This window comes from Pyrgilauda ruficollis, unplaced genomic scaffold, assembly GCF_017590135.1.
Source record: "Pyrgilauda ruficollis isolate IOZ18807 unplaced genomic scaffold, ASM1759013v1 scaffold6, whole genome shotgun sequence".
NCBI lineage: Eukaryota > Metazoa > Chordata > Aves > Passeriformes > Passeridae > Pyrgilauda > Pyrgilauda ruficollis.
The window spans coordinates 5,334,841-5,479,019 of record NW_024527710.1 but is presented as its reverse complement, the minus strand read 5'-3'; the positions used below and the strand labels follow the sequence as shown (position 1 = coordinate 5,479,019).

General features: G+C 40.7%; 6 protein-coding genes across 9 annotated transcripts in view; 1 reads left to right on the top strand and 5 right to left on the bottom strand.

Moving 5' to 3' along the window:
- The window catches only part of LOC121362076 (vitellogenin-2-like), a 23,017-nt gene extending 19,915 nt beyond the window's left edge, over positions 1 to 3,102 (bottom strand). Inside the window, exons 1-6 of the mRNA XM_041483292.1 lie at positions 3,033 to 3,102; positions 2,898 to 2,918; positions 2,641 to 2,792; positions 1,088 to 1,339; positions 416 to 577; positions 177 to 325 (exon numbers count right to left, since the gene is read on the bottom strand). Of these exons, the coding sequence (XP_041339226.1) occupies positions 177 to 325; positions 416 to 577; positions 1,088 to 1,339; positions 2,641 to 2,792; positions 2,898 to 2,918; positions 3,033 to 3,102 (806 nt within the window). The remainder of the gene's footprint in view (positions 1 to 176; positions 326 to 415; positions 578 to 1,087; positions 1,340 to 2,640; positions 2,793 to 2,897; positions 2,919 to 3,032) is intronic.
- A 4,612-nt stretch (positions 3,103 to 7,714) lies between these two features.
- LOC121362085 (SSX family member 2 interacting protein) lies at positions 7,715 to 20,872 on the bottom strand. Its single transcript, XM_041483302.1, has 13 exons — positions 20,743 to 20,872; positions 19,854 to 20,020; positions 19,412 to 19,612; positions 17,706 to 17,816; positions 16,318 to 16,453; positions 14,653 to 14,728; positions 14,404 to 14,575; positions 13,484 to 13,634; positions 12,144 to 12,280; positions 11,565 to 11,732; positions 9,377 to 9,485; positions 8,400 to 8,520; positions 7,715 to 8,218 (listed from the first exon to the last, which is right to left on the bottom strand). Exons 1-13 carry the CDS (start codon positions 20,783 to 20,785, stop codon positions 8,068 to 8,070), a joined length of 1,743 nt encoding a protein of 580 aa, XP_041339236.1. The 5' UTR covers positions 20,786 to 20,872; the 3' UTR covers positions 7,715 to 8,067.
- Positions 20,873 to 58,049: 37,177 nt separating this feature from the next.
- Positions 58,050 to 68,612, bottom strand: LPAR3 (lysophosphatidic acid receptor 3). Its single transcript, XM_041483360.1, has 3 exons — positions 68,571 to 68,612; positions 65,307 to 66,064; positions 58,050 to 58,540 (listed from the first exon to the last, which is right to left on the bottom strand). The coding sequence occupies exons 2-3, from the start codon at positions 66,040 to 66,042 to the stop codon at positions 58,191 to 58,193; spliced, it is 1,086 nt and encodes a 361-aa protein (XP_041339294.1). The 5' UTR covers positions 66,043 to 66,064; positions 68,571 to 68,612; the 3' UTR covers positions 58,050 to 58,190.
- A 9,315-nt stretch (positions 68,613 to 77,927) lies between these two features.
- On the bottom strand, positions 77,928 to 97,654 carry MCOLN2 (mucolipin TRP cation channel 2). The gene is made up of 13 exons (XM_041483166.1): positions 97,592 to 97,654; positions 93,995 to 94,157; positions 92,150 to 92,323; positions 88,192 to 88,336; positions 87,574 to 87,661; positions 87,350 to 87,446; positions 86,791 to 86,890; positions 85,122 to 85,375; positions 83,707 to 83,808; positions 83,455 to 83,577; positions 80,840 to 81,046; positions 79,595 to 79,710; positions 77,928 to 78,331 (listed from the first exon to the last, which is right to left on the bottom strand). The coding sequence occupies exons 1-13, from the start codon at positions 97,639 to 97,641 to the stop codon at positions 78,295 to 78,297; spliced, it is 1,656 nt and encodes a 551-aa protein (XP_041339100.1). The 5' UTR covers positions 97,642 to 97,654; the 3' UTR covers positions 77,928 to 78,294.
- Positions 97,655 to 100,293: 2,639 nt separating this feature from the next.
- MCOLN3 (mucolipin TRP cation channel 3) lies at positions 100,294 to 115,615 on the bottom strand. Of its 4 annotated transcripts, none has more exons than XM_041483402.1 (14): positions 115,324 to 115,615; positions 112,526 to 112,755; positions 110,614 to 110,781; positions 109,932 to 110,085; positions 109,375 to 109,459; positions 109,199 to 109,295; positions 108,503 to 108,602; positions 106,469 to 106,581; positions 106,243 to 106,392; positions 104,180 to 104,281; positions 103,946 to 104,068; positions 103,215 to 103,421; positions 102,720 to 102,849; positions 100,294 to 101,542 (listed from the first exon to the last, which is right to left on the bottom strand). In XM_041483402.1, the coding sequence occupies exons 2-14, from the start codon at positions 112,751 to 112,753 to the stop codon at positions 101,523 to 101,525; spliced, it is 1,677 nt and encodes a 558-aa protein (XP_041339336.1). In that variant the 5' UTR covers positions 112,754 to 112,755; positions 115,324 to 115,615; the 3' UTR covers positions 100,294 to 101,522. The 4 variants fall into 4 exon arrangements, with proteins under 4 accessions (XP_041339336.1, XP_041339335.1, XP_041339337.1 ...); XM_041483401.1 differs by lacking the exon at positions 115,324 to 115,615 and adding an exon at positions 114,509 to 114,765; XM_041483403.1 differs by lacking the exon at positions 115,324 to 115,615 and adding an exon at positions 114,132 to 114,424.
- A 5,759-nt stretch (positions 115,616 to 121,374) lies between these two features.
- Positions 121,375 to 142,196, top strand: DNAI3 (dynein axonemal intermediate chain 3). Its single transcript, XM_041483364.1, has 21 exons — positions 121,375 to 121,444; positions 121,693 to 121,731; positions 125,166 to 125,347; positions 125,886 to 125,990; positions 126,819 to 126,956; positions 128,412 to 128,611; positions 128,863 to 128,979; positions 129,642 to 129,826; positions 130,748 to 130,872; positions 130,974 to 131,063; positions 131,504 to 131,620; positions 133,006 to 133,134; positions 135,072 to 135,145; positions 135,806 to 135,953; positions 136,703 to 136,790; positions 137,467 to 137,597; positions 138,968 to 139,031; positions 139,392 to 139,522; positions 140,060 to 140,264; positions 140,659 to 140,750; positions 142,011 to 142,196. The coding sequence occupies exons 1-21, from the start codon at positions 121,375 to 121,377 to the stop codon at positions 142,194 to 142,196; spliced, it is 2,616 nt and encodes an 871-aa protein (XP_041339298.1).
- The last annotated feature ends 1,983 nt before the right edge of the window (positions 142,197 to 144,179 follow it).

Genomic DNA, 144,179 nt, shown 5'->3' with positions numbered 1-144,179 from the left:
ACAAATAAAAAATGGTTTGCTGAACTTTTTGGACTGTGGAAACTCCAAGTGTGATTACACATCTCCATTCAACTGCTGTGGAGCTCAATTCTCACTTCACTTCAGCTGGGGCTGAAGGGAACTGATAGAACCTCTAATTATTCTCACTTTGTGAAGGAAGCCCACGTCCCACCTACTTTGCTTCCGTGACAGCGACGCCGGTGGGTTCACTGAAGGGTGAGATCTGATACACCTGCTGAGACACCGCCTCTGTGATCAGGGTACCACTGTCCGACTGCTTCAGCTTGTAGGAGAAAGCTGCAGTGCCCTTGATGATCCTTTCCTTCTGTAGGAGGACAGAGAGAACAAAGAGTGAATAAACGGGAACAAGGTGGCCATGTTTGGAATTAGGAAGACCTTTTCACATCTCACGTACCATTATGTCAACAGGGCAGGGATAGATGTAAGCCATTCCAAGACTCTTCACCACTTTTTCCTGGCAATTGTTTTGGTCTACAGTTTTGGTAACAGAGACTCGGCTGTTCTTCTTGTCTTCCTGGATGACATACCTTGTATGGCAAACACCTCCAATCCCAGCCTGGCAGACAAATACAGAAAATGAGACTTCCCAATTATGTCACGATTTCACTGTGTGACAAGTTTTGCTTAATGGAGATTCTCAATGAATCTGTTACTATTACATACAGTCATTCCTACTGAGCTAAATAATAGGCATGTGAGCAATATTCAGTGAGGGGATGGAGTTTAAATTAAAAAGTAATCAATTAATATCAACAATTAGCAAACAAAATTGATCCAATAGCTGTATTATGGAAGCCATATAACAAATAAATTCATGGATAATAATTCTTTTTCTGCAAAGAACTGCATGTTAAGACTTAAAGACATATGTCTTAGAAAGAATTCAGCCCAGGTAATTTGTTGAACATGCATGCACACATTTACTTCTATATTAATGAAAATCACCTTATTCTTACTACAAACACACAAAAGTAGATGCAAATAGACTGAAACTCAGAGGAAGACCAGCTAAAGAGAATAAACACATTCTTTCAGCAAAGTAGTTTTAAAATGGAAAGAAACACACCTCTTGCAATTCATACACATTCTGTGACTTCTTAATGGTTATCTGTATCAGATTCAGTATTCCTCTCACTATGTTAATGCAAGTATCAGGGCAGTTTTCTGGGCCATAAATGTTTCCAACTCGTCCACTGCTGTATTCAAACTTGAAGGGCCGGGTAAGGCATGAGGAAACCATCTGGGTGATTTTGGAAGATTGGGTGAACGGGTCCCTGGGCCAAATGCCATTGTATTCCTCGAATTGTGGGGAGCGGATCTGGGAGGAAATCAAGATACTTAGATGAATAAAATCCCTTTGGTACTAAATATGCAAATATATTGGAAGAAATTAATATAACCATTAGAGAGATACTCTTTTCTTCCAAATGTAGGCTTGCAAAATCATAGAGCAGTTTATTCTTTTGTCTTGTGCTTACACTATTGTAAAACCAGTGCAACTCCTGTCTGCTCAACAGTACTATTTTATCTTACAGAAGCAGTTAACATATCAAATAAAGTCTCCCTTTTTGTCAGTTTTAAAATAAATATTCTGCTTTAGATTTAGCATTTAAAAAGCTTATACCATTCTAAATGTAAAAAAAAAGTGCAGTTTTAAAGTGTTTCACTTTAATTTATTTCTATACAACTTTTTTTTTGGACTAAACTAATTACTATATTTGCTTCGTACATGTTACTTATTTAAATCAACAAAATATTTTAACAATGAACAATATATTTATAAACACTGAGATACAATATAATTAAGAAGCAATTTCAATAACTTTGGCAAAGTTACTGCCAGTTTAGATGCCTCAGAGCACAGGCTGGTGCACACCATAAAAGAATTTCAGGACAAAGTCTATGATGTGAAATGCAATCCCTAGACCCCAATTTTGAAAGATCTACAGTTCAATACAACTGGTGACAGCTGTCACTGAATTCAGTATTCCAAAAAGAACCTCTGATTTGTAACTGAATTAAAGGGTAAATGTACATTTCTGAAGCGTATTCATTTTGAATTGAGTCAGGTTATCACTGCTGACACCAGCAGAGACATGATTTCACACATACAGATCTTTCACTGCATGATTCAAACACTAAACATTATTACATACTCCTTTTTGATGACTTTCACTTTTTAATATTACCTTTATCATGTATCACTTTTTATTGTTAGCTTTTATCACTTTCTAAATCCATTTTTATTAGTTGCCTTCATGATAATGATTTTATACACAAGTCCTGGCTTCCCACAAGAGTTAGAAATGTGTACTAAGACTAGAATCAAATCTTAGAGCAGGTTTAAATGTCTTTAGTTAATTTTCCATTTTCTAGCAAGCCCCCAGCAATTGTATTTCCAATAGGAAGTCTTGAGGAAAGCCGCTACAAACAACTTCCACAACAAGCACAGGTAAGTGACTCATCGCCTCTGAAACAGCAGCTTGCAGCTCATTCTCTGATACCTACAGTGATGAGCCTCCAGTTGCGTTTCCTGCAGCTTTCCTACACCCCACATCAGCCAGATGCAATGGAAGCTGTGATTTTAGCTTGCTGTTGCACATTTAGGAGGTGCAGTACCTTGAGGAGGTAGGTGCTCTCTGACAGCCCGCTGATCTCTAGTTCGCAGCTCAGGCGCACGCCGGCTTTGGCTAAATTCTTTTCTTGGAGCCCATTCAACACCCAGCCTTCATAACTGTACAGGTAGCTCTTTCTGCTACTGAATCCAGGGTCTGAGGGAAATAATAGCCATTTTCACAATACTTGTAAGCACATTCTAATAAATAGAAAAAACAGCAAATTCACCGAGAACAGGTTACAGAAGGAAATTTACTTACCGATGTCAGACTTCTGACTACCTACAAAAAGAGATGAAAAACCAGATAAGTAATGTTCAATCTAGATCCAATCACTGCCACTGAACTTAGGGAAAACTTGGAAAAGAAAGGTGAAGGAGGAATATGTAGCCTTACCTACAAGGGTGAGCACCAGTGCAAGTATGATCCCCCTCATAGTGGAGGTGAATGGGGCTGTGCCAGACATGGTGAGACTTTTATGGAAGAAAGCTCAGGAACACGTGGCTGTGTTCTGCTGAATTCTCAAGTTTTTTATCAGTTAATGTAAACACTTCTCTTTTTGCAATCATACTTTCTCTTCAGATGGAATAACAGAAATCAAGTCATACCTTGGCATCTCACTGATTATCTCATAAGCTCTTTGCTGAATTGTTTAAAAGCTTCAACTTACCCTAATAAGTTTTTACTAGATCACTTACAATAATTTTACAATAAACACATTACTTAATTTCCTAGGTTGTGTCACAGCTGGCTGCTGATATTTGGTCCTGCCATAGATTAGGTTGATTTTGCCCAGGTTATGCTGACCTGGCACCTGACCCAAACTGTTATCTAGCTGATAGCAGCCCAATTAGCAGAGTCACTATCACACACTGACAGTGTTCCTCCTCTTCCCTCAGCACTGGTTCCAGCTGCCCTGAAGGCAGCAGACAAAGACAGATATCGCCTTGCTACTATATTCCTGTGTGCACCAAAGCCCATTTAACAACCTAATGAAAACCTGTATATATGGCATATATATATTTATTCAAATAAATCAGAGGATCAGTGTGTCCTTTCAGCTCTGGTCACAATGACCAGGAATATTTTTTAAATGAACAAAGATTTCATAAGCCATCAGTAAATATTTTATCTTTCAAGGTAAATGACAGCCAAATCTGAACAATTAGAAGCCACAGAGACTCCTCCCAGCAAAGCAGGGGAAAGGGAGTGCAGGTCAGCTAGAACTTTTGCATTTTCCAAGGAGTGAATCCCAAAATGCAGCTGAATTACTTGAACAGATGTGGGCTTGCAGCCAGCTTCACCATGGCTTTACAGTGGTGAGAGCCCAGGCACACATTCACACAGGTGCTCTATTCTAGAAACCTCGGGGCCCTGGAGGCAAGTGGAGATGCACAAAACACGCTTGGCCTGTTTGAGTATGGTGAGGGACTGGGGGATTGACCTCCCAAACAAGTGGCACAGTGTTCCAAAATGAGCTAGGTGGCATCTGGATCAGCAATAAAAGGCAAGAAAAATGCACAGGGGCTCCTGAGTTGAAGGATGTTTCTGAAGGAGCAACTTAAAGCCTACAGTTTATTGTGATGCCTGAAGTCACACAAAAGCCATGAATCCCATTCAAATTCAAAATCTATGACATACTGGTTAATCAGACACTTTATTTCTACTCCCACAACTCCTATACTTACATTATTAACCTCAGGAGTGTGCTTTGTGGCAAATGCTGCTTTAACACCCACAAATGAACATTTATTGTCTATCTCACAGTTTCTAGTTTTCCATTAGCAAGTGCTGTTCCTGGGTTGTCAGTCCCACGGGTCTTGACTTTTCCAGATGCCACGTGGACTGTAAATCCACCTCAGGCTGTGTGAACTATTTTGGGAACTGCCACCCAGCTCACTGCAGAAGATATCTGAGGGATGAAGGGTGGACACTTGCAAGAAATGTCTAATTTCTCATTATTATCTGTCTACCTATCTATCATGTTCAAGGGAACAGGCATGTTTTGTGTCTCAGGGAACAAGCTCTTTTATACAATTGTAATTAATTTATTAGTAAATATTTATTTAAGACAAACTTACCTGTTATGCATTCCAAATAGTTGTACTTCTTGTACAACTCAAAACGCAAATAAAGAAACAAACACTGTCAGCATGAAAACTACAAAATATATACCATGTGAGCTTAGGTATTCATTACAGTGCAGCTTTGTAGGGCACAGTGAACATTAGATATCAGATGAATTTTCTGAAAGCAATAAATAAATCATTGGATAATCTGAACACTTCTTCTGAGGTCAGGTTTTTAACACAACTATGTCAACATTTCATATCTTCTCATGAACTTCTCTTGCAAGTCAGAAAAAAATCTAAAACCAAGATGTCTTGTAAGGTTTCACAAACAAAAACTTAGTGATAACTGCAAATTAAAAAAAAAAAAACAAAAAACTGCACAATAACTAAGCTAATTCAACATGCACAGTATTGCCACTATCCTGCATATTCTTCCATTTTCCTTTCAAGAATAACCTGTTTGTATTGGCATTATCTATACATATCAGTTACCTTGACCTGGCTGAAATGTACCTGAACACAGAACAAGCCCTAGAAAATAAGAGTATAGTCTGGTTTTTCTTTTGTCCTGCTACAAGTCAAGTAGAGCATGTCTGCAGAATCTGGTGGAAGCAGTTCTTCAAAGTAGGAAAACAGCTGTTTTGTATGGAGAAGGTTCTCTTAATTTTTCTTAAGAAAATTTATTAGGAGTTTTTGCTATATATTGTACAGGCCTCAGCCACTGGGGATGAAAGGGAAAAAAATTAACAGCTACAACATAATCCTGGAAAGTAAGTACTCATACCTAGTCAGACTGATATTTATGGTAAAAGCACGCTCATCACCGACTGAAAAGGCAGCAATGAATATTGTATTTAAAGACCTTTGTGAAACACCACAGTTCAAGACAGCCACTCATCTTTTCAATACCATGCACGAGTAGCTAACAATAGCTGTACTGTCATCACTTGCTGAGTCTCTCTTCTTGTTCCTTGAGAAGAGCACTCACTGTGTCAGCTCAAATGCACACCTATGTGAAGTGACACACCTGTATCACATTCCTGCAGGAAGTCTCCCCCTTTGCTCTCCAAGTCTCTGAGCAAGAAAGATCCTGCAGATGTTTCCAAAGCTCTAAGTAGCACAATGTCACTCTCTGCAGATTTCCTACCATTACTAGCAGTAGTTCCAGATTTAAAATCTTCCCAGACACTGTATATAGAGAAATCCAAAAACTCTAGCTATGTTTTACTTCTTTACACAGACAGGACCAAATCTGTCCTCCAGACTACCAGACCAAGTCTGAGGGCAGCTCAGGACTCAACTGCATACACCCTTCTAGCACAGTTGGTTCCTCCATGGAGACAGTCACACATATTTCTGCTTCTGTAAGATGGGTTACAGAACTCTAAATCAAAAAATTAGTACAAAATGTTTATTAATTGCTAATCACTCAATAGACAGAAACAAGAGTTTAAATAGGTTAGTTATTTTGTTCTTCAAGGCATTATTATCCTAAATGTTACTTTAAAGAAAACCAGGCTGAAGGAAGGCCCAAGTAAAGCAAACACAATTAGCAGTCGCAGTAGGGCACCCAGGGGCACACAATGGAACAGCAGCAGCCCCTGGTGGCACCTGGGTCCTGCCTCAGTTGGAGATCTGCAGTCACTACTGGCTTGAAAATAATCCTGCTTGCAGAGTTCTGTTCTCTCTTAATATAAGAGCTCTTAATATATTAAATTCTTGCTTAAGCTTTTTGAATGTGTATTTATTCTTCCACAAGCAAAATTCAGGCAAGAGCTGCCCAACAGCTGGGAAACATGAAACCAAAGGAACTGCACACTGCTAAAAAGCAGAAGTAAATTACATTACTCTGAACACCCATTTATTGGGCAAGAACAGGAGAAACAGAAATATGATGTCATCTTTCCAACCTGACTACCCATGCAGCAAAAAGCCCACCAAGACATTAGTAATTATCATTATATCCACTTCTGCTCCCTTACAGCTGCTATGTGAAGACCACACAAGCATCATCCTCTGCAGTTTACACTGGCTACTACTAAATCTCAAGCTGGAACTCAATGGACTGAATTCACCAGCAGAAACTGCAGCTTTTTACCTCAAATTCTTTTCCTCCCTGCATTATCCTATTGCTATTTTTCCAGATAATCCAACCACTACACTCCATCCAATTCTGAAGTAAATGGGCAGAGCAGCAATGCATTTTCAGTAAAGGATTCTAATTTCCCACCTGTGACCCCAAGAAAGGAAGTTTAAGCTCAGACATCTTCCAAAAGGCCAATTACACAAGGATCAGAGCTATACAAGTGATCACACATGCAGAGCTATATATGATCACACATGCACAAAAACCCAGCAAGGGAAGACGGATTTGTACTGGGAAAGGAAAATCACACACACTGAGTCAGTTGAAGGAGACCTTGTAACATCTTACCTCTAACTTGGCTAATTTTATTACATTGTAAACAGAAGAGATTTCCCCAAGGCTACACAAAAAATAAAATTCTGGAGTCAATGAAAACAAAAAACAAACAAAATACAAAACCAGCACCAGATTTGTATACATTGTATATAGCCCTATAACCATGGTAGCTTAAAAGTTTACTGCACACAACGCATAGAACCAGGGTTCTTTAGAATAGAATTACACGTTTATTGTTCACATTCGAAATACTTTGGTTCCTGACTGAACCATTGAAAGTCCTAATGGATCTGTAAACTGAGTATCACTAGAAAACAATTTAAAATTACACGTAAAATAATATTTATGTATGCATGTGTTTCATTTTCATGGTTTCTCAGCATAACCACTTGTTCTATTTACAAATATATAAAGACTTTGCACTTTAAATCATTGATATATCAAAGAGGTATTTTCAAATCACACAATAAATATAGAACCTGTTTTGTTAAAAATCTACAGTATACTGTACATTCAAGTCGAGGCAAAAAAGAATTTAATGCCAGTTACACTTGAGACATAAATGAATGTTTCCAATAATTAAACAATTTCTAAAAGTGCTATCTCTGCCTGTGATGAAAGGTAACATTAGGATCCAGTATTTCATTACAGTCAAAGTTTCAGACCATTGCTTTATTCACAGAATTAGAGTTTCTGTTACTAGAAAAATATCAAAGCTTTTATATATTCTCAAGTTTTCTCTCAAGAGTTACAAGAAAGAGGCAAAAAATGGTCTAAAAAATAAAAGCCGTGTGCACACACACAGAAACACACCACAATTCAGATCACCACATAATCCTCCAGAAGAATGATCAAACTCACAGCGTTCTGTTTCGTTTAGAATGATAAGTTTATGAACAAGTCTCTAAGAAAAATCCCAGCAGGCAACCCTAGAAGTCTAAGGCAGCTGTTCCATGTGCAAGTTTCTACATAGAGTGCCAAGCCCAGAGTCTTCCCATGACTTTGTGCATTCTTCAGTTTCTTCTTTGTCATCACTTTCAACCCATGGATTTGGCATGTAATCTGCAGCAGGTTTTTCTGATGCAACACTGGAAGCAGAAAAAGAAGTTACAATGCAAATAAATAATGCTTTGGATGGAAACAGAGTATTGTTTTTATGATATAATGTTTAATATCCTTGGTTATATACCAACTATAAGCTTTAGATTACACTGTGCTCTACACAGAACTCAGCACTCTACAAACCATCTTCAACATTGTTTCACAAACCTGTTTTGTGTAATATACTGAGATATCTGCCAGGGTTCTGGTGAAACAGTAGGACTTGACACAGAGGGAGGTCTTCTTTGCTGAGATGCAGATCTCACTAAATGAATGTCCGCATCAGAACCTGAGAGAGACACACATCAGTTAAACTGCAGTCCACTGGAAATAAGCAAGTCCTTCAAGGTTTGTGTCCTCTGCTTTAAAGAAAAAAAAAACAAAAAACCCACAAAAACTTTAAAGCAGAGCTGTAATAAAACTGTCATTGAGATAGACCTGGGATAAAATTTTTAAAGTATTTGTAATGCTATTGAATGAAGTTATGTTAAAATTAGGACTCTAAATTTGAAAATGCAGCATTTGCATATATAGCCACCACTGAAAGAAGTCACATGAAGTCATTCAAGTGTAATTTCTCACTTTACAATTAATAAAGTTTTTATTCCTTAAGTAAAGACTTCTCCAGCACGCACAGACATAACACCAACATGAAAACCTGCAAACTTGTCAGAATATAGAAAACAAAACCACAATGAAGTTAGATGTCTTACTACTAACGTGAAACTAACCGTCACTCAAGTCAATGGAAAGACATGGCAAATTTAGCAGGCCAGATCAATCCCTTCTCACATCTATATTTCAAAGCTTTTATATGAAGTGGAAAACCAGAATGATTACATGTTCTTCAGAATTTATGGAAGCACCTGAAAGTTAGCTGCTGTGCCATCAGGTATTTAATATTCACCAGATTGTTTCATAAGTATAAAGTCATTATGTAAGTAATTATCAGGAAGGGAGTTACAATTCCCTTTTTCAAAGGAAATTTTGAACCATCAGTTGCCCTGATATGTGGAGGCACACAGATACATGGTAAAACTTTTCTTGAGACCTTTTGGTTTTTTAATTGTTTTGTTCATACTTGTGACTTCTAGCTGAAAGGAAGAAGAAACTGTACAAGAACATAATTTGAACCAAATACTTGCTTCTTAAGAAGGCACTTGGAGTTGTCACATTTTCAGACTTGCAATCAGCAGTCATACTTAAGAACTGGTGCTTCAGCCATGCTCCTCTATCTTCTTCAAATGCCTTTCTCTAAGAAAAGAAATGACAATTTACATTCATGACCAAAGGAAAAAGCCTAGCCCACATTAAACTGATGCTATTCTATTTCAGAAAGCCAAAGCTGTAACACGTCCATGTCACCAAGGAGAGGCAGCAGCTTAACACAGCAAATACTGTCTGTGAGCTTTTGAGCCCAACGAGGATTGGCTGAGGAGGCACTTACAGCCAAGCCCCACAGTTTGTTCCACAGAGGTCAGAGTAATCCTGTCACTTTACTGCTCTACATTCCAGTGACACCATCTCCTGTGCTCCCCATTCCCCCAGAGCAGCACTACCTCCTGAAGCAGCACTCATCCAAGGCAGCTACCAGCAACAATTACTTCTTAAACCTTCTTAAACATTGAAAATAGCCCTGATTGCTTCTGTCTAAAAGTGGAGCAAGAAAAAAAAAACAAAACCAAAATAGATTGTTTCATTTTCCAGCCCCTCTAAGCACAGAAAAAAAAAAAAAAAGCCTAACAGATAGCCTCCAAGAGACCCAACGGCTCTGGAATCAAGCAACAAGCTATTTCATCTCCAAAAATCATCAGTGAAACAGGATGCTCCTATTCTGTGTCAGTAGAAAAACAGAGGAAGCTGAACTCCAACGCAAACTTTCACAAACACCTACAAAGCTCACAGCATTGCTTCTCATTTCATACCTCAGCATTCTGACAAGCTGAAGCATGAGCAGTTATACTTATGCTGCAATGTAGTCCTAAACATCTCCAGAGAAACAAATATTTTGTATTATCACTCACGACTTTTACAGCTGAATTCAATGTGCAACACAAAATTAACTCACTAAAATGCAAATAAATTAGTCATTAGTCATTTGCATTTGTTACCATGTGAACTACTGCTATCCCAGCAGCTTAAGTAAAATCTGGAGTATTTTATATTCCGGGTCAGACAGGTTGGCCAGTTAGCTCTGTATTCTGTTTCCAACAGTGGCCACAAGAGATGCTATTTATGAGCACGGTCACTTTCTGCAGTGCATTCCCTCACAGGTTCCCATTCCCAAAAGCTATTTGACTATAGATACTGAAAGGCACCCCCTTGTGCCCTACTTTTATCATCTGTGAATGTGTTGCCCATCAGCTCAGGCAACTGCTCTTTGAAGTTGATGGTATGCATTGCCCTTACAGACTCCTTCAAATAAAAGAACTACCTAACTATAATAAAAAAGCTACCTTTTTGGGTATGTTTTTGATTTAATTCCAAAATTAAGAGTTCCCTCTAGTCCAAGTCTTGAGGGATTTGGTGAACAACAGTAGGGCTTTCGTCTGCTCAAACTGAATCCACAGCTTTATAAATTTTAATCACATCCCACTCCAACTTTCTGCTCTGCACATCAAAGCAAGCTGTTTTTTAAGCAGTAAAGTCCATTTCTTTTTTCCTGTCATACCCGTACCATTCTAGTTTCACAATGACATCATCATGACCTTTCCTTGCCAAACTTGTAAGCCCCTTCACATTTTTGACCCAAACTATGGGCTAGACCAAAGGAGGTGTGCTAGAGCTTGTTCTTAGACACATCTACCCCGACTGCCAGTATCTCTCTTACTTAAACTGGCTTACTGTCCAGCTTAGCTACAAAACCAGAACAGACAATGACCCTACTAAGGGAAGCATAGTAATTACTTGGTGTTTTAGCAAAAGTCATTGGTTTTCAACAAAGTTGAGAAAGTACCTTTGAGATTCAACCCTTAGGCCAAATTTGACTGAAATTTGCATAGGCCTTACTTTTGTAGGAAACCAAACTTTATACAAGTATCCAAGGGATTTAGTTAATAAATTTTGGAAGAACTTAAGATATTTCAAAAGCTGAAACATAAATGGTTTGGTTCCAGTTGCAGAAAATATATTTTCCAATATACACAAAAACCTTGGCTGTTTCAATTGCCAACAGAACTATCTTCCAGAACAACTAAAGATATGTTTTATACAGTATGGCAATGATCTTTCCCTATAGACATCAGAAACAGATATTGCTGGATGGCTGCACTTTGGCCCATATGAAAGAAAGACTTGGAATTCATCTTCCATAAGAACTCCCTTTCCCAATACCTCAAGTCCTAATCTAATAGCAGCTTCTGTAAAACTTTTTCGTTCCTTCTCAAAATTCTTTTTTTGCTCTCGAAATAGTCTCCATTCTTCCTGAAGACGCTCTCTTTCTTCCAACAAATAGCAGTCTTGTAGTAACAGAGTGGTGTCATCATCACATGTAAGCTGTTGCTGTAGATATAAAGCAACAAAAGACAAATGTTAATTTGGGAGTGACTTAAGAGGTACGATATTTCCACAGTTTCAGTTTTATCAGAAAAATGGTTGAAGTTTAATATGGAAACAATGCAGTAGATATCAAGTTGGTGGTCAGTGGGGGCAGATTTCAGATAGCAATCAAAATGTCCCTGTTCAGACAGCCTCACCTTTGTTTAGACTCCAAAATTATTCCTACCAGGAGTAAAAAGGCCATAAATTATTAACCAAGCCACTAGCACAGTTCTACTCAGACCACCCACTAAGTAGTTTTATTTTAAAAGCAGGAACAAGGAATGGAGAAAGGCTCAGAGGCAAGAAGAGTGCAACGTTAAATAAAATACACTTGGATTCAATTGAGAACAATAAAAAAATAAAGCCTACTACCTGTAAGAGCTGTTGCTGAGTTCTGATCATTTCTTTACATTGCTGAATCTCTAACTCTAGTTTCCCAGTTTCTAGCTCATGGTCTTCTCTTGAAATGACATCTTTTTCATTCAAAGCTCCTGAATGTCCACGTGACACTAAGGGAGAAAAAAAGCATCTTTAAAATAAGTTATAGAAACTCCAACACCTCATATCAGAGATGCCTTGGGAGAGCAAAAGATTTTAGACTCTTAGTTTCAGCATGAAAGACAGACGTGCTTTGAGTGCGCTGTGTATCAGAGACAAGAGTTCCAAAATTGGTGCTACGAGTAATTATCCATCAAATCCACTTTAAAAAAAAAAAAAAAAAAAAAAAAGAAAAAGCAATGAAAACACGGCTGTTTCACATTCCCCAAGGTAAATCAACCATCTTCACTGCAATAAGTGTTACAAAATCCTTGCTTGTTTCAGCAGTCATTTAAAAGAAAACTCAAGACAACTAAAGATTTTTTTTTTCACTGACATGCTGTTAGCCCATTCTTCTGAGCCCATTTTTGAAGGGCTTATGCATTCATAAAAATATGACAGTAACTATATTTATCACAGATATAAAAAGAAAGCCTTTTCCTTCAAGTCCTGTGAAGGAGAAATGGAGCTAACAAACACTGGATGCACGTTTTCATTCCAGTAAGGGAATGAATTACAGAAATGGTTGTATTTTGTACAACTACACACTGGCTTATTTAGCTCAATGCATAGCTAAACCACAATGATTGTAATAAGACAAGTTTTGGTCCCCTAAAGCCAGTATTTGAACATCAATAGAATCCTAAAGGGCTATACGATGGTCATCCCTATAAGCTAAAAAAACATAGAAGATGACTCCAAAAAAAGAGCAAACAATTGTAACATTTTTCCTGATGCTTATTTTTCAGTTAGTTACACCAAATAAAGTATTACAAGCATTCTTGAAATCCTTTCTAGGGTGTAAACATACTCTCAAAGGCCATCTGCTGTTTTATTTGCAACTGCATGCATGACCTTCTCAATCTTACTCTTGACAGCAAACATCCCTGTGGTAGTGGCTGCATTTACTTGCATGGAAAAATAATACTAGGAAAGAATTCTATATATTTTTAGCTGTCTTAATGCTGTTTAACAGCTGGAAATGAGAAGAGTCCAGCACCATACCATCAGTTGGTTTGTTTTAAAATGCCACAAGAAGTCCCAGAAGATGTGGCAAGACTAGGCTCTTTAGAGGGAATTATATATTTTGCATCCAATTATTTCAAAGTGCCATACGTGCATTGCTTTTTCTAAAATGTATTTGATATGTACACATAATGCAGCTAAACACCAACCCTGGTTATCCAGCTTTTCAACGTGATTTTTCAACATCCGCCACTGCTTTCTAATGCTGTTGGTAAGCTGCTCCCGCACAGTTTCACAAGATAATTCCCACATATTCTCTTTATTTAATTCTCCAATATCTTCCTCCTGGTCTGACAGCACCTGTAGAAGCAGAAATAAGAAGCTGCAAACCATTTCATCCCTCCAAATATGTGCATTTGTTTATATAAATATGTGCATAAATTCGATTTACTGAAGAGAAGGAAAACTCTTGCACGAAGATTTTTCCATCCAGGGAAATTTGACTCTCAGGGTGTTCAGCTCCCTGACAGCATAATGCTGAGGAGGCAAGTGAGCAGGCAGACCCCAGAACCCCTGCACAGAGACCGTGGGTCAGCTAGCAAGACTCAGTCACTCACATCTGCAACCTAGAGAGGGTCAGACTGCTGAGTTCTGCTGTCACAATTAGGCAGTAGTTGCCCCAGTATGGGGGCAAGTCATCCAGTCAAGAAGAATACTCACACCTTATAAAGGAGGTGACAGAGAACCTACATGGCTGTTCTACACAGCCATGGCAGTAAACTGTTCAATAAAAACATCCTGTGTAAAAAAAATACTTAATCTGAAAAACAAAACCCCCCAGGCATCCAAAATCCAGTATTTTGCATTTCTATATAGAATTACATACCAGTAGCTACTGCATTTATATTCACTCAAATAATATTTTCAAGCTTTTAATTTACTTACTGGAAAGAATACACTGTATTGTTCACAGAGAGCAGAATATTTATATTGAATTTCACACAAAGCACACAATGTGCAATCCACTGCAACTCTCAGAAGAGGTTTACTTTCTTCTTAATAACTATCAAATTACTCCAGTACTATACCAACTACTACGGAGATTTAATTTAAACTGAAGAATATTTACCAGCCCATCTTCAGATCTTTCTTTAGGTTTTTGCTTCTGTGGTGGAAGAAGTGAAATTATATCTTTCTTCATTTGCTGAAGAACTTTCTTTAGCTCAGTATTTTCCAGTAAAAGCTGTTTTTGGCGCTGTTCATAATCACTTAACAGAACTTTGTACATTTCTTCTTCGTTTCTGGAAGAAATAATCTTACAGTAACAACATAACAGCCCTCATACATGCTTCAATTAAGGTTGTTCTAAGACAACTACCTGGCTTCTGTCTTATCAGTCCTCCATGCACCTCTCTTCCCATCAGCTCTACCAACATAATTTAGAACTTCCATAGCTACAAATGAAAAGGATATTTCAAAGTGTGAAACAATATGCAAATAGATAAAGATTTAGATGACATTGCATTTATATGTAGTTATTATAAAAAGATCATATTACTCAAATATACCCCTCAAACTTCAGACTCATGAAATCACATGGCCCTGCTTAAAGCAAAAATAACAGTCAAAGGAAAAAGGGTAAGTTCGAGTTTTGAAACTCAGAAGGATATATTCTCATCCTGTCTTATCTTTTTAATGCATTTCATTATGACACCATCCCTATTTCAACCTTTATAGCAATGTATCAAGTCTGTGCTCATTCTGGCAATAATGCCAGTTTTATCTCTTGTTTAGGGTAAAGAACTTATTAATGTTTCTTAAGGTATTCCTCAAAACTTCTCTGTCCACATTTGAATAAAAATAAAATCAGAAAACCCCAACCACACCACTAACAAACTCAATGTAAGGCTACAGATTGGTGGTCCAAGCTAGTTAGCTATCAAGCAAACATTAACTAGCTTGAAATCCCTGCTATTTTTACCTCACTGACATTTGAACTAGTACTAGCCACCAGAAGTCAAGAATGTTTAAGTTTTGCTGACCTCAAGGTGAAGTTTCTAGAGTTTACTGAAATGATATCTAAAGATTTTCTGCAGCCAAAATAGATGATCCTCCTACTGTGTCCTAACCTGGTTTGGCTAAAGCACAAGGACTTACAGAAAACTAAGTAAGCAGAGAACCATCTTGGCAACAACAGGAATAGTTTTCTTCTGGTTTAGTGAACTAAATGAGCTTACTAAAACATGCACTACAGCTGGCAAACAGCTGAGTTTGGGGGCAGCAGGGGGACAAGAGCAGGACTTCCCTTCCAGTGGAGATACATTATATAAATACTTTAAGGTGCCTTTTTTTTTTTTTTAGTACCTAACAACAATACCCATTTTCAGCCATTTTTCACAGTAAATGGTATTTATGGTAAATAGCACTGATGAATGTCTTGAACACAATTTTTGGACAGTACAACATACAAGTACTCATGACAAAGGAGATCTGGTTTCTCCTCATTTCACAGAGTAGAGGATGGTGCTTCTGCCTTGTGTTACTGCCTCTCAAACCTCTCATTACTTGTGCTAACCACAAGCAGAGCGTAGGATCTCCAGAGTAAAAGCTCATGCAGTGCCTTCCTGATGGCAACTGCTTGGAACAATACAGTGTTTATGACATTACCCAAAATCTTGTGATAGCAACAGCAGCAAGAAAAGATAAGAGATGGCTCTAGCATAGGCATTGAGTCCTATGGAATCCTAGGAATAAATTTTCCTTAGGAAGATAAAAAGAAACCCAAAAAAACAACCCCACCTCATTAGGCAAAAGATCAGCATTTGGTTTATGCTTGGTAAAGGATCTTATGGAACACAATGTTGACAAGTCTTACACAGTCAGCTAACATGAAATATTGCAGCTTTTCTTTAACATTCCAACATCCAAATAAAATCTGCAAGAGGGCTGCATTGCCTTTAATGATAGAAATGCTTAAAATTGGCTCTGGTTAACATACAGAATATGCTAATTTTGCTGTGGTAAAATTCAAAGAGCTACTTACCTAACTTTTTGTCTTTTTTATTCATGACTAACTGATGTAAGCGCTCCTTTAATTTGTTGTATTCTCTCTCTTTCCTCTTCATATCATGATTATATTGTGTAGCTCTACTTGAAATTACGTTCTGTAACTTCTGAACCTAAAAGCAATGCCACAAAAGGCTGTTTCTTCCACTAAAGTACAAACATAAATTTCTTCAGAAAACCAAAACACGGGAGGCAAAACAAAACTTCTATTAAACTGTTCTTCTGGTGAAAGGAAGTGACAAAAGGAATCAGAAGAGCTCTCCCACCCCATGGATTCTGATCTCAGCCTTATCTCAGGAGAGGTAGTTTCTGTTCAGCAGAAACCCATATCATAAACAGCAGATTATAATACTATCATTCCTCTGAAGTACAATTGAAATCGTGTACTGATAAGTCACATAACCTTTCATGCCTTGACTGAACAAACCAGAGAAAGATGTATCTTTACTTTCAGCAATTCATGTTCAGCATCTAGGCTTACTCCAATCCTAAAGCATGCTTCTTAGGCTTACACTAAAAAATAAACTCCTCTTCTTGGGGCAGCAGGACATTGAAAGACAGACTATTCTATTTGGTCTAAAATAACACTAAAACATCATAGAGCAAATTTTTGACATGTACTATCAATTCCTAGGGATGTATTGTTTGGGTTTTTTTAATTTCATGATTTTAACCTTACGAACATACAGCACATTCAATATTTTAAGCTGGAACTCTAGGAAGTTCACCATGAACTGTTAGTAATGTTATTCCCAACTGTATGAACATGTTTATGAACACAGAACATTCACAGAAACTTAGAGGAGCCACATTCACAAAAACATAGGAGCCATGTGAAGTACAATGCTAGGGAAGGACCATAAAGGAAACAAATGCTAAACTAAGAAGGGTCATGAATGTCAAAGTGTTTTCTGATCTTAATTGTTTCAAGATATTTAAGTTTAATGAGATGGTGTTTTTGAGCTGGGTTTCCCCCCACCTCCCTCCTTATTGGTCTTTTGCTCCCCTCTATAATATAATAAGAAAACCCCAAAAGCCTCTACACACAAATGTTTGAGTAAGTGACTGAATCCTGTTGCCCCTCCTACTTTTGGATACATCTGAGCATTCCAAGATAAAGCTGTACAGAAAATGCCAGAAATCCACACATCTGCATTTCTGCAGTACTCTCTACTATTGTTGTAACTTGGACCTATCCCTTATAGAACCTATTTATCCATATGCAACATGCCAGTCAACTTGAAAGACAACATTTACCAAACAAAAAAACACATTCAAAATGAGCAATTACAAGACTCCGTACATAAAAAAAAATATTCTTCAATATCTATATAATGACTTGTGTTAATGTACAAAACAACTCACTTCATCCTTTTCATTTTTAAGTAATTGGTGCAAATTTCTGTTCTTGCTTTGCAGTTGTCTGTCTCTTTCCTGAAGCCCAACTATTTCCCTTTTAGATAATTCCAACTGTTCCTAGAAAAAGTGTTGATAGTTCAGTATCAATAAGAATTAAAAGCATAAGATTTTAAAAAACGCCAACTAACCAAAACAAACAAGCAATGTTAACCAAACTGCCAAACCACCTCACATGAGATATGGCTCAGTATTTAACAGGTATTATCTTTTACAGTTAGGACTTTTTCATTAAGTCAGGATTTTGTAAGCATATCTGTACTGTGAGAGTGAGGTGGATATTAAGCAACCTTTTTACTGGAGCATTTCTGTTCAATAATCAAGGGTACAATTAACACAGATATACAGACTGTGACCATAAGAATGCAAATGGAACATTTCACATATACAGAAAAGGCTAGACAGATGATCTCATTACAACAGACAATGCAAAACTAGCATTTGAAAGTTTTGTCCATGAATGAGACTCAGATCTGAAATTGGCAGCTTAAATTGCAAGCCAAATAGAAACTTTTCCTTCATATGCATACTGAGGTACAATGGGTAGATATACTTAAGCAACAAGAACTTATAAACACACCACAGTGATATACAGTTAATACAATAGTGGAAGTCAAGAGGATTGCTGTATGGTAGCTGAAAGAACCTACATGAGGAACCTCACAAGCTAACAGCCAATTAGATGTCCTGGCATTCATGCAGTACTAAGAAGATTTCCCTCTCTCCCCTTACAGCTATTCATCTAGGGAAAGCAAACGGAGTGTTTTAGAAACTAGCATTTACAGTGTTTGTATAAAAATCAGTGCAGTTACAGATTACTTTTAATCTGTAATCAAAATCCTTCTACGTGAATGACCAATCTCAGCAAGAGGGCTACTACGATTTTGAAAATCTACAGCAGTATTTCCCAAGGAGACAGTGATGACCAGCCCAAGTGAAAAGCAAACCTAAAAAAGCACTGAATCATGCAGAGAAATATTTTCTTTTATATTTTATTTCCTTGACAGAATTAAGAGAAAGTCAAGTCTTTTCTAATATGACTGCATGTACAAGTGCACTCAGGAACTTCCAATATATCAGCTACTCCACAGGGACTGGCCTTGAGCATGTGTTTATCCTGTGATAAAATGAAGCTTAGTAACTTGTGGTTTAACAACAATTTCTGAGCAATTCTTAAGAAGAGACTTTGTAGTTGGATATTCAAGGCATCCAACAACAAAAAAACCACATGGAAAAAGCTAATGATATGGAAAAAGACGAAAAAAACCCACACTAGAGGAGTTATGTGTGCTTTTACTTGTTACAATTACATTGGAAATTTATCTTTAAGAGCTGGGCATACCCTTTTAAGCAATAAAAAATTATAGGAACTGAAGTGTTTAATGTTTTTACCCGAAGTGTACATTAACACTCCCAATTCAAACAGTCTTCCCCCTTCCTTGATTAAGGAGGCTAAAATTCCAAGTAATTAGAAGTTCTCTTGTTAGCTCATATTTCATTAACTTTAAGGCATTTTTATTTGGAAAATAAAAGACTTCCAAAATCCCCAAAATACACAAGAAAATACAACTGCAAATTAGTACTGGGTAGAAAAAAAAAAAAGAAAAAAAAAAAAAAGAGCTGCACAATTCTAATGGAATGATCTTGTTTTCTACCTTTAACTTAGCATAGCAGTTCTGCAAGTGATCCATATCACTTCCCAGTTTCAGATGCTGTATTTCTATTTCTTCCTGAGCTCGAAGGTTCTTGTGCTGCAGTACAAGCAATTCATTTATACAATTTACCATAGATACTACATCTAATTCTTTTCCTTTGGACTCCGCATAAATAGAGGGAAACCCCAACGTTGTTAATTCCTGGTAAAAGACAAGGGGGAGAGGGGGAGAAATGAGATCAGAATTGGATCAATCGTTCTCCAAAAGACAGAAACAGTATCAGGTGAAATCCTGTATGAAGGGGGAAAACGTGACTCTTCTTTCCCACCAACTTCAGCTTCTGGGCACTGAGGAAGAAACCTTCTTAATCCAGTCAATCTTTTTTACCACAATTGATTGTGTGCAGGTGACAATCTCCAATAAACAGAAAGATTTGCCTTACCCTGTCAATATAGGCTATACTCTGTTCAATATTCTCTTCTGTGCAGAAGGCACTGAAAAAGCTGTGCATGCTTTTGGATGAAGGCAGTGACAAGCGTAGCACTTGTGAGCTCATGCTTGTAGGAGATCTTCTTTCTTCTGAGGTATATGGAAATATATTTTTGCTATCTAAAAGTTAAATATTAAGAAGAGATCAGCTATTGTTTTAACACATCACATACAACAAAACCCTTATGTATTCAAGTTATTATTTACAGAAATTTAGATTCTAGAACTGAGAATTTGATCTAGAATGACATTAAACAATTCACAATATATATAAAACAGAAACTTCCACTGAAGATTTAGACTCAATAACACTTTAAAGTGTTGTACCTTTCAAACTTTACTCATCCACCAAGAAAAAACTGAGCACACTTCCTTTTTATTGACTTACTACAACAGAGGTGCAAGAGATGTGCATTCAGTAAAATTCTTATAGAATGTATGGTACTATTATACCTATTAAGAGTATGCTGTAATTTCCTCTTCCACTAGGCAGAAATAGGCAAAAAAATATTTACTCCTTTAACAAGTTTGTAACCAATTTATGAAGCAAAAGAATATAGAACAAGTAAAGAAATCTTTGAAAACACAAGACACATTGATAAGCGTGATTATAAAAAATAAAATCTGACTGCAAGTCCTTAACCTTTCCATACATGTGCAAGTACAGTATTTTACATCAGCATTTCTGAAAGGACTCAATCCAAGACAAGCACTGTTTGTATTATTTACCATGCTGTTTACTCAAATATGTCATGCACAAAACTCCAGTCTCTCTCTTTAGCTGCTATAACATTACTCGTAAAATCAGCAAATCAACTAAATTCAAAATATTCCCAGTTTACCTGATGACAGCACCGGCACAGTAATAGTCTTCCAATCTCCCATAGCAACAGAGACAGGCTGGGTACCTGAGCAACCGGTTCAGCAGCAAAGTATTCAGTACAATTGCTGGCAACGTGTGTTACGTAGGCATCTCCTAAAATAGCAAGAGCATTTCAGATTAACAAAAGCAGCTAATACAGCTAGAAGGCTAAAGAAGGCACAGGAGAGTGAGTACTGAACTTGAACCACGTGAAATTTTTCTACTTCTTTACACTAAATTTGGAACAAAGTAAGCACAGCAAATAGTATACTGTAAAAATGATGCGTCTATCTATCTATCTATCTATATTTAGCCTTAACTGTCTTGTAAACCATTAACTAAAGCCAAAATGCCATGCACACATGAAAATTAAGACTCACAGATAACTAGTTGTTTCTGTTGATGTACATCAGGGAAAACAGAGCAAGACAAATATTTCTTCCTGCCATATACAACCAGGAAGCAATTTTATTACCGTAAACTTATATGAAGTTTTAACATATGTCCGTCCAAATGGCATTGTTACTTAAAGAGATGTATTACAAAGGCTCCAGAGAGGATATATTGGCAGAGGGCAAAGGAACTTTTATTAAACATTTAACCACATAAATTAACTTACTCATTTAGTAATATTGCCTTTCCCTAGCAAGTTGCTTGCTTCCTTGCAGAAACCCCAAAACTGTCGAAGGAAACAAATAAGGAGAAGCCTTACCCTGCTGGCACAGGTTCAGTACAGCCCTGTCCCTCTGGAAACCAAAGGGAAGCCACCCACTCGAAAGAAAGAACAAACTGATTGTCCCCTCACCCCACCTCCACCGCGCAGTAAGAAGCACATAATAGCATTAGTTATCTCTCACTGCTGGAAACTTTAAATCCAGCTCGGATGCTAAAGATTTGGACAGCACAACCCATCAGCTGTTAGGGGAACAATGATACTTCAGGGAAACAAACTTTCCACCTGACAGAAAAGAAGGCCCCTTTGTTTCAACCAACACTTTGGAATAAAGTCTAAAGTCTGTTTTAGATGGATTCAGTAGATTTTTAGAGCACAGGGATGTTCTTCCCTAACCCCTTGCTAATGTTCCAATAAACACACTTTGGCTAAGCAACTTCCAAATTTCTGACACCAAAACCTTGTATTTTTAACACTGTGGAAAAAAATGTCATTTGTGTGGGGAAAGAAGGGAAGGGACTGGGGGGAATGTTTTATCCCTAAAGGTCTCTTGAGAGCACAAAGACAGTAAAAATTCTCATCAAATGACAAAGCACAGAACACAGTGTCCAAAGAATCACCAAGTTTTTAAGAGATCACATTGGTGCACAGTCATGTTACAGAATGCTCAGCACTAAAAAAACCCTCTGATTATCCAGCTGGATGAACATTTTTTTCCCAGATTAGTAGACGTACATGGGAAAAAAGGTAAACAGTTCTTCCTCACGTGTTGTAATTTAGTAGCTCCTGAAAACTTTCAGATCAGAAAGCACACACCAGGCAGCAAGAAAACAGTCAGTGTAATGATCTAGTTGCTGTTCTTGTTAAAGAAATGGTTTGTTCTGCTTTCTCTCTACTTGATTTATGCATATTTTTCCCCCCATAAAACAAGATGTTCACAAATTAACTAGACAACAGTGCCTTTAAAATGGAATTCAAAGCCAGTAAGTATTAAGAAAACACACTTCTTACAAGCTACTTTATTTCTGCTGGATCCATCAGACAGACAAATGCACAAACATAAGAGAAAAAGGCAGCAAACTAAGGTACAAGTACGTTTTCATTACTGACATCACAACCCTGCAGTCTTACAACATTTTTCAAAATATTATTAAGAACTTTAAGACACAAATTCCATCAAGGACTGTTGGAAAGTCCACAAAAATACTTATCTCATTTTAGATATGCTGCTCCTTCCAAACAAACTGGCTTTCATTCTTTAATAGACTGCACCCACACTCCCTGAACACACAGTATTCTCAACCCCCAGGTCTCTGCACTGACAGTACTATTCTGACACAGCATCTGTCACCCTAAACAATGTCTGACTGGAAGCAGCACTAATCCAGGTGTGGGAATGCAATGATTCTCTAAATTTGCACCCTGCAAGTCACACACAGATTCATCCAGAGCAGATGCTTTAGTAAGACTACCCTGTACACAGGGATCTGTTATAGATAATTCCTTACCAGGTTCAATGACTTGCCCAAAAACCTGTAACCACCCACTGCTTTCTAGAGGTAATTTCCCAATTGGCAGTGTCACTTCCTCTCCCAAGCAAGGAATTCCTGGAGGCCAAGACACAGATGGACTGTGCAAAAATGAGCCTCCGGGACCCAACTGCAAAAGTGCGAATACAAGAGCAGAGCCATCCTACTGAAAAAAGAAATCTTGTGTCAAACAAAAAGACCCCAACATACACCCCACTAAAATTACAGAGAGTTTGATTATACCAAAGAAGCAGTAATCAAAGCAAGGCATTTAAGTGATAACTGGAACAAGAGAAGTACAAAAAACCCAAGGAACGTAAAAAAAAAAAAAAAACAAAACACTGTCATGGTAATAACATACCAGAACTTCTTTGAAAGCCACCTTGGGAATTTTTGGACAAAAAAGCCACAAATATTTCCAGAAACTTCTAGATAATTCACTAATAAATACATCTTTCTTTTCAATAACATGACTAAAGTTCAAAATCAGTATATTTCATAAGTTCAAAGAGCTGAAAGAAGCTGCTCATAAAATTATTGGCTTGTGTTTTGGGGGACAGGAGAGGAACTGACAATAAATGTGGCAAGATTTAAGACAGAAATCTGATTAATTAAGCCTCAGTTCAGGCTATATAAAAACTTGAAAATCATAAGCAGCAAGAAATAGAATTAAAAACTTAACACAAAACAGCACACTTAAAATTTCTAAGTGTCATGTTCAAACTTGAAAAGGAGCAGTTGTAACTGGGTTTGTAAAACACACTCAAACAACCAGCAAAGAATTGCCACAGTGCAGTGCTGTGCTGTGATCATATTGCACCATCTGGTCATCCCTAACCCAGACAGGGTGTGACACAAGTGGGAAATGCACTATCTGCTAACCTTCTACCCTCTCCTATCTGCTAAAGCTTCTGTCCCCACCAAGGTAGGGAGGATGTGGAAAGGCACCTCTGGAGAGGTGCAATGCCTCAGAAGAGTTTGAAGAGTCAGCATCAACCAGAAATAGTCTACCATTCCTTCTCTGTATATTTCAAATACTACAACTTGTGACATGCATGTGTTTCAACTTGTAAAACTGCGGGGGTACTCAGCATTTACTTTAAGGCCAGTGTGACTCTTTTCTACTAAAATAATACCCAAAGGGAGCTCTGGAGCTGCTTAAAGCTTTTACACTTGTCTAGTAATCCGCAGATGTCACACAGATGGCTTTTATCTGGATATACAAAGAGACACAGAACTCTAGGTAAATTCAGGGGACACTCTAGGCATGACATTGAAGGTTTACAAATACATCTCTGATAACGTCGTGACATATACTTGTTTTAATTCATGTAGTTGCCATAAAAGTCCCTGCATTTCCTCCCCAGAGTTTTGACATTTACTGTCTCTCTGCACAATTCCTAACAGTTTATCATTAGCACTAATATATATTATATCCAGTAATAATGGTACAGTAAAAATAATAACTTTTTCTGAAAATCTATTAATTCTAGTGACCTTTATTTAAAATTGTCATTTTAATAATGGCTCTTGTAATTAAATCTGAGCCCAGATTTTTTCTTCCTACATTTACAAAATTGTGGCAATTTAATCATTAATCTATTAGCTTCAAAATGAGGGTGAAGAAATACCTCAACTTATCCACATTCCATGGAAACTTTAAGTAATATCAGATTTTCAGGCGAATTTCCCAGTATTGTCAAAAGTAGCATGAACAATCAAGTCAAACTACTCAGCTTGTGGGTATGAAGTCTCTGTTCATTCTGAATGCATCATACTCAAAAAATTCCAACTACATTTCCCCCCTCATTTTACTTAAAAAAAACAAAGAAGAAAGCAAATTAAAATTACCAAGGGTTTTAAGAAAAGAAATATTCAATCTTCTCAACACATATAATTACACAAGAATATATTCTTGCATCTGATTCAGTGTTCAATGACTGATCTGTCATGATCTTTGCCTCAAACACTCAGGTTACAAGGAATATAGTCTGATGCACTATCTTAAGATTCACCTCTACATGCTATATACAGAGATTACTGAAATTCTGATTCTGTTACTTCAATTACTGAAAAAATTGAAACACATGGAAACATTTTATCTGGCTCCCAAATTCCTACCCCATTTTGAACTAACACGATGGATTTCACATTAGCATTTTCCTATCACTAAACAATAACTCTGTTGTTAAGCTTCAAAACTGCATTTCTCCCTTTGCATTCACAAACCACTTACTATATGTAGCCAGAGCAGAACATTCTATTACCAAATCTCCCCATGTCACAGACAAGAGAACCTCAGAAAGCATCTTCTACATGTCCTCCTCTTCTTCCTGAGGTCAGCTTTAGCCAAACTTTACAGCTGTTTGTCTCTGTAAACAGACAGCTTTTTAAAAGAAAAAAACCCGCTATCTTACAAGTTCCTAAAGTTGGTGAGATATTTACTGGGCAGAGCCAGAACTAGTATTCCAGGTATCAGAAATTAGGAAACTTACATGTTTCAGCAGCATGTAACCTGAAAGCTAAATCAGGCATAGAATGCAAGAAGATAACTACATAGTTTCTTTAGAGATTACCAGGGAATTCAAGGAATAATTCGCTTGTAAATTCTAGGTTTCTGTTCATCAAAACATGTCACAGAAAAGACTTGACAAACAAACAAATATGACTGGTGAAGTGTCAGCATACCTTCTGTGGAAGGAAGGAACACTAACCAGCCTGCCACAGCGCTCTGGAAGAAGGAAGCATCCAACACACCTGAGCAAGACAGCATAATTGGATTTTCAAAAAGCTTTTCACAATGTTCCCTCCAAAAGCTCTTAAATTAAGATGCTAAGGAATTTATTAATGACTGATTATAAATGGAAAAGGACAAAGTATCAAAACAAGTTAAAGATGGGTGAGCAAAGTGTAAGAAAGTGACAAAGAGAGAAAAATTAGAGTCCCAAAGGTGTCTGTGCAGGCATCTCTCTACACACATCATGTACTGTATACATATACTATATAGTACATACTCATGTACTATACAGAGTTAATCACAAAAATAAACACAGGTTGAATGACAAACTGCAGAAGGTTGTCCTCATACTGAGCAAATAGATAATAAAAATCAGCAGCTGAAATTCCTTGTTCATAAACACAAACTAACACAATGAAAAAGACAACAACAAGGCCACGCACTTAAACCAACAGACTCTAGTCAGGCATTTTCATGCAGGAAGAGATCCCAGTCCCTATGATCAGTCTGGAAATAACAGCTCCCAGGCAGTTCACAGAACCCTGGAGCAGAGGACAGAAGAGACCACCATAATGTCTCCTGAAGAATACTAAGCTTCTGCACCTTAAATATGTCACAGAGATACAACCTTCCCTGTAAAAAAAACACAGAATATACCTAAATATGGTACAAGAAAGGTCAAGCAATGCTTTCATGCATGAAACTAATAAGCTGTGACTTTTCAACTAAAAGAGGAAACAGCTGGAGAAACAGGACCAACATACAGAAAGCCAATATTCTTGGCTTCTTTTAACACAGCAGTTATAAAGAATGCAATGAAACATTTAGTGCAAAAGCTAGGAAATAAGGGCATTTTTCCACATAAAACACAAACTGTGGACTTGCATCACCATGAATTGCTATGAATACTCAATACACAAACTGTCTCCAACTTTTGAAAAACATCCATCAGCATCTATTACATTTTAAAAGACAGATGCAGCCTCTGCTCAGAAATCCTTCAGCTCCAGACTGCAGCATCTTGGGAGGATACACAGATAAAAGCACTGCTGTACAACCAAACTATACTTAACATATTTTCCTTAGCATCAGAACCGAGATATTGAGCCCCATAAGCCTGGTGTTACCCTCTCTTATGATCCTTCTGGTCCAAATTATAACTGATATTAGTATCACAGCTTTCTCCCCCTCCCCCCCCCCCCCCCCAAAAAAAAACCCTAGAAACAACATCTTCCCCCATAAACACCTAGAATGTGAAATCCTCATTCATTGTACCAAGCAATTTCTCTAGGTCTCCTTTCTAAGTTCAATACTAAAATGTACCTACTACGTTCACATTATACTTCGAATACCTCTTATTTTAAGTCATTGCCCTGAAATTCCTATCATACCTTGGCAGCCTATGGAGCTCTGCTTAACTATTTCACTCACCACCGCAAGCAGCAGAGCGTTCTACACAATCTGGGGATGCAGGAACACCACAAACTAGTCTCGCATTGCGATTTGATCTTCAAATTTAAAGCAGCTTTGCTGCAAATGAATAAGATTTTAAAAAAACGTTTTTCAAAAAAAAAGCCCAAGTCACTTACGAAACCTGTACTCTCACATCACGTGAGCCGCCAGCTCAGCCCGAGCAGTCACAAATTCCCTGACTCAGTAGAAAGCTTTACGGCTCTCACCTCCGAGCATCTGCCGCTTGTAGCTTCACAGAGATAGCAAACGCCGGGCCCCACAGACCCAGCCCCGCCGCGGCTCCCCCGCGTCCCCGCGGATCAGCCGGAGCCTGAGACAAGGCAGCACATGTCGGGACCCACAACCCGCCCGGGCCAGCGGCTCCTGCGCCTCGCACGGGGCCCTCCCCCGGCCCGGGGCGAGCCCAGACCACGGCAGCGCCGCAACCCCCGGGCTCGGCAGCGCAGCCCGGCAGAGCAGCGCCGCTCCCTCCGCCCCGGCCGCCGCCTCCCCCGCGCCCCGCCGGCGGCCGCCGTTACCCGCCGCGCCCAACGCCCCGCCCGTGACGGGGCGGAGGAGCCCACGCAACCCCACCTGCTGCGGCCGCAGGGAGGAGGAGGCGAAGGGAAGCGGCTCCCGAGCGAGCCCCGCGGCCGGCACGGTCCCGGCCGGGCCCCGCGGGGTTAAAGCCGCGCCGCGCCCCGCCCCGCCCCGCCGCCATTGGCCGGGCGGTTGCCGGGAGACCTTTAACGGCACCTGCCGCCCGCGGGCGGCCCAGCGCGGCCCGGCCGCGCCTCCGCCACCTGCCCGGCCCCGGGCCCCGCTCCTCTGGTGCTTTAAACCCGGCCCCCGTGCCATCGCTCTCTGCCTGCGCCAAAAGGCATTCTCTCTCTTTTAAAAGCTCTCTTCAGGAACGGGAGGGTGTGGTGAGGTTTGCCCTGAGCCATCTCCAGGCTCCACAACCCCGGCTGTCAGCCTGAGGTGCAGAGCTGCTCCAGCTCCGAGCATCTTCGTGCTCTCCTCTGGACCCGCTCTCCCAGGACAGCACCGTTCTTGTGCTGGGGACACCGGAGCTGGGCGCGGTGCTCCGGGCGGGCTCTCACGGGAGCGGAGAGGGAGCATCCCCTCCCTCCACCTGTTGGATCTTTGGATACAGCCCAGGACAGGGCTGCCTTTCTGGCTTGACTTATGCCCAGCTTTTCGTCCACAAGAACCCCCAAGTCCTTCACCACAGCTGCTCTCAGTGGGTTCTTCTCCCCGTCCCATGTCACAAAACTGCCTCCTGACAGCTTTCTCTGTGGCTGGGAGTGATGCTGAAGGAGCACCAAGATAGCCAGCCTGGCACCCAGCTTTATTCCCCAGAGAGCATCAATTAAACTTCCCAATGTCTCACCATTAAATATGTGACATGTTGCCTTTCAAAATTTAAAGTTTTCATCCTAATGTATCTATTTCCAGGTTAATAAACAACAATTTTCAATATTATCAATCTTAACCTGTTGTGGTGGTTTTTTTTTAAATTAGGATGAGGTCACCAGAACAGGACCAATATTCTCTTTACATTTAGCTTAGAGGAGAGCACTTTGTTGGAGGATTCAGTGCAAGTAATCACAAGCATTAAACAAAGCAATCTCAAGCAAAGGAGATTCATCAGAAAATCTGGGACCATAAAAGGGAAATTTTGAGGCGTGAGGTGTTCACAAACAACCACCAAAGACGCTCAAAAGACCTCATATTCAAATAAGTTAATGGAAATAATTAGCATCTCCATATGAATTCAGGAAATGTAATGAATATGTAGTAGAAATGTGATGAATATGCATTAGTTCCACGGACTTAACCTGGCCTATTAGGTTGCTCTTCATGAATGCTTTGAGGAGAAATCCCCATACATCAAGCACTGCTAATAAACTAATGCCAGCTTTCTAACGTAGTAAATTTACTGAGAGACTTTATTTCCTGGGTTTTGTGACAGGAAGAGATTGATGATTATTCTTGCTATTTTTTCTTCAAAAGCTACGGTGTTATAGACCAGATCAAGAAACTAAAAAAAAAAAAAAAGGAAAAAAAATTACAGAAAAGAGAATGCAGTAGACAGAATGACTATTGTGACTACAAAGACACCACCACAGAGAAATAGCAGTGATTGGGATATAAAATATTTATTTTTAATAGATTGTAGTTATATACCTTTTTTAAAATTCAGTTGTGGAGCCAAGTTGGCAAATTTCACTTATTTTCAGAGTATTTTCAGTATAAGAAAGTGGTAACATAGGACACAAGTAGTACCATTAGCATTTTTACTGTTAGGATCACCAAGTAGACAGAACAATGCTCTGTGTGCAACAAGGGATGGAACTGCGTAAGAAAATGGGCCTGGTAGGTTTTCCTGCCACAAACACAGCTGTGATAAACCTCCCGACATCTCTCATACACTGCTTGCCCTCCTTCCAGATTCTCTTTCATTCAGCATGTCTCATTTTCAAAGGTTGGCTTAAGAATGGAAAAATGCTGAGCAAGGTCAAAACCAGCCTTTCAAAAGTAAAAAAAATTGACTTCCAGGAGCAAAGTATACTCCTGCCATACATATTGGAAATAAAGCTATTTCTCCCATTTATGAGCAGACCATAACTATCTCTCCAGGGAGGTGAAAAATAATATGGGGCAAGTAAGCTGACTATTTCTTGCTGTGTCAGATGCTCTATCAGCTTGCAGAAATACTGATCATTGTTTTGGCTTTTGCTACCTTTGCAAAAGCACTAAAATTTTTTTTAATAACTGATTTTTTTTTTAATTTTTTTTTTTTTTAGTATTATTTGGGTTATAGGTAATCATTCCTCACAGATGCAAAAGAAAACTTCCATTTTATCACTCAGGTTAATGCAGAGACTTTGGATCTTTCTACTGCAGCTTTGCTACAGGTGCACCCCGAGGAGGAAGCAGAATATGTTAGTGGTAATGGCAAGTGGGACAACAGACCTTGTTCACAGGAAGGATTAAGCTCCTGGAGCTTTAAAACATAATATAGTCATGGGTGGTGCCGAATTCCCTTTGTCCATTTGATCTTAGCAGCTGTTCCTGAAGTTGATGCTATTCAAAGGAGAGCTCCCCAAGCACTCTGCTGTGCATCATGGATCAGGTTTGGTTTATGTTTTTTTTAAAAGGCTGGCCAGGAAAGGAAAAATCTTTGTGGGATGCATTCAGGCAAAAGTGTCAGAAAATTTTACCATATGAAAAACTGTAGTCCAACACACTCCTTTACTGATAATGCACCAGTTTGGTGTAACATAGTCTTTGTAAACTGGGGTGAGAAGTGAAACACAGCTTTCTAAAGTGATTCTTAACAGGGTGACATAAGGAGGGTTTTGGTACAGAGAAAGACTGGTATCTTTAGAAACTTGGGGTTCTAAGGGATACAGTAAGGGATAACATCAACTGCTTCCTCTATTCTCTTGAGTAATATCACAAATATGCTGTAGTGGATGTCAGGTCTTTGACAATAACCCAAATGTTAAGAGTAACTCCTTAAACAGTTTTTTCCTTCTTTACTTGGTCTTGCTTGAGTCTAATCAACTGAATTATCTGGAGTCTCCTTTTATTTTGCTTTATAATTCAGTTTAAAAATAACCAAACAACTTGTGTTATTTCATAGCTGTTCCACTCTGTCATATAGACTGTTAGCCTAAAAATTTATTGTAGTTCAATTTCTTTTATAAACATATTTTATAGAATAAATTATTAGAGAAATCGTGAAGATGTATTTATAATTTCCCCTTTGTAATTATTTGCTAAAAATTTGGATTAAGAATTATAATGGGGGAAAAAAATTAAAGAACCAGAGGAAACTGCTTTTTGAAGTGAAATGTACAAAATGCCTCTCAAAACTTAACTTCAAGCTGGATTAAACCATAACACGAACAGTAAGACAACAGGCTCCTACAATTCAGAAAGCGAGGGGGCTGATCCACAGTTTGTTTGCATTTCAATTCAAACTCATCTTCTTAAGTACATTCAGCAAGGCTGTGTGCTGGAGTGGTTTCTATAGCAGTGTCCTGCTTGATTACAAATCAGCAGGGCTGACGAAGCCTGGGCGAGCAGGAGCTCATTAGAATGTCTGATCCGGTTATGCAATAGGCCGGTGGCAGCCTGTGACTCCTTTATTGTCCCTTGCTGTAAGAACTGCGTCTCGACAAAGCCCAGCTCACAGGGCTTTCGTGTCTCTTTGTGGGGATGTGTAAAAATAACCTCATAAGCCAGTCTGTGGGTTGTGCTCTGCACTGGTAAGCGCTTTAAGGTCGGCTCTCCGTTCCAGCTCACACATTAGAAGCTCCTGTCGTGCAGTGATCTTCATAGATGTCTCTGGAGCCCATTGGTGGCTCCAAAGGTGCAGAGACCTACAGCAGGTTACAGGACTTTACATTCTTAAGCCCACCTGTGTGATCCATTCCCTCCTCTCCCCCAGTGTCCCGCTACTTGAGAGTCACGTGGCTCAGCATTTAAAAGACATTCAGCTTCTGGCTGAAAGTTTCCTCTGCTCCTGCACTTGGACAGTGAAATTTCAGACTAATGCCTGTTAGGTTAACAAAAGCAGAGAGAAAGATGCCTGTCTTTCCCTGGGAGTTTGACCAGGGACACCAATAGTCACAAAAATATCCACAGATGAGATGGTGTCCTTACCTGTCAGAGTAACAAGTCTTTGTGCCAAGCCAAAGCCATGGAAAACAAACTAAGCTTCAGGAATCCAAGTGGGTGTGACACAAAAAGGATGCTGACTCCACAGAAAAGAAACCACAGCCAAAACCTTTGACCAAGACTGCCTCAGGGTGAGTGACAAGATGCCAACTAAAACACGGACTGCCACTATTTCACTGCTCCTCCCCAAAATTGTCTACAGAGTTATGATTTTGCACAGGCCCTGGTTTTTATTGCATTTTTGTTGCTCATCTGAGTCAGTCCAGCTCATTAATTCTATTTATTTTAATTTTTGGTTGGGCTAGAGCTCCAGAAGCTTAGCAAGTGAATTGGCTTACAGGGTGTTCCAAATATGCTAGAGCAAGTACAAAACAATCTAGGATAGAAGAAGGAGAAAAGAAAGAACAGGGAGAGGAGTGGGATTCCACAGTTTCAGTGTCAATGAGGGATTAGATACTAACCACTTTCAGGGAACCACAACCACATGTTTCTCTCTCTGCAACTTTATTTCTGATTAAAGATGGAAGCAGATATTTCCCTCATTTAACTACCTCCACACATGATAAAGGTACCATAGGCACTCAGTTTTTTCTTCCATTTTGGGAGACAGGTACCAGGTAAGCTTTCACTGAATTTACCCCAAAGACCTTTGGAGGAAGATAAAACATCAACTGGCTACAATGCCTGCAGCAACTCAGGTTCCCTTCTGAAATTGTTCAGCCAGTAGTTCAAGGGACCTCTTCCATGAAGTAAGGAGCAGCACAGACAATGCCATTTAGTTTAGCTGTTTTGAAGAGTTTCAGTGATGCAGATATTTCATGACAAATTTTGATGTTAGTAGCTATAGCAACTCATGCCATGAAACAGCTGTTCTCCTTCCCACCCTATCCTGTACTACACATACATCATCTTTGGAGAATATGTGCAATATTTTGCATGTCTGCTCCAATCTCTGTTTGAAAAAGCTTCACAAAAATTTGTTCAGCATCTCACACTTGTGAAATATCACTATAGGCAGGGCCAAATGTCACTGAATCTTGTGCATCTGACTGCTCTCCTTCATTAGACCAGCTCCTGAAATAGTTGTGTAAATGCCATTACCAAACTCTAAGGCACTCAAAAGTGTTTGAAAAATGTTGTAGTGTATTTGTAAAAGAGGAAGAGTCAAAGGTAGCACCAGGGAATTGAAGAGAAGCTCCCACAGCTTGTGAAAAGCAGTAAAATAGCATTTCAGAGAAAAGCAATAAATGAAGGGCATTAGTTTGGTGCCTGCAGATGCAGTGTGTGGTTTATCTGATCTCTCACCAGTCATAAAAACAAGACTTTTTTTACTGTCAGCAGATAAAAAAATCTATGTCATAATTCAGCACCCCAAAATAAACACACAACCCCAAACTCTGAAGAGTTATCAGAGAAAAGAGAGCAGGAATGGTGTCCATTTTAAACATGTGGGAAATTAAGCACCAAAGTATTAAGCGTATTTTAGGTAAACCCATTCCATAACCAAGGGCTGCAATTTATTTTCTTAGTTCCAATTTCAGATCATTAGAACATTAAATTTCAATAAAAATATGTCCTGACACACTCAGCTGAGTTTACCATTCATTTTTCAGTCCAATGAAGCAGCACAGGCCTCAGAGCTACCAGGACAGTGCATGTAAATACAAATCTTCTCCTTCCTTGAGAAAATTTACTGTAGCATAATTTGTTGACTGTAAAAACAAGAATTAAAAGCCTCAACCTGTGCTACTATCAACCATGCAGTGAAATATTTAAGAAAATAAGATTTCTAGAATCGTATTTCACCACAGCACTGTCCTTTCAGTCTGATGCCCAGAAAGTAACACGAAGGGTCAGAAAAGCAGCATAATGTAATAATTTCAATCCTGTCTCTCTTTAGCTGATCTCTGATTAGCTTGCAGAGCCATTAAACTGCAGTTGTCCACACAGAACACAGCTGACACTCCAGTTTTTAAGCATTCTCAGCTGCAACTAGTTTTGAACAATGCCTCTCCTAAGAGAGGTGCTTCGTGTCACTCCGCTGAGTGTGTGAGCTAGGGTGAGTTAAAGACACTTCAATCAAAATCCTTTCTTTTTTCTTTCAGGATGAGCTCAGCAAAAAGTTAGGAAACAATTGTGTATGTGATTCCCTATCTCTCTTCAGTCTGGAGAGTGCTGATGCTCAGGTGCCTATGTACAACTTTAACTTCACATGCACAAGTGCCATCACCTGCACTAGGGAATAAAAGGAAATTTCAAGACAGATTACCAGCTGAAAGGCTCTTTAGAAAAAATGCAACATTCAAGTTAATATCTTAAAAAATATAATCAAACCCTTACAGTTTAAAATAAATTTGAGGGACATTAGTATGGGGTGTGCAGTATCTCTCAGATTTCTTTGCCCAGACATGCTGTCTCTGCTGAGAGCTGGCCTGCCTCTTGCACGCTGTGCCTGCAGCAGAAATGCCAAGGCCAAAAGCTGAAGAAAATATTTTTAATTCTAAATGTTTAAAGATAATAAGAAAGTCTTGGTAATGTGAGTTGTTTTCTTCTTAGTCCTTGATCTGAAGCCTGCACAAAGAAACTTCTCATTCACCAGCATATACAGTCTAAACATGATAAATACAGCTGGTACAATAACTCTGTCTAGAACTGGAAAGACAATGATGAGTAACTTGTTCTTACCAATCTCTAAGGTAATATTTTAAGAAAAGTTTTCTGTTATTTGAAGAAATAAAGTGAACTGCTTAAAAAAAAACCAAAAAACAAACCAGATTGAGGCCAACAAATGGATGTTTAAAAATGTCCTTGAGTGAAATAATTTTTGCAAAATTGTTATCAGGAATTGCATTCCAGGAAACACCTGAATATTTCACTCCATAAGCTTAGGTTATTTCTTTGACTATCTGCAGAAACAACATCTGATCTTGTATGCTGTGGGCATGGTAACAAGTCTCTTATGCACTTCTGCAGTCAGTGTCCAGGCTGTGATGTGCTCTAGAACACTTAGATGATGATGATGATTGTTGTTGTTATTATTATATCAGGTTCCTTTTCAGCTGAAATCTGGTGTTCTGGTGTTCTGCATTGTAAAATTGGATTCACAAAAATTTAAACAGTGCCCCTATTTGAAACCAAATAAATCCTTTTAAACATCCGCATTGGAGCATAAAAGGAATCCACAATGAATAAAAAGGACATTTTTTCGAATAAAACTGATCAAAGAGCATGGTGGGGAAGTTTTGTTGTAATATTGAAATCACTTGAACTGCTGAAAACTGCAAAAAAAAAAAATGGTGATTTGTTTTAGGTTCAGTTATAAATTATGCTGTTATTTCTGGCTCCATATCCACCTAGCTGGCACTTATCTTTCCCTGGTGACTCAAGTACACTTGCTGGATTTTGAAAGGCAGTTGAAAAATTAGGTTAGGGATTCCTCAGCTAGAATAAAGCAATCTTGATTTTAATTTCCAACATCCAGTATTGTGTGTGTGTTTGAAATTGCCAATAGAAGGAATGTGTATGGGTTTCATGAGGCAAAAAACTCCTGTATTTACCTCTTACGCAATCTGGAGGAAAGGGAAAAACTTCTTTTTAGTTGTTACAGTGAGGTGCCAGCATATAACATAATTCCCTGATTTAGTGCAAAGTTTCAGAGCAGAGGATTTAAGACATTACTACCTGCAGTTGTTTTCTTCACCTCTTGCTGGAGGTGACTGCCTCTGGAATATCAAGTAGAGCAGTTAAGAGAAGAATGTCTATTCCTTCCTGACAGAGTTACCTCCTGGAAATGAGAAAAATCTACACTACGGCTCCATGGCACAGACAGTGAGGGATTAATGGCTGGTGTGTGGAGAACTTGCACGGGAAAATGGCTGAGGAAAAGCTGGCAGCAGAGGGGCGCACAAGCAGCATTGCTGCTCACACTTTCTGTTACTAGAGCAAGGCTCAGTGCCAGCTCCAAGTGGGAATTTAATTACGGAAAACATCAGCCTGAGACAGTGCACAGACCCAGTGTCGTGGGATGCAGGCGTGGGGCAGCGCTACACCCTGTGTTTATCTCAAGGGTGAAGGGAAAGCCCTTTCGGGGCCAAGGCTGCAGAGCAGTCATGGCAACACCGCAGCACTGCTCCTTGTCCTGAGAGCCACAGGGCTTCCCTGTGGGCTTCCAGAGGTCACAGATCTTGACAAGCTGCACACACAGACCTGAGGATGGTGAGAAATACAGCAATCCGTGTCCCGTGACTCTGCAGACAGGCAGAACTGGTCTGGCTTCAAATACATATATATACAGTTTAAAATGTTAAAAACAGTACAGAGATTTTAAAAGCAAGATAACCCAGACCCATTCACATAGAGAAAATTTCACAGCGTTGTAACACTGTTGTCTTCTAATCCTAATGTCTCTGTGGCATCCAATGCTGAGCTTATCACGGACAGAGGCTCTGAGCAGCCCTGCCAGCTGGGCACCACAGTACGTACCACGACCATCTCCCCAGTGCAGGTCTGAATTTTTGGAGGCTAATGTTAGGTCATTCATCTCTTCCTTTTTTCCTGAATAATGCCTAAATATTCTGCACGATGACAGTGTGGATTTGGAATTGCTTCTCATTAGTCAAAACCTGGAGGTAGTCTGCCAGGGCCTTCAAAGGGAGAGACTGTGATTCCTGCAGGGAAAGGGCTCTGAGCCCAGAGAAAAACCAAATTTCTAAACACATTGAAAGGCATTAATAATTTCAAATCTAATTGCTTGTTTTCTACAGAAAATTGCACATACCAGTGCTATTTGAACTCTCCTCTTTGGGATAGTAAACCAGTCAGAATACAACACTGCACTTCAATTCAGTGGAACAATAGTGGCATCCAGTGGTCAGTCAGCAAATTCAAAGCCCTGCTTCTCCAAGGTTTCACTGGGATACTGTGATCTGCTCATACACCTCATAGTCTGTCCTTGATTTTTTTTTTTTTTTAGTTATTTTCCTCAAAAATGGAGTGTATTTGAATTGCCATAGAAAGAGTGAAATACATTTTCTAAAGTCCAATAGTTAAAATGTTAATTCTCCAAGGCCCTATTGTAGTTGGCAAGTAACTGTAAGGAGGGCAGAGTTGGCCTTGGTGCGAACACATTTGATCTAAAGGCCCTGTTCTTGTGAGGAATGAGGTCAAACAAACAGTAATACATCACTGCAGCAGTCTTCTGTGTTTGGTTCCTCTGGCTGTCTGGAGGAAGATCTGTGTGCAGTTTTATAAATCACCAGAAGTAATACTTAGGTTGCTATAAATCCTTGGAAACTCATTTTGTCATGTCACTGAAGTCAGTTGCATCATGTCTCCTTACTAGCCATTTCACTATTAGGAAAATGTATTGTATAGCTTTATACCATTTCTTTCTAGACTATATTTTAAGATAATATTACTTTCCCTATTTGGTTTTAGAGCTTTACCTTTAAACTGTGGATGGAGAGCTTCCATTGACACCAGGCTGATCATCTTAATGCCCATTGCCTCTGTTCCTGCACCAAAAGAAAGGGGGTGTTCTCTCCACCAGAGCTCCAAGTAGCCCATTTACATCCATCTTCTGTTTACTCCATTTAGATTTCAGCCAAAGCAATGAACCTAGCCCTGACTCAGTAACGACAAAATGTTTTACTGCAGTCTCAGTCCTGTAGGAAACAAAATGCTGTAAATGAGATCCTGTGATACCTAGGGGAAAAATGCAATAAAATTTCTCTAACATCTTGTAACAAGCATGATATTTTTTCCCATCAGATATAATCCTGAGAAAAGTTTAAAGATTCAAACAGGGAACTTGGTTTTGAATTATATAACTTGATAGTCATAATCTATTTAGCACATCAGCCAAGGGGAAAACAAAATACTTTAAAACCTGGATCCAGATCTCTGCAGTGTAGATATTGATACACGATATTGATATATTAATATATGATCTTCACAAGTAATTGTGAATGTTCTGAACAGTATATCTTTCCCATTTCCACCTTAAAAACTAAATACAGCTTTTACTTTCATTGAAAATAATAACATAAAATACGTTGTAGCATTCCATCTGCCTGTGTTGACAGCATTCATGTCTATCTTAAATATGTCAAATATAAGTTCTGTAGTCTTTACCCATTTCCAATTTATACATTGTCTTAACAGCATTTGTGCTACTTGACAAATACAGAAATGCAATTAATTATAATTAGGTGGTGTGACATCTGACAGAGAAAAACTGACTTATCTTCTTTGAGAAGTTCAGAAAAGTTTACTATCCCATAATTTAATTATACGGCTGTCATGTGTTAGGAGGGGCACTGTATGGAGGTGAGGAGGGGAATCTTCAGTTGTGGTCAGTAGATGCTTTCTACCCAACAAAAGGATGTCTTCTATCTCAAATGTTTCGTGCATTTTATTTAGGCTTATGAAATTCCCAATTCTGATTTTGTTCAGGTCTGCCTATCCCCTTCTTTTTCCCTCCCTGCCTTCAAATGTGTAAGGTCCCAACTCAGTCCCTATTGAAGTGATGGTAGACTCCCACTGACTGCAGTGGGAATTGGATTAAATCTCTAAAACAACAATTACATGCCTAATTGCTTTTTATTGCTCACTTAAAAATGCATTCTTTGAAACACAACCGATATTTGTAAGGGCTGAGGGCTTAATGTGCCAAACTATTTGGGTTATTTGGAGACCTATTTTCTACCAGTGCCTGGGGATTTAAATAAATGCTATAAAAGAGTGTTATTTACATTATGCATTTATAATAGAAGTGTTTATACTGCTTCATTATTCTTCATATTGATTTTCCTCTAAATGCCAAGACTTTGCTTCTTTGAAGTCAGTGGGAGATCTGCCCCTGACTTCATCCAAACTGAAACTGGGAGCTAATATGAGGAAAGGGGGATGCAGCTTTCAGATCATTCTGAAAGATAGACAAATTTTGTGAAACAGTCTTCCTAGAACTCTGTGCTGACTGTCTCTTCTGGAGATCACCCTTGTCCTGTGGACAGGCATTCCATATCTCCCAAGCATCAAGAGGCCATGTGTTAGTTTGGCAGGGGCTGTAAGCAGTAATTGAAGTGACTGTGCTGATTGGAGAGTGGCTCAGAGAACTTCCTCTTCTGCAAGTGACAGCCTGCACCAGCTCAGCTCTCCCTGTCACAATCCTAATTCTAGAATATGAACCCCATACCATAATGGGTGTGAGAAGGTTATGCAGAAATTAATTAACCACCAGAGATCTTATACTTGACCTCTGAGCCTCTGAAAAAAGTAGTCACTGAAGGAAAACAGAGCAATCCTCTTCCTCTAAATTCTACTTGAAAGAAACAATATAACTAAAACAACCCTGAATCTCACAAGCATGGCCTAGAGGAAGATTATAAGATCTGAATTTGGCTGCATGCCTAATGACTTTTACTGCAGAAGTGTTAGTTTCCTTCATCACCAGCCTCCCCTCTGAATGTGCAAACCCCATCTCTGCCACAGAGCTCTTCTGACTGTAATGGACCAAGTTCAGGCATCTTTCTAAACAGATACAGCAGGAACACTCTGCATAGGCTTGGAAATGCTGCTGAGTGCTTTTAGTCACCATAAGGAAGCAAGTCAGATTTGGGAAATGGATTGAAATGGTTACAGAATTTTCTCTTTAATTTGACAGAGGATTGGCAAAGGACGTGTTGAAAACAAATAGCCTGAAATGCCATGAATCTACCCACAAATCAGCTGATCAGTAAATAAAAATGAGCATGCCACAAATTAAGGTGGAGAGTACATACATACTCTTAATTTCAGCAGTATTTCAATGTATGGTGATTGCAGATCAAGGGAGCGAGATTTTTCCAGGAATTAAAAGTGTATACCTCAGTTTGCTACAATATATTGATATGCTCAAGACTCAGATTTAAAATCATTTCAAAATCCTATCTTGATATGCTACAGTAATAAAAACAAAAATTATGCTAGTTTCTAGTGGACAATGCCGTTTCTCTAGAGCGAATATTAATGTAAAAAATTATCCTTGTGCTAATTCAGTAACTTGAAAGCAACCTATTAAAATGTCTCAAGATTAAGACTGGCATATAAGCACTTTGTTTTTGCAGGACTCTTGTAAATGTAGAAGGTTTTTCCACAAAATCCATAGGCTGAGAAGATGGCTTCCAACTCTTACTTTCTTTGTTTGCAGCCCTGCATTTCACCCTGTGACTACAGGAACAATTTTTCTCTAAAAGCTTTAAATGTTTTTACAGTTTAAATTCTCATGGTCAAGTTTATCTGCATAGCAAAATTTTCCTTGCCAGTATTGTTTGATTAGTAAGATGTTACTATGATGCTAGAGGCAAACATTTCCAGTACAGTTAAGAACACTGTGAAACTGGGGCAAAGCTGAAGACTGCTGAACACAGCAAAGGGAAAGGACATTAATGTGGGACATAACACTACTGAACTTTATCATGTATTGTAATGGCAGTGGATCAAGCAAACACTTCTGGACTAATGGAAAACGTTGTGCAACAGGACAGACATGATAAAAGAAAAGGTCAGTTGTGTCCATACGCCTGGTTAGTTAAAACAAACAATCCTCCTTCTCAATTCCATTTTCTTAATGATGCTCTCCCTGTTGCTGGGTCTGAATGGCATCTGACTGCAGCAGCACTGTGGTCAGTCAGTGCAATGCAAAGGGAAGGGTTGGACTCGACCAGATAATTTAAATACAAACATGAACATAACACTTCTACAAATAAAACCAACAAAGACCAATGTTTCACAAGCTGAGGCATTATTAGTATTACTACTACTACTTAAGGTCCCCCCAGCACTTTTTCAATATAAGGAGTGATGATTTTAGAGTCCATTACCTGGCTTTCTGTGAGCTCAGGTCCATTTCCATGGCAACATGAGATGCAGCTGTCTGAAAAGTTGTCTTACAGAAGGCTGTAATGTTTGGCTCCTGTGCAGTGCATGGCTGATGACAATCTACACAGCTGTAAGAATTAGTCTCCACTGAAGACTTTTAAGTAAATGAAATAGAAAAAGAAATATTCTATTAATTGACTGGGGGTGTGTATTATTGTACAATTTAGCTTTTTAAAGATTTATTAAAAGAAGTCTTTGTAGTAGTGTTTATTGTCTAAAAAGTTCAAATACCTGCACTTTAGTTATAGCCCAAGCCTGTGCAGGAGAAACTTGACCTGATTCTTCTTTATTTCTTTGGTTGGTTTGTTTGTTTGTTTAAAGTAAGTGATTTTTCTGTTTCTCTTCAGCTCTGGCTTGTTCACAGCCTCTGGCAGGGGATGACAGCCCCTGTAACACTGTGCATACCAAGTGCCAGGGGTAGTTGTTTGGCCTGGTTTATAAGCTGGAATGCAGTGACTGACAGTAGATTGAACAGACTGTGGATGCGATGGGACAAATGGTCTCAGGAAGAATTTGTGCAATTTAATAAAGTTTGTATAAGAAAAATAATCAAACCTCTGGAAGATTCCTAAGTGTTCAACTAGTGGAAAAGCCAGTACAGCCTTTGAAAGATACATGCCCTGCACACACTGTTTGCAGGCTGAACAGCAGCTGGATGTAGCTGTGGCCCTTGGAGACATTCCAGATACAGGGGAATGTCCTGCCCTTCCTGGAAGCCAAACAGCTGCCCTAGCTGACTGCCCTGCATATTAACACAAGAGGAAACCTGCCAAGCTCCAGCTTAACACACCAAGCTGTAAGATGTGTTGGCTCAGTGGAGCTGAGCATTCCCTTCACCACATCTCCCACTGAAGCATTGTCCTTGGCAGGGGCCAGGTGGCCACCAGGGGCTGTGGCTGCAGCATCCGAGTGGTGGCCATGAGCCCTGCTGGCATTGCTCTTTGCCAGAACGCTCCTGGCACCCTCACACCTTTCCCCAGCTGCTGTGGCAGAGCAGTGATTGACAGTGCTGAGTGTGCAACAAGCAATCCATGGGTTAGGCAGCTTTATTCTCCTAACAGGATTTGCTGCTTGCACAAGTTCCTGAAACACGGCACAGCCTGCTCCTACTTTGAGCATATTGAATTGTAAGGAACTCACCAGACACGTACATGGAGCGTGGCATAATACTGTGCAACATATGGCTGTTCTGGTCTGCCATGCCCAAATTCTGTCTAGCATAAATAGGCTCATTTCCCACTGACATCAAGAGTTGCTGTCTTAGATTATTCTGTACTGAAATCTAAAAGTGGATCTTGATCATCTCCCACATTATCAAACACAAACTGGTTGTCCAAAAGCAGGCAAAATTCTCATAACAGCTTTAGCATATGCCACCACTCTTTCCCTGACAAGTGATTTTCCTCTCATTGCACTGACTGTCCTCTGATTCAGCAGATTACTAGCAGGACAATATGGAGAATGGGCCTCTTCCAAATGTACACAGCAAGAAATAATTCAGTTCTGGCTTGCAGCTTGGTTGAAATGGTGCCAGAGCTGCCTCACACCCTGATCAGCTCTGTTCCAGGTGTGACAGAAGAAAAGTGATTCATAAGGGAGGCTGAAACTTGGCTCCTGATTTACTCCCAAGCCCCCTGCTCTCCAAGAGCAGCCATGGTAGGATGCAGCTCATGATAGACATCCACCATCTCCAGCAGACAGCTGTGTGTGTTGCCACTGACCCACAAGCACATTTTAGGGAGCACAAAGCCATGATGTCCTCCATCATGTGATCAGCAGTTCCTCCAGCTATTCATGTTCTGCTTCCAGATAAGAGACCATCCTGGCTCCTCCTGCATGGGTGGTCTCCCCCAGGTGTGAGGCTGGGGAGACACAAGAGTGGGTGGCCCCAGGATGCTCTGCCACACAGCCCAGCTGTAGCACAGAGCCCTGTAAGCTCTGCTTTGCCATCAGACTGCAGCACCACATGAACACCCTTGCCTTTTCATGGCAAAAGGAAGTTCCTCCAGGAAAGGACACACTCGGACATTCTTATTGCTTTTCCTGCAGCTTTTCTGGTGCAGTAAGAGAGAAGCCACATCAGCTCTCAGTGAGATGACCTTTGGACTGGTATTTTTCAAGTGGTCTGCTGTGTTGAATCTCTAATTGCACTAATGGACCTAATGAAGCAAACCTCTTGGAGGAAGCAGAGAACATCACAGTGAGAGGGGCATTTAAAATTAAATCTAATCAAGTGCTTGTGAATATACTGCCAGGAACAGTTCTGCCTCAGAGCTGGTGCTGGTTCATAGGTCCTACTCACCCTCCACCTGTTTCAGTCTCCAAGAGCAGTTGCATTCCCCTTGGTTGGCAAAACCAGACCCACCTCACTCATGATTGTGGAGAGCAGCAGGAAGACAGCTCTGCACCACCTGAGCCACAGCCTCATTCTTTTGCTGGGCAGGAGGGGATTCCTGCCCTGGTACCCTGTCCTTCCAGGATGTTCTGTGTAAATCCATTGCATTGAACCCCATCTCACCCGCCTACAAGGTGCTGGTAAAGGAGGAGGATGCTCAGTCCTGGTTCTGAGAAGATGTCCTTAACAACCCTGCCTTTGCTTTTTCCACGGGATTTGCTACTGGCAGTCATGAACCTCTGCTGATCTCCCATCTCAGCCTTCCACCAGCAGCTCATTCAGCCCTGGAGAGGAGAGGCTCATGAACTATGTTATTTCTTTATCCCCCCAAAAATGCAAAAAAACAGGCAAACCTCTTATTTCCTAATGTTCCCTAATGTACCCCATGGTTACTAACTGGATGTCTGCAGCACGTTCATCCCTGGAGAGGAGAGGGTCATGAAGTATGTTATTTCTTTATGCCAAAAGAAGTGCAAGTAAACAGGCAAACCTCTAATGTACCCTAATGTGCCTAATGTACCTATGGTTATTAACTGGATGTCTGCTGCTTTTAGTTTTAAGCTGTTTTCTATAATTGTTTGGTCTGAAATGGGAGTGTGTAGGGCACAGCTTGGTTCATGGTTCTAAGATGATATTTAATGACTGAGTGGCCTAGCACTCGGATGCTCAGAGCTGTCTTTTACTAATAGAACAGGTTATTTCTGTATCTCTCCTGCTGTAACTGACTGGTGTATAACATCTTTTATTTTATTTTTATTTTCTTAAACTGAGCAAAGAAAGAAGCAGGACCCAGCTCCTGCAGACTTGTGCTTTGGCTAAACCACCAGAAGCTATCAAGATTCCGTGACCAACCTGCATTCTGGTGCTGGTCAATGTAACTGAGCAGAAGGCCATGTGGGGTTTGTTATGCTGTGGTTGCCATAGAATTATTTAAAAGTATTTCATTGCAGGACAGAAAACTTCAAAAAACAACAGTAACAACATGAGCCTTTCACATTTTTTCTTCAGTTACCCTTGCTCCTGTTTGTAAGTGCAAATATTTATATATGAGCCAGGATAGTTTATCCCTCTTGCCGCCTTAACAGCAACAAAATATTACTTAGCAGATCTTTAGTTCACATAGAGACCTCAGCCCAGTTCAGGAAAGAGTTTAGTGGTTAACCCCTTCAAGAAGTCCAGGGACTGTAAGATTATTACCTGCAGATAATGCTGCTCAGGACCAGCAGTGGAACAAGTAGTGTGGTCTGGGAGCTGTGGTTGTGAGGTCTTGTGCTGTGGCTGCCAGTCTGCCTTCCTCCCACTCCATCCTGCAAAACAAGAATGGGGAAAATTTAAAAAACCCAATTCAGCATCTGCAATAACACAGGAAGAACCCAGAACACAGTACTGGGTGAAACCTAAAGTTCTGTTTAAGATGCACCTAACCACACCTGAGGCTCCAACATGCACGCTCACCTCTTTTTGAAGCACTCATTAATGATGCTTATCCTCTCTGATGGGAAAGGTCTAGTATCCAGCTCGATTATTTCAGACATTCCTCACTGGTCATATTTTCTACAACTGCCAGGTTTGTTGCTGTCTGCTGGACACCTCTCAATGTGTCCAGAATGTTCAGCCCCGTGTCCTGGATGTGACCTGCCACTGTCAAGCTCCCATGCTGCTGGTGCAATCATCCCACCAGCAGATTTCAGAATAAATCTTGGATTTTTTCCCTACTTGCAAGACTGCAGAACTAATGGCTTATATCCAGTTTGTGACCCAGTATGTTTCAATGATTTATTTTTGGGATAGCCCTTTCTATTTTTGCACCTGATTCTTTCTCTGGGTTTTTGTTTGTTTGTTCATCCATTTGGGCATTTTCTTTCCTTTCTTTCCTTTTTGCTTTATTTTCTTTGTAAATTGAAATGCAACTGCAGTCAACTTTCCCCAGGGAAAGCTAAATGCAACAACAGCAGTGCTTGGAAGCTGTGGCCATAATCTCACCCAGAAAGTTCCTCTCTTGAGGAGCACTCAAGAGAAACTCATAGCTAGTTCAAGGTTGTGTGCATCACAGAGCACTTTAAATAAGTTTTCTTATGAGTTTTGTGCAATTAAATGCACTTTGATAGCCTGTGTACAAATGCTGTTGCTTGATGCATCCCCTACTTCCCACAAGCGTAGACAAAGCATGTGGCAGATGAACACCAACCTTCTCCAAGTCTGTTGTAATGCACTTCTTTCACCCTTGGCTTGAGACTGCTGCTCCATTAGGCATCATTTTCTCCCCCACGTTTGACAATCTCAAGCCTCGTTCACCATCCCAGATTTCACCTCTTCCCCATGAGTGACAGCGCTGTGCACCCTCCTTTGTTACTGCAAAGAATTAGCTGGGGGGACAGCTCTGCAGGCTTTGCAGCAAAGGCAAATTAAAATCAGATGCACAGACAGTAAGGGGTTCTCAAAGGGTTGCTCAATGAAATGGGGAAAAAGAATTGGAAGACAAAATAAAATAATTCATTTTCCTGGGTCAGCAATGCGGTGAACTCTGAAAGGAGCTGGTAGACATTTAGACTCCAACAAGGAAGGGACTAAAAGAGCGTCAGCAATCAGAGGAAAGGACCATTTAGCAGACACTGGTGGATTCATTTTCTTCTGGTTTAGCTTCAGCATTCTGCTCACAGGATTCAGGCTTTGAAGTGCCCCATTAATTGTACCAAAGAATTGTACCTGCAGATCCATGGCAAAACTCACACAGACTCGTAGCTCAAAACATCCAGCAGCGCTCCAATGCCAGCATTTTTACACTAACTAGCAGTATCCTCGGGATTTCACTGCAAGCCCTCTGCAGGAACTCCCAGTAGCTACTGTTTCTTTTCCAAGGACACATTCACTTGTAGGCACGTATGGTACCTTTCAAGCACTGAGAGAATGTAAAATTAGATAACACAAACCTGATAAGATACAGTTTGATATAGGTTACAGTTTTCTAATTAGAAACCAGCCCTTTTATTTTTACTTTCCCTTCAACAACATTATAAAAACCTCCCAGTCATTAGCTACTATGCTTTATCTAAATATATCCAATGTTTTTAAATAGATAATTAAACTCAGTTTAGGCAGACCCATTAGCCCGTGAATGCCTCTAAAGCTCTGTCTGTGGCCTGGGACATGGCTCAAGGCAGCAGCAGAGCACCGGGCTGGATGTGCCTGCTGGGAGCGATGTTTGTCTTCCCTGCCCCTTTCATTTCCACCTGCTTGGGACAGGCACGGGCGGTGGCTGTGACCTGGCCCGTGTCACAGCTGACTCGGGGGGAGAGCTGAGGGGCAGCAGAAGCACCCTCGGCATTCCCACCGTGCACAGTCCCCCCCTTAGCCGGGGCAGGAGGGGCAGAGCCCGGCCCTGCAGCCCGCTCCGGGCGAAGGGCGCAGCCGGAGGAGCAGAGGTGCCCGCTCGCCAGCCGGACGTCAGAGCCACGGTAGCCGTGGCTGGGGGGACGAAGGCAGCCCGAACCTGCGGCTGCCTGCCCTCACCAAGAGCTTAATCATTTTAAATCGGAGAATGAATGCCATGACCTGCAATTATTCATCTTTTGTGTTGTTAGCTACAGCTCCGTGCACTGTGCCAAATCACACGGTTCCAGACCGGTTTGGTGGTTGGAGCCTTATCAACAACCCCATCTGTACCCTCCTCTGCCCGCCCTCTCCCCAAGCCACCCAGCACCCCTGCTCAGTCCCTGGTGAGGGGCTTCCAAGGTCTGGGCAGGATCAGCGCTCTGTGCGAGGTCCCCAGGGTGGGGAGGGAGCCCTTGGGGTGGCACATGGCCAGCAGGCACCACACAGCGATGGCACCGAGGCGCTGGGCTGTCCTGGCAGGCTCCAGGCAACGGGGAGGAGGGGACCAGGAGTGCCATGTACCTTGCAGGGAACGTGCCGTGCCACCTCCCAGAGTGGCTCCTGCCAGCTGCCCCATGGCAGCACCAAGGGTGCACTGTCAGGGAAAAAAACCAGCCACACCAAAAGCACACGTTACCTGACAGATTGCAGACTGCAGTTGCTGTCACCAGGATGAGCCTGTGCCCCAGCACAACTGCTTCACCTTTCTGGTTTTAGCCCTAAAACACGCATTTCTCCAATGTGCTTTTTATACATCCACAGTCGTGAGCAGGGAGATGCCCAGGAAATGCCGGGAAAGCTGCAGGTGCTGCTGCTGCGTCCTTCGGCTCTCAGGGAATGTGCAGCAGCCATAGGGCACCACTCACCTCTGTGACTACTTGCTGGGGCAGACCAACCACCAAGAGCAGCTGGTGGCCATTGCATCATCAGCCCGGTCCCTCCTGGGCTATGATTGGAAGAACTCAGTTTTCCAGGTGGGCTGAAGGACCAGCAGGTGCTGAGCCCATGGGGACGGGTGTGAGGGCAGCCAGGACCAGGAGCAGGGTACCCAGGCCTCCTGCAGACACACAGCTCGGCTGTGTGCAGCACCACAGAGCTGTGGTGTTGCAGAATTCTTTGGTTGTTTCCATGTGCCTGGTCAAGACTGTGAGGCTTCTGAAGGAACTGCAGTCCATTAGGCAATGCTATTAATGGGACACCTGTCCTTAAGGAGTCTTCAGATCCACTCAATTAGCATAAACAAGGTTAATTTGTTGCTCCAATTATTGTTCATATTTAAATGCACTATTCACTACAGAATTGTAATTTTACATTTCTAAGTGATACACAGGACTTGGTTCAGGGCATCTCCTGCTTCATGAGCTATGCTTATAATTAGACTTTTGATTTGTCATGAAGTCATGGAAGTTACCCAGAATATGAGACATGGGTTTGGCCCAAGTGATCCTTTTTTATGCTATGTGAACTCCCAGAGTTGGGAAGCAACCAAACAGAACACTGCAGGCAGATATAACTGAGAGTTATATATTTGTACGTGGGTTATAAACAATAACACAACATTGTTTAAACGAGGAATAAGCAAATTGTACTTAAAATAATAGATTAGTACAATCTCCATCCTATCAAAAGTAAAATTCCAGAGGTGCTCTAAGTAGTAACATTTCTAAAATCAGACCCAAAGAAAACTTTATTGTAATAAAACTTGGCTTATCTTCAGTGGTATCAGGTTTTACTACTTTTTGAAGATGCCTAAATAGACCTTTGACAGCTGCTACTGTTATGGTATTTGTGCTGCTGGGGCCATGGCATCTAACAGATGGAAAAGCAGATAATGCAATAACAGCATTCATGAGTAATGTTTCAGCAGTAGGAGTCATGGTCTTTAAATAAAACTGGGCAAAGCAGAGCTGAGTCAACTTCACTCCTAGATCAAAGGAAGCTCCAGTTGCTTCAACTTTGACAATGTCAAAAATGTTCCTTAAAAACTAAAGGGCAAAAATGTAAACCTCATACCTGGAAAGATGTCTGAGTGCCTGTGGGCTCTCTGAGGACAGCAGTCACAAGGAACCTGCGAGGAGCCCACGTGCAGGTGGGAGCCAGCTACTGCACATGGGCTGAGCAGGGCCTCCAGGGCTCCTTCAGCAGGGCCACCCACGGCTCTCCTCACTGCTTCCAAAATGTGGCAGGAACCATAAGGAGCTCCCAGCTGCATTTGGTGGGCAAGCAGTCCCAGTCAGTGTGGCAACTCCAGAAGCCCTCGGTCCTTATTCTCACAGTGACATCTCCCGCTAGAACCCGTGCAGAAGGGAGGTGCACAGAAATCAAGTGAGCAGAACACAGCAGTGCCACCCTCTCACAGAGAATGTTTCCAGTGTACTGTTCATAGAAACAACACATCAAAAGAGCGTTGCTTGTGTCCCAGCCAAACATGGAGACCAAATGAAACATTAGCAAAACCCCACTTTGCTGGGCTGGGTGAGGCACTGGTTGTGTCATCTCTGGCGTGTTGATACAAATACATGCTGGATCCAGCTTGCCTTTCGAAATAATAGCTCACTCAATCTTCATTGTGGGATTAAATGAATCAACAGCCCTTCAGGACAGCTCCTGATGGAGCCTGTTACTACCATTTGTACTGAATCAGTGGTTATCAGTGCACAGGAAATTATTGTAGCAAGTCAAAATATTCAGTCTGACTGCCTCAGGGGAGGATGAACTGCTCATACCAAATCCGAGTGTTATCTCATCCCTGGCACCTCTGCTAATCAGCATTTGGCTTGACTGGCCAAAACGTTTTGTACTTCAGCTCTGAATCTTGTACTACTGTTGCAAAGGGTGAAAAAGGACAGAAGGCAAGACAAGAGGGGAGAGAGAGAGAGAGAAGGGAATTGTCATCCACCAGGGATTCCTTTCTAGAAACCCTCACTGAGCCATTTGGGCTTAAATCCCTTGAGATACTGAGGTGTCACCTCCTAATATTCCTTTCAGCTTCCTACCCTTGTGTCAGGGCACTGAACACCAGCACCTGGTCCTGCTAGCCCTGAGTAAGACATCTGAGCCTCTGAACACCCACAGCTCCAGGGTGACCCAATCCCATCCAGACAAAAACAACCACAACTTACAACCACAGCTGGTACACGAACAGAGCAATGAAGAGTCAGAGCATCAGATTTCATTTTCCTCTGCACTGGGCATCTCCTGTGCATCTGCATCCCCTGAGGACCCTCATGTCAATCCCTCTGTGACTCTGGCTCATTTTAACCACTTCCACCAAACGGAAGGTCTCAGAACTCACACAGAGGTAAATACCCAAGTCACTTTGCAAAACCTCTGAACCTCAGGCATCACAAAGTAAGCACACCATACACAAGGTCTGCAACCATGGAAGCCTGATTTTCCTTCACATACAGCTCTGTGTTTACAGATGGACTCACAGCTCCTTGCAAGTCATGCAGCTACCTTTTGGAGAAGTCATATTCATCCTCCTGCAGAGGGAAGCCAAGACTATTTCACCTCAATAATTTTGTAACAATTTTGCTTACTACAAAATGGATGAAGATGGCAGACTGGTGTTTTCCTGGCTGAGTTTGACTGAGTGCAAAGATTAGGGGCACAGCAGTGATGGGTTATCAGGGTGCTGGGGATTTGCTGGGAAGCCACTTTGGGGCTGGCCTTCATCATTTTCCTGCAAGTCCTCACCTATGCACAGGCAAGCATAAAATTCCATCCATAAAACACTTTTATCCTGATTTCTGAATAGAATGAGGCATGGGCAGTGTGCCACTTTTTGTCTGACTAGTCCTTGAAATTTTTGAAATCATCACTCACTTTCAATAAAACTCAGCTGAGTGGCAAAGATTTAAAGGCGTTGCCTTGCCAACAGGTTTTGGGAAAATAAACAGATGGGCAGAGAGTCTGTGCCAGAGAAGCAAGGACCATGGTGCATTCTCAGCCACCACTGGGGACAGGAGGCACAAGCACTTAACAGAAAGTCCCCAGCCAGAGCTCACACTATATTCTGCAGAAGTTCCTTCATCCTTGGCCTTGGTCTTGTTTCTGTAGGTCAGCAAGGCTCCCGGAGCCCATGGAGACAGAAACATGGGCTTAGGTGGGGGAAGGGGGTCAGGAGATCTCCCTCCTGCCTGGATCCCCTTGTGCTGGGAAGAAGCTGGATGCACATGGCAGCTTCTATCCAGTTCAGAGAAACCAATCAGAAAACAGAGTTCTTTGCTTCTGTTGCCCAGAAAACTCACAAATTAAAAGTTTAGAACTTCCAGCTCACATTTTAACTGCAAAAATCAGCCATAAGCTCAGGGTTTCCTTTTCTTTTGACAAAGTATTTTTCTCCAAAATCTTTAATTAATACATGCAAGCATAACTATTTTTGTTATTTTTGGTATTCTGACCTTGCAAAAACTCGAGACTAAAATCTCTGCTCAACCATCTTTATTTCTTTTTGTGGCTCTCTGGTCTGTGAAATTGAAGGGTTGCTATAGGACCCAATACTGCTGGAATTTATCTGTTTAGAGAGAAGTGTGGTTTAATCTGTGCTTTGAAGAACAAAGTAGAACACACAAAAAAATTATATGGACCATGCAAAGAGATTATAAAGGAGAAAACAGAACAAAACAATGTAGGTCAAATGTGGGACACGATCCAATATTGTAAATGTGTGGGTATGAGCACAAATGTCCCCTCTTTAAAATCAGTAATTGTGTGTGGGAGGGGCTGGTGTGTTTGTCAGCCAGCCTCTTGCTATAGGGACAGTTTCCATACAGCAGGGACTTTCCATCTAAACCACACCACTAAATTCTTCACTCACAACTGCCGACACTCACAGGGCTCCTTTCACAGGAAAGGGGCCGCTGGCAGCAGTGGCACTGAGTTAAAGCATGGGGGTGAGCAACTGCGAGTTCACCATTCACCGCCCTTTTACCCCTGCAGGCACAAACCCTTACATTTCTAATTAAATTAACTCTTTTATACCTGTGGGAAAATCCCAGCCCAGCACCACAGAGTGCTCTGCACAAGCCAATACACAACATTCATAACAACTGATGTGTTAACTGGGAGTTAAATAGAGTCATTTAAGCATTAATAACATTTCCATCTCTGGAGATCAAGCCTTTTCACTTCCATGCATTTTGACATCTTTTAGCAACCAAGCATATTGCTAACAGAAATCTAAGTAAAGCAAACACACCAAGCACTTGTTTGCATAAATACAAATGGAACCTGGGGATAAAATTAGCGCTACAGAAGTGTGAGAGTCTTTACCACAAGCAAAAGAATCTTAACATTTAGGGATAATATAGTAGATATATATTCTTACCAATTACACATATGAAATGCAATAATGGGTGAGACAACCATGCTCCCAGGCCAGTATCCCACCACCTTTATCCCACCACTTTCCACAGAAGCTTTAGGGGAAAAGCTAAAGAACCTGTCTAGATAAGAAGCATATCCTCAGGAGATCACATACCAAACCCCCAAGCAATTACTTGTGCTCAGAGACAAGAATTCCTTATTTTCATATATCTCAGAGTAAGTCAGGGAAACTAAAGGGATGGTAAGTGTGCTGACTTACTCCTGGCCTACAGATAGGCACCATATTGGGTTTGGTGTGGTTTTTTTGCTTGCCACAGCCTTTTTAATGGGAGTTTTTGTTTATTTCTTTTGAGCTTTTTAGAGAAGTTAGACCATATCTATGATTTCAATGAAATTGAGATTTAAGTTAAAATACAGCTATTGTTGAGAACAGATTAACAAGTGATTTGTGTTTTCTTATTCTGCATGTTGACTTTCTTACAAGGCCATGTATCAGAATCTGAAGTGCACAACTGGAATTTTAGTAAAGGCTAGTTCAGAAAAAAAAGCTGTCCCTAGCACAGTTGTCTGTGGCAAGTACAGCAGAGGGTAGTTTAAACATGGATTCACTTCAGCTCACACAGGAGGAGATGCATGGGCGCACGTACAAGACAATCCGCAACAGCATACCTGCGAGCTGCACAGTAGCACTTCTAAGTGGGTTGGAAGAAAACAGATGCTTCTGCCTGCTGCAATGAAAAAACACTCTCAATGCTATAAAAATGTGTACAAAAGAAGCCAGGGACCAAATGGTACTTGAAAGATAAGCAGGATGTTTTGAATAATGGTGGAAAGCAAATGAGTCTAAATTCCCTGTCTTCCAAAAGACCTTGTGGGTGGTGAGAAACAATCATGACCTAATTCCTCATTTCCAGATGGATTTATTTTTCCCTGATAGAAGCATGCCTAGTCACTGCAAAGTATAGCATTTAAAGGAGACTGTGCTTCACAAAGATTCCTAGGAAAAAAAAAATAATCTGTGTGACTCCACATAGCAAGCAGAGGAAATAATGCAGCTGCTGGCTCATGACAAATAAAAAAATATTCTGTAGTTAGTAGCAAAATGTGACATGCAGGGTTATTTTTCAGACCTACTGCAGTTCACAATATGACCTCACAAATGGCTGTGCCAGCATAAGTAGGAGTGGGAGCAAGGGGGATCACTTCTTCCAAGTGATTTAATTAGAATTATAGGCTGGGATAAAAAACCAGAAGGTCCCTGCCTTCTTCTTTTTAACATTTCCATATATTTTCTTCTTTTGGCTCTAGTCTTGCAAGCAGCCATTGCTTTGGGCAGGACCAAAGGCTGATCCTGCCCTGCATCTGCTTGGATGGTGACCTGTAGCCAGAACCATAGGGAAAAAGCATAAGAAATATGTCAAGCTTAAAAGGACCCTTCCTCTGTCATCTTCCATTAACCAGTAGTTTAGAATCTTCGTGCAGAGCTCACTAAAACTTTGAAAGTATCATATCAGAAGTATTGCTCCTATAGTTCACTGCTACTTGGAAGAGAGTTTTAAGAGAAGAATATATATAAATATGTATAAAGATCTGATCAGAGAAAGGCACCATCATACAGCTGCAGTAATTCTTGCAGTTCAAATACATGCACAAGCTGTCATATGCACAAATACTGATGTATTTCACCAGTCTGTAGGAATTACTGAAAATAAAAGCTCACAAAAATCCTATACAGAAGGAAAAATAGTCATGGTAGAGCAGCCCCAAAGTAGTGGAAGGGTCGTGCTCTAGAGGCACTCAAGCTTTAGCAATCTGGCTGCTGTCCCAGAGGGACTCATCACCCACACCACCCAGGTCAAACTGACAGCACAGATATCAGGGAAACTTCTCTCCCACGCACACAGCTATTAAACAATGATCAGTCTAGCTGCTTATCCAGAAAGATCCAAAAGATCTATCGTGTAAAATAAAACCTCATTGTTCCCAGCTTTTAATAACAGTTCTCTGAAAAGCATCTCTAATGATTGTGACCACACAGGCTTTATGGGAGAGCAAATCACAGAGGACAGACCATACATCTTTGTCCTGGGAAAAGCCATGGAGCATTTCTTCCTGGACCCTATGATCAACTGGAAAAGCAACTTTGGTTTGGGAGCAGCTGGAGAGAGAAAAGAAGAGGAGAATGTCACAAAGGTTTTTAAACCATAATTGCTATGAAAATGTTGTCTTAGAAGAATCTGCTTGCTACTTCCTGCAATGCAGCAGCTCTCAAATGCAAAAAGAGCTCCAGCACCACCAGGAACATCCAGAACCTCGTAACCATCTGGCTTAATGGTAATTCTTCCCTTTCCTTCCTCTGCCTCCTATGAACTAATGTCCTGGGGTTTCTGTGAGTGTTCACCCTAAAGCCTTCTCCAGCAGAATGTACTTATACAAACAGGAGCAGGCACATGCAAAGTGATACAGATATTTTGGGATATTAGTAAAAAGGGGAAAAAGGGAACTCCGCAGAACTTGCCTTCAACAATTTTTTTTTTTTTTTTTTTTATTAGACAACAGAAAGGATAAGAGACCTCAAACTATCCCACTTACTTGTAGCAGAATAGACCTTAGACCTTAACCCAGACCAGGAGTCCACTGGATGAAGTATGAAGTGCTGTAAAAAAAAAAAAAATAATAAACCAAGTCCTTTACTTTCACATTTTTTTTCCTACTCAAGTGTAAATAATGCTTTAATGGTTTCCTTGAGACAAACTATTCTGACAAATGTTTACGGAGTTAATAAGGAATTCCCTGCTCTGTGAGTAGGTAGATGTTTAGACAGTTTGATATTGGAAACATTACACAGCCTGTGCTGTAGCAGTTCATAGGAAAGTTTGATGCAACATCAGTTTCCTTTTCCAGTCATGTCACATTGCAATTTATAGCAGTAGACCATGAGGTAGCAGCTCCAAGGAAAGCATTCTGCAGCAACAAAGGGCATGCCACTGCAAATAGTACCATTCTCCATGTACCAGTTTGCAGGCTTTTGAGGGCACTTACTTGTAGCAGAATAGACCTTAGACCTTAACCCAGACCAGGAGTCCACTGGATGAAGTATGAAGTGCTGTAAAAAAAAAAAAAATAATAAACCAAGTCCTTTACTTTCACAGAAGTCACCTCTTCCTGCTTACCTGGAAATATCATCCACGGGTAGTTATTTTGCATCCTAAATCCCAAGCTCTGCAGGAGAGATCTAATGCTGCAGATGCTCAGGATCTTCATCCAAGTTCTCTTCAGGGCCTGATTCAACCGAGCAATACACTGGCCAGTACTGCTAGTAAATAGGAAAATTTTATTAGAGCAACCCCAAGCCCCACCCTGGAGCCACAGTAACATGAAACAACATTTCCCCATAGTTGTTCAACCACCATTCAAACAGGAGGCAAAACAAGGCTTTCACTTTGAAGTACCATTTTATTTTCTATTAGGTTTGCATACAGAGCTTCAGGCTAGTTCAGACCAACTGTGCACTGCATAGCCGCAGGGACGGGGTGCCTGCGTGCTGGGCACCCAGCAAGGGCTGGGTTTGCAGGGCAGGGTTTCCACAGCGCCGTGGGGCAGGGGAAACAGGGGTGGCTTTTGTGAGAAGACACCAGAAACTTCCCTACGTCTGGCAGAGCCAATGCCAGCTGGCTCCAAGACAGACCCACCCCTGTCCAAAGCTGAGTCCGTCAGCAACAGTGGCAGCAGATCTGGGATAATGTATCTAAGATGGGTGAAAAAAACCTGTGCAACTGCAGCTGGAGAAGAGAGTGAGAATTTGTGAGAGAAACAACTGTGCCAACACCAAGGTGGGCAGGAGGTGCCCCAGGCACCAGAGCTGAGCTTCCCCTGCAGCCCATGGAGGCCCATGGTGGAGCAAAGATCTACCTGCAGCCTGTGGAGGATCCCATGCAGGAGAAGGGGAATGCCCAGAGGAGGCTGTGAGCACGTGGAAAGCCTGTGCTGGAGCAGGTTTGCTGGCTAGAGACTCCATGGGGGACACATGCTGTTGGAGAAATTTGAGGAGAACTGTCTCCTGTGGGAGGGACCCCATAAAGAAGAGGGGAAGAGTTTGAGAAAACCTCACCATGAGGAGGAAGGAGTGACAACAACTGATGAATGAACCACATTCCCTGTCCCCCTGCACCACTGTGGAATGGAGATAGAGAAAATCAGGAGTAAAGCTAAGCCCAAGAAAAATAGAGGATGGGAGGAAAGTATTAAGATCTGGGTTTATTTCCCATTATCCTACCCTGATCTGATTGGTAATAACTTAATTTTAATCCAAGTCATCAATCTCTCCCTGTCCTTATCTTAACCCATGAGCCTTTTATTTTCTCTCCCCTGTCCAGCTGAGGAGAGGAGTGATGGAGCAGCTTTGGTGGGCACCTGGTCTCCAGCCAGGCTCAACCCACCACACCACCGCCTCTACAAAGCACCACTTTACACGCTTTGCAGAACACCAAAGCAGTGAAGTAGTATTTGCACAAAAAATTGCATTATAATAGCAAAAAATGTGTAAACATTTCTAGCATTGCTCAAATACAGCATCTACCTTGAATACTGGGCCACATCCCAACAAGATGGGATGGGATGGGATGAGCATATTATGGGAGAGCTCTCTGAACAGGGCCTTACTGTCTTTGAAGATATGCCAAGGGCTGATGTGAAGTCCCCCAGTGCATTCTGCAAATCCCCTGCTCAGCCTTTGAGCCAAGGGCTGGTTCTGTTCTGACCAACACAGTCCAGTTATCCATATGCAAGTGGCACCAAAGGAAGAATTTGTCCAAACCGCAGCTGAACTTTATCTTTCAGCTTCATAAAATATATCCTTGGTGTTGGCTCTTCATGTTGTTCTCTGATAATTCCAAGCGGCCAGAACTTCCAAAACTTTTCAAAGTGACCTCTGGTTGTGGTAACCTGCTTTGATACTAGGGATCAGACTTTCTCTAGGAGACAACACAGGAAACTCCTCTTGAGGTTAAAATGGCAACAGGGAGTTCACTGCTGTTGAAACCAGACAGCATGAACCAGCCTTTTAGAGTACTGAGAAATCTACAATCCAGTTTTTAATTTAAAAGTTTAAACAGAAGAAGTTTACCATAGAGCTTTGTGTTGCTGGACCCTCTGTAGAGCGTAGTCCATAAGTCAAACTCCAGCTGTTTGGGTTGCAGCTGCATCAGCCCTAGATTTGATCAGCCACAATGCTGAAAACCCTCCATGGCTCGCTGTTTCATGGCCCCTTCCCCCTGTTCCAGTAAGACCTGTTTGCAAATCAGAGGTTAAATGTGCTCCAGACATGGCCTGACAATCAGTGCAGACTGTACTATGGTAGGGGCTTAAACTGATTTCAGCCTTTTTTTGCCTGTAAATTAATTTCTACTTTTAATAGCTTGATTGAGAGTGGACATATGGGTATTTAAACTTCCCTTAAAAATTCCTTGTAAACCAGAGTTTTGGATCTCATTTCTCTCAGTGGCACAGCAGGCAAAGAGGAGCAAGCACACACATTTGCTGTTATCTAGGGAAGTAAGAAATGAGCATAATGAACACAGCCTCGCTGCTTTTCAGTTAATCCACCCTCAATGCCTGCCTACACAACAGCAGCAGAGTGCACTGTCTTTGCCTGCAGCACTCACCCTACTGTAGAAGAAATAATGGCTTTTGTGCTTTCTGTACTCCCAGATCCTGACAGTCCGTGGTCAGACACTCACACACCCTGGTGCCTGGTCTGGCTCTCCCATCACAGCCAGGTTTCTGGCGTAGCTTCAATAAACTATCAAACTACCTATTTTGAAAGCAAGATAAGAAGGAAGAGAAGAGGTAAGCATTAACTATTTCATGAAATTCACAAACCAAGAAAACAGGTCACAAGTCTGTCCAACCAAGCCTGCAATCCTCCTCAAGATGCACAGAAACTATTCAAAGCATAAATACTCAATGAATGCCAAACCTGCACAGTCAGGCAGGCTTCTTCTCTCTGTAGGAGCTTAAGGAGGGTGTCTTTACATTGCTGACATTTTGTTTCCATGCACAAGAAGTCTCTGAGAGGTATTTATTCCATTCACATGAAAAAACAATTTCATGTACTCGAAAGACAAAAAGGATGGCAGTACAGAAAGTTTTCTTCATTACAAAGTGTTTTTCCATCAGGCAATTATTTATAAGAACTTTTGTTAACACTGGAGTTGAGGCTCTGGAACAAAGTGGATATATTGTTTACTAGCTTTGCCAGTCGATCTCCTCTTACAAAACCTCTCCCTTCCCCCTCTCCTTTTCCAGCCAAGCCAGTCCCTTGCATAGCTCAGGAGTTTCCTTTGTCACCAAGATCTCCTTTTCCACAAATTGTCCCTTGAATGATGCCATCTTCAATGTAGTGGCCTGAGATATCCGTGCTCCTGCAGAGAACTGTCGAGGGGATCCGAGATGAGCGTCTCTCCTGGCTCTTATCCTCAGAGGAGCAGCAAATCATCCTTTTCATGGTAGCCCACATCTCATCATCTTTGTATGAATAAATTATTGGATTCATGACAGAGTTCAACAGGGCCAGGAGAAGAAACCACCTTTTAACATGCTGAATCCCACAGTCAGTACAGTTCAGTCCGTCCAGCAATAATACAACCAGGCCAGGGGTCCAGCAGACAACAAAGGCACCTAGAAATATAGGAGACAATAAAAAGGAAACCAAATCTGACTTCAAACTTCTAGGGTTTTGGAGTGTTTAATATCTTACAAGATTATTAAGTTTGTCAAAATTCTACACAAAAATTAGAAAAGCAGGAGAGGACAAAATTCTAATGATGGTAGCAAGATTATATCTGCTACAGCTTCTGCGCCAAGCCCTGAGCAGGAGGCAGGGCAGCTCTCAGAAGACTGCAAGGAGCAAGAATCTGAGCTGCTGACTGCATCTGCTCAAACACACATGGGAAAAGGTCATCACAACAATGATTTATCCATGCTGATAAATAAACAAGAGCTCTGGAGCATTTAAAAGCAGAGAACTGGCCCTGGAGCACATTTCCTCTGTTCATGTCTTTCATGCACTGGAGGAGAAGACATCAGTTGGTTCACTTCCACCACTGCCATAATATGATCTAAAGAGACAAGTCTCCTGCCACCCCACAGCTGGCTCTGCAGTGCCAATTAATAAGACAGGTGCCATGTAATTTGCACATGTCCTGGGAGGAAACCCACAGCTAATGTAAGATGTGCCACTCCCTACAACACACGAGCACCGTGAGCTCCCCGCTCAGAGCTGAGCTCGCCTCCTTCCACTGCTCCCTCCCAGGCTCTGCATGCTGAGACACAGTAATTCAGCTGCAGGAAAAAATTTAGTTACACAGGAAAAGAGAGGAGGAAACAAATAGGTTAATTGGTGAAGGTAAAGTGAAGGATGTAGCAGTCGGGGCACAATGAACCACATTCCCTGTCCCCCTGCACCACTGTGGAATGGAGATAGAGAAAATCAGGAGTAAAGCTAAGCCCAAGAAAAATAGAGGATGGGAGGAAAGTATTAAGATCTGGGTTTATTTCCCATTATCCTACCCTGATCTGATTGGTAATAACTTAATTTTAATCCAAGTCATCAATCTCTCCCTGTCCTTATCTTAACCCATGAGCCTTTTATTTTCTCTCCCCTGGAAAAAAAAAACCCAAAAGCAAAACAGAAAAAGTATGAGGAAGTAAGTGCATAGTGGAGGGGGGAAGAGAAAACTCTGCAAGAGAGGCAAAAGAAATTAAAGGGAGAATGAGGTAGAAGAGATCTTAGACTGAACACAGCACAAAGAAAACATTAAAACCACAGCTTAGAAGGCAGCTCAATATTGCATTTGCACCTTCCCAAGTTCCTGAACACCCACACTGAGGGTAAGTGACGGTGAGCAGGGGTAACACTTCTACCAAATGCAGCCTCAGCCACAAGCTGGAGAGGGTCCCTGGGCTGCCCCATCTGGCCCTTGGTGTCCCCACTGCACTGCACCCCGTGATCCCTCACCCAGAGCCCAGGGAAGGAGTAGCCATGTGCATGATAATACTAACTTAGCACAAGCCACAATTGCTGTCTGACATACAGAAATAGAAAATTACAACTCTGCCCAGCAGTCACAGTTTGAACAACGTACCGAAGAAATTCCAACCACTTATCACAGCAGAGTTTCACTATTTTGGAGCTTAGAAAAAAATAATTCAACAAATAATAGCATCTACATGCCTAAACGCTCTCTGAGAATGTGGATATCTGTTCAACAATTTTGGTAGAACAATCAAGTCCACCTCATCTTTTCAAAGCTGCTGATAGTCCCGTGTCCAAGCTGTGGAAGGCAGCAGTGGGAGGGAGCCTGGCCAGGGCAGGAGGCAGGCAGTGTCAGAGGCAGTGCCAGGGGCAGTGCCAGCAGCACCCAGGCACCCAGCAGCAGCGCTGCACGCACGGGCTGGGGCCAGCAGCACCGACACCTCCCCACCAGGACTGGAGAGGACACTGCCTATGTGACAGGCAGGCCATTGTGGTATGTTAGGGGGATTTGTGTGACTCACCAAGCACTAGGATTGCTGAAAAATGTATCCAGGACAAAGTATTGTGGATCTGCTGCAACCTTGTGCTCCTGGACTACAGACAAAATTCAGCTGATTTACTCTGCTCTAGGCAATACTGAACAGAAAGGCAAGACACCACTTTCTTCAGAAACTGAATTTTCAACTCTGCTGTACCAAGATTTTTGTGATGCTAAGTGCTAATTTCATGGTGTTAGTTTTGAGATACTGGTTAACATCAGTAACATTCCTCCATTGCCCACTGGCACTGGGAGCTGCATGCTGCTACCACAACACTTGTTTTTCCTGGTCAGTCTCTGTTCTACACACTGGTTTGGCTCCTGCATGCTGACTAAACAGTTGTGAGCAGGGCACCAGCCCTCTTTTATCATCTACAATGGACAAAACACTGTACAGAATTGCTGTCCTGGCGTTCACCTGCAAATCCCATCAGTTATAACAAGTGCTGTAACCCAGCTACCCAGAAAATACTGTGCCTGGTTAAGTGTTCAGACACAGAGCTTTCACTAACAAGGGTCACTGGCAAAGCTGCCAATCCACCAGCTCCATGCACAAACTGAGATGGTAACAAACCTTCCTTAGAACAGACACTGAAAGCATTTTGACCACTTGTACCATAAAGAGTGCAAGGTGCAACCACGCTTTTATGGAAGTCAGCAGGAGAGGAAAGAGACCCCAAAAGGCACACTTAACAAAAGGCACAGAAATCTCTCCTTCAAACAGAACCCCAGATTGCAAGCAGGAGTAGTCCACGAACTCATAGGATGTATCCCTGTCTATCTATACCAGCAAAGCCCTAAAAGGTTTCAAAAGTAAGGGAAGATAAAAGACACCTGCAGGCACAGTTGTGCCTCCACACACTTCCCACGACCGAAAACAAGGACAGGGCAATGCAGTGAGAGTGTCCAAGTTACTGGATAATGCTTTCTTGGGGCTGCTGCTTTGACTCCATCAAAAACACATTTTGCTCTTAGCACCACAGAGATGAAAGTGAAGCACGTCTCAGACTTGCAGCCTTGCTCAGATTTTGTTATTTTTACCACCAAGCTTTCAGAGGGAGCCATGGTTAAGCATAAAAATATACCTTAGTCTCAGCCCTTCAGCAATTTTCTTGTTTGCAGAATATTTATCCCATAGGAGCTCCCCTCCCAGATGAAGTGACACACTCCAAAAATAATTTAACTTCTGGGACTCATTAAAATTCACAAAAGTGACATGAAATACAGTCTGACTGCCACATAGATTAGAACAACTTGGAGTCTCTTCACCAGATTATGGGAGATCGCAATGGCTCAAGGTTAGTTTGAGGATTTTCCATTAGATTTAACCATGGGATTTCTTGTAGATTACATCATCTCTGTTTAAAAATTAATTCCTGTGGATCTGGAAGCACTACTGATGCTTCAACAGCATCATTTCATAAACTCCTGCATGTCAAGGCTGTCCCTGAGCATGCCAACACTGAGAGAAAAAAAGTGCAGTAGGTTCCAGATGCCAGTGCCACATGTGTGACCAAGTTAAAACAGCAAGTTACCAATTAAACTAAAAATTCACTGAAACTGAAAATCATCCCCTCCAAAGCTGCTATTTCAGCAGGAATCTCACTGCCAGGTTCAGAGGAGCTACCACATACACAACCACCTGAAAATCACATACCCACACACCTGCAGCCACTCTTCTTCAAAGCTACAGTCACAGGCTGAGCTGGGATTATGCCACAAGGTCAGCCCAAGAGGATTTTAGCCCTTTTTCCTTGGTTTCACATCTTCCAGTTTCAACTGGATAACACCCTGTGGTTCAGCATGCCAAAGGGAAAGCCTTGCTCCTGTTCCATGATGGACTATTTCAGGGGTTATGGCAGGAATGCGCAGATGACAGAGACGTGACTCAGCCTCTGGAAGGGACCCTCCAAGCCTAAGTGATGGTGCAAAAAGCCACCACAAGCTGTGGTCACCAGGAATCCATGAAATGACCCTAAAATCTCAATTTCCCCCAACTCTCAGCTGTAAGGCCACAGGAGGAGAACACTCGGAGAGGACAGGGATTTTTTGCTTGAAGGGCAGCCAGCCACAGCCCAGCCTTCCCAAGGAGGGAGCAGGAGGAAGCTGGGAGGAGCAGCATGCCAGCAGTACCCAGCTACACATAGCCTCCTTCCACACAGCAGCAGAGGAGAGGGATTTTGTCCTGAATCTCCCATGAAAGCAATAGAGCACATGAACAAGAATGTTGGGGATTGTTATGCATTATCCAGCACAGCATCTTGGAATAGGCTTTTAAGATTGTATCAGGTGTGTACTCCAAAGCATTTTCAGATGTTTCAGGAAAATGTATTTAAAATAACTGCTTTGGGCAAAACCCACGGGCTGTATATAGTTTCTAGGCTCTTCCTTCACTTGTTATAAGCAGAATTTTGGAAGAATCACTTTGGTCACTTGGTGACTCCTAGTAATTGGAAAGTCCAGAAAACAATCTATTTGGTTTTTAATGCATTTTGCACACAGTGCTTGAATTACTTGGCCAGGAGAGCACATTTCAAACTGTTTAAAAAAATAAGTTCTCATTCTTGGAAATAAATGGTTATAAATAGCCTCTCAGAGTCAAAATTTGGAGAACTGATATGAAGGAACATGCCAAGATACTTTTCCTCTGACCCATGAGCTTGTAGTAGACTGTACATCCAGCAGCACCAGCACTAATTTAACTTCTTTGGAAGCAGGCTCTGTTTCAGTTTTGTTTCTGACTGAAAAAGTAAATATACAAAATTAGGATCTCTAAAGCAGCACTCAAGCTAAGTTAAATTTGCCTGGTCCAGCACGCAATAACATTAAATGTTCTGCCCGAATTATAGTTCAATTTCATGGCTGAAAAGCCATATGCTGAGAGTAAGAGGAAGCTAATGCTGAACTTCAAATCAACCCATAGTCCTAAGACCCCGCTCCCTAGGAAAAAAAATACCAAGTTCAAAATGAGATTTTAAGGGGGGTTTATATCCACACAGCAGCATGGTCACAGAGAACACTGAAGGCTTGCCTCAGGCTAAGGACCTTGAGGGATGAGGGAATGGCAGCCACCATCCCTGTCCCTCCAGCTCCCACATCGTCTGCAGGGTGCAGTCCTGCCTTCAACAGAAATGCTCAGAGAGCTGCTTTTTAAAAGTGCTCTGTTCTCTGTGTCTTTCCAATGCAGCAGTTAACTGCAGTCTACTCATCCCTATGCATTAGGGCAGGGTCATATTTGGAGCAATTTCAGAGTTTTTCTGCAGGGATTTTCTCCTTCCAGGTGGATGGTTTAGGTTTCACTGCACGGGAGCTTAGGTGGGGCAAAAGATCAAATCTTGCTCCTGCAAGTCAAGGGCAGAGGGACAGGAACAACCACAAATTGGCTCTCAAAAAAGAACAGTTGGGTGATGATTTAGAAGGAAAAGGCTTTGGCAGCAGACAAGCCAGCTCCAGAAGACACTGAAGTGAAAACCTTGTACATGCTTGAACTACCAGTTCACTTTCTTTTACAAGGTCAGGCACTGTGAAGTTTAATGGGTTTCAGCCTCTGAAGCTCTTTAAGACATCATTTGGTAGACAAAGGTGTTATACAGCACAGCACTATTATTTCAGAAAAAAAAACAATAAAATCAGATACCAGACTGTGCAAACAGCTCCCAAAAACTGCAAGGGGAAGAAAGTGTCCTCAACTTGAACTTCCTATCCTGGCAAATCCTATCTCCATGAAAAATTACACTTTTCTCCCAGAGCTCTCTAATACTACCATGCTGCAGTATGACACACCTGTGCCCCAGGTATACATGACCACCAGCTTTCCCAAAAGCTCCAGCTCTGCTACATTGGCTCATCCAACCTCAGAACAGCTGTTAGAGCAGTAAAGCCATATTTGTGGGTTTAGAGTCCACCACCACCTGAGCCCAGCTTCACAAATGTCTCAGTGTACCCCCAGTTCCACCTGGAGCCCTGCTGACATGATATTTGGTTTCCAGGATACATCTTGTTCAGATTCAAGTAATTCTGGAGAAAATTTACTGCTACAGCTGGTATTTGTTCCAAGGATCAGTCACCTGATCTGTTCATCTCTAATTTAATGTGCACTACATCACAATTCCCTGAGCAAGTGATCTGAGCTGATCAAGTATCAACAGTGTCTTTAGGCTAGAACCCAGGGAAAAATCTCATGTTATTATTTAGAGATCTAAGGCTAGACTCTACCATCATTATCTAAAAGTATTTCTCACCATACAATACCCACAGAATGAAGGTGAATCCTTCCTTGGAAACAAACCTCTAGCAAAGTCACACACCCACCAGCCATTCTCTCCTTTCCCCAGGGAAGGTGCATCTCCAGGGGAAAGGAGTTTCTATGTCCAGGAAACAGCCAAGAGGAAGATGTGCAAAGAAAAATATCGACACCCAACATGTGTCATTTGCTCATGGCCTTGTGCAAATATTAAAAAACATTACTTTGAAAATGTTCTACTAAAAAGTTATAAACCTTCACAAGCCTTTCTCCAAAGTGATTTTGTATCTTCCTGCTAAAAAAAAAAAAAAGAAAAAAAACCCACCCAAAAACCTTTACCTTCAAAATTTGTGTTTTGTAACAAGGCCATCTACACTTTTCTTCTGTGTGTTGACCAGTCCTCTATCTCATGTTTCTGCATAGTGCAACAGCTCTTTCAGTGTCTAAAGCACACAGAAGTCTAGATGTCTCCAGCACTTAAAAGTTCAGTGAGGTTTCTTTGTGTTAGGAGGGCTGAGTTTTTGTGGAGTTTTTTGTTGGTTTGTTTCAAATAAAAACTAAACCAAACCAACACAAACCAATTCAGTGGCACTGCCAGCCTTGCCCAGCATGGTTTGTAGTCTCTTACCTAAGACAGTCATGACAGTCTTCATGAGCTTCACGGGGGTTCTCCTCCGGCTGATGGACCCACTGGTGTGTGAGGACAAGACGTTGGTTTTCCTCTGGACGTACATGTAGATTCTTATGTAAACCACCACCATAATGAAGAAGACAACCAGGTTTAAGACACTCCAGAACACCAGGTAACTTCTGCTGTAAATGGGTGCCAGGGATGAGCAGACAGTAATGTCACAGAGGCAGTTCCAGCCCAGGGTCGGAACAGCACCCATGAAAATTGCAATGGCCCAAATGGATATAATCAAGAAGGTGACTCTCTTCTTGGTGAGATTGCTGTGGATCTTCATGCGCATGATGGACATGTGGCGCTCCACGGCGATGACCAGCAGGTTCACCAGGGACGCCGTCAGGCTGGTGTCCAGCAGCCCCTGGCGCAGAAACCAGCGGTTCACTGTCAGCGTCTTAGACACCGGGCCCGTGTTGAACATCAAGAACACGTAGGCGATCCCAGCAAAAAAGTCTGCGGCTGCTAAGTTGGCCAGAAGATAGTAAAAGGGAAAATGAAACCTCTTGTTCTTCACCACAGCTGCTATGACCAATGAATTTGAAATGAAAATGAAGAGGCAGAAAAAGGTGCCAAAGCATAGAACACCAATGAGCTGCGGTCCTGTCCACTCATCCGCCGTGTCCGTCTTTGTCCTGTTGTAGAAAAAGTCCATGCGCTTGTCATAGTAGCATTCGTTCATCCTGGATCAAAGCCCCTGCATCCTAGGGAGGGTGGAAGGGAAAAAGAAGGAAGAGTAACAATCAGCAAATAGTCCTTGCTTCAATCAATACCTTCCTTTCTGGGAACAAGGGATGGTGACAAGAACACAAGAGGGTGTATATTTGGAGGCCTTAAGTAAAAATTCAAACTGTGCAGGGTGGAAGCAGAAGATACTCTGGAGGACCAGAGTGCATGATGCTTGAATGATCAGGAATTTAAAAAGATTTTCCTACTTAAAAAAATCCAGCACAGTTCTTTTGCACTAGCAGTCATACTGTACAAGCAACAAAGTGGAAGTTAAAAAAATTACTTTCTGGAGATCATGGGGAAAATCTGAGCAACAGCCAAGCCATTCTTGCTGTGAAATCCCATGTTTGAGCCACAGCCCCATCATTATTTCCATTTCTCAGTGTAGCCAGTTGGGACAGGGAAGCATAAATCATAAGCCTTCCACTTTACTGACTAAGCAATAAAAGGCCCATTACAGAAAAAAAAAATCTTTTGGTTTTTCAATTTTATGTTAATAAATGTAAAAAATGTATGTATATAAGATACTACAGGCATATATATTCTGAGTGCATATCTGTTATTTACTACTAGAGGACTTCAGTAAATGTGCTGAAAAGGGAAAAATATTTTCTAGATATTTGACTGTTCTAAAGCCAGGGACTATTTTACTGGGCTCTCAAGCACCACACAGCCCACTTAAGATAAGCATCCAGAAACCAAAGCCCAGGTTCCCTAGGTAGGGCTCCCTACCCAACCACAGGTTAAAGCAAGCCCCAGGAACAGCAGCAGCGCCGGGGTTTATTTCTCATACCCACTCAGCACTATTTTGGACACAGGGCTATTAAACCTGATGATGGAGAGGGAGTCCAAGTTCTAGATTACATCACACTTCTGCTACTCTGGGGAGGTCAATGCCAGCTGCTTTGGCAATTTTACTGCCTTTTTTATGAACCAAACTGAACCTGGACTAATTTACAGAGGAGATCTGACAGCAATTACTCATGGCTGCTGGACCCCATGCAGGGTCTCAGAGCACAGAAGGGAGAGTTTGTGTCTGATCATCACCAGCCCTCACATTCACTGTCAGTGTCTGAAGAAGGGTTTTAACAGTTCATTAAGAGATATGTACAGTTTTAGCAAAACCCAGGAACACAGCCATAGCACAAGATCCTAATCATACCAGATATTATACAGAGTGGCAACCAACAAAAAACTTAGAAGAGGTGGTTACAGGCAGAAAGATTTTAAAAAGCATAGGCTTTCCATCTCTGCAGCTAAAATTGTTGACAGATAAACACCAGGTTCACTTAGTCTATTATTACCCTGTGGTTATTTTACAGTTAAATATCATCTCCCCAGGGACTGAGAAGCAAATTAAACAATCCCCAGCAAGCTGGTTAATGCACCACATTAAAGATTCCTTCCAAGCCTTGAACTAAAAAGGTCCATCTTTTGTCATTTATGTTATGCTACCTGTGTTATTTCATGGAATATTTACAGTCATTTTAAATCAAATTAAACTATTCCATAATTAATATTTTCAGGAAGTTTATCTTTTTTAATATTCCATTTTTCTGACCTAGCTCCTTAGCCTTTTTTTCCTTGATTTTTGTTAATTCTCACCTAGTAGTCAACATGAAAGCACGCCACTTGACATTGTTGTCCATTTCATTACCATCAAGAACCTGGCCAGCTACTCTTTTTTACAAAAGGCTATATTACTTAAAGCATCAAATTTAAACACATAGTCAGAACTAAGAACAGCTACTTAAGGACAAGAAGTGGAAGGAAACAAGTAAATCATCCCTTGTGCTGAAATATTACAGAGCATCCCTGCATCTAAAAATAAAAAAGCCTCAGCAATGCAGATCCACTGCAATGAGTCAACTGGAATTCAACGCCCACTGCTCTCTGTTCACGGGAACAAGGGGGAGCTGGGCAGTCAGCACATTCCCCATTCTCACCTAGGAGCTACTCAAAAATCAAATTCAGTCTGCAAGTGACCAGAAGTCCCTGAGGAGCTGCAGACAACAGCTACTCGAGTAGCCCAGTGCTGGGAACCCTGCCAGCAGAGAAGCCTCTGCTCTAACACACCAAGGCAGCAAAGGACTTACTGAGCTTGACATTAGGCTTTTATAGAACAGCCCAAATGCCTGCAAATAGAAGCAGCATTTTGGGCAAGAATGGAAGGGAAAAAAAAAAAAAAGCCAAAACTGTGAAAATTACAGGGAAGGTTTTCTCAACATGTTGTATCTTACTGTGTAATCATCTCAACAGATGAATCTCTTGCTTGCAGTGACAGAAGAGTAAAGAAATCAACAGATGCTTTTTGCATCTCATCTGCTTAAAAACTTAAAGAAATCCAAAATATCAACTATGAATTTATTTGAAATACTTCAGCTTAATGAGGTCCCATCCTTATTTGAAGTAGTAACCAAAGAAAAAAACATTCACACATCCGTAATTCTCCACTGAAATAATTACACTACAAACACTTACTGTCACACAGCAGAGCTCAAACGACAAATGATTTTGAAAGAGATGTCTTGAGGTATTGAGGTAAGATGAGAAAGAGTAGAAAAGCATCCAGCTGAGGTCTCAGAGTCACAGGGCAGACTCTGGAGATTTCCAAATGGAAGCTGCACCAAAGCAGAAGCTGAACTGGAGCCAGTTTACATCCCAGTCCTTCGAAGTGGAGATGCAGCACTTGGCTATCTGTGTGCAAAAAAGCACTTACAACACCAGGGGCCTTGCAGACAGTGCAAGTTTTCTTCACACCTTTGTCTGAAGTCCTCCCAGCAGAACGAGCCTGGTCTCAGGGGAGCTGTACAGCTGTGACACAGCTATGCAGCTGAATCCTCAGTGCTCCTGCCCCAGTCCACAGCAGGCACAAGTCGTGGGATAGCATATTCCATAGTTCCTGGCATGTGACATGTCCTGGCAGCACTTTCTTCTCCAGGTCTTCTCTTCTGCAGCCAAATCAGAGATGTTTATCTTAATCAGGGCAGGTTTAAACTTAAGAAGAAAAAAATAACCCTTAAATATAACCCTTTATTAAAAATAATCCTTAAATATCACAAATTTCAGATCTGTTTATTAAGTACACAAGAACTTGAGTATTCAGGCAAAATACTGTTCAAAGTTAGTAGAGAAACAGCTAAACTTGTCAGTCCAGACTTAAAAGGCAAGAGAGTCACCCAGAGTCTGCAGCAGAGAGCTCCCCTGTTGTGCTACTCACTTAAAGAATAATTGCCTTATTTTGCTTTGAAATTGGCTCTCCCAAGCTTGACAGTTCTTGGGTTTTTTATGAGAAAGGACAGTAGACAATCTCTATTCACCTGTTCTACACCACTTGGTGTTTCCTATCCCACCACGCAGATCTCCAGCAGTTACCACATACTGCATGTTCTACAGGTGAGTTGAGCTAACAGCTTGCTCTTTTACTTGCAGAGAAATACATCAAAACTTGTCAAGTGCCAAAAACACACCTTTGTCTAAAAGGTTCTTTCCCTCATTTCAACTTATTTAATTACCTCCTTTCAACCAATAGTAGCCACAAAGATCACAGAGTGATGGACTATGAACTGCATTTTCCTCTACCACTCTTGAGTAAACGTTCAAGCTTTTTCTCTTTTTTGAGTGGGAAAAATCCTCTGTTCCAAAAAATCTCAAAGGAGTTGGGATTTTAGCTAAACAGTTTTCAAACTTAAAAGGACACTTTAAGAATTCTTCCCAATACATAACATCTTGAACATTATTTGTGTTAATGACAGATGTATGTATTTTAATTGTTTAAAAATTCCTTTATGACAGTATAACTCCTACCAAGTCAGAATATGTTCTTCACTATTCTTTAAACAAAAGCCAAGAATTTGCATGAGTATGTAGAAATATATTACACTAGCTACCTGAATAAAGAGTTAGTGAAATAAAACATCACCTAGATAATGTTTTCGACAAAAGGTTTGGCTAGTTGCAAGCTAGCATGCTTTAATGGTTGTTATTCAATTGGAATCTTGTTTGCATCAATAAATTCACTGAAAATGTGTATATTTATAATGAAATTTAATATTGTTAAGTTATCTAAGTCAAGGACTTAAAGACAGTTATTTAAGTGAAGGATTTTGCTGATTGAAACTGTGATTAAAATTAGCTTTAAGTAATCTTGATTAAAAATTAAATTTTGTCTGTAAATCAGCTCTAAGTTGAGTTTCTCATAATTAATGCAAACGTTTCTGAAGGAAAACACAAATAGTATCTTAATGATAAAGTCATTATAAAATTTAGCCTTCAAGCCATAATATAATTCAAGGCACACTCCCATGGTTTTCTTCCCTGTCCATTAAAAACCAAGATGTTCCAAATACATTGGCTACAACTTTATTGAAGGGCTGGTTTCATTTGGGGGACTTTGATGGCTTCTGCCCTGTTTCTGTATAAATGCAAGAGGGAGGGAGCAGACAGGCTTGGGGTGGCACAGAAAGCTACAGTGAGAGGATTCTAGCCAGCTTTAGAGATGGACTGAAAGTCCTGGGAGCAAACCTGAGCCTACAAGGAGGACAATAGTGGTGAAGCCCTTGAGCAGGGCAGAAAGCCATCTCAGGGAGAGGGAGGGTGTGTGCCCAGGCACAGCACCAGCCTGGTTTACTGAGCTGGCACAGGAATTTCTGTGCAGAATTTCAGGGTAGTTAGACACCCAAATCGATCCACTGTGGAACAGGAGAGACCACAGAGCCAGTACAGTCCGGGCAGGTCTGTGCGATGGCGCAGAGGAGCGAGCTGTGCCCAGGCTCAGCCTGCAAAGCAGGCAGCCTGCCAGCTCTGCCTGAGCTCTTTGCCTCCTGGCTCCCTTCTCCATTAGCAAAGGCCAGGTATTAAACACAGATCTCCAAGAGATTTTGAAACTTATTACAAAAGTTTCTCTGCGGAAAGCTGAGTTTATCACAATGACTAACCACAGGCACAGGTGGCATACTGTGAAATACTCTCTTCACATTCAGACTGTCACTGCAGAGAAATATCAGCACAATTGCCTACTTGCACATATTCCTTCAGCTTTTTTAATCGACCCTACAAGCAGCAGATGGCTCTTGTAGAGCACCACAAAAGGAGTGTCTGGAGGCTTGCAGCCAGCGCAGCCCCTGCCAGGGCTCCCCACAGCAAATTTGTCTGCCCGCACCCTGTGCCACAGGCAGACACAGACACCCCCTGTCCCGTCCTCTTCTTCTGGATAAACCACCCCTGCTGCTTTTGTTTTTCTCATTTCTGAAAAGCTCTTGCTCACCTTATAGCCCAGAGGAAGGCACAGGCAGAAGGAAGCCAGGGTGCTGGGCAGCCAGAGCTGTACACAGCAGCAGCACCAGTTCAGAATGGGAATTGGTTCCTTGTTCCCCTCCACAACCTGCTACATGTATGGCCACGGAGGAAAACACAACCCAATGATTGCACAGTAACCCAAGAAACCCATCCAGGTTACCTCAGTTTAGAAAGAAATACCAGGGCAGAAAAGGGTGTGTAACACAGCAGAAGCCAAAAATGTTAATATGTAACTGTAAGGAAGAGTTTTGTGAGCTGAGTGCTCCGGTTCACTTTTAATTGTCTTTAATAGTTTATTGATATTATAACTAAAATAAATTTAGGGAAACAAACTGAAAGGAAGCACATAGAGAACACAACATTTTGCATACAAATATATCTAAACTGAAGCTTTTTTTTCATCTGGTACTACTAGAGGACGTAATTGAAGGCAACATTCATTTAATAGGTCTTACAGAGACAAATTATCTCAGAAATGCAACTGTTTTACATTTTGTTTATTACAGAAATTGTGCAGGCACTGCCTGTACTTGAAACAGCATGGTACACTTCAAGGACCTGAGAACGTAATTTTTCACAAACATTTTTTAAAATGTAGCTTTACAAATTGGAAAAAAAAAAAAAAGTTATTACTAAAACACCATGAGGCCAAATGAATAAGTTTTTCAGCCAGAGAACTTGCTTATTAGTAAGGGAATCTACTTGTGGTTTTGATTGGCTCTAATTTTTTTTCTTTAACTGTAGTATCTCCAAGTTCAGATGACTTGCTGAACTCAAATCAATCACTCCCAAGCAGCATTATCCCACTACCTTGGTCTTGGTCTCTACCTTTTAGACTAAGGAGAGCAAAGTGCCACATCCATTTTCTCTCCAAGCCTGTTTCACTGGCATAATGCTAACTTATGGAAAGTACAGCAGCACTCCTACTTCCACCATGGTTCTGAATATTTCCAGTAATAGTCCATTTCTGTGGTGTCATCTTCTGGACTGGGAAGGGAGTGGGGCAAAAGGAATGAAGACGATTCTTTGGTAACTCTTAAGCATCTGTGGTAGAAACATTTAAGGTTTTATTTATCATACATCCTGCATAAAAGACCAGCGCTATATGGTACAAATAGAGAGCCTCAAGAAAAGTATTAAACCTACCAAAAATGTAAAACCTCAAGACTAAATATTTAAAGTTGCAGAGAGAGGAAGCAGTACCACCAGCCACGAACCACAGCGCTCTGCACACACAGCCAGATAAGAGGCTTAATAATCACGGTCAGGGCACAAAGAGTCACCCTGTGCATGTAAGTGACAGTGCTGTTCCTCTGCAAACTGCTGCAGGCTGACACTGACAGCTGAACTGTGGCACAGAGATGCAGGGGCACCTCCACCGAGGCATTACAAAGCTCAGGCTCCAGCTCCTGAAATCCCTTTTGTACAAAGCTGCCCTAAGTTGTCTGAAAGCTCTGATACATTGCAGAAATTTGTTAGGGACAGATAGCAAGTAACTTACTAGTTACCACAAGTTTAGACTTCAGACTTTGGTAATTTAAGACCTTCTGAAATTATGGTTTACTAGATCTATATATGGAGTTCAAACTAAAAACTTTGCTGCAAAGCCTTCATTTAGTCTCCTTTAAGTGTGGTTCTGGAAGGAGCTGGCAGGTCATCCTATAATGCGGAAACAGACACAGCATTTAAAGTATTTAAAAGTCATTCAAACAGCCTATACATTGTGAAACATGCCTAGAAGAAAATACCTGTTCTGCTTCTAAAGTAAGTTTCCCATTTCTGCAGAACTTCCAGGTCCTCTCACTGATCACTATCAGCTCCATTTTACCATTCAACAAATCAGCTTTCTTTCACAAAACCTACAGAATGCAGATACAGACTATTTCAGCACAGTCCCAAACAAGTCAACTTTTACTGTTTATTTTCAGGACATACTGATGAGGACCTAAATCACACCACTGCTGATTAAAACAAGTCACTTGACTGCATCTGATCTGTTAAGAGATTCAGAGCCTGGGTTCACAAGCAAATGTGTCAGTGGAGCTGTTCGAAATAGCACACTCCAAGACATATTTACTCAAGACATAGAAGTTGGCCTAATGGCATAATAGTAGAATTCAGGTATGGCAGTCTTTAAGACTAATACCCAAGAAAAAAAACATTCTCTACAGCATCAAATCATATACTTCAGAAATTTTATTTCATTATCTGATAACATAAAGCCTATGCTGGAAGACATTCCTAAAAGGTCAGTGTAGCACAGAAGGATAAGGACACAGCCAGTCTAACTTGTCTGAAACTTTCACCTAGCATTCTGAAAAAAAACCTAAATACATCTCTCAGCTTTGCATGGTGGTAAGAACTGCTGCTTCTTTACTGATTATGCAGATTTGGTTTGTGGGGCTGTTGGATTTGTTTGCTTTTAGTTTAATTTTCAGTACAGAGATAAGCTTAGTGAAATCAGATTTTTCACCATATAACTGGATTTGAGTTGTGCTTTCTACTGCACTTTTTAGAAGACCATACAAGAAACCACACACAGAGCATAGCTTAAAGAACAAAGCTACAGCAATGCAGCTTACCAGTCCGCAACAAGAAATGTCGTTTTCTAGACTCATATCACAGATAGGAGAACAGACCTAAGTACAATATCACAGATAGCAAAACAGACCTAAGAACATGGTCTCTGGAAACACAAGGGTACAAAACTTCTTTCTCTCCCTCTCCCCTCGGCTCCGACTTTTTTTCCTTAAGGGAAGGAACGCATCATGCAAAATAACGCAGTGTATTTTTTCGGTGTATTGCACAGATTAAGATAACACCGTATTAAGAAAGCACTTAAGACCCTTTGCCGGCGCCCGCACTCCGTACGAGCTGGCCGCGCCCCAGCAGGGCAGGGTCCCCGCGCAGCCCGGGGTGTGCAGACGGGGTCTCGAATGCACGGAAACTCACGTGTGCGCTTCTGAACGCGCGTGGCCGTGTCCGCACACACCGCGACGTCTGTCCGGGACAGAGCGGCTGCGCTCCGGGCTCGGGCTGGCTCCGGCCCCGCTCCGCTCCGCGCCCGGCCCGCCCCGCCGGCCTTAACCCGTCCGGCCCCGCCCGCACCTGCCCCCGGCCCGCGCCCCGCGAACGGGACAGCGCGCCAGGACTTGGTTTCCTCCCCGGGGCCAAGGTTTGGCTCCCCCCGGCACGGGCGGCTGTGGAGAACGCTAGCGAGACCCCCGGGCTGCACAGGTGTAAAGGGCTGTGCGGCCCGAAAAGCCCGTCAGAAGGTCCATCACCATTCACACATTAGGAAACGAATGCAAAACCCAGATAAAACTGCAATAACTTCTGCGAATAGATCCGGACAGTACAGACAGGTAGAGCCCACACGTAGCTGTTCTTCGAAACAGTGTAAAAAGCAAACAAGAACCATTTCACACCCAACAGTGTGATACAGAAATTTGGCGGCTCATGCCACCTCCAAGGGGCCAGAGTGAGCACAGACAGCTTTGTAAGCAAAGACAAGTCAAACTCGAAAGTAGACAGTTGTGCAAAATCAAATTTATCTGGAGCCTGTTATCAAATGGATCTGACCCACTGCTACCTGCCTCTATCACTTACTGAGGCCAGGCATATGTCCACACAGTGCAGACCTTGCACAGGTCTGCGCAGAGCTGAACTGACTAAACAAAATCTCAGCAGAAGATCTCTGTCCCATGTCTCAGAAATCCTGGTAACAATTACAGCATGAAACTTAGGTGTTAAAGCTTAGGTACAGCCTTGCACCTGAACATTATGAAATGCCAAACAGACTCCATGCCAGTTTTTTTCTGTTTTAAACAAACAAACAAACAAAAACAAACAAACAAAAAAACCCCTCCTCAGAATAAGAGCCCAAAATCTTATTGACCCTGTTCCCCTCAGTTGAAAGCTCACCTTGAAGATAGCTCAGGAAATTTTCTTCTCTTCACTCCTGTCCATCTCTAATACAAGCTTCTCATTGTCTCATCCATTTCTATCCTTTTGTTAAGTCCTATAAGCAATTAGCAAAAGCTTCCTATTCCCAAAGAACAAGATTATGAAAGGCAACAGCCCTTTTTCAGAGCACTTTGCAAAAGTTTATGTTCCAGTTCTGCTTCCATTACTGTGCATTACCTCCTTAGCAGCTGGAGTGGGACCACCTATCAGCCAGCAACTGTGTTCAAATCTGTATTAATGTGCAGAATTCAGAGCCAACATATGCCAGATTTCCTGTTAAGTTTCACCTCTGGAACAGAGAGACAGTAATAGCCTCCAGCAAGTGTGTCTTATCTTCCTTTTCAAGAGGAAAAAAAAAAAACCCAGAACACCAGATGGTGAAGATAAAAATTGGTTTCTACAGCACATTAGTGACCTGCTCTAATATGGTAGGGCTGAAGCAGCAGTCTAGCTAGCAAACATTTCATATGATTCAAACCATAAAAAAATCAATACTGGACAAGAAAGCCTCCTGATTCCATTACAGAAATTAAGTCTTAAACCCAGTTAAGAATTATTAAGTATTCTCTGCGTTTCTTTTGTTGATAATGCTTTCCCTCATTTCCTGAGGGGTTCTGTCACAAACAAGTATTTATCTGAGCAGTGGTTTTGGCAGGTCACATTAAGAAAGAGTTGGAGGTTGAGTGAGGAGCCAAGACTCTCCACCAGGGCTCCATGTCAGGGGCAAGGAAGGCACCTCAGCTGCTCCAGGGAAGAGAGGTACCAAGCCCCTGGAGGTGATGAGCCTGCACACTGTTCATACATTACACCACAAATTATCCACACTCATGCTTTACTCTCTGCTCCTGCTAGGTTCCAGTCTCTAACCCAAGATTTCTGTAAGTACTGGCAGAGGGCAGAGCAGTAAGGAAAACTCAGTTCATTCTCAGACATTATGGAACTGTTTGATTTAGAAAGAGGCACTCCAGAAAGCTAACCAGTAAAACAGCAGCAAATTCAGAAAATATCAGCATCTTGTACATAACCAAGCAGACTGTGCATTGGAAGGGACAGGGGACCTTGGCAGTCAGGTAATTCTGACCCTCCTGCAGAGCGCAGAAGAGTTTCTGTGTTATCCAGGGCCCCAGAGCACACACCAAAAGACTAACATTGCCCCAAACAAGTTCTGCAAATGAACACCAGGAGAAAAGTTGACTCTTCTGTCAACAGTGGAAGACAGTAATGCTCTGTTCTAGATCACACAAATTATGAAAAGACAGTTACAGAGAATCTTTGCTAAGAGCACAGTGTCTTGGTTATTGGTAGCAATTTCAGTTACAGCCACAAGCTGTAGTGAGATTAGGCCACAGCAACACATTGCACAGCTGGGATGGGAAGAAAATTCACTGTCCCAAATACATTTCAGCAATAGAAGCATTGAAATGTGCAGAACCTGGATGCATCAAAATCCTGACACCAAAAAATCTGTTATTGACACCTAGCTGCAGCCAAGGCAAGGCAAAATGGCATTCACTTTCAACAACCACAATAAAAGTATAATTGTTACGAAGGTAAACACTAGGAAGGAGATTAAATCAAACAAAAAAAAAAAAAGGGAAAAAAACGCTGCCACTCATATCAGGGCAGCATTTTGAATTGCCTTTGCCATTTGAAACACTGACAAGCCAGAACCTGCAGAGAACACCGCTGGTAGTTAAGAACACAGAGCAAGACTGAGTCCTAGCCAACACACTGACATCACCTACTTAAGAGTGGCTTTTTTAGAGAGCAAATAGTGGAGAGAAAAAAGCAGAGCATCTCATATAGTAGTACACAGGAAGTGTCAGTGCCCCTGGAAGTTTCCAGAAATACCTGGTTAACATTTATACACTATTATCCTGGAAGTACTTTTAAGTTCCCCAAAATCCTCTGTTCTCATTGAGTAAAGTTTATAAAGAGGCAAGAGGAAAGTACAGTCTTTATAGCTGACCACCCCAAAGACAGCTAGAAAGTCACCTGAACAAACCAACTGCAAGGCTCAGTTGCTACATATTTTCTTCCAATTAACATGTGCTTGAAATAGAAGTAAAATTCCATGGCACTGGTTTTGCCTGAATTTGTCCTCTGAGTTATGACAATACAACAGTATAATACTCACCAAAAAAAAAAAAAAAAAAAAAAAAAAAGAAAAAAAAATCTTTCCAGGAGCCTTCAGTTAATGCTTACCATGAAAGTTTCCAACCCTGTAAAGAAGTATTTAATTATAGCTAAAGCAGTAAGTTGAACTTGGACACAGTGTAAATCAATATTGTGGGTATAACAGAAAAGACAGCCAAAAAGGATAATAAACTGCTTTTTAGTAAAGCTGTTAAAGAAAAGACTGTGACTTATAAGTAGTTTGTGTAAAAATTATATACAAGAGGGAAAACAACAGTTACTTTCCACTTTTGTGCAGCTTTTCTACGTAAATTTAATTCAAATAAATTAAATGTGCCAAGTAGAAATGACAGGCTGAATGCATCAAGTTAAGTGATAAATTCCTCCCTTCATGACTTCTTTTTATTTAATACTTTTAAACACAGGATTTTTTTTTAATTATTTTTGTATCATTCTTTTTCTTATTAACAACAACAGTTGATTCAAGGCCATTTTCCTTTCTCCTCAATGTCATTAGCAAACAGAGCTTCCACAGACAATGCTCAAGGATCAGTTTTCTCTAACATGACAGAACTTGAGGCAAGAATACAGAATTCTTCACAGCTCTTCTCCAGACACAGCTGCTGGGTCTCCTGTTGTCAGCCACATCAATACCTTTCTTGCCCCAAAACCTTAATTAGCTAAGACAAGTCTGTTCATGAGGCAGATCCAGATGGCAGGTTCCACTGCAATTTGGAGAATTATCCTTCTCCATACCACTATGCTTTCTTTGCATATATCAGTAGTGAATTTCAATGTGCAGCCATCAATTAATAAGTATCAAGTTGTCATCACTCTGTTGTCTGCAAAGAAAAAAATTCACAATTCTCCAATCAGCAAGAAATGCAACAAGGAAGTATCTACCCGTATGAGCTCAGTTTTGATCCTTTGTTCTCTGCTTACCCATTTCCAGACAAAACTCCTACTCCTGCACTGGACAATGATGCAAAACCTGCTACAGTAGCAAAAGCTCTAGATCTTCACTCCAACCACCAGCCTTGTGCCCTCAGTACTGCGCAGCATATCATGGTCTATATTTATTATGCTCAATAATAATTTTGCTCACATAAATCTCTTATTCTGCACAGTGATTTGCAGGTGAAACCTGAAGCTGGGCCTGGCTGGAATTCTTGTTAACTGGTTGGTTTTCATGTGCCCCCAGCAGCCACTGGGGATACCTGCCCATCATCATCTCACATGTTCCTTTCTTGGCTATGGGGTCCCCTTCTGCCAGGGTACACCAAAAGTATAAAAATGTACTTCACAAAAGCATCAGTATATAAGCAGACAACTATCCTCCTGCTAAAAGGGGATTTGTTACACCAGTTGTGATTAAGTGTTCCCATTTTGGTCTGCTCATTCTCCCATAGCCTGGCTTCCTTGCACAGCGCCCACAACCATTCTGTGCACAGGAATGGATCATCCTGGACTGTCTAGGGACAGTGACAAGGTCCCTCCTGTCTCTAACAGGGCTTCAGAGGTGTTATGTTGCCTCAGAAACAGAATTCAAAGCAGACCAGCAAGCACCAGATGAGACATTTGTCTCTCACCACCGCCTTAAAAAGGACCACTGCCACAATGCCAACAGGAAGATTTTTACCAGTGTGTTTCCAATATTCTGGCAGATGGTGTTCAAACAGCTTGCCTCAGACACAGCACAGTTTCGGGATTAAGCACCAACCTCTGGCTGAATCACCCTCTCACTTTCTACTACTCCAAGCTTAGCAAAGCTTTTTAGAAACAGACAGCTTGAAGCAAAGACTTGGTTTGCTCCAGAACCCTTGGTAGTTTCCTGCTATACTCCTCCACAGTCCTCTCATCAGCTTCTGCATAGCAGTTTTCATAAGAGTCTAACAGTTAAAACAAGTTTAAGCTGAAAACTGCTGCCTTTGCATCATCAGCTGACTAAAGATCTAACATGAAGTAAAGTACAGGAGGAACAACAGCATCCAAATATCAACAGGCTGAATTCTGAATACTCCAGCATTCGTGGAGCAGCATTTTCCAGTGAGAAGGTAGCTGCTGTACTTCTCAGGAAAACACTCATTAAAAAACACCCTACTGACCTCCTGCAGCAGCAGATGAGCGGAAAAGTTGTTCTGTCTTTTCTGTAGCCAGCGCTGCTATGGTCTTTTAGAAATTCATGTAAATCTGTTGCTGGAAAACCACTTTGTTGGTATTTCTGAAAGGAAAAGCATTTCATTTACAACACATGAGAAGTTGCTGGGCATGAAACATTCTAAAAGTTCCTCTAGAGCATGGCAGTTAAACAGATTATTTGGTTCAATAATTCAATATTGCTGTAGGAAGGAAAGACCCCATTCCCATCCTAGAAACACTACATAGCTTGCTTTGTTCCAACAATATAAGTGACAGAAAATTCACATTGCTCACAGATTCTCTTATGTTTTGTTTGCTGCCCATAAGGCCAAGCGAGTGACCTCAGGCCATAATGGTATTGATTCTCCCTTGTTCAGTGAGCTGCTGTGCTCACTGCAAGTGTCCTGGGCTCCCTTTCCCTAAAACCTCTAATTCTGGATGTGAAGGGTTCAGTGTGACTATTCAATATTGCCATGCTGAAGAAATGCTATGAAAAAATACAAGTTCAGCATACTGAAACAGCTCCCAGCTGATCCATGTAAAATGCTCAGGGGGAAGAGTCACTAAAACACCATTTTGCAGATCAGACCATCCAGTAGACTAAGAAGCACAGACAATTAAGCTATATTTCCAGGTGCTTCAAGAGCAAAACTCTTGCTTGGTCTGGAAGTTGTAGTTCATGTCAGACCAGCCTTGTTTTGCTGGCCTGTGTGTGACACCAAGACAAGAACGAGATGAGAGCTGAAGGGTGTGATCCACATTGCCCTCCCACTGGTCACTGAGCCTACCAGCAGCACAGAGGGCAGAGAGCATCTGAGGTCAAGAACAGAAGGTAATTACTGAAAACTGAGGTTCACTTTCAGACAGTCCATACTGGAAATGGATGGCACAATTTTAACTTGAACGAGAAGTAGTGCGCCTCTCAGAAGACATTTTCTTTTAACCACACATTTCTAAGCAGCACATTAAGGAGGCCTGGACACCTACATGACTTTAGAGTTATCTGCTTGAACCTTTCAAAACTCCTGCCAAAGGCACGTCTCTGAGACATTAGCAAACCCAGCCACCCTTCCAATTTTGCCACAGACTAAATGAAAAGATTTTCATAATCTCATCACACATCAGAAGCAATAGTAGATGGTATGGTGTTGAGCAATTAACAAGAATGAATACAAAACTGAAGTGTAGCAGAAAACTACTAAATGCTTTACCTTTATGGTGTCATAGGAGTCAGTAATGAGTGCAATAAAAAGGCTGAGGATCATGTATATAAACAGACTAATGAAGGAGTACAGATATAACCGGCTGAACATCCACACCAGGGAACTCTTCTCTTGGATTTGAGCAAATGTGGCAAACATATCATCACCATTGACCAAAGAAAACAGACATTCAGCCACTGTGTTCAGATCTTCAAACTAGAAAAGGAGTACAAATTATTAGCAGAATGTGAAGATCAATCAAGACTCAAAGATTGAGTTTTACTCAAAGCAGAGAAAAAAGCCAACTCAGGCAATTAAATGCTACCACCCTTCCCTGTACATTCAGGCCAAAATATGCATCAGTAATAGAAACATGTAGAAATACCATCTTGACTACGCATGATGTGTTGAGATAAGACATAAGAATATTTATTATCAAGAAATAAAACTTGTGATGCTCAACAGGCAGAACAGTAAATAATTGACCACCACAGAAAGCTACTGAATTATAAGCAATTCTGGACCTGCAGAAAAGTGTCATTCCATTTCCCAAAGCACGGCTGAAGTGATTTCACAGAATCTATACAGTGGTAGTATGCTGGGAACACAATCCACATTCTCTGGCTTCCCAGCTCAGCAGCATTACTGGAGTGTGGGTAATAAATCAATACTGTGTAAGGGGCTGAAGTCAGCACATAGCCTTCAGAACTCAAATGGTCCAAACTGAATTAACAATCTGTCACTCTGTGAGCTGTGAATACAAGCTATAGTTGTATTATGAAGCTACCGGAGCACACCCTGTACAAAAATCATGGTTTAATTGCAAGGGCAGTCTCTTAAACTCCAAACTCCATTTCCCCAAACTGGAATGGGTCCTGAAGCTACCAGGTAAGCCCACTTCCCATTTTGCTCTGCCCTTCCAAGTAACTGGATTTCTTAACTATAATTTATTGGACAATATGAATTAATAGCCACATTAAAACATTGTGCATTATCAATGAACTAACACAATTGTGGCCCTACAATGAAAACAAGATGTCAAGAGGTATATGCTTGTAAGGAGAATTTATTGGTGCACAGGAACAGCAGGTCTGGTTTACACCTATGGCTTATTTTATTATTTTTTTTTAATTGAATTTTAAAGCCATTGTGAAACTCAGCAGTACATTATCCAGGAAGAAAGGAGGCATGGCACACATAACACAGAGAGAGACCTGCTGAGGACTGCTCACCTGGAAGCCCCTGGACTGACACAGCACAAAATGCAGGATACCCACTCCCTCTCTCTGACTGTAGTAGAGGGTGTATTTCTATATTTGTGAGCATAAGGAGCTCTCCAGTGATTCTGCACATCGGGGAAGACTCTTCCCATCTCTTCCAGGATGGCTCAGTGGCTGGAGAGCCCCTGGGAGCCAGCCCAGGGCTGGCCTGCCTTGCACAGTGCCACATTGCCTTCCTGTGGGACACTGGGGAACTGGCAGGAATGGGAATCCTGCCCAGCTCCAGCTGCTTTCCTTGACATTGATACACGATATTTAGGCAAGAGGTAACATTGTCATAGATACGCATGTTGCTGACTGTCCTTCCTTTGGCTCAGATAACATACTTGTGGCAGGGAAGTTACAACAGTAATTACGCTGTGCCTTAAAATGTTATAAACAATTGAGCCTGTAGCGTGGCAAAAGATCCCACTGCATCCAGCATTCCCCAGAGAAATGTATTGTCATCAGCTGGGAATGTGCAGGCTGAACGCTTGCACTGCCCAAAGGAGAGAATCACAGTAAGCTGGAGCAGTGCAAGCTCTGGGGGCAGAGCAAGCTGCAAAAGCACTGCAACATGTCTGTCACACACACTGTGTGCACCCAGAGACCAAGAATGAGAAATCAGACATTTGTTAGTCATTAATGGGCATTCAGAATTTGCCACGACAGGAATCTGCTCTGTTCAAACTGTCACACTGAGCATCTGCCAAGGGGAAAAGCAAACAAGCTTTAGGGTTGTTTTGGCTTGTGTTCTACAGTATACAAAGCCTTACTCCTGCACCCAGGTTTCAGACAAGACATACCAGGCACACACTTTGATACAAACCTTAAGAAAACAAACAAACAAACCCACAACACACCCCCACACAGGAAGCAAAGCAAACAAGACAAGCATTCATCCATCCCTTTATGAGTCACAATTTAGGAGCTGAAGTTACATGGCACGGGGAAGATTTGGAAAAACAAGGCCAGAGCCAGAGATTTTTTTTAAAGAAAAAAAAAAAGTTCCATCGAACTATTTAGTGCCTCTTTAACCCAGCTGAAGTGGGATTGCCAGAAGAGGGCAGAAGAGACAGACCAATGCACGTGGCCTGGGCAAAGCATCCCCTCACCACAAACAGCCTGGTGCTGGAGATCACCCTGACTTCGAGCACACAGTAAAAGCAAGAGTAGTTATTTTGTTAAAAGGAGCAGGTAGAAGGAGGTACAGATGGAATGAGAAACACTCCCATGTTCACATTACAGCTTTTAAACAGACATTTTCATTTAAGACACATTTCGCTTGGTTTGGCTAGGAGCTACATACACACACACAGATATTCCCGTCATTACACCACAAAAGGAGGGATACTGCTGATGTACCTTCTCATGATAAGGTCCCAGGACAATCCAACCACAGAAAGTATAGCCAAGATAGATCATCCCAGCACAACAACAAAACCGCAGCACTTTCGGCAACGATGCCTGCATAGTCAAAATGAGCACCTACAAGTCAGAGCAGAGCAAAGAAGGGGAAAAAGCAAAAAAAGAATTAGAGAGAGAGCTGGAAAAAAGTGACATGTATATATACATATATATATGCTTTAATTTTTAGACATTTGATTCTCTCCTTACATTGTAGGTTTGAAAATATCCCAGGTATCGGATGACTCCAACCCAGACAAACAAAGTTGATGTTCCAAGTAAAATGCTGCAGACATCATAACTTGTGAGGTTCTGAGGGATCCAAACAGAGCAGGTGGTCAAGTTACAAAGCAGTAGATATGTCTGCTTGACTGCTATTCAAGTTCCAGCAGTTCAAACAAACAAAGCAGGGCAGCCTAATACAGAAAGCCTGTTGCAACATCACAAAAATCAGATCAATGTGAACTGCAGTTATTTACTGAGATCATCCAAACACAACAGTGCTGCAGATGGATATGCTGATATTCTTGAAATTTTGCATGGAGTGCAAAGTCTGGAAGAAAAACGTCCTTAGTTTGGTTACAACACAGTTTCAAAATTAGATTGGATAACTCAAAATTTTTGTTTAAAAAGAGGGTTACTATTTGCTGTTAGGCAAAGAAGCTCTCGTTCACTATTTAAAAAACATGAGCCATCATTTAAACAGAAAGTGACCCTTGGGACTACAGCCCTTTCCATGCTTACATGCATTTAAATCTCTGAACAGGTTCTCTGCCAGCAGATCAGAACCTGAGCATTGTTTTATTACAGATTTTACTACAACCAAATCTACCGGCACTTTACTTTAGAAGGCTAGAGCTGGTTGCAGTAAGTACAAGAGAGACATCTAGCTCAAGTTTTCCTGCTCTCAATCCCCACCTCAGCCTGCAGCCAGTGACTCCCAAGTGCTTCCTCTGAAGGCCACTCTGGGATCTGCCCTTTGAGCCTCAGTGCACATGAAGCAGGAGCAGCACACCACCTACTCTGCTTTTCCCAGAATACAAAGTTTTGTGAACACATGAATTGTTGACACACATCTATTGAAGATTTAAAAAAAAAATTGAAAAAAGCCAAAAAACCAACCCCAAAAGCCTCCTGAAGAGCTGCCAGCTGGACAAAGCACATTGATTTCAGCAAGTCCAGGCAGGGAGGTCAAGGATGAGCAGGTCACACTGTCTGTGCCTCTGCTTGCCAGGAAAGCAAGCTGTGACAATCCCTCAAGCCATCAAGAGCCCTGCTTCATTCAAGGGGAGGACTCGTGGTTTCCCAGTCCTGCACATGCTGCTTCTTACAGAACAAAAACTCAAATTGTTGGGTCTTCCTGTTAGGAACTGTCCACCCACATACCAGGAATTAGGGGTCTTAGCACTGTGGAAATAAGATGTTTAAATGGCTTACATGGTCTCACTGAAAGACTCTGGGGAAGAGTGAATGAAAGTAGTTATTAGATAAACTAGGAAATGGACTGAAATAAGCAAACAGATGACTATTGACTATTATGGCTCACTTCCACCTGTCCCCAAATTAAAGCACATTACACATGGTTGTAGCAAGATTAGTATTTTAGCTAAGTATGAAATTCTTACCTTGGCTTTTATTTCCATTTTTAGGATTGACCCAATGATTGTCATCACATCACTGATAATTACCAGGACATACCACCCGTTCAGGAACTCCAGGCGGTCAGCATAGCAGACGCGGCGCTTGTATTTCTCCAGGAAGAAATTCACAAATCTCTGTTGACAAGCATTTAGATGTTTAGCTACAGGTCGCCTTGGATGAAAAATGTGGCAATGTTCAAGTTCCATACAACAGTATTCACTGGAATAGTAGTTTAAAACTAAATCTCAATAGCAACAGAACTAAATAGGAAAAAAACTAAGACGGATTTAGGCCAGTGAAAATGAACTTTCCACAGAACACTTGATTTCATAACCCATTCCCACTAACCTGACCATGGCCTGTTATCTCCTTTACTATAAGTGCTGTCCTCCTCTAACAGAGCAAGGCCACCCAACTAAAGAAGGGAAAAAGCACTCAAATGCAGCTACAGGGCAAGAGCTCTCATTTCCAATAGAGCAAACAATATCACCTCTATGCCCAGCACAGCCCATCTGCTTTCACTTGCTCTTTTTGCTCAGGAATAAATGTGAAGTGCCTATTCCTGAGAGCAGTTTGACAATGCCTCTGTTGAATCATGTCCTCTTGACTCTTGGTCTTGTTTCCAAGCTACAAAAAGGATATATTGAGCTAGATAAACAAGTATTTGTTTTCATATCCTACCAACCGTGGACTCTTCTAACTCTCATCAGCCACATGCTTACAAAAATCAACAAAACAAAATTTTAATTGTTGCAATAGCCCTTCAGCTCACCTTTATTACTGAATTATGCATGCTCCCTCAGCTGGTAATTAGACACAAAATAAACTACTCAGGAACAGGTAGTTGAAAGAAATCACCGGACAGAGATGCGAGCCAAGGCACTTTGAGGTTATTCAGAATATTCTATAAATTACCACTTCAATATCAGTACAACATGGCAGTATCAGAGAAAAGCTGGCTTTGCTGAGGCAAAAGGCAGGCCACTTGTCCTATTTAATAATCAAGATACTATATAGCACACTCAAAAATATTGTTCCATCACAGTCCTTTACAGCAAGTCACCACATGGGAGAAGCAGTGGCATAGTCTGTCACAGCTGCTGTTTCTTTAAGGGTCCTTTAGTGCACATTCCTGAGCTGTCAGACCAAGCCTTGACACTGGAAATACATGGCAGATGCCAGCCTTTGTTCATACTTTTTGCCAGCAGTGGCAAAAAAAAAGCCAACACAAAACCCAAACTTTCAGAAATAGTACGCTTCAATCAGTTAGAAGAAAAATAAATTGAAAGCTGTAGGAGGCTTCAGTTGGAAATTTATCCAGTGTTAGTGGATTAAATTGAGTTATCTCAGAGCAGCACAACAATTAAAAATCTATGGAAGAAACATTCACCCTCCTTGCAGGTGGAGCTCACTGCTAACACACACTGGCATGCAGAGATGATCACGTCAACTCACAACACCCTCACAAAAGGAATTATTTCCTAGCTCCTGAACAGCAAGAGGTAATGAATTGCTTTAGGCAAGTTGCATTGTCTTACAGGCAGGGGGATGAACAGGCTGGGGAATGTCTTGCTGGGCAGACTGCTACAGAGCAGGGAAAGCAAAGGGAGACCCATAACTGCTGTTCTGCAAACACACATGCACCATACTTACCTGAGTTAAATATGTGCCAGTCTTTGCATTCCTGAATGTCGGTGTCACTATCAAAATAGACCTTGATTTTTCCACTGTGGGCTCTATTATTGAAAGTTATCTGAAAATACAGAGCTACATCAGGAACAGTAGTAAGTCTGCATTCCAGAAAAATTAATCCTGCTAAGTGCCTTGGACACAGCATGCATTAATACTGTTGATCAGATAGGCTTTAAGAAAGTTGCCCCCATAAATGATGGTGCAGGCATAATTTGAGTAGATCACATCTATTGCCTAATGAGCAGTATTCCAAGAGGCCAAACTTCACACTCAGTCTTTAGATGAGGAACAATTCCTTATCCCTCTCTCAGGTTATGAGGTTACCAACTGGAATATGTTACAAAGCAACATTGTCCCATGGCAACAGCACTTCAGCAGCCTTTGGGAAGGAGGGGAAAGAGCCAGCACATACTCAGCTGTGCTTCTCCTGCAGGCCAGATGTGAGGATGACACCTACACCTTAGCCTAAGCTCTCCTTGCATATTCAGGGTTGGAAGTGCCACAGCCCATTTTCACTTACAGTGTTTTGAAATGCATAGCAGTCAGGCAATTCACGAGCATGGATTGTCTGAAGAGCAATGCCTTTCAGCTTGAAGGAGATTTCAACCTGTATAAGCCTGGATATTTGAAAAATTGCACAAAGATATTTAAATATCACAGAATATCACACTGCACAAATCAGAATCCACCACATGAATATAAGAGAACAAGTCAGAATAATTTTTAAAAACTCCATCACTTTACCTGTAAAATTCAAGATTGAAAAAAGAAGAGTTCAGCTTCAGTTCAACCTTCTTACCAGTTAGTTCCTTTGGCTTTAAAAGGATACATTCTGGAAAGACAAGAGGAAAATATGTTATAAAAACTTCACATTGAAAATAGCATTAAACTGAGATGATTAGTGTGTATAGCAAGTCCTAATCAGGCAAAACATTAATTTTGAGAAAAGCTATTCAGAAGCCCAGCTAGTGGGGTCAGAAGCAGGTTTGTGTACCAGCTTGTGAGCAGCCAGGACTCAGCTGTGAGAGGCAGTAAGGGCACCCACCCATGGAAGGTGCAGACTGACCAGCATCCAGAATTCCCTGTTTGAACCTCCTGCACAGAGGGGGAACAGGTGTGTTTAACAAAAAGAACAACAAAACACCACCTCAGCATCAACTGCAAAGATTTGTAGGTAGTTGAAGAGAGCCTCTTATAATCACAGCTGTCTTTTCTAGACAGGTGCTAAAAACCAAGAGGGAAATAGGCAAGAAGTATGCTAATGTTCCTGTGATTGCTACACAAAAAGCTATTGGTTTTAAGCTTTAGAACTAGGATTCAAGTACACCACAGCACAACATTTTAAGTGCAACAGTACTGTACCTGTTTCAGTAGAAACATCTATGCTCAGTGTATCATTGGAAGGAAGCATTGTGCCTCTCTTGTACTGCTGTTTACAGATTTTTAGACCTGATTCTTCATGCTCATAACCAAGTGTCCCCAGGGATATGTTCTTTAAGTGCCTGTACTAGTTTAAAAATAAAAACAGAAGTAGAAGTTAGAGAAAGTAATTTTTTTTTTGCACTAGAAAGCAAATTGAAACCTCAAAGTTATATGTAACAATACAGGCTTTTGAATGAAAAATCTTTCACATAAAAGCTTCCCAGTCAATTTACAGACAAGAGGGCTGCTGGCCACTAATTAGCAGTGATCAGCATCCTGGTGACACAGTGGCGAGGAGCCCTGTGCCTACTGGGCTGGCTGCAGATGGTCACCCACGCCACCCACATGTCAGAGAGCTGCTCATTAGATGCCTGCAGAGACCTCAGGGCAGTATTGCTGCTAGCCACACACCCCCAGGGGTAGCTTCACCTATGAAGTGACAGTTTTCACACCACCTGAAACTCAGTCGTTGTACACGTGGTCCAAGTCATGGTTCCTATCAAATCCATGTCAAGACCACACCCAAAGCAGCTCCCTGTGTGAATATAGAAGAGGGAAGCCATGCATTCACTGCATAATCAGCAACCAGGGAACAGAGCTTGAGCAGCCTCCAAAAGTAACTTAACCTGCATGCTTTACACAAGCACAGAAGCAGCTGAGAACATGCCAGTGAGAAAGGTACGTTCTTTTTCCACTTACTCCAAATATAGCACAAGTCACCTTCTTCATTTGCAAAATACTCTTGAAAACAAGGACTAACAGTGGAAGCAAATGAAGCTGTGCCAAACCAAGCATTGTCCAAACATGGATCAGCCCTGAGCAACACCAAGAGCTACATTCCAGCCCAGTCCTCTCCAGGCTTGCTTCCCACAGAGCCTTGGTGCCTACTGGAAGCAAAATACACCCTGTGGATCCCTGGAGTCACACCTTCCACTCCTGCACAAGTGAGGCAAGCCCCCAGGGCACTTCTGGTGGCCCTTGGCTCCTCAACAGCTGATCAACGGACCAACCATGAAGGACAGGAGATCAATGGACCAGCCATGAAGGACAGGAGATCAATGGACCAACCACGAAGGACAGGAGATCACTGACTGACCATGAAGGACAGGAGATCAATGGACCAGCCATGAAGGACAGGAGATCACTGACTGACCATGAAGGACAGGAGATCGCTGACTGACCATGAAGGACAGGAGATCAACGGACTAGCCATGAAGGACAGGAGATCAACGGACCAGCCATGAAGGACAGGAGATCAATGGACCAACCATGAAGGCAGCTGCCTGCCAGCTCAGTTTCCCAAGAGCTAACACTGTCCAAGAGAAGCCAGACAGAGCCATGGCCTTTTGGGGAAGAAGGTAGGAACACACAGCAATTCCTTAGTTTTTATCATTACCTGTCCTAACAAAAGGACTCAGGGCAGCGTACAGCAGTGGTCTGCTCCCAAGAAAGCATTTAGCTCTCTTGGAGGCCTGAAGTAAATAAACATGGGAAATCAGGCAAGGTTTCTCATTACTTAAAAATTTGTTCAACTGGCTTTGACAAAGATTAGTCCCTTTTCCCGTTTAACATGGATTTTTTTATCATGCATCATTCATTGTCATCCTATTTCCCCCTTCCTATGGGCATTGTGGCCACTAGCCCATCTCACCAGTGACATCCCACCAGCCACCAAGAACCACACACTGCATGCCCAGGAGTGGAACTGCAACAGGAACTGCCACACTGGTATGCAAAGCTCTGCCTTGCAGTGCCACTTCGAGGACACCGTTCAGACAGCCAGGAGCAAAGCACGGCCTCCTCACCCTGCCAGCATCTGAGCTCAGAGCAAGCCAAGGAAGCCACATCTGACTAAGGCAGGTCAAGTGAGTGGAAACAGCAGTTAGTCACAGCTCCTCATCCCACTGAGGACATCTCCAGAGCACTGCCTGCAGCAGCTGCTGCCCCAGCCACGTGTGCTCTCAGGCTCTGCCCTCCTGACAGACAGCACGAGGTGCTGGGCTACCCACACACCACTTCCAAACAACACCACAAAACAATAAAAGCAACATTCCTGCTTATAAATTTCCAAACAGCCTCAGAGCAGGCAGCAGAATATCCTGGCCTTACAGCCACAGGGCAGAGCACAAGAGTAACAACTTCACACAGCTTTGTGTGAAGCAAATAGCTGCAGTTGCTATTACACTTGTTATAATAATATAAATTTTAAATTTGTATTAGAAACTTTGTAAAAGGAACTCTAGCTTGAACCCAGTAGAGAAGCAAGGGAAACCTGTGTACTCTTCCAAGTGTAAATGTATGTTTGGGCTTTAATGTTGGTGGTCTGTTTGGGGTTTTTTTCCAAAGTGTTAGAATATCCCCAGTGGTATATTACACAAAGGCTAAAATTCAGTTTTTACAACTCCAGCTTTGCTGTGCACAATTACTGTTTCCTGTAATGTCATTTCCTTCTGCTTTACCCATCCAAGCATGCATTTCAAAAACACAAACCAGAACACCAAATCCCATGTCCTCTAGCTGCCCATCTCAAAATTTAAAAAAAAAAAAAAAAAAAAAGCTTTGCTTTTAGCTTGGGAGTCATCTAGATTGCCTCTTCCCACAAGGCACCCTCTAAAGACAGACAAAAAAAGGCAACAATAGTCAATGTTCACCTGAAAGCATGCTTTTTGAATTCTTACATGCAATATAAAAGTCTCAGGAATGGCACAGGACACTAAAGAACCCAGATTTCACAATTTAAATCTCCTTAAAGGATATGACTATATTTATTCCACACAGACATTGTATGAAGAGACCTTTTTCTGATGCCTGGCTCATTCTTGAGGATATAAAGCTATTATTTCTCTACTGTCTTGTATCTGGAATTCACCTCAGCCTTAGTGCCTACAAAAGAAGGAAAGTGAAACAAAGCAAGCAAGGAAGGAAAATAAATTAAAAAGAAAGCATGGCTTATTGCAGGAACAGTAGCAATATGGAGAGTTCAAAGAAAGACAGAGAAAACTACTTCACCATTCATTTCAAATGGCAGTAATGAGAGTCTTGGGTCTTGTCCAGCACTTTTGGCATGCTGCTGGCTCTGCTGCAGCTTACAGGAGAGCCCAGGAGAGCAGCAAGCCCCCACGAGGGGCTGATTGAGAGGGGTTTGGCCCTTCACAGCCCTGAAACTCTCAGATGCTGCTGGGCACAGCTGCACTGGCAACACTGCTTTAATCCAGGTGCCAGAGCTCATGTGCCAAGGCCAGTGAAAATGAAAGGTGGTTTAAAGCCGCTTTTTATTCATCCTGTGTTAGTAATTTCCGGGTTTATCATCATTCCCAACACAACACACACTTCATATCCCAGAGTCTTTCATCTCGGGATTTCCAAATGTATTAATACTAAATACAAAAACTTTTACAGAATTTTCACCCTAGATTTACTCACTTTTCTCTGACAATTATAAAGGGACTCTTTTAAAATATCATCCCTAATCAGAGTGAATGCCTCTACACTCCTAACTACCATATTCCCCATTTTGAGGCCTCAAGCCCTCACCACAAAGCTCTCAGTTCAGGAGAGCTGTTAAGGACACATTGTTTTAAAGCATGCATAGGTATATTCAGGCTCATAGGGCTTCAAAGTAAGACCTAAACTGAGGTTCCAGTCCATGCAAGATGAAAAATTTTCAAATTTTCTGGATTTTGGTATTAAGAACTACCTGAGTAAAATTCTGGTTTGGATTCATCTCCAAGAGATGAAAACTCAGCTACAACACAAACTTGAGGAAATCCCCTTTTCACTGATTCAGTGAAACACCAAACTGAAATCCAAAAATGGAAACAGAAAATCAGAAACTTAGCAGACGTTTATAGCTGTAGCTTCAGCTTTAACACAGTTATCAACACATACTCACACCTACCTGATTAATAACATAAAAAATGCTATCATAAGCATCCTGTTGTGTATATATACTGCAGCTGTAGTCGTCTTCATCAGCTCCAGAATAGCCCTTCAGGAATAGGTGTTTAAAAGCAACAATGTTTTCCTCTTTGAATGAGACCACCAGCTGGTTACTCAAACCAAAAAAAACAAGCTGACAAGAGAAAAAAAAAATGGATTTGAATTTTCAACAGTGGTCAAGCAGCAGCACTTTGGAAACAGCTTTAAATTACAATAAGTACAAACCAGACAGGTGCCTGTTGCTGTAAGTCTGGCAGGAGCAGAGCACCCTTTAACCAATGGCATTACCAAAGATTACCAAACCAAGGATATCACATGCAGGGCAAATGAAACAGAATCTAACTGCAGCACCTGAACAGACAGCTCCACCACTTGCAGCTTTTACATATCGTGGACCAACAACTCCAACTGGGATTTGCAAAAACCTTTGTGGAGGATGCAAATGGAGACAAGCTAAAACAGCACAACTTGCTGCCCCTGAAATGCTCTGCTTTGCAATGGACAAATCCCTGCACCTTTCCTACCTCGGGCATGGCACAGGATTAGAGCAATAGAAAGCCTCACCTGCCTGACCCAGGTGCTGCCTAAGGAGGATATAACAAGCAGGAACAGCAAACAGCAGACTTACTACTAAACACTTGTGTTCCTCTGCTATTTGGATGGCCCCATTTCCACCACTACCACCAAGGAAAACATAAATAGAGCCTAGAAACTGCTTGGTTTTCCACAAGAGCTTCTTCATAGGCACAGTAGGAGGAGGACACCCCCAAGCCCCAGCCATGTGCCTGACAGCTGAGCAAAACCAAGGGCTTACAAGAACAGTCTCAAGGAGCAGTCCAGAAAAATCTTGTGGCCTTTGAAAACCAAGCAGCAGAGCACCCCTTCTGCTCACAAAGGACAGTGGGAGACTGGGGCAGCAGACAGAAAAATCACATGTTCAGTGATACCCCCAAAAATGGAAGGCAGCGGGTTAGGACAGATGGCAGTACTCAACCTCTCCAGAGACATGTAAAGTTTAGACATGTGAGGTCTTTAAAGGAAGAGTAACAACCCAGCATGTATATTTAGCTGCTCTTGCAAGCTGTCAGATATCAGTCTTGCATTTCAAAGGCTCAGAAAAAGTAATTTCTACCTATGTGTGTGTCCCATTTTGCTTTCCTCCACATGCAGTCCCTGTTAGAGGACTGTACCACAACCAAATGCACTGTGATACCAGTGCAGTTCACAAACACCCTCTTCTTTGCCTCCACGAAGTATCTCAAACAGTACATGACTTTTCTAATGCATTGTCTGACGACAGAAGCAAGAGGCACATCCAGTTCCTGCAGCCCAGCCATCCCATCATCATCAGAAACCATAGCAGCTTCACATTGAATGTGGACACCTTAATTTTCTGATTAGATATCAAGAAATAGCACTTTTGAAATAGTCCAGTGAAACTGTAATCTAAGAATGTCACAGTACTGTGACAACAAGCCTGAAGACAGTGCTGAATTTCATGGGAAGAGTAACTTGCTTTAAAGTATGTCAAAAATGGCAAAATTTTGACATAACACTTTAAAGCAAATTACTGCCCTAAAAAAATACTTTAAAGCAATGACTGCCCTAAAAATCTCCAGGAGGCTTTTATAACATACGTTATTCTTCCCCCTTGAAACACCTTTCATAGTATTTTTTTTTCTTTATGGACTGAAGTGGGAGGTTGAAGCCAGTAACAAGTACCCAGGGTTGGCAAAGGCCCAGAAGCACAGACCTGCTTCTCTTGTACATCATTGCTACCCTAAGAGTAAAACCAGAGGATTACCTGTGTCGTAACCATAAGTATCTTCAAAATCTGCAAAGCCAGTTTCCATGGTATCTGACGTCTTGCTCTGTATTTTTCACATGGGTTCATGAAGTAAAACTTCAAATCCTCTTTCAAAGTTGTCTCTTTTAGATCTAAATCTGACTGAGTCATCATGTTTCTGCTACAAAAAACATATTAATTAGAAACCAAGAGAACATTTTGGCAGAAAATTTCCTCATTGCAGTATCACCTCAGATCACCACACGACATAAAAGGTCCAAAATAGTTTTGGGGTTACCTTATGGAAATGTAAAAATATTTTCCTGTGATCACATCATTAAAAATCATTCAAACACATCTGATCATTAAAACACACCATTTAGACAAATAATAAATAGGCATTAAATAAGAGGGTCTGTAATAGAAAGAAATGTAGACTTGCTATTGCTCCCTTAAAAATCTATCTGAAACAAAGAGGGACCAATGTTAACATATTTGTCTGAATAACCCAAATTCTAGCAGAAGAAAAAGGTGTCTCAAAGATTAAACCAGAGCAGGCTTTACACACACTTCTCTTATGAACATGCAGCTTCAAGGGCTAAATTCATAGGCATTTATTTATTTAAATACCTGGGCATTCAAAAATCAGAGGACTAAGTACAGAGGACTGTAATTGTGTTTTAAATCACCTTAAGTTTCTCCTTTTCAACTGAATGGGACATTGAAACAACTTTACCCATCTCCTAATAATTTTAACCCTGTTTGCCAGTGTCATAATTTTTCGGAACTTTCCTACTTCACACATAGATCAGATCACAACTTGTAATTTTTTTTCTCTCTTTACAGGTTAAGAGTATCATATCTGACACCAGGTGATTATCAGTCCCATTGACAATTTGGAATGTTGTTCTCAATGCTCTGAATTTTATAAAGGATTACATTTTGTCTGAGGCTCAAAACCGAATGCATCGATTCCAAGTTTTCAGATACTTGGAATACTTTTTCATTTTTACTTTTTCTGTCCTCACCTGTCTGAAGTGCACAGATATTTAAGCTCAAACTGTAGATCACAAAGGACACTTGATTTGTTAGAACCAGCTGTCCCACAAGAAGAGAAATTTCAGTTAAAGAAGAACAGTAAAGCTGACACTGTGGTGTTTCCTCAGAAGAGGAAGTGAAAACAACAAAAAAATCTATTTTAATATTAAAAGCTCAAAAGTTATCTTTCCTACCCAGCCTTAAATCAATCTTTCATGAAGATGATGAGAGGCAGAATGACTTTGGTTTTTGAAGCAGATGTCCCACAAGAAGAGAAATTTCAGTTAAAGAAGAACAGTAAAGCTGACACTGTGGTGTTTCCTCAGAAGAGGAAGTGAAAACAACAAAAAAATCTATTTTAATATTAAAAGCTCAAAAGTTATCTTTCCTACCCAGCCTTAAATCAATCTTTCATGAAGATGATGAGAGGTTTTTGAAGCAGGAAAAACATGGCCAGTTTCCAAGAAAAAGAAACTGTGGGCACCATCCCTATTTAAACATATAATAAAAACATTCCGGACTAGCTTTAGTAACATCTAAGATGCAAGAACTTTGAAAGGTGCAAACACACCTGGCAGAAGCGCATGTGCTAGTTACAGCTGTGAGCACTGGTTAGGGACACAGGGACACACACGCTCCCGTCCTGCACTGACACCAGACACGGCTGCTCCTGCACCAGCCTCCCTCCAGCAGGCAGAGCGTGGGCACACAGTGAGCAAGAGCTAACCCACAGTGAAAGGGACAGGAGGAGGTGGGAAAGAAAGAGGAAACAGGGTTAAGCCAAATCTGGTCACATTTTAAAGCATGAAGGCATGACACAAGAACCTCTCCAAGACTTCAGCAAGACCCTTCCTTAAGCTTCCAGTAAAAGCATATCAGAAGTGACAAATCTTTAAAAATAAAAAAACCAAACAAACACAGGCAAAAACCCTCACAAATCAAACAGCAAACTTTATAACAAGAAGTTTTTTTAAATATTCAAATACATAGCAGGAAATTTGTCAAAGAAAGCAGCACTTTTTTTTTTTTTTTTTGCTTAAGAGATCAAAGATTCAAGCCTGTATCACTGCTGAACTTTGTCTTCCAATTAAAAAAACCAGTCATTCTCTGGTGTAGTATTTAAGAAAGAATTCATTTTTAAACAGGTGAAACAGGTAACAGGACAACAGGTGAAACAGATCAACTGGTTTTGAATTCATTCATTTCTAGGACAGACTAAAAATTACATCCAAACAGACCACATTAAATCAGCAGAACTAGAACCTCCAACCAAAGCACTGAAAGTTTAAAAGCTCCAAGAGACTACCAGTGATTTACCATATTTAAAACAAACCAGCTAATTCTACCCCACGGTCATTAGCCTAATAATCTAAACCTAATTGAAGCAAAGTACCCAGCGCAGGGCAGAGCAATGAAGCAATTAAGTTCTGACACAGTGGTGTAATTAACACCACTTAATGGGTTTCCATTGCGTCTTCTGTGAAGCACTGACACAATCAAATTTTCGGCGAATGAAGACTAACTGCACAATGCATGGTGAGGTGCACATCCAGGTGTCTCGTATATTACAACTGGTACTAACTCAGCTCTAGCAGCTGCACTGCCGTAACCAACACTTCACTGCTGTAGCTGGCAGCACGGTCTGTTGTAGCATTTTAGAGCTCAACATTCCACTCAAGAAAGAGGTTTCAACAGTAAGGACTACAATTTACAGCGACCTACTCATGAAATACACTTGTAGTAGTTAGCTCTTCACCCAGCAGAAAAAGCAGAAAAATTGAACCAAGTGGCTAAAGTGCGCTCAGCAAGAGAGCAGTCACTTTCTTTAATGAGTAACTCACTAGTGTAGCGACACTAACAGCGTCCATCAGAGCTCCGTATCAGCGACATTTATCTGCTTGAGCTCTGTATCTTGGAGAGGTATTAACGAGAACCCTGGGGTCCTAAGGGGGCAAGAAGGAGAGAAAAAAAAAAAACCACAAAACCAAAAACGGGAAAAAAGCCATCACTGAGTTGAGCTCTACGTGTCAGTCTGGGGAACCCCAGCTTCACTTTCCCGATCTGTACTAAGCTCAGCACCCTGCCAGAGGACGGCACCGCTTCACTCTTCTCAGAAACGTCGGGGAAAGCCCTCCCGTTCAGGGCTCCCACCGTCACCCCCCGCTCGGCTGCCGCGGGAGGAGCGGCCGCAGCCGGGCCCGCACGGAGCGCTGCGCTGCGGGCGGAGGGCAGGACCTACCTGTGCGGCAGCCGAGACACGCGTGTGCCACGCCGGCCCGAGAGGGACACGCGTGTGCCGCGCCCGCCCGAGAGGGACACGCGTGTGCCGCGCCAGCCCCCAACGCGTGTGCCGCGCCCGCCGCCCACCTGTGTCCGGCGGCGGCAGCGCCCTCCCGAGCGGCTCCCCGCCGTCCCCGTGCCCCCGGCGCTATCGCGGCCCCGGCCGGAGGATGGGACAGCCCGGCCCGGCCCGGCCCGCTGGCGAAGCAGCGCCCTGACCCCGCTGCCCTCCGGGCGGGCTGGCCCGAGGGCTCGGCACCGCGCCCACCCCGGCTCAGCCCGGCCCGCTTCCCTCACCCGCTGGCGGCGGCCCGCCCGCCGGGGAGGGACTTGAGGGGGATCTCCATGGGCCGCGGGACTCGGCGGAGCAGCCCCGGCCCCGCAGCCTGCCCCACCGCCTTTATGGGCCCGGCGGAGGAGGGCGCCCGCCGCCCACGTGCCCTGCGGGCCCCGCTGCCCCGGCCCCGAGCGCGGCTCTGCCTGCCAGTGAGGCTCGCTGCTCTCGGGCACATGGCCCGCGCGGGGCTGGTGTGACTCTTGGGGATGTCCTGTGCAGGGCTGGGAGTTGGACTGGATCATCCTGGTGGGTCCCCTCCAACTCAGCATAATCTCTGATTCTGTCATAACAGGAGTTACCTTACTGCCAACTAGTAGTTGTAGACACGGCGATAGCATGCAGGGAAGACTGAAGGTGAGATTAGCTACTACAGAGGTGGTTGTCTTGCAGGTCAAGAGGTATTTAGTTCCTCCGAGGATGTGGTTTAATGCAGTTACTCCAAACTAGGGCGTTCAAAACATAATGTAGATTCATAAGAGGCATCATTGCAGCAACTGAGCTCTCTACCTGCCCACACAGTGGACATGGGCAGCACAGGGTTCTTACATAATGCTCTCAGATGATGCTGTATTTGGTTGTGGTCACACTGTAAGGGAGACGGAACAAAAGCCCAGACAAACATCCATATGCAGTTTCTCAACATTAGCTGCAAGAGCATTGTGTCAGTTCATGCATGAAAGTTTTCTTAAGGCTTCCTCTGGCACTAGCTACTGCTTGAGGCAGGAAGATTCTCCTCACAGGTGCAGCCACAGGATTTGTTTTTTACAGCAGTGTCTGGGTGTTGTCCTACTTCTTGTTTCTGTTCCTGTCCCCCCATCTGCCAGATAAATTATGCCCTTACACATTTTAATACTGAATAGGTATGAACACATTTGAATTAGATTTCTTACTCTTTTGTATACACACTGTTTAGCTTCTCTTGAGAATGCACTTCAATCCAACATGGAAACTGGTACTTAGAAACAAGTAAGACCACCACCTCTTCCTCTCATGAAGTTTAACTTCATTATGTTAGAAGATCTGAGCTCTGCTGAAAACAAGAAGTTCTCCCTAACTGTACATGCAAAACATTGGCATTGAAATAAGCCTTGGTAGGAAAACAGCTGCTGCCTAATACAGCACTCTGCGACTTATTTTCATGAGGAAATACTGACTATTGGTATTTTCAGGTGACTTTCCAGAGCCCAGTGAGAATCTGAACAAAGAAAATCTCTTACCCCTCCACATCTTCTTGGTCAGGGCTGAAAGCCCTGTTTCCCTTAGGAGGGCATATTTAAGCATGTGTTTATCAGATGCTTTATCTGCTTCCTTGTTCTCCCCAGCTGCATTTTACAGTTCTATCTGTGCCTGCTTGATTGTATCAGCATAAAGATACCAGTGTCTCCAGGATGCAGCTTTACATGTGCTACCAGCATTGCTAATGCTGAGATCACTGATACTCTGAAGTCACAAGGGTTTTTTTAGAATAGGATCATTGTCACACATCTCTGGCTCTGCAAGGCCATAACCAGCACATCGTATGTTGATAAGATTAAAAAGCCTCACCACACACACAACAGCAGCAGCCACAGATCTGGCAGAGCTGTACTTCATCTCAAAAGCAGCCAGCAGGCTGGAAAACACAGCATTGACTCGCTTCTTCTCAGGTGGGCAAAATAGTCAGGCAGATGAAGATCAAGCAATAGAAACCTTGACTTGATGAAGAAGACTTTGCCACATGTATTAGCAATAGAAAGACTATATACAGTGTATTTTCCTGCTTTGTGGTCACCTGTTGTACATTGCCATGCCTTATGCTCATACTGCAGACTTCTATTAACATGCTTTCTCTCTGCTATTTTAAAACTCTGTAAGAATTTGACACTTTAGAGCTCTGTCAAATTTTGTGGAAACTTGCTGCCAATTTAATAAGTTAACAGTAACAAAGCACATGTTCTACCCCATTTCTAAATGAAATTAGACCATTTCTTGCCTTATAACTGTATTGGCAAACAAAGTATTCCATAGCTCTTTACAAAATATACCTGTATTTTAAGTGAATTATTAATCTTAGCTTTCTCTTAACTCTGTATGAAAAAGCCATGTAAGTCTGCCTTCTGCATTTCATTGATCTTAAAAGTGCATGCCACCCTTGCCAAATAAAAGTACATAAATTACTGTACACAATGTGATGTGCACATTATATTTTGTGTGTTGTCAAAGATCCATAAGGAGTTAATTTTGTCAAGAGAAAACATGGTCACTTAATATTTTTTGAGGCAAGACTGCCTTGCATCTTCTTCAAAAGTTTCCAAAGTCTTCAGTCTTAGATGAGTGTTGAAAGAGAAGGAACTCAGTACACAAAACTTTCAGATACTGTGAATAATCTGTTCTGCCTATGCCTTGTACTTGGTTTGCCTTTGCTGAATTTGAGAAGTGTTTTTAGTGTAAGGTTAAATACTTGAATAGTTGTTTCTATGGCAAATTCTGAAATGCTGTTAAGCATCAGCTGGAAACAGGTCCTCACCAGGGTCCATGGGAACTAGCATGGCGACAGGAAATCCAAGTTCACACATTCCACACTCCATTTCATGCTAGAAATTGCATAGCATTATTAAAAAACAAAGCTCCTATATAAACCTGGCAACATATTTACTCTAAAGATGAATACTGACACAGCCCGTATTTACTGCAGCTGTTTATTGTAGCACATTTACAATGTGTAAGCATTCAGACAGAACGTGTTTAGTGTCCTCTACAGCATTATACATTGTCACACTCAGCTACAGCAATGTTGCTCACAAATGCAAGTTCTCTAAAATATGCTTCCCTTTAGTATTCTATTCTGCTCCCAGAGTGAATAGACTATAGAAAATAAGGCATCCATTAAATAGTATCACAATCAACAAAGAATATAAACTAAGTTGTCAAAACTGAACTTTTATAAGAGCTAATGTTTCATCCAGCCACTGACAGTAGCAGGTTATTAGGTTGCTAGGAAACATCCAGTTTCTAAAGCGTGGAGAGATATGACTCACAGAGACATATCTCCTGTGTCCTTAACTCAGTTTAGACTTCAGGTTTACAGACTTGTATTCCAGAGGAAGATTTCAAATTTTTTAAAAAATAGGTTTTTTGAAAGGGTTTTTGTCTGATTTTTCCTTTAAAAACATAAGATCCAAACACTGTTAAGCTGAAGACTGTAACTGACTCTGCCCAGTGCTTGATACATGAGAACATTTCTCCATTCAGCTCATCCCTGAAATTTCAGTTCAGCCTGGCATATCCCAGCCTCTCTGAGAACAGATTGCCACTTACATCCAGTGGTACTTGTGTTTAAAGAAATATTTATTTTATGCTTTCAGCTATATTTGAGTGGTTTGTGTATCAACTCAGAAACAAATTATACCAAATTTCATAGTATTTATTTTTACTGTGACTGCAAATAAACAAAAAATGCTGAAGGATCTAGTGAGTTTTTATTCCTTCAGTAGCAGGTCAGCCACAGACAGATAACGCCTGCAGTACTGAGGGCTAGGTTGGTGTTCAAAGCTGAAGTTGTCCAGCACTAGTTCTACTTATAGTTGAAAGTTACTACATTTATATTCTACTCTTATAATCTAACCAAGTCTCTGAACACAGGCAGGTTTTTACGCCCTTTGCATTCTAGCACAATTTAACTAAAGAATCAAAAGAATAAATCTACTAAAAACCATCCCCAAACCCCCTGAACTAGCAGTGAATGTCTAAACAAAAGTCTGTAAGTTTAGCATAAACTTCTGCCATAGGCTTACACTGTTTCTTGAGAAAAGCAAATTAAGTCTTCAGAAATAGGGTTTTCCACCAGCTCCATTGTCAAGTTCTTGCAATGTGTGCTGTTTTAAAGCCTCCATTATACACTCCCAGAATCCATTAAATATGTCCACTACAACCTGTACAAGAGAGGAGGGGGAAGCTGTCAGGTACCTGCATCAAAATAATAGTTTCACTGTACAAGGAGCCTTAAAAATGCAACTGAACTATTAATAATTTGACATCCATTGACAAGAAACTGCTGTGAACCACCAGAAAACATTCTGAATACAAGACTGCTCTCCTAGATGCTTGATCCCCACTGCACAGTCAGTAGGAAAATTATTACATCCCCACCCTGACCCATCTTATGCTGGCTTTCTTGCCTGGTTAAACTGAGAGGTGTGTGCAGAAAAGGAAATATCAATATGTCCATGCCCTTTACCCAGGAGCAAGATGCCCTGCTCTGCTTCATCCCACACTTTTATCTCCAGTAAGACACTCGGTCAGAACAGAGGGGGGCTCACAGCAGGCTCTGTCATCTCCTTGCTCCAAAATACATCCCCATCTCCTCTGTCTCATAAATACATTCTATCAGGCATATAACAACACAGCTCACCAGGAAAGCCTATTACCAAGGAGTTGCACCTTTGATCTTTTTAATCAAGAGGCAAATATTTTTCAGCTCCCCCACCGAAAGGCTCTCCAGCAAGGAAGACTCAGACTTGCTGCCAGCCAGGTTAAATATAAACCATGTATCCTGCAATCAGTATTCCTGAAGAAACACAACTTCAAATAACTGAAGCATTTTCCCTCCATAATGGAAGTTAGGCAATGTTTTCCAAGTGCTGTGGTAGTATCTTAAACTACATGCTGTCTTAAAACCTTGACAAGCTGATTTTCTCCCCAAGTTTCAGGCCTGTTACCTGCACAAGGTGTGATTAAAAAGTGAATAGAGAACTCCTTCAGTGTTCTCTTAAGTCCTGCCTATTGCAGTGAGTACAGGAAATGTTAATGCTTGCACATTACACCTATGGGGTTCCCAAGTTACTGTATATATTATCTTTCTGTATAATTTTTCACATTGAGTCTTAATTTGGAAGTCCCCTCACATTTTCTAAGAAAATTGTTGGCTGTAGACATTTTGCTGAAGTGCTCTGTTCATTAGAAATAGTTTGGGATTTTTGTGTGGGTTTCCCCCATGCACACAACTTCCCCCAAAATCTAAGTACTTTTCACAAACATTGTACCAGGGACATTTTTTAGCATGTTGCTTTTGTATATACCTTAATAGATAATATTAATATAGATACATACCATTACAACAACAGAAGAGAGATGCAGAACTTTCCTCCTCTAACCTGTACCTCCCAGAGGTTGGTGAGTCTTTGCACTGTGATATAAATTTCTGAAGTTCCGTCTCTGGAAAGCCATCTTGCTGGTAGTGCTAAAAATTGATACTTAATTAAACCTTTAACAAGGCTAAAACCTACAATAAGCCAAATTCTCCCCAGACCACTTTTGAGACACTGCTCAAGTCTGAAAATAGAAAATTCATAGGACCTAATGTGAAAATACTGCTTTTTAGTAGATATTTAGCTTCCATTGGAGCAGAAAAACAGACAGACTTTTTAAGAAAAACAAAGTAGAGAGGGATTAAAAACCCTCCTGTCATCAATTTGCACCCTCAAAAGTAATCATTATATTTATTCTTTAGATTGGCATACACTGCAAGTTAAAATATTGAGGGAGATGAGAGTTTTGGTAGCACCCATCTTGCACTGTTATTCCAACCGAATAGTCTGTGCTTACCTTGACTGTTTCATATGTATCTGTAATGAGTGCAATGAAGAGACTCAGCACCATATAGATGAACAGACTGATGAAGGAGTAGAGGTAGATCCTACTGAATAACCAAACCAAGTAACTTTTCTGCTGCATTTGTGCAAAGGTGGCAAACATGTCATCTCCATTGATCAATGAAAAAAGGCACTCAGAAACCATGTTCAGAGTGCGGAACTAGAGAGGAGGGAAGAAGACAATGACATGTGACTGCTTTATTTGGACACAAAGACTATACATAACATGAAGAACATACACTGAGATGACTGGCTGCCTCAGATCTCTTTTTACACCCAGGGGATGACAAGGTGCAAACAGTAAAACATCTGAGGAACAGTTTGTCGCCTCCTATATGCATGCACATTCAATTCAGATAAGCAAATTTCTCTTTTAAGAGGGATAAACATAATGTCTCTGAAGTTTTAGTCTGATACCAGTGTTCTGCAAAATGGAAATTATTTCTTAAAATATCAGCATGTGATTGGGAGTCACGGCAGCTTCCACTTCTGACTTGGAGCTTTCATAACTTGAGGAAAGTCTGATTGAGTCATGGAAGTCAGACTCCTCAAACAGAGCAGCATCATGTTGAAGATGCACTATTTTTACATTAAGGGAAGCCTTGACATGGAGAACTAGAAAACAGCAGTAGTAGTCTCTCATTCTGTTATTCAAGTTATCTTTTTTCATGGTCAGACCATTACCTTCACGTGGTACGGTCCCAGTACAATCCATCCACAGAAACAATAGCCCAGGTAGATCATAGCAGCACAACAGCAGAACCTCATTACATTGGGTAATGCTGCTCGCAGTGTTAGGATGAGAAGCTGCACAAGGCAATGCAAACAGTTAGAATTTAACCAGAAACTTCTTCCAGTCCTCTTATAGCAACAAACAGAATAAATACCAACAATATGAAGATCCCAGGAGATCCTTACATTATACTTCTGAAAGAAACCTAGGTAGCGAATGACTCCAAGCCACACAAGCATAGTAGATATTCCTAAGAGTATGCTGCAGACATCATAACTTGTCAGGCTCTGAAAAAAAGCAAGATAAGAAGCAAAAAAAAAAAAAAAAAGGAAAAAATTAATTATTGCAACAACTGACAGATTACAAATTATGACTCTCATTATTACAAAGATTTGTTTAGAAACATTTTTCCTTCAGCAAACTCTCCCATTTAGAAATCAGTTTGAGGCAATATACATTAGAGAGAGGTCCCATGAAATAGCAGGGACACTTTGAAGTGCAAGTGATTTCATGAGCTGCTCATGCCTTTACACATGGCTGTTTGTACATCAGATTCTAACAAGATGAGCTTTATTTGCAAGGCCAAGAGTGCAGGTGCACGGCAGAAGCAGAGACACCTCCTCTGTACCCAGCTCACCAAGATCTACAGTGGCACTGCAAACATTTTTATGCTGCTTCTAGACTTGCAGTAACTGCTTCCGGAATCTGCATTAACAGATTCCTCAGAGTATCTTAGCAATCTCTGCACTGCATCCAAATGGACAGTGTAAACATGACACAGAACAAATAAAGTTGTTTCACTAGTTAGGAAAAGCTCTTTGTAAAAATTAGCATGACTTGTCAGCATTGCTCAGATAAATACTCAGGAGGATCTTGTTATGTAGTTGGGAACTATGAGCTGTATAAAGCTATCAAGGAGAAGACTAATTAGCTTCTAATGAATTCTATGTGGAATTTATATCTATTGGCACTTTGCTGGTTTTTCCACCTATAGATACTGGCCTGTTTTCATCCAAATTAGCATGTACTCTGTTCCTGAACTGCAGCTCTACTCTGGCATGGATCATGACAGCTTATTTGAAAAGTTTTCATTCATTTCTGTTTCTATTCTCCTAAGAATAAAACATAAATAATAGATATTGGCAATATATATTGGCTAATCTTTCCTATCAGCATAATTCATTTAGAGCTTGACAAGAAACAATTTTAGGATACTTTAATGTGAACTTATTATTCAACCACATTCATAGAGTAACATGGAACAGGATCTTGTTTTGCAAGTCCACAAGGCTTGCAAAATGGACGAAAATGTACCTGTAGAGAGGACTTTTAGTAAAATACTCTTACATATATAAATACATGTATGTATAATATAAAATACAGGAATCCCAAATGCAAGGTCTTATTCCAATCTTGTTCTCTTCTTTGCTTTTCCCAAAGCAGGATGGAGGTATCTGTTGTCTTAGCCAGCTTCCTCGCAACTTCTTTCTACTCTCAGTGAGTTTATAGGTCCTATGGTGAGACAGGGCAGTTTGTACAGGGTGTTTGTGATAGTCAAGCTGTCAGCAGATGGATTTCAGACCCATCCTCTCATCACTAGTGTCCAAAGTTCACTATGTTGCAATGTCACACTTCAATGTCTGCTACAGATTTTGTGAAGAACAATATTATCTGAATATCAGAGTGCTTCAGGATAGCATATTCTAATAATTTTTCTCCCCTAATTCTGTCAAACATAATGTTTTACATCTTTTGAGTTTTGTCCATATCAAGTTTATTTTAGAAAGTGAAAGCCCAGACCCTGCTGTGGCTGACTGTTATGTACTTGCTGGAAAACAGAAGTTGGGAAAGCAGCAAAGTGATATTTAAGGAGAGAGACTCTGTTAAACACTTGTAAACAGAGTTCCAAAAGTTAAATTCTAGATTTGAAGAAATTCATCAAATGAGTAAATATAAGTGAGGAAGGCAGGAAGTCAACAGTCAAACTTTCAGAGATGAACTACATTTTATTCCTCAGAGTCACAGGGAGCAAAATAATTCAGCACTATAATATAGAGTGATATTTGGAGTTTTTAAATCTTGCTACTAGAAAAAAGATGCATGAGTTGCAATTCTGGAGGAGAAGATAGAGTTTTAAAATGTCATGCCACTCAGAAGCAAGTACAGCCAGCCTACAGTCTTCTGAGAGATTTAAACCTAGGTTAGACAGAAACAGTTTTGCTTCCATCTGACAGTGTGAAAAGCCTACCTTAGCTTGTATCTCCATCTTTAGAGTTGATCCAACAATAGTTAGGACATCACTAACTATAATCAGGATGTACCATCCATTGACAAATTCCATTTGATCACTGAAAGATACTTCTTTCTTATAATAATATAGGAAAAAGCTTACAAATTCCTAGGGGAAAGGAGGAAAGAAAACAGTTAATAGTCTTACACAAGACAAGGCTTTCCAAAGAAGGAGCTATACCCACCCTTTGGAGCCAAATTCCTTTAATCACTGATCGTGTGCAGAGGATCAATGAAGCCAGACAAGTCACTATGACAAAAGCATCAAAGATCATCATGTAATGAGTGTTCTTCTGTACTGCAAGAACAAAAATGTACATGTTTATAGTGCATTTATTTTTCTTGACCATTGCTGAAGTAAAAATCAAGTTTTGATATTAACTATATTTATACAACTGAATTAATAAAAATCTTAGCATTTTTTCCCACAAAAGTTTATCTGACATATTTTATGAGAGACACAAGTGCATCTGCACTACAGATACCATGTCAATAAATTTAGGAGGGTTGATACCATATCAAAGATATACCAAAGTGTGAGTGCTTCTTACAGCCCTGCAGGATTATAGATGAGAGTTAATCATTTTACAGGGACTGGAATGGCCTTTGGAGTCATAGAGCTGTTCAGAAATATTTTTTTTATATCCTAGGAACATTATTATATGTATCTTCTCTCTCAGATCAGTATTTGATAATCAGTTTTTCTGTCCTAGGGCAGCGCAGATAACTCGTACTATTGCTCAGCTAGTCAAGACCAGCACTGAATTAGACACGAGTACTCCATCTCTTATGTTACTAAAATTCACATTCTTGGTCATCTTATGTTAAACATTGCACCAAATCTTTTTGTTTCTTTGTTTGTTTTTATACCTACCATACAGCAGAAAATAGGTGAGACAGTAGAAAGATTCGATTTTTAATGCTGAAAGGATGGTGGTTTGAGGAAAAAAAATCAGACAAGTAAATGCTAAATTTGCAAGGACACACACCAGTTCTACAAAATGGGCTGGTAAAATTCTATTTGACTTCACAAACTGCCCTACTCAGAAAAAGCCCACCCAGTACTTCCTTGTTACACTGCTGCCATTTAAGTTGGTTTTGCCACGTAGTGCAGAACAGCAGTAAGTTGTTATTATGCAGCTGCAGCCTGCTACCTGCCCACCTTTCCCTGGGTTTCAGAGAGGGGCTCCGGGAGCTGCCTTTGTGCTTGAGGCACCCTCGGGCACCCAATGCGGACCGCGGGGCAGCGCCGCCCGCAGGGCACTGCTGGCACGGCAGCCGCGAACCAGGGCACCGGGGCTGAGCTCCGGGATGCGCCTCCTTCGGCCCCCAATAATCCATTGCAGTCTGGATCTTCACAAAAACACCACTTAGCCTCTTCCACTACCAGCCCTTCATTCCCTAACACAGGCATAGCAACAGAGAAAGTGGCAAAGTAGAAAGAAGGACCCAGTTCATCCTATTGCATTGTGGAATCTAAAAGTCCTGGAAAACTTCTAACTACCAAAGAGATTACTTTTGCTAATGAAAAAAAGATGCATCCTATTGCATTGTGGAATCTAAAAGTCCTGGAAAACTTCTAACTACCAGAGATTATTTTTGCTAATGAAAAAAAGATTATGTTTTGACCAGGCCAAATATCTGCCAACAAAGGTGGCTCATTCTTGTGAGTGACTATATAAGAAATTTAACTATCCCGTGCACCTCAGTTATAGCCAAATACACAGCAAATGGCATTTAAACAACAATCAGAAGTATTTCTAGCCATTCTGCTCCAGCAAGCTTTACCAACAATGCTTCCTTATCTTTCCTGGTGCTAAGTGCTGAAATAGGAGTAAATCAGCTTCAACTTTCCACCACTATCATGTGTCCTGTTACCTGGTGCTAGAACATTTCACAACTCTGCCTTAAGAAATCAGCAGCGTGCTCAGTAATGAAAGAGAGAAGGGTGCACAGGGAGGCATTGAAAAAGTTTGGTTTGACATTATCAGTGATGCAAGCCTTAAGAACTGCTACAGAAAGCAATGGTGTGACTGGATTCCCAGGTTTTCAGATCAGGGTTGAAGAACAACAAATTCTTAGAAAATCAGATTTAGAGTGCACATACCAGAGATTGTATGTCAATGGTGCCTCACCTTTTCATAAAGAAAAAGGTTAACAAACATTGTGCTAGTGGACAAAATTTCATCATGAAAATTTAACACATCTATGTCACTTACTTGATCCAGAAACATGCCAATCTTTACATTCCCTGATTGCTATGTCATTGTCTAGACTTATTTTAATTCTTCCACTGTGTGCTTTATTATCGAACACGATCTGTATTAAAAAACAACAAATTAAAAAAAGATGCATGTCTTTATAAAGTTAAACAATTACATATGTAGCCCACTGTATTGCTAAGCCTGCATAATGATGCAGAATAATTATCCTAGGGGAGAAGCTACAAAACTTTTCTAAGCTTAAACTAATTCAAGTATCTTCAAATAAATGCTGTCAAAATGAAAGACAAATCTGCTGAACCATGTATTTGTCATAAATTGCTTGATCGGTTAGTCACTAGGTGAAATTTTTTGAAACTACGTTCTCATTGCTCCATGATCTGAAAACAACCTTTCCCAGAACCATCTCTAAAGAGAAGAGATTTACACTTCCATTATACTTCAGATGGATTAGAGCACAAGTGGCTGTAAGCCAAGCAAGTACTTCAGGACCACATCAGGAGCACTCAAAGCTTAACAGTGACAACTGCTAGTTATTTACAGGGTACACTAAGCCCTAACAGAGTAATCCAGGCACCACTGACCCAGTGGTACTCAACACTCTTCAGAAAACACCTGTGCTGACTGTGTGCAGTAAACCAGCAAGTCATGTTCTGGTTTTGAACAGGAAGCCACGTGGCAGCTTCCACGTACCCGCAGAGTGAAATCGTAACAGTCGGGGAGCTCGTGGTGACGAACGGTCTGGAGATTGATTGCCTTCAGATTGAACGTGAGCTGCACTGCCACCAGCCTGCAACAGAGCTTCGGGTTAGCCCTGCACAGGGACAATGCACCAAAACCCCAACACAGGAGGTGTCATTCCTCCTCACCTGGGGAAATCCAGAGTGAAATTCAAATTGTGCTTTCCCATTGTTGTGTTGTCTAGTGAAGTCGTTGGCTCAATGTACAAGCAGTCTGGAATGGATAAGGACTCACAACAATATCTCATGGATTATCAGGTTCTTTAACTGTAATCTGCCTGTCCCACTCCCGAGGCTGTTATGAGCTGTAGGCTACACCAGACAAGATAGCACACTTGAGTGAGGAGTCATCTGAGAAGCCAACTGACAAATACACTGGCTTCCTTGAACACCAGCCAAGTTGCTCATCATGAATTCACAGGGATCACTCCTAAAAATTAGCCCCAAACACTTGTACTAGATGGTTACCAGAGCTAAAGGCTCATTGCTTCTTTGTGGCATTAGACATTGGAGATGAGGGCTAGAGGTTAGTTACACAGAAGTTTTCTTACCAGTTCTGGCTACTAGTAAGTTCAATACAGATTATGTGATAAGACTATACCATACTGTAAAGTTTTTAAAAGAATTTATCAAAAGTGTAGGTCCCACTCTCCCAAAGAACAGATAAAGTAGATTAGGTTCATCACCAGTCACAATCTCTGGGTCTATATCAAAGGTGTCGTTTCCAGGACAGATGATTCCTCGCTTGTAGAACTGCTGACAAACAGCCAGAGGTGTCTCTTCTGCTCCCCTCTTCTCATAAGCATGATTGCCAACAGAGATGTTGGGCAGCTGGAGGTACTAAAGTTCAAAACAAACAAACCAAGTTAAATAGCAACAAAACTGTTAGTCTCTGAGAAAAAAACAAAACAAAGCAAAACAAAACAATGAAACAAAGCAAAGCAGAAGTGTTTGAATTGGTAATAACCCATCTATTTTATTTAAAATATCACTTAAAGAACTGTGAAACCTCAACCATACAACAGCTGAGTCCTCAAATGTCTTAAGGTATTTGACAAAAACATTAAGTACAGGATTTGGATCTAAATATCTTTTTGCTTATTGTGTTTTTCTCCTTACAATCCTTAGTAGAAAGCTAATTTGTTACTTGCAAAGGATTCTGGCTAAAATCAAAGGAGTGCTTTTAGTATAGAACCAGTACACTGATTAGCTTTAAGGATGTTATCACACTAAAGTGCTCTAGCAATGACAGAAAACCTAAATGAGTTGATGTTTTAGTCTTAAGCAACTGACATAGAAGTTCAATTCAAAAAAAGGTATCCAGGCAAAGATCATATATATTGTACATATTGCAGCAACAATTCCTACCTGGTTTATTGCAAAGAATATCTGGTCATAGACATCTGTTTGTGTGTATACAGCATAGGTATCATCCATTCTGTCCATATATCCTTTCAAGAACAGGTGTTTGAATGCAACAGTGTTCTCTTCTTTGAAGGCAACCACCATTTGGTTGCTCAATCCAAAAACCACCAGCTGAAAAAGACATTTATATTTCCTGTTCAAAGTTGACTTCTAGATTAACATATGAACCCTGTTCTAGCAACAGTCAGTCTTTTGCCTCACTGGTAGACACAGCAATTACATGCAGGCTGCTCCATTCCTCAGCTGGTCAAATGAAAGCTTGACTTTAAGGAAACAGTGAGTTTCACAATGTGTCTTTAACACGTTTACAGCATCTTGGCCAAGGACTTGAATTTTTACAAAGAAAATTATACCATCTCACTATCGAGCTCCCTATATACTGTTACACATGCTTTGTTAGTTGGCCTGGCGTCAATTGACTTGCCCTGGGGGAATATCATTGTTCCTCGAGGAGCCAAAAAGGCAGGACGAGACTTAACAAGAACCCGCTTTGAAGTCCTTACTCCAGTGCACAAAAGGGAAATTGAGGACAACTGAGGAAAACAAACATCTCTCAATCAAGTTTCAGTGCAAAGCACTTTGAGAATAACTCATCAAAGCTGTGCTTGTAACAGGATAACACCTGAAGCTGGTAAAAAATATATATTGCAACCATTCATGAAAAGTGAGCACAAAACTCTGTTAGCTACTATCCAGACTGGAAAAGCTTTCCAGAAGTACATGATGTATTGTTTCTGGGAGCTCACAATTCTCTTGACTGTTGTTTCAAATCTGGCATCAGGTGCATTGTGAAGAAACTCATCAGAGATAAGTCTGAATCAGTAGTCTACAGATTTATGGCCATGGTGCAAACTGGATATGCAGGTTTTGATAAGGGTAACTCAGTTACAGAGATACTGAAATGCTCTGTAGGCAAGCTCAGCCCACAGGAATACACCAGCAAACCAACACTGCACAGACTGAATTACCACAAGGCAGATTTAATCTGAAAATACGAAATCAGCATCAGCATTAGTTTCTTTCTTATTTGGATTCTTCCATCATCAAATTTTACTTTTAGCTGCAAAATGGGAGAGATGACAATCAGAGAATGATGACACATTTAGAAACGAAACGGTAAGGGACGCAAACATGCTGCCAGATGCACAGCAGGAGAACTTTTTCTGCAGCTTGTGCCATCATTCATGCAAATGGAAAGAAAACATTCTTTTCTATACATGTATTGCCACAGCACTGGCATGATCATAAAGAGAAATCACGTGTGGGCAACTCTGAAGGATCATCTGAGGACTTAGAAAGGTTTTGTGAAAACTTTATTGTACCTTAACCACAGAACTTTGAGACAACCAATTGTGTTTTGAGCAGTAGATAAATATGTTATATAAAACCTTTGGTGCAAGGCTGGGTGAGAGGAAGAGTGAGGAAGAATTTCTGAGGTTTTTTTCAATGCAAGAGTTTGTATGTCACCAATTTCAGTTCTTATCACTGTGATATTGAAACAGAAACGACTTCTCCTTCCCTCAAACACAACAGTGAAGCAGGTATTGGGGTAACAGATGTGTAGGGATGCCATCCTTTGCGGGGGGAAACGTCAAAGAAAAAACAAAAGTGAAGTAAAAGGTCAAATGGAGCCATTAAACACCATCTGTTCCTTTCATCTGTACTGGAAGGCTATTTTTTTCAGTCCATAGTTTTATGAGAAAATTAGGCCACCTGAGATCTTAGCTACATATATGTAAATAAGATAATTTTGCAATCTATCCTTTCCCTTTCTCTGCACCACACTATGAATAGCACATCACCTGCATTCATTTGACTCCCCATAAGCTGAGTCCCTGCTTCCATAGGTACTCACCTGGACTGTAACCATTACTATTTTGAGTAACTGAATCCCAAGTTTCCAAGGCTTTCTGCCCCGAGCCCAAAATTTCTCACATGGGTTCATGAAGAAAAATTTTAACTTCCTTCTAAGCTGGTCTTCCAAAAGCCCCTCCTGTGATACTGATGAGTGTCGTTTGTAGCTGCAAAGGTTTTCATCGTCATGTGGACTGCAGCTGCTCACAGCCACTTCGGGATTTTCCATTTCTGAAAAGAAAATCAGTTCTTGTCTGGTGAAAAACCTGCAAGCATCAATATAGTAGCAGGAGATCAGTCTGCACTAACAACCTGGACTCCAGAGGTGTTCATCTTCTGTGAAAGGCACTTACACTGTACACTGAATTTCAGACCTTTCACTTATTATTGCACACGTTCTGCAGAACTCCAAGAAAAATATGGCCAAGTTCTTAAATTTACAGCTAGGCTGCCAGGACACTTATTTAATAGTGGAATTTCTGTCCATTTGGACTTACAGGATCACTTCCTGAAAACTTCTTCCTCTCTCACTTGACAACAACAGCCTATGTGCGAGACATCCTGACTCAAGAGGAGCACCAAAAAGCCTCTCATGACCATTCACTCTTCTGGAAAAATTGCTGTAGCTAGGATTTTCTCCCACACCTACAAGCCTAAGCCCAGTCCCTGAAAGAAATGGAATTTTCAAGAGAGGCAGAGGTTTTCTTATACATTACTATTAGCATGGTTTACTCTTGGAAATGAAGCATGACAAATTGCAATTCAGATAAATCACCTGAGGCCATTAACTTGTGATTTGGCAGGATTATGTATTTTTCTTTTGCCCTAAAAGACTCAATGCAAATCACCAGTGATAATGAACCAAACAAAAAGACCAAGAGGTAATTGAATCATGATTAGCCAAAGAGGCTCACATCTGAGTTCAGTATGAGGGGAAAAGATTAGATAAGAACCTTATAAACATGTTTTGAGACATTACTCTGCATAGTATTCAGCATGTTCATATTTTGATCTGTTACTAAATTAAACATTTTATAAATGCTTTATAAAATACTAAAGAACTAGCCAGGAATATTTTTTTTCAGATGACATTAAGAACAGAGAAGACAGCCTTGGCTGTGAATAAAGATGCGCCTTATTTATTTTTGATTCCCATAAGAATAGTTTTGTATATAACTCAAACAAAAAATCATCATCAAGATTGACCAAAGGCATTTTTACAAATGTCCAGTCACATCCAGTCTCCTCCAGCAGCCCCTGCACCCAGAAGAACAACAGTCTGTTTTAGACATGACTCGAGACCTTCAATTTCCTCAGCTGTCAGGGAACGCAAGAAAAGTCTGGAGTCAGCAGTGTAACACTAAGAACAGGCCCATACAGAGGCCAAAAAAGTTCAGCTCCTGTTTTATCAGACTTCCATTGTCCTGCAGGATAGAGTACAGTCTGCTGTGGTTACCGCTCACCTTTCCGACAGCTGACCCAGCATTTCTAAAATTAAGCCCTATTATGCCACTGCAATACTCCTGTCAATATCAGTGCTAGATTTAAAACAATAAAAAAACCCACAAAAAATAAAAATCCCCAAACACCGACAAACCCAAACCCACTTCTGGCCCCGCGGTGGGCTGGAGGCGCCGTTCCCGCCGGCGCAGCCCCGTGCTCCCCCACAGCCCGGGCCGGGGTCTGGCCAGCCGGGGCGGTCACAGCCGGGGCGGTCACTGCGGGCCGGGCCGGGCCCTTCCCTCAGCCGTCCTCCCCTTGCCAGCCGCTGCCGGCGGTTCCCGGCCCCGCGGGCTGCCGCAGCCTTGCGGACGGCACAGGGGCCGAGGCGGAGCCGCCCGCGCCCGCATCGCAGGCCCCGGCCAGGCCGGAGCGCGGCAGCCGTGCCCCTGCCGGCCTCGGCGCCCCTTCACCGCGGCACCCCACAGGCGAAGCCGAGGGCGCACCCCCGCCCGCCTCCCCGCCGCTAAAGGCTCCCGCGTACCTGCCACCGGCACCGCTCCTGCCGCTCCCCGGCCTCAGGGGGCTGCCGCCGCCGCGGGGGCGGCCGTGGGAGCGCCGTGCCCGCAGCCGCCCCCGCGCCCTCCCGGCTCCGCTCGGCCGGGCGGGAGAGCCGCGGCCTCCGCCAGCCCGCCCCGGCCCCTGGGGTGCCGGGCTAGGCTGGGCTGTGCCGTGCCGGGCTAGGCTGGGCTGTGCCGTGCACACCGGCACCCGCGGCCTCTGACACCTTGTGCCGCGCATCTCCCTCCTGCCGCACGTGACGGGCGGCTCTCCGCACTGTAATGCACTTCCTACAGGGTGGTAGTGCCGGCTCCAGATTTACTGACCTAGGCTGCTCCACCAGGGGAAGTCATGTTGTTATAAATAGCTGTGTCGCACCCCTCATAAAAAAATCCCAAACAAATTAAAAAAGCCCCAAAAATCGCTTTCAGGTCGCAGAACTGTAGTTATGAAGGGCAGCTAGTGGTACGGTGAACATGCTGAAGTCATTCCACTTATACACAATTAAGCTATTAAAGTTATTAACTGAACTTCAAAGAGAATGGATTCCTGCCTCGGGTCTGTGCCAGTCCCACTGCACTGTGGAAATGATCCCTTTGGCGTTGCTGCCTGACAAGAGGATAAACCTCAGGTTATAACTCTGCACAGTCTTCAGCTGCCTAATTTGCACCTCTGGTATAAAAGGAGAAGGGAAAATAAGGCCAAGACCAAAACAAGGAGAGTAGCAGGCATTTTGAGAAAGGGAACTTCCCGGCTGTACAGTTTGACAAGGAAGACAGAAGGGACCCTCCTGCTTACCATAAGAAGGGGTGGATGAACCTCAGTGGCACCAAGGACCAGCACCGGGTGCTCCGCACAGGGAGAAAGATACTCCGGGGCTCCTTGTGTTTTACATTGCAGCAAGGCAAACTAAATTATTTTTATGCATCCAAAATGCAAAAGATATAGATTACAAATCGTCATATTAACAAACCGCATCGAATCGCCTCAATCCCAGCGGGAGACGGCCTCAGCACTGCCCGGCAAACACCGAGGCGGTGTCTGGGCTGGGGTGCGCGGGTGGCCTGGCTGCAGAGGGGACTGCCACCGCCTGTCGCCTACAGACCCCATCATGCCCCGCCCTCCAGAGTCCCGCCGGCGGCGCGTCTTCCGCGCACGGCCTGCTGGGACGAGTAGTTCTTGTCTGGCGCGTCCCTTCAAGCTGCCGCCGCGGGGGCGGGTTTGCAGAGCAGGGCGCTGATTGGCTGTCCGAGCCGTCAATCACGGCTGGTCCCGTCGCCATGACAACCGCGCGCCGCCGGGGACGCGCCGGGCGGGGCCGCGCAGGTAGGGGACAGAGGGCACGGAGGGGACCCGCAGCGCTGTGGGAGCGGTGACAGATGCACGACCCCCGAGCGCACGGGCAGCAGCCGGCAGGGCACAGCCGCCGGCGCCGAGCCCGCCACTGCCCCGTGCGGCCGGGCCGCCTCCGCCGCCTTCCCGCGGCACGGGCAGCGGGCCCGAGGCAGCGCCTTCCTCAGGGGCCTGAGGGGAGCTGGGGCTGCGAGCGCTGCCCCGCGCCGCTGCAAACCCCTCAAACCCACACGGCATCTCGTACCAGCCACCCAGCTCTCACAGCTCGAAGACGAGAGGGTTCTTTTTCTTACCTCTTCTTAAACAAGTCTTATCTAATGTAAATTTTTACAATATGGCATTTCTGTTTCAAAAGTCGCGACAGTGCAACATATGTTGCTGTTCGGTTCCTGGCAGGACCATGTTATCACAACTTCTATGTCATACTTAGTAACTTTTTAAGCACTAACCACATTGTTACAACATTTTAATAAGCTGGACCAGCGGTACTGGCTATACCAGAAGTTCTGTTCCGGTAAGATAATAGTAAAGCCCCATTTCCACTCTTTCCACCCTTTTTTTTTTTTTTTTTTTTGGATTTGTGGTTTAATTTCTACAGGCAGATGTATTATCATTATTTTTAGTAGCCCTCAATCAATTTTTCATCTGTCAGTTTGCCCTGTTACATTCTGAAATTGTGTGCTTCTGGCAGCTGTCCTGTCCACAGGCAGTATATTTTCAAATTCACACACTTATTGTGCAATTAAACCCTTCTGCACGCCTGTTGTTTGTTCCCAGTTGTTTGTTTCACATGAGCTGGCTCATGTGATGCCAGCTCAATCTCGTGTTAGGACCATGAATCAGCATCTCCTGGTCACTTTCTCTGTGTCCCTTGTGATTTCACTGACTTCTATCATATCATTTTCAGGCTAAAAATAATCCTAGTTTATTCCCAGTACAAAATATGTTCTATGTCTTCAATCATCCCTGTTATACCTTTTCCAATTTTAATCTATTAGAGTAAAAGAAAGGTGAGAATCAGAACACAGTATTAGCCAACATTCTAATGAAGTTTTCCATTTTGTTCTCTTATGGCTTTCTTATTAATTCTTAATCTAATTTTACATATATTGTACTTACCATCCCAGATACTGTAATTACACCTACTGGTTTCTATCAAATAACAAAATCAACCCCAGGTTCAAGTAAGCCTGATTTAATGGAAAGTTGTAAGTGTGAAACCAGGTACATTCAAATTGAACTCTTTATATGCTGAAATGATCATTGTCAAAACTTCAGCTTAACTCCCTACAACTTACAAAGTGAAGTTGTGTCCAAATATGCACGAGGATTATTAATAATTTTTAATAAATTTGTATTATTTGCTCTTTGTGTAGAGCAAAATAGAATAAATTTAATTAAAGGCAACATTGCATGCGAAATTCTAGAGAGACAAAGTCATTTTCAAGATGGTATTTTTAACAAGTTCCTAAATGTTTACCAACAGAAATGTGGTTTTTAGCTTGCTAGTGATACAACAAATTAAGCAATTAGCACATGGCTTTGATCCTTTCCTTGTAGTGCTTTTGTAAAATGGACATGCATCCAATGCTTCTGTCATTCCAAATTATAGTAAATTACAGTCCTAAAATAGTAATGCACACAAAGTTGACCTGAAATCATGCAATTAGGCAACTAATGAATCATTCTGTGTCCTCAAATCAGGTGGCATCTTTTGCAGAGCTGACAGCTAATTAGTTTTTGCCTTTTGCAGAACCTAGCAACTTCACGGATTGGTTTTTAGCTGTAAATGTTTCAGTACATTAAATGATTAGGAGAACACTCTGATCTTATTTTTTCTCTTAAGCCTAATGTTCAAAATATTAGAGCCATCTGTAAACAAACCAGGCTATTAAATGTCAAACAGAGTTGTCAAATATTTACCCAGATTTTAGCAATTACATAATGTAACACTGTGTTCCACTGGAAAACTGCTGAAAAACTAGACTGAACATAATTAATGAAACCTAAATATTACTTACTTTCTAAAAATAAAATACATGGCAATATTTATGACAATTCTCAAATCTATAATTTTATAGCACTCTTAAAATTTCCAAATTATGTTCATTTAAATGTTGTTTCCAACCTCTTCTCAATCACAGAATCATGAATTTTTATAAACCTAATGGAAAGGCGTAATACATTTGTGTGTGCTTGACAAGTCCTTTTTAAATTACCAGTATAGAAATACCCTAGAGAGAGAGAGAATAGGAACTAAGCATAGATTAAAAAATTAATCATTTTGGTCACATTTTCAGAGAGTCAACTAATATAGAATGATTTTTTCATGGCTTTCTTGATAGCATTTAGTATTCTGCATAAAAACTTAGGGAAAAAAAAAAAAAAGCAAATCCCCAAACTAAGAGGTAACTACTGAAAATAGTAGCTTTTGACTTACATATTGGGACTTTTGTTCTAGTATACTTTTTTGGAAGAGGTGAGGTACAAAAGGCTTCTCCTCAACACATATTTGAAAGTTTGGTGTGTGTGTTTCTTGAAGGCAACACCTAGAGGTTACCATATTCCTGTGTAAGAACCAGCTTTGCATCCAGGCTTTGTAAATGGCTGTGGGCCTGGTTGTGCTTCCAGAGAAGTCTCTGGGAGTTTGCCTCGGCTTTCTCTGCAGGCCTTCCCTGTTTCCTGACCACTGACAATCCCACGGCCACAGGAGGACGGAGGGGAGGGCGATACAGTGCTGGGGGTGTTGTAGAAGAGGATAAGCAGGCTGTAGTTGTCTATCTGCTTTCCGGCCAGGAGGCCCTGTGCACCCCAGAGGGAAGCACCAACAGCCCCAGTGACTGCTCTGTCCTCTGCAGCCCTGAAACCTTTGCATTAACAAATGCAGATACAGGCACAGGCACTGACACCAGCTTCACCACCACAGCCCTTCTCTGTACTGCTGCAACTACCTCTGCACCTCCTCCTTTCAGTGAAGGAGGAGGGGAACTGATTACTGGGATGCCATTTTCAGAGTTTTAACTTTTTTTATCGGTAAAAATATGCTTGAAATCTGTTGAAAGGGATGTTTTTATTTGCGAGTTATTTTACTAAACATAGGATGTGACTTATGTCGGCCTTCTCAGTGTTTCCTCCATTCATGTGACTTAGAGATTAGGATACTCAGAGGAACTCACTCAAAATTTCCAAACTAGCTTTGTTGCAGTGCATAATTATGAAACGGTGAATTAAAACATTGTGACTGGAATATATAAGAGATGGTTTATATTGTGCTTCAACTAATTTCTACAACAGTTGCCCTCACCTCTTATCCTGGAGGGCTGTCTCTCTTATACAGAGGTATAAATGTTGGTTTCAAGTTAGAATAGTCACAGAACCTATTTACAAAAGGGGTCACAATTTTTGTATGCAAAGTATGCAAAAAGATAGATATGAAACAGCTTTGCACAGCTTTCCTCTTTTAAATAAGGAAAAATTAGTCTCTTTTGACCATCTAAGTTGATATGCACTCTCAGTGAGGTAGGTCAATAAGCTAAGCATATTGTATAGGCTCCTTTGAAAGATTATATATATCTATGAACATAGGGAAAAATACACACACACACACACACATATATATATATATACGAAAATATATTGGCTTACACAGAACTATGTTAACAGTGTTTCTACTCCTGTATTTGACAAAAAGACTGTGAGAATGAGGTCAGAAAAAATTTCCAACTTTCTCCTTACATTCATTATATATATTGGGGGGATGGGGGGTTAAAAACATCATCCCATGCATAGCAAATTTTCAGAATTCTGAAACATTAATTTTCTTTGCATTGGTATCACCATTGCTTTTTGGAAGAAGCAAAAGATTAAAATGCTACTATTCTTCAGACAGACTAATGAAGGGGACTGCATTTGCCATAATCAAGAGAGATTAAAGAGAGATATACACTAACATGCCATGGATGCAGCCTGCCCCCTGTGATCTGCAAGATCCAGTATGATACAGGAAAGAGTCTGAGGATTTATACAATATATTTTTCTACTTTGACTGGAGTGAAAAAGAAATCTGTATAACTGCTATGAGAGTGTCAGACTGCTCACATTAAAGCCAACACCAAAATTTACCTTGAGTTCATGGGAGGCCAACATGTATCCCAAACCTCAGCTATTCCATCAGGCTATAATCCATGACCTATATTTTGCCATCAGTGGCCATCTCCATGCTAAAATTTCGATCAGAGGCTAAGATTATATTGCTTGCTTCTGGAGTATTTGAGAACTGTGTTACAAAACAGTAAACCACTGTTTCTCAGTCTGGGTATGCCACTGAAATTGCAAATGCACAGGCCATAGCATGTTTGTTTTAGCACTCACTATTTTTAGGCTGTTCATAAGGAAGCCCTCAAGATAGAACATTTATTTTATAAACTCACCTTTTTACCTTAAGCATCTTGACAGTAAATGTGCTGTTCATGTGCACAGGCAGACAGGCTGTAGCTCCTGTAAGAGATCATCAGAAATATTTATGTCATGCCATCGTCCCTGAAGGTGCCATCTCTTTCTGTCCTATCTGCATCTACTTTCCTCTTGTTAGTGGTAAAATTGTGATAGCACCCAAATACCATAGGTGATCTCTAGACATTTAAAAAATGTTTCCTGTCCCAGTCAGTTTACAGTCTTAAAAGTGTGAACATGAAGAGGGAGGATACAAACAAAGTGAGAGCCCCATTGTCCTCACCCCACCTGAACACCTCTGGCTCTTCAGTATTAACATGAAGCAATTTTAACACTGCTAAGAGAATTTGGGCCATCCTGATGTCGTTGTTCCATCAGCTGCTATGTGAGCACCTCCCACATGATGGTGCTGTCCAGCCTGAACTGCGTTTCTTCTTGCCATGGCAGAGTCTTTCTTGCCCTTCTGTTCTAATCCTTTCTCCAGATATTGGGATGAAGGAGGGCAAATGAAACAGAAGCAGCCTTCTATACAATATCATCTCCTGCTGTGTGGTTGCTACATTTAAAAAGGCATATATCTTCTTCCCGATCTTGTCCTCCGCAGAGATACCCTGCAATAATTGCAATATTGCAAATAAACTGCAAATAGAAATGCTTTGTGCAGCTGAGTAATGGTTTACACTTACAAACACTGGAACAAACATTTATAACTGGTGAATTTTCACCCATGCTCTTCCCACTTTATCTCAGGTCCTTAGCTTTCAGTAAGGGAAACCTCTATCCTCATCTAACCTGCCATTATTTTGGACAGTGCTCATTTGTAACACCCTGGGCAAAAGAAGTTTTTCCATCTATTACACATGATATGAAAATACAGCTTATTATTTAAAACTGTGACACATACCTTTAGCTGCATATGAAAATATTATTATAATGATAAGCTACATAAGGTTATGGATGAAATTTTCACTCATACATGGTGCATTTTGTTGTCTATTTAAAATTATTAATGAAACATATCTTTCTCTAGAGAAATCTGAAAAAATGCCAAAAGACGTCAAATCCAGCAAGACCGCCTTGAAAGGTTCAAAACCAGCGGCAAAGAAACAAAAAGGTAAAACAAAGCTAAGGAATTGTGAAAAGGAAAAAGAAACACATCTTGGTATGTAAGGTACAGCAACAATAAAACAAGCAGCAACCTGGGCTCACACAAGATCTACCTTAATTATTTTGGCCCCATACATTAAAAAAAATGAGATCAATTACAATATGCTATTTTAGATAAATAACTGAGAGAGGTAAAATTACTCATTATAATTCTGTAACCAACACTACTGATAACATCATGTTATTATATTTCAGGTAAAAATGATGAAGTTGATCTTTCCATGGCCAGTATAGGTAAGTGCTATGATGACTGAGCTTTAAAGTAGTAGTTCTGGAATACTCAAAGCATTTTGAAGCTTCAGCGTTAGTAATGCAGGGAATAAAACCAAATTTTTTTGTTATGAACAGGAAAAAATAGAAACTATTTAGAAATGCAGCTATCACAGTAATTAGAGTGGCTCTGAGTAGCAGGCAGTGCAGCAGGAAACAGGTATGGGTTTTAGAAGAGGTTTTTTTCTTGGTTTGAGAGGAGTTGGGATGGGGGAAATAAGCATCATAACAGCACTGCATAATAGGTTGCAAAATCTTTGCATTTAAAAATAGTTTAGCAACTGAAAGAAAAACATTTTTTTTTATAATTCTTTAATCTTTGCCAAACCATTATTAAATTTCATGAGAAGATTATTTTAGCATATCACTTGAGGTTCTTAGTCACAGATACCAATAGACATCGATTAGCATCTTTTTTTTTTTTTTGGTAGGGGAAAAAAATTAACCATTTAAAAGTCACAATTAGCCTTATATTCAAGTAAAGTTCAGTTTTAGGCATGGCCATAATTAAGGGCTAAAATTATGCAATTATCCAAATTTAAATATATTCTTTTTTCTTAGACACCAAATGATTTACAATTTCTGGTTGTATTTTTCTTTTTAGCCAATTTGTGCAATTATCCCTCAGATACAACTTAAATTGATATTAAAGTAAAATTTATCTATGGTTTACAGGAACAGTCCAAAGGGCTATCTTATCAATTGGCTTGTAATAATACAGCTTTTATTATTAAAAGCTAAAACAGTGTAGCAAACAAGGTAGCTCTAAAAGAAAATGTAAATCACTTGTTTTCCTCCATAATCCCATGAGCACTGGGTGAAAATTGTTCTCTGGTTAGCATCACCAAAATGGCTAAGCTGCAGTTAATGAAAATGCACAAAAAAGTGATCCCTCTGATGATTAAAGTGGTACTTTTAAAATGTGTTTTCAGTGTTCCAGGAGACAGTTAGTAAGAGAGAATTGTACCTCCACCTACTGGCAAATAAGGTTAGAGCTCTAACAACTAAACCACTAGTAGAAACCTGGTGCTGAAAGCAGGAAAACAACACTGGTGCAAGCAAACACTGCCTGTGCAAGATTTAAACACCATACACACACTCCTTAGGCCTGCAAGTGTTCTTTGTTTCTTCCTTAAGGTTTCTTGGTCTTTTTTGAAGTTGTCCTAGCACTAAGAGCTGCTGACTGTTACAAATGATGCAGGTACAATTTACAAATAGAAAAACAATGTGAAGCCTATGATCAGATGTTGAACACTTTTTACTGAAAAAGAGCATTCAATAAAAATGTTTATAATGTAAGAACTCCAGTATCAGCTCCTTATATTATAGATTCTGTTAAAAATAATATTCTGCAATATAGAATTTTAGTTCTTTAGATGGAAAGGTGTAATTTTAATTCTGATCATTGCTTTGTTTTTAGCTTGATCTTACAGCAATAAGAGTTGAAAAAAAAGGTCTTAGCATATCTGTCTTACTCTGTTTCCTCTTGTAGTGATGTCCATTGTATTCTTGCTTAACTTTAATGCATGCTTGTATTGTTTCATCTGGCAATGAAACCTACATCTCTTTAAAAGGATTTTTTTCAGCATTAGCATTTGTGCACAAGGCTATGCACATGATTCAGCATTTAAAAAACAGCACCATAAAAGCTTATTGTTAAGAACAATAATGTCTAAAACAACTCCTGGCTGGGATGTTTTAGGTCTGGTGCTAGCAACAGTGAGTTTGGACTAGATGACTTGGAGGTCTTTCTCAATCAATATCCCTATGATTCTGTAATTTTTGGAAGCATCCACACAGAAATCCTGGAAATCTCCAAGATACCAAAAAGGAAATTCATGCAATATTGTTACAGCTTGTGATGAAAGTGAAATAATGACTGTGCATGCTACAGATTGTATAGGCTGTGAAATAAGTAGTGGACACTAAGTAATCCATACTTGAAACAGTGTAGCATGCACCAGAAACATCAGGCATGCCATTAATTTTAGTGATGACTATGGCAGAGCAGATGCAGTGGAGTAGCAGCACTGGCAGATTTTAAAGGATAAATGTCAGATTCATCAAACATAATGTATTATGTGATAGGATTATGCAGAGATTAAGGAGGATTTATTGTTTTGTGAGTCCTTGCTGGCTTAGATTAGAGACGACTTCTCAAAACGTGCTGACACAGCTGGTCACAATCATTATCTGAGGTATGTTAACTTCTCTTCAAGGCACGCAGAAAGAGGAAAAGCCCCATAGGTGCTGGGAATTAAGATAAAATACTAAGTAATTTAAGCTAAGAAAAGAGACTGAAACAAAGATAGAAAGTATCAGCTATTATCACAACAGCTAGCAAATTTCGGTACAGTAAAACAGTATACAAGTCCCCAAGTCTTTCGGTTTCCAGTTCACCAAAAAGATTAACATCTGCTAACCTACTCAGGCAAAAATGTAGTGGCCTTCATGAGGAATGCTCTTACTAGGGCAGCTGAGACAGAGCATGAGTCTGCTAGCAGGGCACTATAGCAAATTCAGCTAGATGGGCCTGGAGTGATCTTAGCCCTTAGAGCTGTAATGCAAGCTGGAGACAGAAGATGTAACGTGAGAAAGACCAGCATTACATACATTGCCTTACTCACACCTGGCACACAAAGTAAGAAACATTGCATGTTATCCTCAGATTGTGTTTGCAGAGTGCAGCTGACAGGTCACCTACTGCATCCAGCTTCCCCCAAACCAATGAAGATATCCGTGCTAGCACAAAGATAAGAAATATCTTGTTCTGAATTAATAGGAATGAACCTTACAGACATCATGTGTCTAGAAAAAAACAGCTATATTTTATCCAATAAAACTGAAAATAAATATCTGACTTTAATCTCAGTGAGTTTGCTTTAGTCTCATTTGATTAGTGAGAAATAGTCTCTCCTGCACTCTGAACTCAGTGGGAGCCAGATGAAAGTCCAAGATCAGAAAAGCATCCTTACTTGGGAGAAGCCTCACCTAGATTAAACTTTGGCTTAATATGGTGCTGCCCTACAAGGAAGGACCACAGGGTATTTATTCAAAGGCTTTAAGTCAGAACCATGCAGTTTTGCCCCTAATATATTAAAACCAATCCCATTAAATATTTTTCACTGAAGTTGTTAATAACCTGTTCATCAAGAAGAAAAAAAGCCCCCCATACCAGGGAAATAATATTCATTATGTGCAAAATGTTGGGTAGAGTATTTTCAAAGATAAATAAAAGAAATATAATTTGTATTTCATGCCTTCCAAAATACCAAAAACAAAGCTGAGAGATTCAAAGGCATTATGCTAGAAACAGTAAAGACACAGTGTTATCAAAGTATACATGCATGTTTAAACAACACTCTGAAGTTATCATGCAATTTTGCTTTTTTTCAAAGGCCACCCAGAAATCTTTCCTTTGCATTTGACTGCAAAGACCCAAGAAATTTTTAATTGCCAACCTGATGAAGATGTCACAGAAGAAATTTTTTTCAAGTGTATTAAAAAAGAGGATATAATTCAGGACCTGGAAACAAGAGCTAAATCTTCTGATTTCCACCTTCTCAATAAAGTCATCCTAGTATGTAGCATATTTCATTCTCACTTTAAGACTTATGCTCTCAGAGTGTCCATTCTTTTGAAGAGTGGGTCTGTTCTTGTTTGACTCTGTGCAAACACACTGATGCTGTAATATCTGAGTGCTAGAGGTCATGGACTGTTGTTGACTCAAAGTTTCTCATGGCTTGCCATGCATTTTTTTTTTACTAACTTCAGATTGAAAATATGCTAAAAGCAACATATATTAGTTTTGATTCTGTGAACTGAGAGAGTTCCACATATTTGGCTTCCCCTAATTCATGGCCTATTTATTGAAAATTATTAAGACAGTTTATTTTCTGTTTAATTCTCTGTAGGAAAGATTAGTTTTGTCCCACACTCATTTTTATTACAAAATAGACCCCATCTATTCCTTTCAGTTGGCACATGAAATTCTCCACTAAGAATACAAAATCAACTTAACATACTAAATTGGTGTTAGCTTTTCCAGTCACAACCTTATGTTTGTTTTGAGTATTTTTTGTTTTCAGTTTTCCACTATTTTTTTTTCATTAAAATAGGAATATCCAGGGGAAGAACTCTTGGTAATTTTTGATCCAAGCTTCCAGTATGGACAGAACTTTTACATTGTTGCTTCTGAAGAAGCCAAGGAAAATTTTCTAAAGGTAAAATCCAACTATACCAGAGCATTGTTCTCTCTATAAATATTTCAGAATCTAGTCTCAAACAAAGATGTCAGGAATGGTATTGTTAAGCGCCCAGTATTTCTCTAATGGTTAAGCTGATAATGGAAAAATATGTATATCACTGTAAAAATATATTTTATTCTGAGGAGGGCTAAATTAAGGTTTTGCATTTTGCATCAGAGGGCCAGTATAACCCCCACTGCTGCATTTTTTATCATAAGCATTCATTTTCTCTGCCAATCATCAGGTTTCTCAGACATAAAAATAACAGAAAATAAACATATAGAACATTTTCAAATAAGTATTATACTTATTTTTCATAATATCTATGAATATATTCTTCAAATAATGAAAATGTTCTTGAGTTCTAAATAGCTCTAGATAAATAGAACTTGTTCACTGTACGAGAATGTTTATAGAAAGATTATATAATTTTTCAATATGAGTTTGCCATCCAGCATCAGGGAATCAGGAGAAGCAAAAACTAAGAAAAGTAAAATGCTGTTCCAGTCTAGAGGACCTAATGGAAAAAATCACTATAAATTCTTTTTCTATAAAATTATTTGCTTTCAAGACAACAGTCTCACTTTAGTAGTTAGATATTAAATATTATTGGAAAATTCTAATGCACAAATGAACAGGACCTAAGCCAGCCCTATGCAGGGCCACAGTATACCCAGACTCACTGCACAGAGACAAAAGTAAAGAATGTGTGAGTGAAAACTGAAACATGTGTTTCTATTTAATACTTACATTTCAGTAACAAATTTTTGAAAGAGTAACATTTCTCACTGTTTGATATCAAAGTCTTTAGCAGCTGCTGAAGAAAAAGAAGAAACAGAAGAAGAAAACATAGAGGAAACTCTGGAAGTCCACAAACCTTGGGTTTCCCTTGGCAGCGAAAAGGAAGTTGAAGAAGAATCTGTTAGAGAAAGGGATACAAAGGTCAGAATCAACAGATGTTAGTCAATGAAATAAATATAAACTCCCTATGTTTATTTTAAGTTCCTTAAAAAAACAAGTCAGGAAATTGGAAGTTGCAATCCTAGTTTTTCTTGAGGTCTTTCATGAAAACTAACAGAGAGAAATAGAGAAATAGCTAAACTTTTAACAAAAGCTGAAAGTGCTGCAGAAACTTTTATTTTGAGCTATGTTCTCTTTAAGTCTTGCAGATTAGGTATGTATCACCACCTTGGACATAACTATTTTTTAAGGTTTAAGATCAGAAGTCCTGATCATCTTTGATCACTGGCACCTCTGCCACTTTTTGCTCAATTTACCAAGTGACCAGATGACAAGGGAGTCATTGCTCTGTTTCCATGAAGCTCAGTGAAGTGTTCTAGTATATGAATGGCATTTAAGTAGCATGCAATAGTCTTTAAGTATCCACAGGTATTACAAGATGACTTTACAGAAGGACATATGTGATTAATTACATCTACAGATTATATATATGTATATAGAGAGAGACGATGATATGTCCAAAAACTAGATCCAATCACAGCTGTTACCTAATTGGTGATGTGTGGGGCATCTCCAAGTATCTAACTGTCCATGAGTGATTTTTACTCAGTACCTAAGTCCCTCTTCAGGGAAGACTGGCTAAGATTTTTTAATAGCAACTGAACATCTTGCTTACACCTAAAAAGATGTCTGATTGCTCTAAAACTATTTCACAGTCATTCAGTTTAATACATGCACAGTCCAAGAATTCTGTATTTTGCATTCTGTATTGTTGGCAAGGTCCACTTAAAATTATTTTTAGCTTCCTTTCCTTTCCAGTTCTGTGGGAGGTGCTAGGAAAAAGTACCTGGATATGAAACCAAGACAAAGCAATACCTCTCTACTGCCCAAAATCAAGCACCTACTTCTCTTTGTGAGCAGAAGTCAAGACATGTCCCTTCATCCTTCATAGTTCTCAACATAAGGACACTCTTCTGAACTTTTCTGCATCTTCTTCGGAGTACTTTTCTCACCCTAGGCACTGCAGAGGAAGTTGAAATACCTCTCCCAAAGTTAAGAATTCCACCAAGAGGGAAGAGCTGAAAATTAGCCTAATTGGAAGCCTAATTCAGTATTATATATAAGGCTTCCTGTAAATCAATCATTTAATTAAATGTGCAGTTTTGATACTGGATGAATTAGAAAATGTAATTCTCTTGTCCTACTAGCAGTAATCCAAAAATGCTACAACTTCTAGTTTTACAAATACAAACCTGTCTTCTATTACATACGTAGTTTATTTATAAGAGCACTTCAGAATTTCAAAATGCAGAAATACGAGTAAGCTTAACACAGAAAACGTTAACTAATTTTGCATTATATGAATACAGACATTTTAAAGGATGCACTTTCCAAAAGCTTTCTTTTCTGCTAGCCATGGAAATGTATCTTTTCCAGATTAAGTACAAGATCTCTCGAGTTCGCAGGATGTTTGGTGCACCCATTACATTTACTGACAAGAATGCTGCAGATGAAAAAGACAGCTATGCTGAATGCACGGCCTATGAAGATGATACTTTCAGTATTAAAATACTTGAAAGGGATGTGGGGGTGCAAATGGTTCCAAAACTAAGAGAAACTAGTACTCAGACAAAATGGTAAGCATGAGAAAACATTTATCAGCTTATTTATTAAGCTATGCACTGTTTCTTATCTCAACTAAAATTCTGGAGTTACTCAGTTACAAACTGATTAATAGAAAATATTGGACGCTCTGTTTGCATCTTTTTTCTTAAATATTTTTTTAAAGTGTCTAGAAAAACTATATATTTTAATTTTAAACATTGCATAGGTTTCTGTCTTTGAAATGTTTTCTATACTTACATTCAAATTTATTCCAATTGGGTAGGACCTATCCAAAAAATGCATCCACGCAGTATTATCCAAGGCAGCTGTCAAATGAAGCAAAAGCAGAGAGTCTGTCATCTGAGACCCTGAAAAATTTTCTTACAGCAGTACATTTAAGGTAAAATTATTTCAGCAGTACATTTGAAGACTACCTGAAATAATACAGAATACAAGCAAGTACTCTTGTCTGAATGGATCATTGGTCTAGTCAAATACCAATTTTATTTTTTGTTTCTATATTCTTTTTTTCCTTTTTTATTATTACAATATTAACAAAAAATAACTTAATACCTGTTTATATGAAAATAACCATGAAGTCTATGCTATATAGATATGAATGTTGCTTTAAATAGATATCAGAACTCCTAGAGTAGATGGTGATACATCTTTCCAAACAAACTGCAAAGCTGACCTTTCAAACACCACCCACTCAAGCAGACGGTTGTGCAGTGAGCAAAGGTGCTGTCCCACCCATGGCCCTTAGCCATGTCCCATTAAGTGGGACAAGTCCTACTTAATGACATTTTTTGCACAAAGGATTGGACAATTGCTCTGTACTTGGTCCACAAAGAACCAGATACAGTAGCTATTTCTGTTTAAACAGAAGATGGTTTCCTTGCAGTGATACATCACTGAGAAATTAATACTTGATTTTTTAAATAATGTGATCATGATTTTGTGAAAAACAGAAGCTACCTCTTTACAGAAATATTTGTAATTCTACTATTGAGTAGTCACATCTGGATTATTGAAGCGTTAACTGTTCTTTTCACAAAACAGAGTGGAAATTGCACTGCAGCAAAATGAAATTATGAACGTTTTTTTTGATGACTGGAAGGCCCTAGCAGAAGACCAAGAAGAAGGCAAGCCAGATGTTTATCTTAAAGAATACCAATCATTTACAGATGTGCAGTATCTCAAGAACAGAACCATTAGCTGCGTTCGCTGGCATCCAACCATTTATGGTAATGCAGTTACAGTACTGATTTGAGTTTTCAATGATGGGTATTATATGACAGCTATAAAATATGCATCTTTCATAAAACCATCAGCTTTCAAATTTAAAAAGAAATCAAAACTGATTTAGTATCCCTGTTTGAATTGCCAATTTGAGGGAAAATGCAAAATGAGACAAATTCTTCATAGAATTCATATGGGCCATGCAAAGTCCTTTACCCTAATGCACAAGTGGAGATTATAGGTATGAGAAATTTCCCCCCATGAGGTTCATTTAAGCAGGGTTGTGGTGCCAGACTCTTCAGATGGCTCTGCATACCATTGTGCTTGTGCCCATGCCTGGCTCTCAATAGCATGCCTAATACTGGTGGGGAATGTCACAGCCACAGCAGGACATGGCTCTGCCGAGTGCCAGAGAGCATCACAAGACACACAAAATGTCAACTCCTGCTCCCTGCTGTGCATTATTGCTCTGCATGGCCAGACCTAGAGGCACAATAAAGTCCTATGTAAATGCCCCAGCTCCCAGCATACTACTAGCCAACACTGCAGCCTGAGTAAGAAAATTAACTGGGTTACAAAGATTTGTTTTCAAGGTGGGTGGCCAGGACTACATGTCTGTCACATCATTTCAGGTGCAGTATTACACCATTGAGGAGCAGGAGGAAAAAGAGGAGTTTTATCCTGATGCATATGTTCTATGACTCATTTTAAAATAACCTAATGTTAACTAACAAAAATAGTCTCCTCAAAGCAGATCTGAAAAAATAGAAATATACATGGTTAGTTTGTTTGGGGTTTCTTTTCTGCTTGGTGGGGTTTTTTTCACTGTATTCAGAAGGTATAAATATAAGTAATTTAGGATAATTATCAATGTGTTGAAACTTGACTTGTCTCTTTTGAGAAAATTTATTTTCTCTTTTGATTAGGGATTATAGCACTGTCAGCAAGAGAGCAGCCTTCATATGAAGAACAAGTTAACCTTTCTAATAAATCATTGCTACACCAGTCAGTTGTACTTTTCTGGAGTTTGTTTGACCCTCTCTGCCTCCAGGTATTTAATCATGACTTTTAAATATGCCAAGTATTTAAATAACATGAGAACAAACAAATGGTGTGACTATGTCTCAACTATCTTGTTTTTCTTCTCTCTAGTTGGTGTTGAAGGCTCCTGAAGATATTTGCTGCTTTCAGTTTAGTCCAAGTGATCCAAATATCATTGCTGGTGGCTGTGTCGATGGACAGGTTTTTCAATCTTTTAAAAATAAAATAGCACATTTCTGTATTTTCTTCCAGTATGAAAATAAGGGTGAAGAGATGTACTCAACATCCATAGTAACACACAGACAGACAAAAGACAGATGTCACAGAGTCTTGAAGTTCTCTTATCCTGAGCTGAAGCTATGCCTGGTTATTCCACAGCTGAACCATTACCATACAATGCTTTGTAGTACTGATAAATAGGTCAAGTTGTAAAGACTGCTTTTTAGAGACACATGTAACCTTTCTTCTAATTGCATCAAGCTGAAGAGAAAATACTTCAAAGACTTCATAAATTCTAGTGCAGAGAGTGAATTTGTTCTGTTTCCCCAAACCTACACAATTTGAAAAAAAGGGTATTCATGCACAGCATATTAATACACATATACAAATATAATTTGTAATATATTAATTTATCATTGCAGGTTGTATTGTGGGATATTTCTAAACATGAAGAAAAGCTGGAAAGTACAAAGCCTGTTGCTGATGAAATCATTGACTCAGAGGGTGAGCCAAGAGCAGCAGCAGCAGTGGTGGCTGAGGTAATTCCAGGGCTGATGGCTGGATATGGTGTACAGGGGTTCCCCAGCACTGAGCACTGGCAGCACAGAACAGCAGCTGAGTCCTGGGCTGCATCCAAAGCAGCATGGCCAGCAGGGCAATGGAGGGGGATTCTGCCTCTCTGCTCTGGTGAGATCCCACCCTGAGCACTGCATCCAGCTCTGGTGTTCCCAACACAAGAAGGACATGGAACTGTTGGAGCAAGAGAAGGGCCACACAGTTGATAAGAGCACTGGAGTACCTCCTTTACAAAGACTGAGAAAGTTGGGGCAGTTCAGCCTGGAGAAGAGAAGGTTGCATGAAGGCCTCATAGCAACCTCCCAGTATCTGAAGGGAATCTAGAGGGAAGCCAGAGAAGGACTCTTGGTTTGCAACTGTAGTGACAGGACAATGAGTAGTGGGTAAAAATTAAAAGAGAGGAAATTTAGGTTAGATTTAGGAAGAAATTGTTTACTTCGTGAGGGTGGTGAGACACTGGCACAGGTTGCGCAGGGAGGCTGTGGATGCCCCAACCCTGACAGTGTTCAAAGTGAAGTTGGATCAGGCCTTGAGCAACCTGGTCTAGTGGGAGGTGTCCCATGGCTGGGGGCTGGGCATGATCTTTAAGGTCCACTCCAACCCCTTAACATTCTATGATTCTGTGAAATGAAGATAACAGCTGTTAATATGGTAAATGCTTCTGTTGTAAGTACATTGCAGTGTATCTGTATGTCTGTGGAGGCAAAACAGGAGAGGATATCCTGACTCAAAAGAGAGGAGTAGGTAATCTTTGCAATGAGACACTAGAAAGGATAAGAAACCTGACGAGTTCATGAAATCAAACCATTATCACAATTATCATGGTATAATTTTTACTTGTTAGTACACCTTTAAAAGGTTTACTGCACTTCGTGCAACTTATGTTTCAGTGAGTCTGTTCTTTAATGGGCACCAATACACCCTCCACTCTTACCTTACAAAGCCTGTCAAATATAGATATTGTTTGTTACTGAAAGCAATACTGAAAGTATTCTAGATCTTTATGAACAGAGAAAAGGTAGCTTGGAAGATGAGAAGATGATTTCAGTAGAAAAAGACAGTAAGGAGGATAAGCAAAAGAAAACCCTAAGAGGAGAGGTGACATTAATGATGTCTGCCTGTCTGTGGAGGCATGTTGGAAATCTTTTTAAAGCTTTATATCCAAAGGCCTGTTTTGCTGAATTTTTTCTCTCAAATGGAAGGTATTAGACCCCTAAAAAGTTCTATAAACTGATCTGAAATACATAAAAAAGTGTTAACAGAATGCAAAGTAACCTTTTGTTCTTTGATAGATCTACTATTCTATTTTGAAAACACACTAAGATATCTTTTCTTAAAACATGTCTAGCCATTCCCTAAGCGAGTCCAGCAGAGTAGGCTAGAGCCACCTCTAGTGAGACACTGTGCAGCCTCTTCCACACCATATTGTCATACAAAGCCACCAACAGATGTACAGTGGCTACCATGTAACCTTGAGGTGAGTTTAAAATCTCATTTCTCTTTTTATTGCTTTTCTAATCTACTACTTCAGAAATCTTAATGTCAACTCAAGAGAAAATACTAGAGTTAATTATTTGTATCCATTATTTCTCACTGCATTTAGTAAATACTAATAATCTGCTGTGTTCGTTGTGCTTTACAACTGTGCTGTGCTCTCAGTCTGACATGAATCTGCTGCTACTGGAAAAACTTTCCTTAACTTTACAGACAAGCATAATTCAAAATTATAGTAAGCTTTCCATGTTTAAAATGTATTGAATTTCTACTATGAGCAATCTAGCCTGTCACTAAAAATTCCAAGAAATAACTTAAATACCTAAATATCTGGATACCCAAGAATGGCATTATTGTAGTCACCTTAATTTTTCTGGATGCTGCCTGTCTACTCAAAACTTACTTTTTTCATTATGGTTTTAAAGCTCTAAAGTACTTACAGTGTATAGGAACACAGGGTGCTGATTTACTATCAAAGTATTGCAAATGGTGCCAAATTCAATTGAAATGCAAATGTAGCCAAATGCAAAATAATGACAGTGGAAAAGCAGGCCAAGAAGAAGAAAACTGAAATCTTTAAAAGTTTTATGGAAATTATATATCAATAAATTAAAAAAAAAAAAATTAAGACTTCACAGATACTACAGTTCTTAGTGGCATTTCCAGAAAAGTGAGAAAAGGGACACACATATACCATCAAATGTCAGCTGATCCCACTGTTCATTATTGTTTTATACAGTAATAGTCATGGATACTAACTAGTACCAGATGAAAAGCATGAAGAAAGGGATTGGATAGCAGAACATTGTTGTGGTTTTTGTTGTTTGGGTGGGGTTTTTTTTAGTCAAAGTTTAGGCTCAGAAGGCTGTTTTTGTGTTCATCTGGGATAACAGATACAGGAGATCCATGCTTAATAAATAACACTGACAAAGGAGTCACTTTGCCAGTATTTAGCAACATGTACTGGGACATACTTTTTGTTATATAAACATGGAATATGTGTCAGCCTTTGCACAACATAGCAGTTTTTATGACACAGCTCATAAAATCAGCAGTTTTATAATTACATATTAATGAAAAATTATTCAAAGTTATATCCAGAATCTAATTCAGCTTTGCCTGCCTGCATTACTACCATTGTGATTCCAGGTAGACAAACTCATGAATGAAAATTAGAGTAGGCCTAATTTGGCTTTAAAAAAAATAGCTGAAATTTTGCCACATACTTGATAAGTACAGTTTTTGCCAAAATATATCTGTTTTTTACATACTGGAAGTTAGATTTGATTAGCCTATAATCCCTTGTTACCTCTGACATATTTCCTTTCTTCTCCTGAGTAATTAAAATTAATTTGGTATAAACCAATAACTACTTGGTAAATGATAAATAGTATAAAACCTGCAGAACCCCAGATACACAAACTAAACTATAAATAATTAACATTTGAAGGCACCACTACAATCTCACAGTGAGGTCTAGCCAAGTGGTAATTTAGGATAGATGACCCATGGTGTAAACTTGGCAAAGGCACATCACTCCCACTACACTGAACTGTTGGAGACAAATTTCTCAATTACTGGCTCTTTGGTTAAGCTGCATAAAAGAAGTTACAAACTTGGCAAGTTAAAGAGGGCCTGACTTGCAGTGGTACCAGTAAATATTTATCCTGCTAAGTTAATTTAGAATTTAAGGTGTGTAGCAGGAAAAGCTGACATCAGTTCACTTGAAGCATATTTGTAAAATATCTTGACTTTATAAATGCAAATTAATGAGCACTGATTTTCAAACCTTAGCCAAGCAGAAACAGGGACTTAATTTCTAGTAGCCTGTTTTGTGTGTTGAAGTACTTACATATCAGAGTGTGATTTTTGTCTTTCATCATCTTCTTCCCCTGTAATAATTATTACTGTTATTTTCAGGAAAATCAAAAGGGTGGTACTTCTGAAAACAAAGATGAAAAAAAGCTGCAGCTTGTAACCTGCTCCCCTGATTGGTATGTACAATACATACTCTACAAGACATCTTCCAGGGTTCCAAATTGAAAGTATTTACTGAAGTTAAGAACAGGGAAGTCACTGTAATGTCATACTTGAAGCGTGCAGGTCCCTGAGCAACTCCTGTTAGAAAAGGGAGAGAGATATCAGCAATGAGGAAAGATTCATTGGCTGTATCAAACCTGTGAGTGAATGTCCAGAGTAGAACAAAAGGAACAATCAGAGGGCTGAAGATTCCAATGAGATCACAAATGCGAGTGGGACCATTTGCCTTGAATGTCCGCAAATTAATTGGTACACACAAAAATTGGGACTGATCTTCAATTTGAGTTACTAAATTACCTGCTACAGCCTTCAGGAATTTTACCCAGGCAGTGCCAGTATGTTCACCCAATAACTGTCCATAAGCAAACTGGATGAATACTATCTAGCTGCTTTGGTATAATAAACTGATGAAAGGGTGAATAAAGAAATATATTTAATCATTTGCAAAAGGAGCAATTAATTATCTAGCCTTTGTCTGATTTTCAGAGTCTCTACTGTTATAAAAGGCTTGAAGATAAAAGGTTAAAAAAACTCAAGCCTTAAAATGTAAGGAAAATTGCATGTAGTTGCAAACCAAAACACTATAAAATATACATTATACAATTGTTTTGCAGCTCAATATTATTTTGGGCTATTCCATCCATTGAACGTCGTGAACAATTTTTATCTGAGAAAATGAAGGAGGAGAAAAGATCTCGCATGCCCCATGATGATCCAAACACTGATGAGGATTTAGATCTCTCCTGGAAACCTCTCATAAAGGTAGTGTCCACAAATATAGAACACAGAGATCAAGCCAAACTGTAGATATGGCCAGAACTCCATAGGAAAGTATTTTGCTTCCCAATTCTATTTTTTCCAGCAAATTGTGACTTCCTTGTGATTTTCTTTCAGATTATGAAATGAAATATTTCAATATTCCTTTAAAACTTCAATAAAATGCATTTTGAAAAGCTAATTCATGAAAAACAGCATGACTGCTTCTAAAAAACTGCAGAAGGTGCAAAAGTAGTTGTGTAAATACTGTAAGTTCCTGTCAACCTTTTTGGATGCTCTACTGTCTGTCTCAGTGGGTTCCAAATAGTGCAACATGGTCATAATCAGCAGAACCATAATAACTAACAAACCAACATTCTCATGAAAACAGACATAGCAGTTTGTGAAAAAAAAAAGTGAGGATGAAAACAATGTTAGGTAAGAAAAAGAAGTTATAATTTTAGTCATGCTGATCTGTGCTACTCAGAATACCTGCAGCAGACACAGTTTTTGAACAAGCATGACCACTGGAGTGGGGTTGTTTGGGCTTTTTTGCTAGAAACAAAGAAAAATTCTTACAGAAAGAAGGTAACACAAGCACCATTTTTCCCATGCTTGTATGTGAGGCAGAAAATACTGTTTGTGGAGTATTACAAACACACTGCAAAGATCTGTTCCATTACAGCAGAAAGTAATTTAGACTTGTACCTCGAAGATCTGACAAAATGGTTTAGCAAATGCTTCTTTCTGAACAGATAAATCTGCGTGAAAGGGATAACAACACAGAGTATGGTCCCACGAGAATCAGTTTAGGGAAACTGCAGTATCGTTACAAACCCCCAGGTAATATTTTTATTACACCTTACAGAGGAAAATGTTTTCAATAAGCTTGTATTTCAGTATATACATAATAAAAGCTGAGCAACAAAGTACTGTATAGCTGAACACATCTGGAGAAAAAGATTTCTTAAGTATAGTGGTATTCAGTGTGTGAACTACATGTACTGACTACGAAGAGATGTACATGTAAAAATCCAAACTGAACAATTCCATATACACAGTGACTCTATCCAATTTCACTTAAAAGCCTATGCAAATCCCTCACCCAATCTCTTTATCCCTGAAACAATATGTCCTTTTCAGCCATTACAGAAAACTATTTTTAGAAACATAATCCATTCCCTGGAGCAGAGACGTTAGCTCCTGGTAGTGGCAGCTATGGGTGATGTGTAAGGGCAGCTCCCACGGAGACACCGGTGCTGTGTAAAGCTGGCACAGAACAGGATGGTGCCACCCTAAGCACTGTCTGCGTATAAGAAACTCTGACTTCAGAGTTGCAGCAATGGGGAGACTCCACCAGAAAACAGTAAACCTACAGAACAGCTGCTTTACTTGGCAGCCTTGCTTCATATCTCTTCTTGAAATTCCCTTTATCCACAAACTACCTTTACAAGACAAAGGATTTGCCTGGTCTAATAATTCTAGTGTGTAACAAAAAGATGTCACTGTCATTTCCCAGGGAGGGCAAGATCTCGGAGCACACTAAGAGCACCCACCAAAGAGAGCTCATATACAGAGATGAGTACTTCTTCAAGCAAAAATCTGGAACTGCTAGAGAATATATCCACAGACTTCTTTGTTGGAAACGAAGTAAGTGAAAATAATGTATTTCCAATGAAAATGTTAATCCAAGATATCTGAAATACTGAAGAGTTAAATAACAGAGTTTTCGCACACAAATGTATGGACTTGCATGTTTTCTTCAGGTATAACTAAAAGATCTCTCTGAACATGCCACCTTTTACTTCCACTTTAATACATTATTAATATTAATTAATTCTATTATTAATTAATACATTATTAATAATTTTAGCTACATGTTTAAAAATAATAAACCTCCAATATTCAGTAGACTGAACCCTTACTTCAAGAGCAGAATTAGAAGACATTTCCAAAATATATTGAGCTTAACCACCTATTAGGAACCAAAGAATATTTCCTTGTTCCAGAACACATAAGATTAGTAATTTTTTTTTAGTGTCTTCCCACATGTCACGTGAAAACATTTATTTTTCAGTTTGCCCCCCCAACTTAATTTCCCCTCTGGAAATTCCAACTATTCATAACCCGCTACCTACCCTATGCTACTAAAATTCATGGGTCTTTCCCAATTCTGAGTTCATATGGAAATGAAAATTAGGCTCCTAGCTACCTTTTTGCTTCCAGTCAGCTTTTCCCCAAATACTGGAGCAAAGCATGAACTATCAAAACCAAACACCTAATTCTGCAGGAAGAACTGTCTACATGCATCATGGCAAGTAAAGCAGTTTTGGCAATTCATAACTGAAAACTGGTGATGAAAACTATACTGTGTTTTCAGTCATTGGCTGCAAATTCAGGTTTTCATTTACTCAGATCATATTTAATGATGGTGATGCCTTTCCCTGGTCTTAAAAATCAAGAACTAGACAGGGTTAAGGGATAAGGGGTTTTTACCTCAGTATTTATAAGGAGCATTACTGGTGCACCACTTTGCCAAGGTGGGCTATGACCCAATGCACACACGCGACAGATCTTGTACACAATTTATACCTTCCAAATTAGCTTATCCCCAATGGGAGGTCTGGATGAATGGCATGATATTCCCCCATCTGAGGAATTCCCCCTGGATGGGCCAAATCTCCAGTTTACAGGCTATGTTCTAGAGGGGACCTTGGTTTCCCAAGATAATGTAGGGTTTTCCAGCCTCCTGTTACGAGGCCTTTAGGATGTCTGGTCTCCTGGCTAACAGAACACTAGGGCTATGCTAAGGTATTAGACTTAAGGAATTACAAGTATTCATGCTAAAAATACTGAGGATACGTAAAACTTATATAAAAGGTATATAAAAGAAAAGGCAAAAAATCATCTTGGCATCAATGGTTATAATTAAGAAAAGTCCCAACTTAAAAATAAGTCACTTTGAAATAAGCCACCAAGCTCTAACATTAGCATTTGCTTGACTTTTTTTGGCATTACAGGATGGAGAAGTTGTTTATTCTGAATGGAAAAAGAAAATTGATACTAATACAGCAAAACCAGTTAGTAAGTTCAAGTTTCTCAATACTTGTTTAAGCCTTAATATATCACTAACTTTAAAATATTTGTGTCTATACTTTGTCTTTTTAAGGTTCTTGCTCATAGCTCTAATAGTCTCTCTCACTGGTAACACCTGGATTTAACAGTGCACCCTCAAAAGTGAAAGCACTTTAGCTAGCATGAGAAAATAGTACAAAGATATTGGCACAAATCAGGGAAGTAACTAGATTTGTGGCAAAGCAAATTCCTGTACCTTGTGAGTAAAAAAAAGAGGGTGATATCTTCCAGGGCTGTGGTAAGTCCTGCACTCTTGTTTCTTGATCCCTAAGGCACCAGTAACAAGCAACTGCCTTTTTCCTCCCTTAGGTCAGAAGCACTCCCAGAAATACGCGCTCCACACTGAAACTATCAACACTCTCCAGAAATCTCCATTTTTTAAAGACATCTTTCTAAGCATTGGAGGCCAGAAGTTTGCCATTTGGAAAGAAGGAGTTACAGTAAGTTAATTTAACACAGCTTTCCATCTTCACATCAGAAAATTATTTTAGATAAAGCTTAGTAAACTTGCCTTTTACAGAAAAAGTGAAGTGACTTTCTTAAATTCCAGCCTTGTAAAAATCATAGCTTCCCAACCATTCATTTCTCCTGCTAGGGAAATGACTGCTGAACAAATTTGAAGAACTTGTATTTTAGGACAAGGTTTTTTTCATCACATGAAAACAAAGAAACATGGGGGGTTTTTAAGTGTCTCAGGTAGGAGCCCAGGTTAGCTGCACCTGAGAAAATCTCCAGACCACAGATTTTAACAGCAGACAGACAGATTACCTGAAGAGACTGGAAGTGAGATACCAGGTTTTTTACTTCCCTACAATCCTTTTTATCTGCAGCAGGTACAGGAATTTTGCCATTTATATAATTTTCGTAATGGGACCATTTAAATTTTGAGCATTTTCCAAAGACAGAAGATCTGAAGTAGTGACTTGATAGTACTGTTTGATTGCCTGGTCTACCTTTTGTTTTCAAAAAAAATTAAGAATGGACCAATCCTTCAGTCAAGCTGCTCTGCAGGAAGATACACTGCGGGACAATGGTCCTTAACAAGACCAGGAGTTTTCTTCATTGGCAGAGACAATGGAAATATAGATATTTGGGACTTACTGAAGAAAACTCATGAGCCATCTCATTTCCAGAACATCTCCAAATCAACCATCACTTTTATCAGCCCCTCCAGTGCCACAGGTATGTGCATGGTGGTTGTGCTTTACTGTGCTACCCTATTTGCAAAATGGCCCATGACTGAGGTACACAAATCTTATTACAAATGATCTTGTGTAAGTACATACTTCCATAAATTTAACACTGTACATACAAAAATGGATACTTCAGTTCTAAGTGTACTACCATGGCATAAAAGCAACTGAAAATATTTCATTAAAAACAGTCTGTTAAAAGAAAAACATTAAAGGGATTAATAGAATAACAGAGCAAAAAGGTTGAGGGTTTTTTTCTGCAGTGAACAACAAACTAAAAAGACCAGAAAAAAACAAAACCCTCTGTAGTTTGTCTTTGGGTGGAGGTTCATGCTGCTGTTGGAATTTGGATTGTTTATACTTTTTTGTCAAATATCTTTCAGCAGAGCAGCATTTTCTGGCTGTTTCTGACAATCTTGGAGTTCTGCACATTTTGGAAATCTGTCAAACATTATGTCACCCTTCTAGTAATGAGGTTAGTAAGAATTTTTATAAAATCTCTTTGACACTTTTTCCTGAAAACTCCAACACAGAAACAAGTCTGCCTAGAGAAAAATGCCTTCAAATAATGGCAATTAATTTGAGATAAGTACAGCAATATTCTCCCAAGACCACCTGTAGCCAAGCTGGCTTTGTACAGAGCTTAGGTAAGAGTCAGCTAAAGGAAATCTCTGTGACAGGTGGCAGAATTCCACTGTTCCAACCTGGCTACATGAAAACACAATTAAGAGGTCAGCATTTTTTGCCACATCTATAAAATTACACCTTTCATGCAGTAAAACAGTGTTTTAGAGTGCATAGCAATGTATATATACTGAATTCCTTTTTCTTTACACCTTCTTGTCCACATTTGTGTTAAGTATTTCCTTATAATTTGGTAATTCAATTTACATGCCTTTGTTTCTGGTTCTAGTTCAGTGAAAGTACATTTTGAAATCTGTTACTAACATTCCCACTCCTTCAAGCACTTGAAATAAGGACTATCTGTACCAAAAGGCCATGGGAACAATGCAAGCAGTTTTAATTTCTCTTTTTTTCTACATAGTTTTCAGTTTTTCTTTTCCTCCACCTCCCAGCCAAAGATTGAGCTATTGTGTCAGTCTAGCAGTCTTGCCTGCTGCCTAGTCTGTTACTCTTACATCACAAAACCATCTTCCCGTTCTACTGCAGTTTAATGTTTATGTAGGCACTTAAATGGTTTATAAACATCCCATAAAGGTTTGTCACGCACAGAGGTGCAGTAGGTTGCAATAAAACATCACATCAGCAGCTTCATTTTAGTAAAAATAACTTCTCCAAAGCAAGGCAGGAGCTGAGTGTTCTGAGGAAACACATTGCTTCTGCACGGATTACCTGTGCTTTGGAACTAAGCTCTTTAGGGTGCAGAATTATCAACCAAAGAACAGTCACTAATATTTAGATTATATTCATTGTTATCGAAGTATTCACTGAAAAACACTAGGCTGTAGAACAGATTAATAAAAACTAAAACACAGAATCCTTGATAAAATAAATGCATAATGTACTACCAAAGTATTGTAGTTTATGGTTTCTTTGTGCCTGAAGCTGGTCATATCTTTGTATTGTTTTGCTGCAAACTACTGGGATAAGTATGTTTATATATTTATATATTTATATTTCCAATTTAGATAAAATATTAATACCATTCATATCAACAGCAAGAGATCTGTGTCTCTGAGCATGCAATGACTCTTGTTTGTCACTGTGTTTACAGCATGCCAAGGTACTCGATTACTTGGAAAGAGAAGTCAAATATCTGAAGTACTGTGAAGAGGAGTTTGAAGAGTATCAAAAATTTCAAGCCAAAACAGAATTGAAATTGAGCTGGAGACAGAGAGACAGAAAACAGTATGTTACATTTGGAATTGAGAACATTTTCTATGTTTCTTTTTATCTTTAAAATGCATCTGTATTGCTAGACAGGATTTTCCATGAAAAATCAGGATGGACGTAATCAGAATTGTTTAGCATCTCTTTATTTCATATCTATGGTTCTAAAGAATGGAAAAGATGGTCCCAATTCACGTGGTGCATTTCTTGGTCAAATGAACCCCCCTGAAAAAGCATTAGAGTCTATGGATATTTAACAATTATAAATTTGTTCTTCATTTTGCACCAGTTGCTTGGTCAGAGAGTTACATTTTGTCGACTTCCCTATAAACATTGCTCCTTCAAGCAAGGATGGATTCCAGCCTTCAATTCTTTACATACAAATTCTGCCTATCCATTCTTTGGTAAATGGTATAACAACACTAAACTATCATAATAACTAAACTGCCATTTCTTTGGCTGATTGATGAAGCCCATGGTGATGCCTATTTTCATTAATTTGTGACAGCACTGGCACAATCCACTGGAAAGCAAGGGGGTCACACACAGGTTTCAAAGATTAACCGTGCTTTATTGCCTGGTATGTTTTTTTTCCTTCAGCGTATGACTACAGAAAACAAAAGAAGAGATGGAGGATCAAGAAAATGCACATTATACCATGTTTCTAGAGCTGGAGAAGCAGATAGTAATGGATTTAGAAACAAGAAATACTTTCCTCACTGGATGCTTAGAGCTCATTATCACCTTTAGAACCAGCAAGCTTCTTATTGAAAGACCTCTATTTCAGCAGAACATGTTTAGCTTTGGAAATGAAGAATCTTGCAGCGAGAGATTATTGTCTCATTAACCTTATCTATTTGTTTGCTCATAGCGTGGTTAAAGAACAATTGATATGGACCCAGTTTCCCCACTGTTTTTCCTTAATACAGTTATAATGAACATTCTCTTTAAATAATAATTTTCAAAGCTCTGTCAGGACTCTGAACCACTTTTACTTGCTATCATCAGTTTACAAACTTATTGTTACTTAATCTTGGCAAGTGCTTACAAACAGAAAACCAAGTCCATTAAAATATATTGTTCTCTCAAATAAATCAGTATTATTTAGAACAAACAGCTTTTAGTAAGCTCACTGTAGCTGTGCATTTCTGTCAAAAGACAATTATCCCTCAGAGAGATCAAATGGTGTTATACAGAAGTTTTAATATTTACCAGTGTAAATAAGTAACAGCTCATGAATATTAATGCCCACTCTCCATCCAGAGAGGAGTCTTTGGTAAGTGGTTCTGCTGCTACTTCAATAGCCAGGTCAGACACCATGTAACTGAGCAGAGCCTGCCAGGCAGAAATGAAATCTATCAGAGGAGGACAGATTAAACCCTATACGGGTGAGTTCACTCTTTCCATGACTCACCACACTGTTTGAGGGTCACAGACTCCTGTCAAACAAATGTCCATGTGGTCACAGTAGACACTAAAGCACAAAAGACAACTGACACACAGGGGATTTGCAGAAAGGATCTTCAGCTGACAAGCAATAGCCAGCCCCAGTGCTTTGCTTCATCAGAGTAAAGCACAGCCAAAGAGAAAACAGGATCTGTGTGAGGCTCCTGCTTCCCAAAATAAACACTGCAAATTGGGGTTAGGCAGTGTTAAAGACATGGCCCTTCAGTTTTCTACAGCCAGGATCTCTCTATCATGTACTTCTAGCACTTTGATTGAACTTTGATTTAAGAGAGATTTGAAGCCACTGGATAGGACTTGGTTTGAAAAATGGTCTCTCTTTTGTTACTTTGAAGTTTAAATATTATAGCAATATTCCTTGTCCTTCATGTTGAACTAGTTCTAAATTAAAACCAAGGAAAATTCAACAAGCATATATATCCCTAGCACCTGCAGCACAGTGCTTGCAGAGTGCAAACAGGAAGAGAACACTGCTCCTCTGCTAAATAAATATTTAACTAACAGCCTGCTCTACACAGATATGTAAACATCATACAACTGACTAATTAAAAAGCTCACCTATTATCAGGCTTGGACTTCATTAGTACAC

Excerpts from the sequence above, each read along its gene's own strand:
- DNAI3 (XM_041483364.1), top strand. The coding sequence starts at position 121,375 with ATGCCAAAAGACGTCAAATCCAGCAAGACCGCCTTGAAAGGTTCAAAA. Across the intron at positions 129,827-130,747 it reads CTGGCATCCAACCATTTATG|GGATTATAGCACTGTCAGCA; the intron begins GTAATGCAGTTA and ends TCTTTTGATTAG. Across the intron at positions 131,064-131,503 it reads GTGGCTGTGTCGATGGACAG|GTTGTATTGTGGGATATTTC; the intron begins GTTTTTCAATCT and ends TTATCATTGCAG.
- MCOLN2 (XM_041483166.1), bottom strand. The coding sequence starts at position 97,641 with ATGGAGATCCCCCTCAAGTCCCTCCCCGGCGGGCGGGCCGCCGCCAGC. Across the intron at positions 85,376-86,790 it reads CTGGCACATATTTAACTCAG|TTTTAAACTACTATTCCAGT; the intron begins GTAAGTATGGTG and ends ATTGAGATTTAG. Across the intron at positions 83,578-83,706 it reads GATATTTTCAAACCTACAAT|GTGCTCATTTTGACTATGCA; the intron begins GTAAGGAGAGAA and ends TCTGACTTGTAG.
- LPAR3 (XM_041483360.1), bottom strand. The coding sequence starts at position 66,042 with ATGAACGAATGCTACTATGACAAGCGCATGGACTTTTTCTACAACAGG. Across the intron at positions 58,541-65,306 it reads GACTGTCATGACTGTCTTAG|GTGCCTTTGTTGTCTGCTGG; the intron begins GTAAGAGACTAC and ends CTATATTTCTAG.
- MCOLN3 (XM_041483402.1), bottom strand. The coding sequence starts at position 112,753 with ATGGAAAATCCCGAAGTGGCTGTGAGCAGCTGCAGTCCACATGACGAT. Across the intron at positions 108,603-109,198 it reads GTTACGATTTCACTCTGCGG|ATCGTGTTCGATAATAAAGC; the intron begins GTACGTGGAAGC and ends TTTTTAATACAG. Across the intron at positions 104,069-104,179 it reads GTTTCTTTCAGAAGTATAAT|CTTCTCATCCTAACACTGCG; the intron begins GTAAGGATCTCC and ends TGCCTTGTGCAG.
- LOC121362085 (XM_041483302.1), bottom strand. The coding sequence starts at position 20,785 with ATGGGAGATTGGAAGACTATTACTGTGCCGGTGCTGTCATCAG. Across the intron at positions 14,729-16,317 it reads TAAAAAAGACAAAAAGTTAG|CTATGGAAGTTCTAAATTAT; the intron begins GTAAGTAGCTCT and ends TTTCATTTGTAG. Across the intron at positions 14,576-14,652 it reads ACTGATAAGACAGAAGCCAG|AAACGAAGAAGAAATGTACA; the intron begins GTAGTTGTCTTA and ends TATTTCTTCCAG.